This window comes from Balaenoptera borealis (genome assembly GCF_965194805.1).
Source record: "Balaenoptera borealis genome assembly, chromosome: 5".
NCBI classification, from domain to species: Eukaryota; Metazoa; Chordata; class Mammalia; order Artiodactyla; family Balaenopteridae; genus Balaenoptera; species Balaenoptera borealis.
This window is the reverse complement of record NC_138862.1, coordinates 86,256,859-86,401,037: the sequence shown is the minus strand read 5'-3', so window position 1 is coordinate 86,401,037 and position 144,179 is coordinate 86,256,859. Positions and strand designations below refer to the sequence as shown.

Sequence of the window (144,179 nt, the reverse complement as noted above, 5' to 3'; positions counted from 1 at the left end):
AGCTGAGTAGCAGCACAGAGATCAGTATAAGGTAGTAGCCAAATACATGGATTTTGGTCTCAGGCTAGATCCAAATCATGGCCTTGCCCCAGTATCAAGAATTTCTTAAAGTTCTGTTTATTATTATCCCACCCTGGAAAAAGAGGCAAGTATAGTGAGAAGAAAGTAGTTGCGTACTGCTTACCAGCTACTGACTATGTTGGTTCAAGTTCCTACTTTTACTAAACTCAGTCTCAGTCAGCAAAACAGGGCAATCTGGTCATTCAGGAGCGGGTCCCTGCTTCTAATGAGTGAGCCTTGTTGTCAATGATTCCTTACTTCTGATGAAGCAACTTTGTGAGAAAAGGAGCAGTGACAAGCTACCCCAATCTTCTGACAACAGAAGGGGAAAAGTCAAGATCATGTTAGTACTAAAATCTAGTCTCATGGTTTTCTAAATGCAATCTGCATACTCCTGGGGTCTCCAAGACACTTACAGGAAGTCTGCAAGACCAAAAATACTTTAATAATAAAACTAAGATGTTACTAGGAATTCCCTGGTGGTCCAGTGGTTAGGATTCTGGGCTTTCACTACTGGGGGCCCAGGTTCAATCCCTGGTTGGGGAACTAAGATCTCTCAAGCGGTTTGGCCAAATAAATAAATAAATAAATAAAACTAAGATGTTATTTTTCTTCTTCATTAGGTTAATATTTACTAGTGGTGCAAAAGCAATGGTGGGTAAAACCGTTGGTCCCTTTGGAAGAATCAAAGCAATGACACAAAACTACACTGGTAGTTACATCCTTCATCATCATGCACTCGCAATAAAAATAAAATGCCAGGTTCACTTAAGAATGTCCTTTACAGAGAATTCCCTGGTGGTCCAGTGGTTAGGACTCTGCACTTTCACGGCCCAGGTTCAATCCCTGGTCAGGGAACTAAGATCCCACAAGCTAAGTTCCGTGACCAAAAACAAAACAAAACAAAAAATTGTTTGAAACCTGAAAAGAACGTCCTTTATAAATCAATAAAATGATTACTTTGTTAAATCTATACATCTTGTTAATGTTCTGTATAATAAAATGGGAAGTACACATAAAGCCCTTCGGCTGCATTCTGAAATAAGAAGTTGTCTCTAGGAAAAGAAATTCATGCAATTGAGTAACAAATAGAACCAGCTTATGTTTTCATGGAACATCATTTTTACTTGAAAAAAAGACTGGCAGACAAATGATGGATTATCAGATTGGGTATTTGGTACACTTTTCAATTTTTTTAAATTAACAGGTAAGCCTGTCACTTCAAGGAAAACAACAGATGGTATTTTTGCCTCTGATAAAATTTGAGCCTTTGAGAGAAAATTAAAATTTGGAAAACTTGAGTCCACCATGGTGAACTTTACAATTTCTCAACACTTAAAATCTTTTCTAATGAGATTCATGATGGTTTTACCAGAAAATTTTTTTGGTATTGTATAATGAAATGGGTCAACATTCATAAGATCTGAGTAAGTCAGGGAACAAATATTTTCCCAATGACCAATGAATAATGTTACAAAATCATGCATTAGTAAAATATCCATTCCAAGTTTGAGATAGATCTGTAGATTTTAACACAACCAAGTACACAAAGTTAATTTATATGGTTGCAGATTCCACTTTGCTATTAACTTTTAAGAAACTACTACTCATAAGGGTTTGGTATAGTATAAAAGATAAAACAGGGACAGATAGAACAAGTAAATTGTCCAATATCAGAAATAAATTGCTGAAGGCCTGAGATTAGAAACTTGGCTCCTAAATCCATACCTCCCAAGTAAAAGTTTCTAATAATATTATCCTTGTCTTAGTGGTAGTTAGATCCTCAGTGGTAGTTATTAAGATCCTGAAGAAAGACATGGTTCCAACTTGATCCTTAATCAGAACTTAAAAATTTAGAAAGAATTGGCCTACAAAATAATTTCCAACTTTTTAATGCTAAAATATTTTGAGGACTTCTACATTTAGTACTTGTGTTTTGAGCATCCATTGACAAAATGCTATAAGGAATTATATTCAGCCTATAGGCAACGTGCGGTACACATTTTGATTCAAGGAAACCCCTTTCAATGATCTAAATCCCACAAATTGGAACTCAAAGATCTTTATCTAAACCTTTGAAAGAGCTAATAACAGGGGTAGCCCTCAGATAAAGACTACCACAGAAGGCAATAATTTTTCCTGTCAGCTGTGGAGAAATCTGAATTATGTGTGCGTGTACTTTATATTTTCTAACTCCTTGTTTAAAACTTCTTGTAACTTCTTGCTCTATGCATCCATTCTTTTCCTGAGTTCTTGGATCATCTTTACAATCATTACTCTGAACTCTTTCTTGGGTAGATTGCCTATCTCCACGTCACTTAGTTGTTCTTCCGGAGTTTTATCTTGTTCCTTTGTCTGGAATATATTCCTCTGCCATCTCATTTTATCTAAGTTTCTGCTTGTATTTTTATGTATCTGGAAGGTTAGTTATGTTTCTTGACCTTGGAGAAGTGGCCCTCTGTAAGGGATGTCCTATGTGTCCCAACAGTACACCCGCCTCTCGTCACCCAAGGGCCAGGGACCAGCTGGTTCCAGGGTAGGTTCTGACCTGTATTTGCAGACTTGGTTACCCAGGCGACCAGATCATAGTTTTTTTGCTTCTGGTGTCTGCCCCCCTGGTGGGTGAGGTTGGTCTAGAGGCTTATGCAGGCTTCCCGGTGGGAGGCGCCAGTGCCTGCCCGCTGGTGGGTGGGCAGGGCCAAGTCAAGGGGCGTGTCTAGAGGTGGCTGTGGGCTTAGGAAGTCTTTAGACAGCTTGTCTGCTGAGGGTGGTGTTGTGTTCACACCTGTTGGTTGTTTGGCCTGAGGTGTCCCAGCACTGGAGCTTACAGGCTGTTGGGTGGGGCTAGGTCTTGGAGCTAATTATCCAAGCAAGATGTCTGCCTCTAGCAGGAGTTCAGGTAGATGAACACTCCCTGATATTTCCACCACCATCTTTTATGACCCCAGAGAGAGCCACAGCAGCCCCCTGCCTTTTCCGGAGACCCTAGACCCTCTAAGACCAGCAGGCAGGTCTGGCTCAGGCTCCTGTGAAGTCACTACTTTTGCCCTGGATCCTGGTGTGCAGGAAACCTTGTGTGCACCCTCCAAGAGTGGAGTCTCTGTTTCCATCAGTCCTGTGGAGCTCCTGCATTCAAGCCCCACTGGCCTTCAAAGCCAAATGCTCTGGGGGCTCCTCCTCCCGATGCCAGATCCCAAGCTGAGGAGCCTGATGTGGGCTCAGAACTCTCACTCCTGTGGAAGGACCTCTGTGATATAAGTATTTTTGTTTGTGGGTCGCCCAGCCAGCAGGTATGGGATTCGATTATATCGCGAGTGCGCCCCTCCTACCATCTCTTTGGGCTTCTTCTTTATGTCTTTGGACGTAGAATATCTTTTTTGGTAGGTTCCAGTCTTTTTTATGGATGGCTGTTCAGCAGTTAGTTGTGATTTTGGCATTTTCGTGAGAGGAGGTGAGCTGAAGGTCCTCCTACTCTGCCATCTTGTCTCCCATCTGTCTCAAAACTTTGACCAAAAGGCATGACGCATGCACAAAAGATGGGTGCAGGCTATCTTTCTCTGCCATCAGCTCAGGCAAGTATTTCTCCTCGTCCATAGTGCAGCCTTCGGCCCGTCCCCGGGGAGGCACAGGGTTCCCCACGGTCGGGCACAGGCTGCTGGACAGCCCTCTCCCGCCCCTCACTGTGCACCTGCTGCAACCTCGCACCACCCAGCGGTCTAGCTGCTGTCCCTCCTGTATGTGTTTGTAGAAGGAGTCTCTGTTTTCCCAAGAGGAGTCTGTGTGATGCCTCTCCAAAGTTCTAGCTGCTTGGGATTGGTGGGAGAAATGGGACTCAATCTAATCTCCTTTGTGAAGACAGTATTACTCTGGCTTTAACCTGTGTTCCAGATACATCTCATTTCAACTTGAAAGATAAAAACATACTGCATTATTGCATTGCCTAACCAAACCTGAAATCAAAACAGACAGAGGTGCAAAATAAAAATGGCTGTGAGCAAATATGAGTTGTCAGTGTCTGGTCACATCCTGCCCAACATTTAGATTCAGAGAATTTCAGATTCGGCAGAAATCTTACACATCATCTTGCCAATCCTCAGTTTTGAAAGATGAGGAAACTGTGGCCCAGAAAATCTAAGTGTCTTGCTCAAGTTTTTACAGTGACTTAAGGCCAGAGACAGGACTGAAAATCACAGACTTTTTTCTATACCACAACTTAATCATCTAATTGCTTTTTTTCCTTGATTGTCAGTTCCCTATCTCTAAACCTAGACTGAGGGTTTCCTAACCACAACAAAAGGGACACAGCGTGCTAAAGAATTAGTTAAGTAGAATCAAGGAATGCTATTTACTTTAAAAAAAAAAAGATTTGTTAAATGCTAAAAAGTTCATAATAGTCTAATCATTTGTCACAGGTTCTTAGGTTTCAATTACAGGAAAACATTATTGCCAAAGTCCACAAGCGCTATCCTAATTTTTCAGATTACTTCCTTAGAAAGTGTGCTTTTGATCTGTTCTTCCATAGAAGAATAAATGTGCAGACTTCAATGCTTAATAAAGTTGAAAGCTTCTCCCTGGGGTAACTGAAATTCTTATCAAAGGGGCGATAGACCTGGTTGCAGCTGCAACAAAGAAGTGCCATATAAAGCCAAGTGGAAAGCAGTTAAGCATCATTGGTGGTACAGGGCCATTGAACACGGTCATATTAATTGGAATCTATTGCACAGGACATTCCACTACATGCTGGGCAAATGACCCTGAAAGTTTTGAGTTTCTCTGGTGTATAAAAAAAGTTCAGATGTAAAAATAATCATACAGATGGTGGATTCTCTATCCTTGAATGGGCATAGATACCCTGAGATCTAGGTGGCTGAAAATTTTCTTTTTTTAATAATATCCTTTGAGTGAGTCACCATATATGCATCTTCTTTTACAACCATTTGAAAACTTGTCTTCTAATAATTTCACACAGAGCTTTCAGCGTAGCAACATTCAAAAGAGTAAAACCAATGAAACACAGCAACTTTTACATTTTTACTTTTGTGCTTTGAGAAAATTCCAATTAAAAGATACAAGGCAGTTCAAGTTGGAATTTCTTTATTGCTTCCAAAATGAATAACCTCTAATCTAATAGAAAAATTAGAGAGATTTAAAACCAAGGTAGTATGGAACATGTTTCGGGTACACCAGGATGCAACCCTCTGCACTTATGATTTAAATTTTTGTAGCCTTAGATGCTCATATCGTTCCTGATTGCAGGTTGTATGTAAAGAGCAATCACTGTATTTGTCTTTTAGGTAGAAGCCATTCCTGAGCTTTATTACAGGCTCTTTATCTTACCCTTTAAACTAAGTATTAAAAGAAAACACCACAAGATATAATACTATCAATGGGTAATCTTGAAATGTCAGAATTATCATTAAGATATAGCTACCTGATAAGAATAATCCCTTACTCAGCTTCCCAAAGTTTGCCCAATTTTATAAATAAATGGTCTAGAATACAAATCAGTGGAAACATAAGCCCTAGCTAGATGATGACCAGAGGGTGAATGTCCTTTAAAAGTATTGTAATTCAAGCCAACTTTCATTTACTCGAAACTGGAAGCCCCAAATTCTTATGAACATCAATCTTTTTATCAAGCTATATAACACATACTAAAAAGATGCTGAGTTTATAATACATCCAAGTTCTTGTCTCCCCCAGGGATCAACACATAATGTTGACTGGATTTTTGATTAACATATTTATCTAAAGCATAACATTCACGAGAAGTCCAAGCACAGAAATCAACTCATTTGCAAGAATCTTTTCTTAAACTAATTAAAGCAAACAGAATAACTGTGCCTTTTTTATTCCATAACCATAACTAGTATCTTCTTTACATTTACCTTTCTACAAACAGGTAAAATTTCGATGATTTCTACCTTTCACAAGATGATTACTTCAAAATCAGTTGGAGCCCCCAACAAGTGGGCATTATTATTGCCAAGGAGATATTTACAACCAGAGCTCATTAGAGAAGAATACCTATGGAAAACCTACCTCTTTGCCAAGTGTCAAATAGCAATGAATATAGTATTTAGGTAGCAGCAACATGACCTCTTGAGTCACACTCCATTGGATAGAATGGAACTGATAAAAGATAAATGACATATGAAAGAGTATGATACTCTACTCTGGGCCTTGCTTACCCCTGGGTAATGTCTTGCATTGAGTGAGAGCCAGAACAAGATTTAAAGGAGATTACAAGATAGGCATATTAGACTCTGCCAAATTCATTCTCTCCTTATAATGAATAACTCTGGATGTCACTGGTTTCACTAATGATTACAGTAATAATCCAATGTGGCTATCACTGAAAAAAAGATTAGCAGGGGCTTCCCTGGTGGCGCAGTGGTTGGGAGTCTGCCTGCCAATGCGGGGGACGCGGGTTCGAGCCCTGGTCTGGGAGGATCCCACATGCCGCGGAGCAACTAAGCCCGTGAGCCACTACTACTGAGCCTGCGCGTCTGGAGCCTGTGCTCCGCAACAAGAGAGGCCGCGACAGTGAGAGGCCTGCGCACTGCGATGAAGAGTGGCCCCCGCTCGCCGCAACTGGAGAAAGCCCTCGCACAGAAATGAAGACCCAACACAGCCAAAAATAAATAAATAAATAAATAAATTAAAAAAAAAAAAAGGTTAGCAGGACATTAAATGAATCATTTTCCTACCGAGTCATTATATTGTTCATAAAGCTTTCTCTCACAGCCCTCTACTAAAATTGCTGTGGCCATAATATTCTGTGAGAGGTGTGAACAAGCACTATTCTATAAGTGGTCTCAGCATAAAACACAACAGTAGATAGAAATCTGTAATAGGAATAAGCTTTTCCTAGATTATCTACTCTCATAAATGTATATCACCTATTATTACCCCAACACTTTATCTGTATGCATATTGGGTAATCAAAGTAGAGAATTTTCATCCCCAGAGTACAAAGGTTTTCAAACAATCATGTTATTGTTGTATTATTTTTGTTAGTTACTGGTAAACTGTGATAAATTTACCTGCCTAAAAGACCTATCAGAAGCCTTTGAGGAATGTTTGATGGTCCACTTAACTAAAAATCAATCATTGACAATATAACATAGTAGGTTTGGAACCAGACAAATCTAATTTGAATTCAGACTACAATACATATAAATTCCGCAACTTAGATCACATATATAAATTCTCTAATCCTCAGTTTTTTCATTTCTAAAATGAAAATGACAATACTTTCAATACAGAGTTGTTATGAGGACTAAATGTGATAATAAATTAAAAACCCTTAGCACAGTGTCAGACACATAGTAATTACAGGGATAAATGGTAGCTATCAGGGCCACCAACAGACTTTACAGGTCTTTTGAATTAGAAAAAGCCCTGTGGGGACTCAATTTGGAAAGCAGAGCATGAAATGGATTTTAGCCTCCCCTGGCCACCCCAGCCAGGTGCTTCTGTACAGTGTACAAACTGTACAGCTGTACTTAGAGGATTTGGGAGGTACTATCAACTACAGCACATGAAAGTTCTATCATTTAAATAATTCCTTGTGAATAAGTTTTTTCCTCTCTCTAGGAAGCCCCTGCTATTTTGATATGCAATGAAAATCAGAAGATGATGAGAGAGATAATTTCACACACCACTGGTGGAAGTATAAATGGTGTAATATTTCTGGAGGAAAAAATAGTAAGATTCTTAAAGAGGCTTATATCTTTTGGTTTAGTAATTCCATTTTGAGACCTTACTCTAGAAATAATCAAAGATACAGAAAAATATTTGTATAGTGTTATATATAATAGTGAACATTGTAAACTATCTAAACATCTGATTATAGTTTAATGGAACACTCTACATCATGTAAACTGCTTCTCAGAGAAGCTTTGATAATAGAGCAAAACGCTTACTAAAATGTTGAGTGGAAAAAGCAAGATGCAGAATTGCATATTTTTATGATTCCATTAAAAAATATATTGAAAAAATCCTGGGATAAATGACAACAAAATATTCACAGCATTTCTCTCTGAAGAGCAATCACAGGTGATTTTTTTTTTTTTTTTTTTTTTTTGTGCCGTATGGCATGCGGGATCGTAGTTCCCTGACCAGGGATCAAACCCATGCCCCCTGCAGTGGAAGCGGAGTCTTACTACTGGACTGCCAGGGAAGTCCCTTCAAGTAATTCTTGACACATTCTCCTTAGACTGAGCATTTTTATTATTATAAGCAGAAAAGGAGTCATTTTTTTAATTTTTGAAAAATTAAATTGCTTAGAATAGGAGCTACATTAGTTCATTAGCGCTGGTCCATTAATGGGTTAACTAATATAAAGCACAATGAAGGTTTAATGTGGTGGGAAGGAAGATTCCTAAAACTAGAATAGGAATTCCTAGAACTGAGACTATTTTGAGTAGTCTGAATTACAAAGGAGAGGATAGCTGAGGCTTTAACTTGGTTGGGCAAATGGACAGTTAAACAGTGTGAAGGATGTCTGCTTCTGGCCAAGGTGGAGTAACTAGGACCAGATATACCCTCCTGAAATAACTAAAAGCCTGACAAAATATATCAAATGATAGTTTTAAAGACATTGAGCATTAGGCAGGAAAGGATAGTGACCTCTGAGTCAGAAAACAATAAAATGAGTTTTACAATTGTGCAGCTTACTGCCTTGAGAAAGTTTCCAGGCTGTGACACAGGGAGAAATACCCAAGTGGTCCTTCCTGACTTGAAGAATTAAAACTGGGCTTTTGAGGGACCCAAAGAGCTAGAATTCACAAAGTAGAGTCCCAGAGAGGAGAAATCTGCATTGAGAGAGAATTTCAGAGGTCTGCACAGATTCCACCTAGAGTATTTAGCTGAGTACTGATCAGTACATACATTAAGGAAACTACTGGAGACCAGGGAAAAACATTCAAAAGATTAAAGGTGTAATCCTCAGACCTCATACAAGGCTGGAGAGAAAAAACAATTAATAGAAACTGATCTAGAAATGGCACAGATGATAGAATTAGTAGATAAGGACATTAAAATATGTATTACACACATTGTAATGTTCAACGTTCCATATGTTCAACAAATTAGAGGAAAGGTTGAACATGTAGAGATATGAAAGATATTTTTTGAAAGACAACTTGAATTTCTAAAGATGAAAACTACAATATCTGAGATGAAAAATACACTGGATGGAATTAACTAGAGGAATACATTGCAGAAAAAAAAGTTAGTGAATGAAATAATGTGGAACTAGAAACTATCCAAATGAAAAATGCCAAGGGGAAGGGGGGAGACTAAAAAAAGTAGAAGAACATCTATAAGCTGCAGAAGAATTTCAAGCAGCCTAATAAAAGTGTAACTGAGGTCCCCAAAGGAAAGGCTAGATGGGAGGACAGAAAAAAATTAGAAGAAATATGGCTAAAAATTTCCCAAATTTGATAAATACTGTAAACCTATGAATCCAAGATTCTCAGGAAACCACAAGAACAAGACACACGAAGAAAACTAGAGTGAGGCACATCATAAACAAATTGCTTAAAATTATTGGTAAAGAGAAAATCTTAAAAGCAGCCAGAGGAAAAAAGACACATTATGTACCGGGGAACAAAGACTACAGATTTCTCACTGGAAACAATGGAAACTGGAAGACAATAACACTTTTAAAATACTGAAAGGAATAAACTGTTTACCTAGATTTCTATACTCAGCAAAAACATCTGCCAAAAATGAAGGTAAAATAAAAACTATTTCAGATATACAAAAGCTGAAAGAATTCATCACCAGCAAGCAGAACTGCACTATAAAAAATGTGAAATGAAGTCCTTCAATCAAAAGGAAAATGATAACAGATCGAAATCTAGAACTACACAAAGGAACGAAGGACACCAGAAATGGTGACTATGTAGGTAATTATAAAGATATTTTCTCTTATTATTTAAATCTCTTTGAAAGATAATTGACTGTTTAAAGCAAAATAATAATATGTTTTGGGGCTTATAAACTATGCAGAAGTAAAATGTATTACAATCATAGTACAAACACTGGGAGGAAACAAATGGAAGTATATTATTATAAAGTTGTTATACTATATAAGCAGTGATTTAATATCACTTGAAGACAGATTACGATGACTTAAAGATGTATACTGTAAACCTGTAAACTCTAAAGCAAACACTATATAACCATCAAAGAGTTACAGCTAATAAACCAACAAAAGAAATAAAATGGAAATATAACAATGTTCAATTAATCTAAAATAAGGCAGAAAAAAAGTAAACAAAGAACAGTCAGCGCTAATAGAAAACAAATAGCAAGATGACAGATTTAAACACAAACATTTCAATACTCACATTTAATGTAGATGGTTTAAACACTCCAACTAAAAGACAGAGATTGGCAGATTGGATAAAATAACAAGACTCACCAATATTCTAAACCTACTTAAAAAGAATGTTAAATAGGTTCAATATTAAAGAACAGGAAAGATACACCATGTTAACACTAATGAAAATAAAATAAAATATTAATATCAGACAAAGCAAATTTCAGAGCAAAGAATGTTTCCAGGGATAAAGAGGGTCATTTTGTAATGATAAAAGGATCAATTCATCAAGAAGACATAGTAATTCTAAATATTTATGTACCTAGTACCAGAGCTTTAAAATACACGAAGCAAAAATTGATGAACTTCAAGGTGAAAAAACTTATGATTAGAGTCAGAGATTTCAATTTCCCTCTCTCAAAAATTGACACATAGATGAGAAATCAGTAAGGGTATAGAAGAGTTGAACAACACTATTAACCAACTTGACCTGTTTGACATTTATAGATCAAACCACACAACAACAGCAGAATACACATTCTCTTTAATGAATCTGGAACATTAACAAAGCTAGACCATATATCCTGGGTCATAAAACAAAACTTAAAATGTTGAATTAATTAAAATCATTTAAAGTATGTTACCTGAATATTCAGATAATAACTGAAAGATATCTGGAAAACAGTGTAAAATTTGGAAACTAAAAAACACACTTCTAAGTAACTAATGGGTCAAGGAAATCAATAGGGAAACTATAAAGTCTTTGCAACTGACATAATATGAGTACAGTATTGTGAAATTTATGAAATACACCTTAAGCAGTATTTAGAGGGGAATTTATAGCATTAAACACCTACTGTAGAAGAGAGGTTTCAAATAAATGATCTTAGCTTCAATCATTAAGAACTAGGAAAACAAGATCAAATGAAATCCAAAGTAAGCAGAATAAAGGAAATAATAAGACCATAGCAGAAATCAATAAAATAGGAAACAGAAAAGCATTAGAGAACAAGCAATAAAAAAAAGCTGGTTATGTGAGAAAAATCAATAAAATTGACAAACCTATAGTAAGACTGATCAGGAAAAATGAGAAAGACACAAATGAAAGATCAAGAATGAGAGAGGTGAATTAACTTCAGATTCCACTAAAAGAAGATACTAAAAGTATAATAATGAAGTATTATGAACAACTTTATGCCATTAAATTCAAGAATTTAGATGAAATATTAAACTCCTTGAAAGACACAAACTACCAATTTCCTTTGGAAATTCCAACTCTGCTCAGTTAAGCAAAAGCAGGTTAGTATATAATTGAAAGAGAACAGAAGCAAGCATGGAAAATTACAGGGCATTGTTATAATGATAGTTTTTAACACCCAGAAATTTTTAGTTCCTTTATGATAAGTTCTTTAGCAAAAAGGCATCAGTAGAATCTGAGAATATAATTTTAAATGTGTCAAAGATATAATGGAAAGCATTTGTCTTTTTTAAGGCCTAAAAAAAAGGAGTCACTGTTTTGCATACTTTTAATATAAGATCTTATGTAAAAAGTAATGTTAATGCAGTGATTAAGGCAAAATTAATGATTCTTGTATTCACCAGAATTATCTTTTTATGAACTTGGATAAAATATCTATAATATTCATAAATGACATGAATTGAGTATCTATAACATATAAGGTGCTTCCACAAATTAACAAGAAAAATAAATGAGGCTATATAAGAATGATCAAAGGATATTGATACTGTGACAATTCACAAGAAAAAATTACAAACACCCATAAATTTAAAAATATTAGGGAGGGTGGGAGGGAGACGCAAGAGGGAGGAGATATGGAGATATGTGTATATGTATAGCTGATTCACTTTGTTATAAAGCAGAAACTAACACACAATTGTAAAGCAAGTACACTCCAATAAAGATGTTAAAAAATATATTAAAGCATGTTCAACTTTACTAGTTATCAGAAACATGCAAAGTAAATGCAAAGCATGAATGCAAAGCATTTTTCACCCACTAGATTGACAAAAAATAGAAGACCACAAAAATAATCATTGCTGACAATGAAGAAATGGGAAGTTTCATAATTTCTTTTGGGAATATAAATTGCTATAGCTTGAGAAGAGCAGTTTAGCATTATCTATCAAAGTTTAAAATGCACATATGATGAAGAAAGGATGTACCTCAATGATGCAGAAAAAGCATTTGACAAAATCAAACACACTTTCGTGTCAAAAATACTCAACAAACTAGAAACAGAAGGGAACTTCCTCAACCAGATAAAGGACATCTACAAAAACACCTGCAGCTAATATCAACTTGATGGTGAAAGACTGGATGTTTCTTCCTAAGATCAGGAATAAGCAATATATCTGCTCTCACACTTCTATTCAACATTATATGTACTGGAGTTCTAAGCATAGCAATTAGGCAAGAAGAAGGAATAAAATATGTCCAGATTAGAAAGGAAGAGCAAAACTCTCTCTATTTGAAAATGATATACTCTTGTATGTAAAAAATTTTAAGAAATACACCAAAAAACTACAAGAACTAATAAACAAGTTCTGCAAGTTTGCAAGATTCAGGATCAATATACAAAACTCAATTACATGCACCAGCAATGAACGATCCAAAGCAAAATTAATAAAACAATTCCATTTATAGTAGCATCAAAAATAATAAAATACTGGGAATTCCCTGGCAGTCCGGTGGTTAGGACTCTATGCTTCCACTGCAGGGGGGCACAGGTTCAATCCCTGGCTGGGGAAGTAAGATTCCGCATGCCATGGTGCAGCCCAAAAACAAAATTAAAAATTAAAATAATAATAAATATGAATAATAAATTTAACCCCCCAAAAAGTCAAAGATTTGTATGGTGAAAATTGCAAAACATTATTGAAAGAGATTAAAGAGATATAAATAAATGGAGACACATCCCGTGTTCATGGATTAGAAAACTTAATATAATTAAGATGGCACTATTCCCCAAATTGATCTATAGATTCAACACAATCCATATCAAAATACCAACTGGAGTTTTTATAGAAATTGACAAGCTGATCTTAAAATTAATGTGGAAATTCAAGTGACCCAGTATAACCAAAACGATCTTGGAAAAAAAGAACAAAGTTGAAGGACTCACTCTTTCTGATTTTGAAATTTACTACAAAGCTACAGTAATAAAAATAGTGTGGTACTGGAACAAGGATAGACATATAGATTAATGGACTATAACTGAGAGTACAGAAATAAGCCATTATATGTACAGTTAGTTGATTTTTTACTAGGTGGCCAAGATCATTCAATGAATGAAACAATAGTCTATTCTTAGATAAATCACTGTTTTCATACCGATGGACCACTATGATTTTGGGGGTCAGAATCAAGTGCCCACTGTTGAGGTCAGGATTTCAAGGGCCCTGGGACTGACACCTCTGACATAGAGTAGGTGAAGAGCAATTCCCATACAAACACCCCCCAATGCTAGGCAGATACAAATAACAGATGTCAACTATATCAAACACAAATTTTTTTTTCTGACAGTTTGAACTTGAAAGGAAGTAGAGGTCAGTATAGCTAAAGTGGAATGTGGAGATGAGGAACTTTATTAGAACAGAAGTGACAAGTACATTTAAGTGCTTGTGCATAGTAACAAATAGTGAGCATTTAAAGATACAAAAGAAATGGAAGCTAATCAATGAATCTAAAGATTAATTATTCCCAACTCTCCCTTAGAAAGTATATTCAATAAAGAAATTTCTTCCTTAATCCTTGGAAGATGACCCAGGCTCTTCCTTAACTTTCTTTTTTTTTTTTCTCATAGATTGATTCTATATTTTACAGGTATTACAGAGAGATTCTTTATACAAATATTGTGTGTGCCTTTACCACATTTACATACATATGTATATGAACATTTCAAACATATTTTGATCTGGGGAAATTAACTTTCTTCTTCTTGCTAAAGTAATACAACGTTGAATCACCACTTTAAATCACATTGTACAGTCTATAGAGTCATTGGAACCTGAAATTCCAGTACCCAGGATTATATTAATCAGCACTTCAATCTTCATTAATGATAGGATTCTCTCCACTCACCCTTTTACCCAGGAAGGGCAATATTGCAGGCAGGCTGCAGGTGGCCTTGGCAAAAGGGAACGTGGTAGGCTTCTTTTTCTTGTTTGTTCACCTCCTCCCACATTCTCGGCTGCTATTGCTGACCCCTCTAAGTGGGTGTACTAGGGGGAGGGAGAGGAAAGGGAGGCAGAAAATTTCTTCCAGGATTGGTACTATTTTAAGATGTCAAGACTTCCCTGGCGTTACAGTGGTTCTGACTCCCCGCTTTCACTACTGAGGGTGCGGGTTCAATCCCTGGTCAGGGAACTAAGATCCCCGGTCAGAAAAAAAAAAGTCTGCATTCTCTGGTTTGGCAGATATTTAAAGCTGAGTCCTCTCTCTCTCTCTTTTTTTTTTTTAATGTGAGGCTTGCAGGATCTCAGTTCCCCGACCAGGGATCGAACCCAGACCATGGCAGTGACAGCACTGAATCCCAACCACTAGGCCACCAGGGAACTCCCTAGAGCTGAGTTATTCTTCAAGATGGCTTTATGGATCCTTTGGAGACTAACCTGATAGACCCTTCCAACTGCAACGCCCATGACATGGGTCTTTCTGTACTTACAGCTACTGATCCACCCTTAGCTGCTACTAGAAACAACAGCCCATTTATCAGATTCTCTGTTGAAGACCAATCACCTTCCCAGGCAATCTTCTCGGATTAATTTCTTGCTTTGTGAAGTTATAAATTTTCCTTATTGTTTAAGTTAATTGAGTCATAGTTTTAGGTTATCTGCAACCAAAGGCACTTTTACTGATAATAGTGATACATTAACTTTTATTTTTCTCTTCCTGGTATTGTTTATTTTATGGGAAGGGAGTTGCTGATTGTGTGTTTGATTTCTCTTTAGGAAATTTCAGTGGTCCTGTTTTGGAAGCTCGAAACTTATGGCCTTCAAAGCCTCAGAGAATATTGAGAAAACTAATAAATTGATTATGGTTATGAATAAAAATTATAATAACGAATTATTTTTAAAAGTCTTTAGAATCTTATCCCCAAATAAACTAAGGACAGGGTTCCCAGATTTTTCTTCTTAAACCTCCCTAAGTGAGTTTTTTCTGAGATTGACAGATTTTATTTTCACTGTATTTTGAAAATTAGATGCAATGCCCATGTGTTTTAAGCAGTAACTGTAGTATATTTGCCTTAAAAACTGACAAGAAACCAAAAGAACTAGAACAAAGAGCACTAATTTTGTACCCAGCTGCATGCTAAACACACAATGAACCAATTTGAACCCAAATATAACTGCTATTTTCAGATGTTTGTTTAATTTCATAAGTAACACATGAATATATTCTATTACGAAAGATTCAATCTCCAAGTTCCTTTCCTTTTTATAAGTATTTGCATACATACACACATATAACTTTAAATATTTTATATAAATGTAGTCATCATAAATATACTGTTCTGTGGTTTGCATTTTTACTTAATAATTTATTTCAAAAAATTTTCCAAGTCAGTATACAGAGCTCATTTTAACAACAACATAATATTCAATAATGGAGTGCATATAATTTATTTAACCATATCTAGTAACTGATATTTAGGTTCCTTCCAATTTTCAGTTATTACAATGTTGCAATGAACCACAGACATTTCTTTATTCATATTTTTCTGTAGCATTTAAAAAAATTGAGACAATATATACCTGGAACAATAAAATATCCTTTAAATCACTCCCAGATGCTTGCTTAAAGTTCTTGCTTCAACTACATGTAGAGAATTATCTAAAACAGGTTATAATAATATATCATTGGAACAAATAGATTACTGCCTGCATGGACATTACCTAAAATAGTATACCTAAAAAATGTCTCATGTCTCAAAATGGAACTGCAACAGACAAATTCATGAGCTGACTAATCTAATTGGGAATGCAAGCTGACTTTAGGCATGGCCTATTAGACCAAATTTCCTTTTTCTCCTTCTTTCCTTCCCTCCCTTCCTTCTTCTCACACTTGTAGATATCACCAACAATTTATTAAATATGTTGTAATACACCTTTCAAGTCTTGGTACTTCCATTACCCACTGAGGTTCATTTGTGTAATAATTATGACATATGGACAGCTACTAAGAGGTGTTTCTAATGTTCACAATCAGAAGACTAAAAGATCAGCTTTTGAAAAGTGGTCCTCTTTTAAGCAGTTACAGAATTAACACTTGTAAAGCTGTTTGTTTTTCATTATAAGGGAAGACTTGCATTATATTTTTATTGTCTGAAAGAAACCTCGGCCATGCTTTTCATGTTACCATGTAGTCTATAAATAGATTTTCTCATTCAGCAGAAAGGAAGCAGAAATTTGATACGTTTTACATAACGTATCAGATATTCCTGTGGTTCATGGGTCAACAAACTGAACGATGACACCTCACATATTACAGTCTGCATTAGCAGTAATTCTTAGTTTGGAAACCTAAGAAGAATATTGTAACAGAATCAAGGTCCGAAGGCATCAGAGGGTATTTTTAGACTTCTGTGGGGTCATGATCTGCTCTTTTTAGGTGTGGATTTCATGTATTAAAATTCAATAGCTAGTTTTCCCAACTTCATAAAGCCCTTAAGGCAAAATGCATAATGAAAAATTCCTTGGGGTCTTAAACAGTAGCAAAGGATACATTTTCATTTTAATCCCAGTATTGTTTTCAGCAGTTCTTCAACTTGTTTACTGTTGTGTCCTAGGTCTTCCCAGGCAGCAGGTTGTAAAAGGCTTCTGTGATTTGGCAGTACAAGAGCCCATAAAGGAATGAACAAGTTATTCCAATTAGCACAAAGGCCAGGTTAGATATCAGTCTAGTGCAGATGTAGGTAACATTCCTTGTACATGTAAGGAAATTTTGTTAAACAAAACTTCCAGTCAGGTTGGATTAAATTTAACCACACTAGAGAAAGAAGAAGTTCAGAGACTTTGTAAATAGATTTCTTAAAAGGCTATAAATCTGGCTTAAGTCTCTCAGTTAAGCCTTTTTAAAAATCTTAATTATACTCTCTCAGCACTTTTGTGCTAACATCCAGAGCACTCTCTTCGAACTCTGACCAAAGATTGTTTTGAAATGTAATGAGTTAGAATCAAGTTTGCATTTGTATCTGCAAAGTTGATTAGAAAAAAACCAGAAGAGATTTTCATTCTAGTTCTGATTCTATTCTCAATAATCTTAGGTAATTGTCACAAGTATTTCATATCATTTGTGATTTATAAATCATAAATGCTTTCTCAAATTTTGATTGTATGATGACAGTGTTCCAATATTATTCAAATTTTTGAAGTATGAATTTAACATGGTTTTATTAATCACATAGGACAAAAATAAGTGACTACCATTGGCTCTTAATTTTGCAGCATATCCAGTTTATTTGGTTCTTGGTCAGTGGTGGCATGGGATTGGACTGTGAGAAGTGGAAGTTTCATTCATTATTCATTTTCCATGACCAAGGTTTGCCTAATTTCACCACGAACCCTTTGGCCGCTGCCATTTTATAGACAAAAAGTAAAAGGCATAGAGATGTTGAATAACTTTCCCAAGCTCACATAGCATTTTAGTAACAAATCAGAATTAGCTTTCTGGAAATTTCAAGATGTGACTTAACCTACCAAATGATCTTAAAATACCAATGCAGTGACTGAAAATAGGAATGCATTGTAGCTGATGCCATAGAGCAGTAGTGTAGAAGCTTGTTATTTTTATCATTTTTCCTAAGAGGGAAAAAAAAGAACAACGTATATAAACAGAATAAGAAATATAAATAGCCAATTAACGTATAAAAATAGGCACCATTACTAAGAACTAAAAACAAGTAGATATACATAGAAAAAAGTCTGCCAGAGCACACACCACTTAATAGTAGTTACCTTTGGGAATCAGGATTGTGGAAGGAAAGACTTTTATTTTTTAATTTAAACACTTTTGTATTGTTTATATTTGTTACAACCAAAATATATGATAGTCAACAAATATTTGTTGAACTTCTATAGCACTGTATTTGGAATATATCAGTGAACAAAATAAAAATTCCTGTCTCCATGAAGTTTATATTCATCTTCTGTTACACTGTAGTTCAAAAAACAGATGAGGCATCTTTCATTTAAATTTAATTCAAATAACTGCAGCAGGAAAAAATAGAGGGAACTGCTTTCTCAAGCAGCATAAGTTACATTGAGCTGGATTTGTTTGTTTTTAATGACTATGAGAACAAAAGACCCATGTGAAGGTGGAAAAAGGAACAAAACAAAAAAATAAAAACAGACTTTGGAGATAGATAATATTGCAATATGTAAACTATATTTATCTCCAATATCAGCCATGTTTTATGATTTCAAGAAAATATCTAAAGCATGAATCACAAAACTTAAAGTAAAGCAAGAATAGGGGTTAGTGTTTATATTTGTACTAGAACATGGTTTCTGTAGCACATTTGAGAGACTTTTTATTTTTATAACTTGAGTGTCAGATGACAGAAGGAGGAAGAAACCTATGAAGGAAATGAGAGTATAACAAAATACAATCTGAATTGGGGCTTTGAATCTTAGGCCAAACGGTTCAGCTAATGTTGAACAAAGTATTGTAAATATTCCAGAGCAGGGGCATTTACTGCACTGCAACTGAATAAACCAAGTGGCCAAGTGATTGCTTCAAAATCTCCCTTTAATTAAAAATTGATTTCCTTCTTACAAGGGTGACTCATATTTCTGACTTTTTTACTAATGAATACATGTAAATGTTTCAAATGTTTCCAGACATATACATGAACACTACACTATGCATGGTGTGGTTTCAATCAGGTTTAATTTTTAGATGTTTGTAAGTTTATATTTGAAGATTTTCTTTGCTACATGATACATTTTTTCTGAATTTGATTCTGGATGCTGCAACAAAGTTTTCAAAATGCTATGTATACATTGTACTTTTTCAGTCATACTGAAAAGAACACTAGTTTCCAAGTACTCACCCAAAACAATCATAGCTATATTCCTATTGAATACAATAAATTATGCTATAAAGAGCTACTGTACTTATGAAGGTAAATTCTGTATCATATAGTCATTCAACTTACATTCTGTTAATCTTAGATTCTGAAATATATACATGTATATATTATATTCATATATAATATATTACATATACTAGATATCACATATGTTCTTTGTATATTGTATGTATATGCTTTTTCTTCATTTATTTAACTAGTGAATAAGAAACAACCAAAATAACACCAATGGAGAATGATTTCTTAATAATATGCTTAGTATATTTAATATTGTTCTTTTTCAAACATTAATACTTACCAGTTAAGCTTTCCACATTTTTCAAATCACATTTTCCTGGGAATGAGGTGAATTATGTATTATAAAATGAATCAAAATACTCTTGATTCTTTTATACATGATTCTTCTAAAAGTTTCTTGGTGAAGTCAAATAGTCATCCAAGAATTGGTAGACTTTTTAAAAAAAATTCTCTATGATCTTTTATTGTTAAGTTATATTTTTGTTTTTACCTCCTCAAAGCAGAAGCTCTATTTTATGGAATATGCACTAAATTGATATTGAAAATCCTGAACTCATTCCTAAAACTCTGAATTTATGAAACTCAAATTAATTGGACAAGTTGGAATGATTAATTTTGCTGAGGTGTTAGGAATCAGAAAGAGTAGGTGTTGATTCTCTTTCAATACTAAATTAATTCCATGTCAATGAAAAGACACACAAAATAGTTGCCTGTTGTTTAATAGCCTTCAATAAAGGCTAAGGGAAAGGAAAAGAGAAATAAGTAACAATTACTGAAGACCTAAATTTTCCAAGAATTGATACAAATGTTTTTCCTTAATCCTCACAGCAGTATTATGACATAGGAAATGTTATTTAACCATTTAGGGATGAGGGAAAGTAACTTTCTCAATGTCGCACAATTAGTAAGTGGCTGTGTGGTTCAGCCAGGATTGGTGACTTCAGAACTCAGTTCTTAATGACTGTACTCTGCTGCCCATCCGATTGGTCTTAATTTCCTTTTGTCTCCTTGATTACTGTTAATTTCCTATTTTCATGCTTCTTTTACTTTTCCCCCATTTCCCTTCTTTCTTTCCTTTTCCAATACGAATGGAGAAAGGCAAGTAAACAACAAATATTCCTTCATTGCATTGGGAAAAATACATCAAGGATATCCTAGATATTTTGCCTTATTTATTTTCAAATTCCTTACGGTAAGGGAGGAATCCTAAAACAGCAATTCTAAAAGGTTTTATCATTTAGGTACTTGCAGGAAATAGATGGCATACTCAAATTGGATAATTTAAGGAGATTTTTTTCAAAAGAGACTATTTTAGAAGTATCATCAGGATATAGGGAAACTACATGAGATAGTGCAGTAAGAGTTGGGTTCCCTTGCCAGTGCTAGGCCTGCAAGGGGTGGAAGGCTGCGGGGGTGAGGCTGGGTTTGTGGCTTCCTGAACCTAGGGACTCAGAAAGCTCTGTGAAGAGGGCCGTCTGACAGGTACTCTGATCTTCAGTCAACGGATGACAATAGATGCAGGATGGTGGAACTAGTTCCCATAGCTCTCTACCTTCTTACCATCTCCTACTAGGGCTCTCTTGGCAGCCTCCACCCAAAGCTGAAAGGAAAAAAAGCCTGTGATGCAGTCAGTGCAGGTCAGCCTCCTAAGGGGTAGAGCTGGCTGAAGAAGACTGGAGAGAGAGCCTAGAGAGGCAAACAGAAGGCATCCAGCACAAGGTCCAAATTGTGATGAGAAGAAAGAGTGCAGCTACTTGAGCTAAGGGGTATTTCCTTGTTTTCCAAAAGCTTTCGTTTTTGCTAATATCAGAAATAGCTTTCCCTGATTAATCCCATCAGTATTCATGTAATTTCTTTGTACAAATTGCAATGACATTAAATATTTTAATGTGTTCCTGATTAATTTATCATTTCTTTCATGCGTATCATTATTTCTAAGTTTTTGCAGTGTGTATATGTTATGTATGCTACTACTGAATCAGAAATGGGCAGCCTGGGGCTTCTTAGGTCAGATGGCTAGGCCCTGGTACTACAAAACACAATGTTGAGAGTAGCTATGGCCCCCAGACCATACTAGCCTCAGGCAGCCTGTATCACACAAAGCTTAAGAATAAGGGCACTGAAGCCAGACTCCGCTACTGGCTAGCTGTATGAGATTGGGCAAATTATTTCTGCTTGTGTTACCTATTTGTAAACTAGGGAGTAATGATACCATCTATCTCAAAAGGTGGTTCCACGGTTTAGAAGAATGAACATGTGCAAAGTGATTGCAGCAATGTCTGACATATAGTAAGCACTGAATAAATGTTAAGTTTTGTAATCTCAAAAATTAATGTTTTTGTTGTGACACAAATTGGCTGATTACAGGAAGACGGTAAAAGTAAAGATGGTTTAATATAAATCACAATTAAGAAAGCAACTCAGGGACTTCCCTGGTCGTCCAGTGGTTAAGAATCTGCCTTCCAATGCAGGGGACGTGGGTTCAATTCCTGGTCAGGGAGATAAGATCCCACATGCCGCGGAGCAACTAAGCCCATGTGCCGCAACGACTGAGCCCGCGCGACGCAACAAAGAGCCCCTGCATTGCAACAAAAAGATCCCGCGTGCCGCAGCTAAGACCCAACGCACCCAAAAATAAATAAATAAATATTTAAAAAAAGAAAAGAAAAGAAACTCAAAATGACTTTGAGACCACATAAAGAACCATCAGGGCAGAAAATACATCTAAATGACTAATTTGCAGGCAAACAACATAATCCCAGAAACCAACTTTGTAGTGTGGGGTCTCACATCTAATATGCTTAATGTTTAGGTTGACTATTATATTTCCCTCATTGTAAAATATTTTACCAAGTATTTTTGGGTCATTCCAAGTGACCACAAGCTTAGGTCAAGTTGTATTCCCCCTGGCTTCTCTTAGCTGATCCCATGTCTCAAATGTCTTAAATCAGTCACTTTCTCTCTCTCTGTCTCTAGCTCTGCTCTTATTTCATTTAACGCCATTTTATTTTCCCTGTTCCAATGCTTCTTTCACCATTTTTATTCCTACAGTTCTCTAATTAACTTTGCCTAGTTTGCACTTAGGGCCCTGGATTATTCTCTCTAGAAAACTGTAGCTTTATCAACTTTATTCCTGTCAAACAATTTCTGCCTCATACAAAATGATTGCCTTTGTGTAGTCATTTTATATATTATCCATAAATTTTGTGGATCAAAAAACTGAAAGCATAGAAGGCATGTACCATAGATAAATGAAAAATTATTTAGTAGTAATCTAAGAAGGTCAATGTTTTCCAAATTGTAAGCCATGACCTATTATGGGTCATAAACTAAGTTTAAGTTTAGTCAGCAGATTCCAGAATTTTTTAAATTAAACAAAGTACAATGAAATACGTAAAATAAAAAAAATCAGAATGCAACTGTAAAAGTATTCATTGTTTTATGAAGCTTTTGTTTTAGTTATTTATATGTATATATGCTTGGTCACCATGTAAAATGTATTTCTTATTCTGGATCAAGATATAAAAAGTTTGGAAGGCTTCTGATATATCACATTTACTTGTTTGTTGTTTTTAAAATGCTCTTAGTCCTTTTTATAAAGACATTTATACATTTTCAGTTAGATTGTAATTTCTTGAGGGAAGGTACACATTCTTCTTTACCTTTTGTATAACAGCTCCACAATTCAATTGAACCAACAGTATTGAAAGCCTCAAAACATACTATTCACTAAGTATCCAATATATATTGACCATCTTGACATCTATGCAACTAAAGAAAAATGAAGGCAACGATAGCTGAAAATAAGTGTGTAAATGAAATATTCTATTACAATAGGCCTCCAATTTGTCTTGCTATTTGTGAGATCCATTACCATTTGTTAGCACCATTCAATTAAATGAAAGAATTTGCTATATACTATATGCCAGACCAGGCATTTTGCTAGGTGTTTAAATTAGACATGTGATTAATATACAGTGTCTGCTCCCAAAGAGTTCATGATGTACAAAGGATATGTGTTTTGATGAGACAGGATTGAATTATAAGTATTGAGTATTAAGTGTTTTGGTCTCACGACATTCTACTGAAGTGGGCATCATTATTCCCACTTTTAAAGAAGAGGAGACATGTTTAGAGATGTAAGGTTTTACTGGGATTTTAATCTCTCTGAATTCAAAGCTCGTGATCTTTCTTCTATATCTACTATATTAGGCCTAAGATTTTTACGTGGCTTACTTTGCCAAATCCCAGAACGTGGAGAGGCATAGGACTGTAACATTTGCATTTATCAACTAATCAATAATTATCTTTTGAGCACCTACTAGATGTCCATGTTCTAGAAGGAAGATCAACATATACAAATTTAGGACAGAAATTAACCACTGAATTCAAGGAAGCCCATAAGGTTGGACAAAATCGATTGCCAGAGGAATGGAGTTTATGAAAACCACTATGGACGTCAAATAGAACATCAGTTCAAGTTAGGTCTGGTTACAAAAAGCTTTTCGAATAAATCATGGCTCCTATATCATAACACAAAACTGGAATAGCCCCAAGAAACACTGCTTGTATGCCTCACCAGCACCCCCAGCCCTCATTGACTTTATTTTTATTTTTAAAAAATATTTATTTATTTATTTGATTGCACTGGGTCTTTGTTGTGACAGGTGGGTTCCTTAGTTGCGGCATGCATGTGGGATCTATTTCCCGACCAGGGATCGAACCCAGGTCTCCTGCATTGGGAGCGCAGAGTCTTAACCACTGCGCCACAAGGGAAGTCCCCCTCATTGACTTTAAATATGTAAATTTGGGCCAAAATGGCTGAGTACATTAGCATCAAGTAATTATGGTTTACTGCAATAGTTTTCCATAATTTTATAAAACTAACAGTTTCCCCTGTGGCAGGCTTACAGTGAAGTCTAAAATGCAGACAAGATAAAAGTAGAGCTGATTATGGAGAGAAGAGTGGTGACGCAGAGCAACCCCCTTCCCTAGCCAACAGTGTCCAATTGTTGTATGCTTAGAAACAAGTCATATAACAGCTATTCCTTGATTAATTCATTATTTACTGGGCACTGGTCCCAGCCCTCAGGGAGCAAGAGAAAGTTGGATGAAAGTAAACTTAGACAGCCTGAAGGAATTTACAAGGCATATTGTTACATTTCATTTTCTCACAATCATCCTGTGTGGTAGGTTCCAGCAGAGATTTTAGACAACTTGGTCAAGATTGTGTAGCTCCAACCTATTATTTTTAAAATTGATTTACAAGTGGGTTTATAAATATTCTTAAAATAATGTTGAAATCAAAATATTTTGAAATACATGATTCCTTGACAATGCCAAAAATCCCTTGCCTTTTGTCTCAGAATAATAATATATTTGATTAGTGATGGCGAAATGCATCTGTACTTTTTCACTGTCTTATTCAGTATGCTTTGAGATTTCCTGAGTAACTGAACATTTTACATTCTTGGTTTTCTTGATTTTAATTGACATGCAAGGAAAACTTAAACTTTTCATGTCAACTTTTATATGCTTACACATTTTATGAAATAGGCCTAAGCTTCATATACATTGATTCAAGGAATTAGAATCCCAATTATACCTTAACATCCTGAACATGTTTCCTCTTCTTTAAGGTGGAGATAAAGTTGCCCACCTAATGAGCATCTGTTTGTAAACTACTTTATAAAATTACTTGTTAAATGTCAAGCTTATAAAGATTTATGAATGTCTTTAGGTATTATCATTATAATTTCTTATATTCCTACTATAGATGCGTAAGTGTAATTTCTGAAGATCTCAGCTTAAACCTCACTTCCTCCAGGAAATAGTGCATTGCCTCCCCCCATGATTATGTTATGATACTCTACTCTGGGCTCTAACAGAACACTTTCCCCATATGGAACTTGTCTCATTTTATTGTAATTGCTTCTTCAGTCACCTTTCTTGCCTGATAAACTGAAAGCTCTTAGGGAACAAGGACACTATCCATCTTTTGCACAATGATATCACATGTGTGTATACAACATGGCAAAACTCTAGTAAATACTTGTAGAGTGAATAAAAAGTCAAAGTTGGAGCTTTTTCTACATTTCATAAAATTTTATTTTCAGTATTGAAAATTATTACTTTAAAAATAATTTCATTAGTAATGCAATCCCCTAAGGTTCTGGTCACTTTACTCTTCCTCTAACCCATTAATAAATTTTTGAATGGAAAATGCAATAATAATAATATTAATAATAACAAAACAATATCATTAAAATGCCTTCACAGTATATTTGCCTGGAAAACTGATGTCTTTGAATGAGGGATCATCAAGAAGATGAAATTCAGAGTTATCAAACTTGTTGAGTTGCTGTGAATTAATTACATATTATTCTCCAAAATGTCATCTTACCAAGGACATCTTTTTCCCCAAGAAGATAATTCTTAGTAGAGAAGAAAAAAATGTTTCTATTTTCATGCCATGGTAGAAAAAGAATTTGCAAAGCAAGATCAGAAAAAGAAATATAATAAATCTATAAGTGACTTTCAGAAAACAAAATTGTAATAAAATATCAAGACTGGGTGCATTAATAATTTTGTTAAATTCTCAAGCCATTTCCTAAGTGAAGTTATATATTAGTTGGTCTTTCTCATAATAGATGCCGAGCCACTCTTAGCAAATTATGACCTATGAATAAGAGTATTATGGTTACTATCTTCATATTTAAGCTTATACACAATGTGATTAGTAAATTGGAGAATTCGAAAGAAATTGAAGATCCAAGAATTATATCCTTTTTCTTCACTTTTCTCCCACTCTTTACTCCTTGGGGAGGGGATGGGGAATCCACATAATTTTTAAAATTTTACTCAACATATACCCATCAAAAGAATATGAGATTCAAAGAAACTGACCATGTCTTTTCTTGCTCTTTACATACTTAGCACTTAGTAAATGCTTGTCATGTTGTATATATTCCAGAAATGTTTAATTGATAAATGAATGAAAAATTGTTTTTATAAGAATCAGTTATTCTTAATAGTACACTAGAATTTTCAAAAATCCTATCTTAGACTCCATACAAATGTATATTTGGTTACATTGATTATGTTAACCAATATATCTAATAATGCCCGGCAGAGGAAAAAAAAAACCTTATTTATGGATAAAGGCTAGCTTTATTCAGTGGACTGAATCCAATACACCCTCTACATCCCCTGTTCTTTTTTTTTTAATTTATTTATTTTATTTTTGGCTGCTTTGGGTCTTCGTTGCTGTGCATGGGCTTTCTCTAGTTGTGACGAGCAGGGGCCACTCTTCCTTGTGGTGCACGGGCTTCTCATTGCGGTGGCCTCTCCTGTTGCAGAGCATGGGCTCTAGGCACGTGGGCTTCAGTAGCTGTGGCGCATGGGCTCAGTAGTTGTGGCTCACGGGCTCAGTAGTTGTGGCTCGCAGGCTCTAGAGCGCACGCTCAGCAGTTGTGGCACACGGGCCTAGTTGCTCCGCGGCATGTGGGATCTTCCCAGACCAGGGCTCGAACCTGTGTCCCCTGCATTGGCAGATGGATTCTTAACCACTGCGCCACCAGGGAAGCCCCATTCCCTGTTCTTAAGACTTCTTAATAGCAGTGTGTCATTAGTATTACTGCAACTCCTTTTCAAAAATCATTAACTTATTCACAGGGAACACAATGAAAAACTCACAGAAGAAAAAAAAAAAACGAAACAGTTAAACCAGGTTAAAAGATTCATCAAACCTAAGAAAACCAAAAATTTTTCTACCTATCCTCAACTAAAGCAGATGTCTTCTTTCCCGTTTTTGCCCACTGCATCTACCTGATTTAATGTTTATTTAGGAGTATCTTCCTCTTAACATCACCAAGGATAGATTTAAAGCAAAACAATTTTAATCAAATTCACGTGCAGATTATATGGGCTCCAGCCAATTCCTCTTATCATAATCGACCAGAACTGTGGTACTGCCGTGCTTTATAGAATTTTAGAATAATTTTCTCTGATGCACATTTCATATCATTATGAAATAATATGGCCTATTTAAAAATATGTTTTATAAAACCAATTCCTTCTCCTGTCTTATTAACTCTTGAGAGACTGGACAGTAAAATTTTTAAAAGATATGTATTTCCATCTTTTGGGCTTTGAAATTTCCTTCACATTGGAAATTGGAGAAAATATTATTAAATTTCACATGTGTTTGAAAGTAGTTTTACTTATCCAAAATCTTTTTAAAGTAATGCAAATCATGTATATCATCTGCGGTTATCTTTCAAAATGCCTCATTAGAAAAGTTATAGTCAAAATTAGCAAAAGTGATTAAGTTCAAAATACAAGGAATTTTAGAGCAAAACTGAAAAAGCCTATCGTGTTTTAAGTTTGCAAATCATCTTTAAAAATTTTAGATGTATCATACATTCATAAAAGCATGTAAAATCAGTCCAGAGAATAAAAATAACAATAGAATGAATGTTGATAAAGCCATTAGCCTAAAATATAAAACATTGCTAGTATTTTAGAAGCTCTTTTCATGTCCCTCCCAGATTGAAAATCTTTCTTTCACCCATCCCAAGAGGTAACTGCTATCCTGACCTCTGGGCTAAATATTCTCTAACTTTTCTTTATAGTTTGTATCACCCATCCCTGAGCAATTTCACGCTTCTTGTTTAGTTTTGAAAACCTGAGTAACAAGCCTGAACCTAGATATATACAAAAAGGGCTATATTGCCACTGTTACATATACCTTCCAAGGAAAATAGAAACTGAACTGCGTTTGTATGTTATAATCTTGCTTCAGCTTCCCTGAGAGTGTAAATGAGCTCTTTTTTAAGAAGTCAGTGACCAAGGCCATAAGTGAATAGGCAAAACATCTGTCAGGACAGTAATGTAGGTCAACTTGGAAGATACAGACAATGCAAGGCGGACAAACTTACAAAAGATCATTACTTAATAATATCATCAATATAGCCAAAACATAACAGGAATATTTATATGTTTAAATATATATATATGTATATTTCTCTGAACTATATAAAAATATATATACACTATATTGCATCATTGCATACATGCAATGGGAAGTGATTAGGTTCTGAGAATTAAGCCTTTATGAATGGGACTAGTGCCCTTATAACAGAGGCCCCAGAGAGATTCCATGCCCCTCCCACCACGTGAGGCTATAGTGAAAAACAGTTATCTATGAGGAGGTGGGCTCTCACCAGACACCGAATTTACCAGCACCATGATTTTGGACATCCTAGCCTCCAGAACAGTGAGAAATAAATTTCTGTTGCTTATAAGCCACACAGCCTGTGGTATTTTGTTATAGCAGCTCAAATGGACTAAGACAAATATATATTTATTTGTTTTAGAAAATTAGAAAGAGCCTCTGGAATTTAAAAATATGATAGCAAAAATGAAAAACTCGATAGAGAAGTTAGGGAAATCTTCCGGAAAATAGAGCAAAAATATTAAGAAATGAACCCTAGGAGAGAAAAGATTAAAAAATTAGAATATCAGTTTAGGAGATACTGCATCCAAATAGTAGGCATTCTAGAAAGCAAAAGCAGAGAAAAAGGAGAAAGAGAAAGTGTAAATGAAATAATTCAGGAACATGACCTAAAAAGAAAGAAAAAGAAAAGACATGAGGTATCTTGTGTCCAACACACATATATATATAAATACACTCACACCAAGGCACATTATCATGAAATTCCAGAATACTTGAGATAAAAATAAGATATTATAAACTTCCATAAATAAAAGAATGATCATACAAAAAGATAGGGGATTAGGGTTTCTTCAGACTTTTCAGTAGCAACATTGGAAACAAAAAGACACTTGAACAATGCACTTCAAATGTCTGAAGGAATATGATTTCCAATTTAGAATTTCATAACCAGCCAAACTATCATTGGCTATGAAGTAGAATAAAAATACTTTAAGACACAGAAAAATGCAAAAATTTTCTTCCCCACATTCTTTCTGAGGAAGCAACTGAAGTAAACAAGGGCCACTAATACAGAAGAGAGGTGAAATGAATCCCCAGGATGTTGGTGAAGGGAGATCTCAAGATGATATCTGTATATCTGGTGAAGAGTATAACCAGTCCAATTTAGAGAAGGTAAAAACATCTCTGGGAGAGACTTTGGAATTGAATTGTTGATAAGTAGTTAGAACATTAAGTTAAAAAAAAATTTAAACTCTAGGAAAATATAAAGTCGTCCCTGAAAAGTAATCCTCATTCATCTTATGGCTCAGCTCTGAATATATGAATATATATATATATAATTGATATAACCTAAATTTCTATAAGACTAAATTGGAGGAAAACAATAGAAAGTGTACATGTTGTAGGGGAGGCAGCAGAAAGAAGAGACCTAAGGTCTCCTCTTCCATAGCAAGAAGCCAATAGATAATGCCCACATATGATTTAGAAATATAAAAGATAGCAAAATAATAAGCTAAAAAATTAAAAGTGGTTGTCTCTGGGAAAGGGGAAATAATTATAGATGCGAGTGGGGCACAACAGTTTCTAAAATTCCTTGAGAACTAATTGATTCTTTAAATTAAGTATAATTTTGGCAAAAAGAAAAGCTCAAGAGGAGATATATAATTTTTAAAAAGAAAGAGTGTGTATCCTGTGTGCTCTACAGAGAATCCAGGACTGAAAGTCTGAGGTCTGGTAGCACCAGTGGTGACTGAGAGAAGTGGAAGGATGTTTAGGAGGTCAATATACAATATATCGTTCTCAAGTTTAGATTCCTATTTTAACCTCAAGTTATCAAATCATTTTTTTGCTTTTAAGCTGACTTCCTTCACCATCTTCTCTAGGCAACTCTTATCATCTAACTCTTATGCCCATTCCACCTTAATTAGGTTGCTAATGGTATTAAGATGTAATATAGCAGTTAAGGGCATAAACTTTAGAATCAGAAAGACTGACTTTAAATTCTAACTTGATCCTTTATTTGCTATATGGTCTTTGGTGAGTTAGTTAACATCTCTGAGCTCTAGTTTTCTCTTTTGTGAAATGAAGAATAATAATGGCCACCTCTAAGGACTAATGAGAGGATTAAATGAAGCAACATATGTAAAGATGCTGAGTACACTGGCATGTAATGAGTGCTGTTATTATCAATAAACTCTAGAATAGTATTACTGTTAGAATCAATATTTTAATTTAAGTATGAGACAATTATTTGAAATCATTATGGGCATTTTGTGCTTTTTTAAACTACTCATCATGATTCATTGTTGGATCATGGAATCAATTCAATGGATCATTATTAACATTTTAAAAACTATAAAACAGAGTAATAAGGAATAGACCAAGGTACTTTGTACTAAGAAGGATTTATTTAAATGTTTGAGAAATATTGGCCTAAATGTTGATGGGAGGGAAGCATGCTATTTGAAGTTTCGTAGTGTTTCTCTCCTTTTAAGTAAAAGAACAGTTATGGAAAAATAGATTAAAGATGATATAAATAATTGTATGTGTTTCTCAAATTCTTTGCTACAATAATAAATTATAACGAAAGCCTAGGGTCAAGTCCATGTTTACAATAGGTTAACTCCTACTTTTCAGGACTACCAAAGTCCAAAAAGGAACTTTTTGGAGTCCATTGCATCCTAGCTCATCTTTTATACCTAAGAATAAAATTCTGAAGTATTAAAAACAAGTTTAGTTTATAAAAATGTCTTTGACAAAATTTTTATATTTTAAAAGAATCAGGGAATTCCCTAGCGGTCCAGTGGTTAGGACTCCGCGCTTCTACTGCCTGGGACCTGGGTTTGACCCTTGGTCGGGGAACTAAGATCCCACAAGCCCTGCAGTTTGGTTAAAAATTAAAAATTAAAAAAAAAATAAATGAAAGAATCAGATATATTTTTATCACCCAGACCTTGGTTTTTAAATACAATTCCCTAGTAAAAGGAACCAGGTTTCCTTGGAGAAATAGCTGGTTCCACAACCATCTGGGGGAATGGAAAGTATAAGATGAACCTAGAAAAAATTGTGCAAGAAAATACAGATTGCTCAAATATTGATGAGCCACATTAAAAGAACTCCCAAGCCAGTCTGAAGAGGTTCCCATTGGCTAAATCTGGGACAAATTATGAATCAAAAAAAAAATTGGAAAAATATTATTCTTAGGCTGGGTTACAGAAAATATAAAATGAGCGTGAAACATCTTATAGTAATATATTTTGATAAAACTATGTGCTCTCCAGCCTGAGCTTCTGGTCTTACAGAGAGCCACACTTTTGTTTATTCTACCTTTAATGGGTTCCCATTGTCCTTAGTATAAAATTTAAATCCCTTGGTTGTTTGCCAGGGATCTCTAGCCAAGTTCATCTTTTGCCACATCTTCCCTGCACTCTGTGCTCCAGTCGTTCTCCCCTTTAGAAGCCTTCACACAATCTTTTTTTCTCTGGCTAGTATACTGTCCCCTTTACTACTGTCCCCCTTCTACCTAGTTAAATCTGGAATCAACTTTTTCAGGTTTCAGCACAGTGGTGCTCCCTCAGAGAGGTGAATTGACTATAATAGGGTAACCACAATAGAATTGGGCCTGCCATAGAGAGTTCTCTTGCCTTCTGGTCCAATATGCTTTCACAGTTTTCTTTTGTATTAAATTACATTATGAATTTAACTACAAATAAATGCAGGAAAAAAAAGCAACATTCCAATCACCCTAACAAATTAAACGTTTTTTATTTGTTTAAGCTCGTCTTTATTCTTATCTATTTGTGCATGTACGTTTTACATAGTTGTCATAATTGTGCAGATCAACTTTTATATTCTGCTTTAGTTTTTATTCACATATTTTAAGCATTTTCCATGATGTTTCATAGATTAGGTATTTATTTTTATTACTCTTATCTCCTGTATTCATTCATCATTAGAGCCCACAATATTTTGAGTACTAGGCATGCTAATGTGCAGAAGCAGAAGTAAATCATTGCTCTAGGGGAGTTTATGTCTAGTTTACATTAGTCAGACATTTTGCTTTCTATCTTTTATTAATATTATTATTATTAGTCTATATTAATAAGATAATATATTCTCCTGTGCTCTGTGAATTAGGCTAAGTAGCTTCTTTTCCCAAATAGTCCCATTGATAAATTGCACTGACTGTTACTCTAATTTCTCCTCATAAACTTTCCTAGGAAATCTCATCTGCTTTCCTGACCTTAAATGCTAAATATTCACCGGAATCTCCCCAAACTTAATCTCTACTCTATACTTCTACTAAAATCTTCACCGAATGTTTTGAAGACACCTCAAATGCAATTATTTCTCCAACAGAACTCCTTATCTCCCTCCACAAATCTTCCATTATGTTCTAAATTAATGGCATCATTATGTACCCAATCGTCCAAGTAAAAACTTAAATTTATCCTTGAGTCTCTCCTCATTTCTCATCATATATCTAGCTACTAGTTCCCATTTATTCAACATTTTAAACATCTCAATTTTTTCTCTTTTTCTCCACGCTCATCACTTTAGTTCATGTTCTACTTACCTCTCCTCTATGCTTACAATAGACTTTTAAATGGTTCCTGCCTTCTCTATCGTGGTTTTTAAATCTTTCTTCCTCTTTACTGATAAAAATTCCCTTTCTAAAACCCAAATGTGGTCAAGTGATCTCCCTACTTCTAAACTTGCAATGGTTTGTTCATTATCTGACACCATCACCATCATTTGTTGAGTACCTGCTATATCCTAGGCCTTCTTCTAAGTACTTTATATATATTATCTCATTTAATCCTCACATCAGCCTTTTTGGAGTGGCCATTATTTTCATCCCAGTTTTATGAATGAGAAAACCAGGGCACAGAGAATTTAAATAATTTTCCCAAGTTTATAGCTAGTAAGTGGCAAAGCCAGCAGTTTGAATCTGGAGTCATTGCTCTTAATATTACATTACAGCTGCCTTTCAGAAATACAATAATTCCAAACCTCTTAATGTGGCTTACATTATTCTTCCCAGTTGGATCCAAAACCCATCCATCCATTCATTAATATTTATTAAGTACCAAATGTAATTGGATATTAAAAAAAGAAACTTCCTTCAAAGAGCTTATGGGTTGGTGAAAAATAATATGAGAAAAATATTAAAGTGCAAATTTTGCAATTAAGCAGTATAACTTAGTGAAATAGAAATATTCTTAATTCTATGTGAACAGAGTGAAAAGCTTCAACTGGGCTGAATTTTCCTTCTTCATACTTTGGTCATTATTCTTGGTTTTGGGGTTTGGAATGAGTCTTTCCTTGACTATATGACAAACTAAGTTTCTTCAAGATGCCACTAAATTGGACTTCCCTGGTGGTCCAGTGGTTGGGACTCTGTGCTTCCAATGCAGGGGGCACGGGTTCTATCCCTGGTGGGGGAAGTTCCTCATGCTGTGAGGTGTGGCCAAAAAAAAAAAAAAAGATGCCACTAAATTGTCTCTGCCCTATGGGAACATACTGGATTCTCAGCACAGAATTGGCATTCCTCCTTCGTCCATCTTACATGGTACAGAGTAATACTAGATAGTCTGTTGAATTCTCATTGTTTATTTATGGGGCTGTCCCCCACCTCAACCCCAGACTCTAAACAGAGATCAGTCTTATTTTTCTTTGTATTCCTTTTTATTACATCTAGCACTGTGTATATACTATCAATAATTGTTTAAATCATAAAAAAAAAAAATGACAGCAGTCAATACTGTTTACTGCGTGCCTGGTTTTCTTTTAACATGGATAAATGGAATGATGAATGAATGAATAAATGAGAGAAACAGTCTGGAGAGAGGTTGGCTGGTTAAAGCTGTGCTTCACAGATTCTCAGAGTCACCGCTAGGTTCTGCTCTCTTTGCATTGTAGTAGGCAGAATTCCAAGATGGCCTTCATGATTCTTGCTCCCTGGTTATCCATGTTTTTGTGTAGCTTCAACCTGTAACTTGCTGCTAACCAATAGAATATGGCAAAGGTATAGTTCTGCAGATGCAATTAAGGTTTTGAATAAACTGACTTCAAATTAATCGAGATATTATCCTGGGTGGGCCTAACCTGATCAGGTGAGCCCTTTAAAAGAGAGTCTGAGACTATGAGGGTTAATTTTATGTGTCAACTTGGCTAAGCTATGGTGCCCAGTCGTTTAGTCAAACACCAGTCTAGATGTGGCTATGAACGTATTTTAAAGATGTGACTAACGTTTAAATGTTAGTAGATTTTGAGTAAAGCAGATTACTCTCTCAGATGTGTTTTTTCCAACACGAACAATTCTCCAGTTCTCAGTGGACGGTGACAGGGTGTCCTACGAATTTAACTCAGTTCTGACACTGCCTGGAGATAGCATCGGATCCCATAGGCTAAAGGCTCAGTCCCACAAGTCCGCCCTCTCTTCAGATGCCAATCTTGAAGTCCAGGTTTTCACCTGTGCTTCTGACCAACCTATAAATTGGAGAGTCCCACAACCCCCTCCTCAAGTTTGACTAATTCACTAGAGCAGCTCACAGAAACATTTACTTATGTTTCCTAGTTTATTATAAAGGATATTAAAAAGGGTACAGATGAATAGTCACGTGAAGAGGTACAAAGCGTAAGGTCTGGAAAGGTCCCAATTGCAGGAGCTTCTGTCCTTAGGGAACTAGGATGCTTCACACTCCCAGTGATTTCGGACACACGCAACAGTAAGTGGCAGCTTGCAGCAAGCAGCCGTGAGCAGTAGCTGGAAGCAAGATCATAGTTCCCAGTCTGGGAATCCTAACTGCTAGACCACAGAGGTCAGCAGCTAGGGCCTAAACCCCCAGTTCTTGCCTGCCTTGTCGGGAAAGAATTCAGGCGAGGAGGCAGAAGGTAAAGAGAAAAGTAAAAAGTTTATTGGAAAAGCAGAGGGCATGCAGAAAGAGGTACAGGCGAACTCAGAGAGAGAGTCTCGCCTTTGGAAAGTTTCAATCCTTTATAACGGGGCAGTTTTCCAGGTCTTTTGTCTTTCTTCTGGCCAATCATCTTGCTTTGTCCCCCCTGGCTAATTTGTCTCAGGACCCTCCCCTTAGGTGCACACACACCTCTCCGCCAAGATGGATCTCGATGCAAAGGAGTCTGGGGGAATCAAGACTCATGGCCTGGTGTTGTCCCCTGACTTTTGAGCCCCAAGGAGCCTTTCTGTGCATGTGTAGTGTTTCCCTTGCCCCAAGGAGGGGAGAAGCGGAGATCCCTTGATCCTTTACTCAAACAAGGTTTTTCCCCTCTTTGTTCTTGCCATGACTGTTACCTTAAGGCATCCACAATAGATGAAGTTTGGCTATTTACCCTGTCCCTGTCGTAGCTTCCATTTCGCAGAGTAAACAGGAGGCTGATTTTAAATGTCTTAACCTGGAGCCCATCTAACTCCTGTCTCAGGAAATGTAAACAGGAGACTAGTTGTTAAGTGTCTGGCCTGAAGCCCCCTTTTTCCTGCCCTATGAAATGTAAACAGGAGGCCAGGTGTAAATGCCTAACCTGGAGCCCATCTATCTCCTGCCTCACCAGCAGGTGGATGTGTTCACCAACCAGGATAACCATCAAATGTCTTTGTTCAAGAATTTTTAGTTTTAATTTCCAGCCTCCCTGTTCCTCCTTTCTCCTTCCCAGAGGTCAGGGGTGGGGTTGAAAATTCCAACCTTCTGTTCAGATCCCTTGGTCTTTCTGGCAACCAGCCCCAACCTGAGGCTATCTAGGAGCCCCACCCTAAGTCAACTCATTAGCATATACTCTGGTGTCAAGTCTCCTTAATGAGTAACCAAAGACATTCAAACCACTCAGGCTGGAAGTCCTGGCAGTAGTTGATGTGGCAGTCTTGAGTCTGAGGGCAGTCTGGAGACAGAACTCCTTCCTTTTGGGGAAACCTCAGTCTTTTAAGGCCTCAACTGATTGGAGGAGATCCACCCACAGGAGGGAGGGTGTGGTATAATACATATTCTGAAAGGAGAAGTTATGCTGTTTTAAGCCTCTAAATCTGTGGTAATTTGTTTTTTATGAAGCAACAGAAAAATAATACAAATTTTAAATAACTTACCATGCCCAAGTAAGGTTCCGGGTGATTGATATTTTGATTATTGGGGTTTTTTTTTGGAGGGGCATGTCATTTCATTTCAAAAATTACAGTTTTTAAAAAATTATAAAAGGTAATACAGACACTTGAAAAAATATATATATAAGAGAAACCAATTCTCCCCCCTCTCACAAATAAACAGTTCTGCAGCTTATTTCTCTTAATGATATATGTGGAAGAGCTTCCCATCTTTGCACATATAGATGTACTACTTACTTCAAAGGTTCCCAAACATTCTTGGTTCATAGCATTCTCAGTATCTCAGTAGTCACTACACTGCCCAAATAAATACCTAATGATTCTGTTTATTAAGTAGTTAGATCTAAAAACTTAAGAAGCATTTATGTCATAACAATTCAACATATATGTGAAAAATAAATAAGTATAAACTAGTAGAAAGAATACTTTAATCTCATTCTTAAATAATCCAATTTCTTGCTAATGGGATGTGCCTATCCATTGGTCACTACACACCTCTCTTGGAATCACAGAGAACATTACCACCCTCATTTTCTGTTCCATATTGATTTTTGCTTTATTGTTACATTAATTGCTGAAAGTCCATGCTTGCAAAGATGCGAAATCAACAAATGGAATGTAGCATGACTTAATGTTGAAACTAAACTACCTTGAAATAGCAGTGTGCACAATGTCCAATAGGTGTCAAGCATTACTGTGTTTACCTAAAAAATGTAAAATATCTTCAGGCACTCCTGTGAATTCACTGCCATGTCCTGGTGCCTTTTGTTGCTCAATTTGGGAACTCTGGCTCTATCCCATTCCTTTTAATGGGTGCATATTAATCAATTTTATGGATTAAGTTGTTTTAATTACTGCTCTATTAAGGGTTAACTAAGGTTTTGCTGGCTTTTATTTCTTTTCCTCTTTCATTAATTTTTTTCTTAATTGTTTTTGTGAGTTCCTTCCATCTATGAAAACTCCTTTATGAACAATCCTGCAACCTTATTGAGTATATCTGTAGAATAAATTCCTATAAATTGAATTGCTGGCTTAAATGTTATGATTAATTTAAATAGTAATACCATTAAAAATATGTCTCTGAAGAGGATTAACCAATTTACATATTTGTGTATCAACATGGCATTTTCCAATTTTTTTCTAACACTTGTTTCATGAAACTTTTAAACCTTTATCATTCAAAGAGGGAAAAAGTGGTATATAAATGACTTTTTTTTCCCTTGGCCACGCTGCAGGCTTGTGGGATCTTAGTTCCCAAACCAGGGATTGAACCTGGGCCCTCAGCAGTGAAAGCAGAGTCCTAACCACTGGACCACCAGGGAACTCCCAAATGATGTTTCAATATGTATTTCTCTGTTGGGAGTTTTAGTTGTGAGCATTTTTACTATGTTTTTATTTATATTTAGTTTTATGTCAACTGTTCATGTTCTTTGTCCATTTTTCTGTGGGATTATGTTTCCTTATGACTTACAAGAGATCTTGGGAATTCGCTGGCAGTCCAGTGGTTAGGACTCCACGCTTTCACCACCGAGGGCCTGGGTTCAATCCCTGGTGGGGGAACTAAGATCCCGCAAGCGGCGTGGCCAAAAAAGAAAAAAAAAGTCTTTAGTAAAGAACTTAGTCATTTTTACTTCTGGCTAACTTTGACTCTGTTTACAGTAACTTTTTTTTCCTTTGAGAAGTTTTAAGTGTTTATGTACTAAAATTTACAGTCTTTCCCCATTGGCTTCTGGGAATTTTGTAATGGCAGAAACAATTAAACAATAGTTTAAAATTTATCTATATTTACTTGTACTATTTTCATGACTATTTTGCACTTAAATCTTTGTTTCAACTGGAATTTATTTTGATGTAAGTAGTAAAGTAGGGAAATGCATGTGTCAGATTAATTAATGCTAACTGCTATATTAAACAACCCTAAAATCTTTGTGGCATAACATTAATAAAAATTTCTTTCTTGCTCACGCAGAGTCCAAACCAGAAAATGACAGACTTCATCTGGACTTCAAATGGGCAATCCATGCTCTTATCTCTTATTAATTATTCTTCAAGTGGGTATGTAATCTAGTTTTTTTTGCTTTAAGTTCAACTTCACATTAGGTTAGGGTCTAGGGTGGAACGAGGTTCAGTTTCTGAGCAAAATAAAACGAGAATGGTCCCTTCCTTTCTTTCTTTCTTTTTAAAAATATTTATTTGTTTATTTATTTGGTTGTGCCAGGTCTTTGTTGTGGCAGGTGGGTTCCTTAGTTGTGGCTCGCTGGCTCTTTAGTTGTGGCATGGGAACTTTTAGTTGCAGCATGCATGTGGGATCTAGTTCCCTAACCAGGGATTGAACCCGGGCCCCCTGCATTGGGAGCACGGAGTCTTCACCACTGCGCCACCGGAGAAGCCCCCGGTATGGTTTCTTTCTTCCTTCATCCTGGGTTGCCTATCTCATAGGGAGTCTTTACAATATCAAGACAACTAAACTCAACAGTTTGGTTTAATGTAATTTTCTTTTATATTAATTCTTATACTCAAAGTCTGATAATATATTGTGATTTAAAAAATCAAAGATACCTACAGTGCTTCCCTGGTGGCGCAGTGGTTAAGAATCTGCCTGCCAATGCAGGGGACACGGGTTCGAGCCCTGGTCTGGGAAGATTCCACATGCTGCGGAGCGACTAAGCCCGTGAGCCACAACTACGAAGCCTGCGCGTCTGGAGCCTGTGCTCCGCAACGGGAGAGGCCGCCACGGTGAGAGACCCGCGCACCGCGATGAAGAGTGGCCCCCGTTCGCCGCAATTGGAGAAAGCCCTCGCGCAGAAATGAAGACCCAACATAGCCAAAAATAAATATGAATAAATAAATAAATAAGTTTATATAAAAAAAAGAAAACTTAAAAAAAAAAGATACCTATAGAACAAAAGTTGAAATCTTTTAAATTATGACTCCTGAGTCTTTTATCAGCTATTTTTAAAACAGGGCACAATTTGTTTTGGAAACTGTTGGTTAAAATATTAAAAGTTATTTTAGACTTTCTAAATCTCTGTTTCTTGAGGAAGAAAAACTCCTATAGTCTCTATTTAGTCAAGCTAAAATTACTTTCAAGTGAACTACTTCGAGAAGATGTAAAATGATAATAGCATGTTTCCATATCACATTTCATGAAGACAACTCAAACTAAATATAGTGCCACAAAATTGATCAAAATCTTAAGTTCTTAGTGTTCCAGTAGTTGTGTATACAAAGTTTCATTATGTGTGTATTTAATTATATTTTTAAGGAACATTTTCCTATTTAATTTATAATTTTTAAAAATTAGAAATACTTTTCAATGTAGAAAATTTGTAAAACATAGAAAACATGAAGAAAAATAATCATTCATAATGCAACTGCCTGAAGATAACCACTGTTAACATTTTGGTAAACATCTTTGTATTTTATTGCAATATATGTATATATTTTCTGTACAAAATTGATTCCATATACAGTATTTGACAGTCTTCCTTTTATAGTTACATTATAGACATTTACTCATATAAATAATATTCCTCTAAAACTTTAACAGCTGTGGAATATCCATGGTATAGTTTTTAAAAAATGAAAATACTTTTTTTTCCTGAGAATCAAGTGATATGCTCATTCCAAAAAATTCAGACAGTGCAAAAAAATATAAAAATTATAAAATGTATGTCAACCGTAAGTCCACCTTCTAGAAATATACAACTATTAATATGAACTTCCAAGCCATATATATATGTATTGAACCTGTGCCCTCCCGCAGTGGAAGCACAGAGTCCTAACCACTGGACCGCCAGGGAAGTCCTGCACACACATTATTTTAAAGGTGATTATGTTTGCTGTTTTGTGACTTTTCCTTTCTTTAAAAATTTTTAAAATTTTATTTATTTCCCAGTTTTATTGAGATATAATTGACATTCTTTTCCTTTTAATAATGAATGTCTTTTCAAGATGATGAATATAGATCTATAACAAAATTTTAAAATTTGTGTAATATTCCATTACGAATATAACATGGGGGCAGCAAACAGGGTCGGGAGGTAGGGTTTGAAAATGGAAATGTGGGGGACTTAAATCTAGTTCTGCTAACTTAAAACTTATGAGGTCTTAGGTAAATGACTGGTTGTGAGACAGGCTGGGACCTGGGACCCTTTGCTGGGAACTGGGCCCCTTTGCTGCAGTGCTTGCACCTGGACACACTGCTCCTCGAGCAACAAAATACAAAGAAACTCTATGGGACTAAAAATAACTGCATGCATGCACAGTATAGGGCAAATCCTGGACAAAAGATACAGAGACCAAAACGCCAACTAACGCTTTTGAAGAGCTTGGAGCAAAAGCAGGGTACTGAGCATGCCCCCTGCACCACCTAAGGGGTGGGCAAACCACCTAAGGCAGCCTTTTGGCCTGAGCCCTGGACACACCCCTCCCCTCACCCCATATAAAGAACAAGCTTGCCTCCCCCTCCCCTCAGGGAATGAGCAAACAAGGGAACGTGTTGTTTGTTCTCAATCCCCCTTGCTGCAGCACGGGCCCCAATAAAGCCTTGCCTGGGTTTCTTTGCTGGCCTCTTATCAATTTCTGTTGATTAAGGAGGCCAAGAACCCTGGTCGGTAACAGTTGCTGCAAATCTCAATTGCTTAATGGAAATCATAAGTGTTGGACACGTGACGCCCTTAGCAAATGGTGGCTATTACTCATTGATGGGTTAGTGTGTTTGCGTTTTCCTCACAATGATGAACATTTTCAAAAGAATATTCTGTACATAGCAATATGGTGCACTTTTGAAGCCTCCATTTCCTTTCCCAACCTTTGGAGATGTAGAAGTGCTGCTGGAACGTTATGTACATTTTTTTTTTTTTTAACTTTTGGGTTTGTTTGTTTGTTTATTTATTTATATATGTATGTATGTATGTATGTATGTCTGTGTTGGGCCTTCGTTTCTGTGCGAGGGCTTTCTCTAGTTGTGGCAAGTGGGGGCCACTCTTCATCGCGGTGCGCGGGCCTCTCATTATCGCGGCGTCTCTTGTTGCGGAGCACAGGCTCCAGACGCGCAGGCTCAGTAGTTGTGGCTCACGGGCCTAGTTGCTCCGCGGCATGTGGGATCTTCCCAGACCAGGGCTCGAACCCGTGTCCCCTGCATTGGCAGGCAGATTCTCAACCACTGCGCCACCAGGGAAGCCCCGTTATGTACATTTTTAAAGGACCCCCCCCCCCCGCCCCCTTTCCCGATAAAGGCTAGAGCTAGGCCAGTGGGCATTTCCTTGAGGCGGTAGAGTGCCAGCAAAGCATCCTTTTCCAGAGTTTTCCTGTCAAAACGGTAATAAAACACACAGAAAAGAATGCTTCCAGTATTATTTCCAAAGGTCTTGGTTTGGGAAAAACTTTTATTGTTAAAACAAATATTCAAAGTATCTCCATCATAACGCTTATGGTATTGCTGTAGGTTCTGGTAGAAAAGCCAAATTGGTCTGCTTTGATCCTGTTTGTGGAAGTTCGCGTGCACTGCAGCAGGGGAAAACTTGCTCTCCCTCTCTCTCGTTTCCCTGATTACCTTCTAACAATGATATTACCCCCTACATTTTGCTGCGGCTTGTGAACACAGCTAAGTTGAACTGGACGTACTTAGTTTGCCTTTTTAAACAGCTAAAGTGGTAACAGGTGGGGAGAGAGCTGGGCCGAACTGTGTGGAGTCGGGAGGAGGCCACCGATTTTTTTTCAAGACCGAGGCGGGAGAGTTTAGAGCCCATTGTATGTCCATTTATAGGCTCCCTCTTTCCCCCAAAGTTTGTGCCAGTGGGCGTCTGAAGCCCCCAGAGTGGGGGCTTCTCTAGGTGGGGAAGCTACTTCAGGGCTACCAGCACCTCAAGGAAGTTTCAGGGCACGATGCCCGAAACCGGCAGAACGCAGAAGCGTGAGGCAGGCGGCGCCCGTCCGGCCAGTTCAGTCCCCGCCGGCTGGAGGCCCGGACAGGCTGGGGCGGGTAAGCTGCGCGCACCGGGGGGCGGAGACGTAGGGGCGGGTCAACAAGGTCGGGCGATTGTGTCGGGAGGCGAACAGAACGTTGCGGCGGCGGGCGGAGCCGGGGGATAGTGATGTAAGGAGCGGGGGGGATCCCGCTGGGAGAATCAGGACTGCGCGGTGAGACCCCAGGGGTGTGGGGCGGGGGAATCGCAGTCCCCGCCCTGTTTTCCCCGTCCCTCCCTCTGCCTCCTTCACGCCCCTCCCCCTCCTCCTCTCTGGTTGGAAAGTTTCTAGAATCTCTTCCCAGCGGCCTTTGCGGTTCCAACATGGCGGAGCTGACGGTGGAGGTTCGCGGCTCCAACGGGGCTTTCTACAAGGTACCGACCCTTTTGCCGCTTTGTCGGGTCTTCTGGGGGATGGGGCAGGTTTGAGGGAGGGTTGGTGGTCCTGGAGAGTGAGGTTTGGGGTCGAAAAGGGCGGCTAGGCCAAAGCCTGAGGCCGCTAGGTTCATCGCTTCTCCCCCCTCCACCCGCGGTTTAACGGTCTCGGGGGCCCGGGCTCCGTTATGTTTTGAAACAACACGTCGGATATCTTTTCCGTATTCCTATTTATGAATCTTCTTCTTGGATGCTAGTGTGGCCCTTGGCGGGCCGGTGAGGAGAAGCCGAATGGCGGCAGGGAGCTCCCTGGGAGCAGGCCCGAGCTCCGGGAGGTTGGGGGCAGTCGTGAAAGGAGGTGGTGGGATTGTGTGGTCACAGCCGCTCCCCCGCCCCTCGGACTGGGCCGAGCGGGAGCGCCTCGGCCCGCTGCTCCGACCCCTCCCCACCCCCTTGGGGGGGCGCGTCGCGGAATCTTAGGAATTCACCTTTGTACTAGGGTTTCGGGCTAATAAACTTCAGTGTCTGAAGGGTGAGCGGGTGCCGGATTGAGGGTTAGGATCGAAGAGAAAACTAGAAAATCTTGAAATGTGGCGGGTAGAAATATTTTTTGCGGCCTGGGAAATTGGGCGGCGCCTGAGCTCCTCTATTACGGAAGAAAAGGCGAGAGTTCTAGGCTTTAAGATTTAAAATGTGAAATGGATTAAGGAGACACAGGTGGGGAGGTGACTAGTTTCTTTATCGGTTACCCAGTGTTTTGGGAAGGTGTTGACCCGCCCCCCCCCCCCCGAGGTTTTTTGTTTCCATCGGGTGGAAGGAGGTGCATTACTATAGGATCGGGTCTGGAAAACGGAAGAGGAATTCGAGAGTAGAGGAATTTAGTAGGGGCTTCCAGTGTAGGGGTGACATAAATGAAAATGAAATCCTTACAGTTTAGTTTTGCCATTATAACGGTCCTTTCTCCCGATTCTCCCTTTCTCCCAAAGTATGCCACGAGGTTACGAGATCAATACAAAATCTCCCCAGCTGTTGTCTGTCAGTCAATCTCACTAAGCCAGCATCTCAAATGTTTGAGAGTCCTGGCTATTTTTATGAAGGGCCTTCTCCTAATACAGGAGTAGTATTGTGAGTACGCAGAATGTATTCTCACTGGGTTTCGTTTCAGCGTGCCTTTTATCCCGCACAGAATTTTATTTTACTAGGTGGTCGTAATTCCTATTTTTAGCGTTGCTTTTCCTCTCCTAGTTTACTAATTATCTATGTGGAATTGGTTTAGCTATCACGTGGTTATAGCATGGTGGGGAATCACAGTTGGCGTCTGAAGGATCTCTGTAAGTATTTACAAGTTTGAATCTTCTTAGGTGGTTAGCATAAAGTAGAAACAGGGACTGCTTGGTGGAAAGGAGTCCTTTAATGTGTGACTGGTTACATTATCAGTCTATGTTTACAACTAGGTGTCAGACGAAAGACCTGAGTAAAATTTGAGTAGATGCTTAATTAACTTCTGTTCTTTATTTGTTTAAGATGTTTTTTGGTGTGGACCATTTTTTAAAAGTCTTTATTGAATTTGTTACAACTGTTGCTTCTGTTTTATGTTTTGGTTTTTTGGCTGAGAGGCATGTGGGATCTTAGTTCCCCTACCAGGGATCCAGCCCATACTCCCTGCATGGAAGGCGAAGTCTTAACCACTGCACTTCCACGGAAGTCCCCTTCTGTTCTTAAACCTAATGGTTGCCTTCTCTGAACGACTGCAGATACAGTTGTGGCACAGTGCACAAAGAATGGGCTTATACTTTTTCCTGTTAAGGGTAGATAAGGTTCATCATATTTGTATCATTTTTACCATTTGGCTATTCAATTCTTGTGTAATGGAGGTATGCATTTTTTCCTGGCATATCGAAATACAGAAAAGATTATTTTGCCTTAACAAATTATTTTTAGCATGTTGATGGTAGATACAACACCATTTCTTTTTATCCAAGTATATTTTATGTTGTTCACCTGCTATACATATACTTTATTTTTAATTTATAAGGTTGAATAATAAGATCGTCAGTTTGAATGTTTTAGTAAAGATTGTTTACCATCTTACTTTGGTTTCCCAAAGTTTTTTGGTTGTTTTATTTTGCTTTTGTCAGTTCACGAATCAGATGCCCCCATTTTGGAACTCCAAAGTATTTGTTGTTGATACCTATCCATACTATACAAAATCTGCTTGATTCTTAGACTTTCATTCCATTACCCATTTTTGCCTAACAATGTAAAGTTAGGTGGTTTTTTGGCAGAGGTTGGGAAGGACTCTAGTCACGTTGTCTCTACTGAGATAGCACTTGAACGTTTGGAATTTTATGTCCTGCCATAATCCATTTGTACATGCACTTTGTGGAAACTACGGTCTTCGAACTCTGGAAGAGTGAGCATGATGAAGTGGAAGGAGCCCTGCATTTGAAGTTAAACACATAGGAATTCTAGGTCTGTACATACTTCAGCTTACTTAACATTGTCTAGCAATGCACCCTTGACCAAATATCCCTGGGCTATAATCTTTTGTATAAAATGAGGCTTTTGAAGTAGTTCAGTAGTCTGCAGTATTTTTTATCCCATGAAACTGTCCGCTTGGAAAAAAATTGGCTTACCGCAGAAACAGTTTTATTAATTTTAATTACATGAATTTTTTGAGATTAATTTGCATATGGTAAAGTGCATCTTTTTTGACATACAATTATGTGAGCTTTGATAAATGCTAACAGTTGTGTAGCCACTACCACTAGCATGAAGGGATAGAATAGTTCCACCATCCCCTTAATTTCTATCCTGCCCCTTTGCAGTCATCCTCTCTCCACACCCCCAGAACCTGGGGTGGTTTCTGTCCCCATAGTTTTGCCTTTTCCAGAATGTCCTAAACAGAATCATACAGAAAACTGTGTAGAGTTTTCAGTTTGGCTTTTGTTTAGTGTGGAAGTAATTTTATTTTAAGTAATTTTTTTTAATTTAAAAAATAATACATGGTCAGTGAGGGATTTTAGAAACTATCAGAAAAAAACAGAAGTTGCCTTGAGATAACAACAGGTAACATTTTGGTGTAGTTTTTTATTTCAGTGGTGGTTTTCAATGTACAGGTGACTCTGATTTTCCTCCTCATTTTCTCCCCTTTTCTCTGCCCTGCCCTCTCCCAACACACTTGGCTGTAAATGCGAATTGCCATTGAAGAACTTCAAAGTCATGGGATTAGTAGCCAGTATCATCATGCTTGAGGCAGTGCGCTGTAGACATTGATTAAAGATTTTTAGTGGAACTGAAACTTCATTGCACAAAATATTTGGAACCGGTGAAGAAGATTCAACCCCAAAATAGAGTAGTCTCTTTTTTCCCCCCAAATATTTACACAAATGATTGCATACTAAATACTTTGTTCTGCATCCTGCGCTTTTTACTTAACAGTGGATCTGTGGTAGTTACAGACATAAAAACTTGGTATACTCTTGTTTGAAGCCAGATAACTCTATAGGGGTTGGGAAGAATGGGAAATATGGTAATTAAGCACTTGATGGGGGATGTAATTTTATATAAAAATTCGCTTTTGTAGCCTTTTTTATCTGGAGTGCGGCAGCATAGGGTTTATACTACTGGTCATGTAAGATGCCTTTTTTCTTTTTGTTTCCTTTTTAAAGCTTTCAGATGGAATTTACATTTTCTGATAGTGTATTTACAGAGTTGTGTAACCATTACCACAATCTTATTTTAGAACATTTTCGTTAACCCCAAAAAAGCCTTGTGCCCATTTGGGGTCATTAAAATGCTTTTTAACTGATGTATATGATCTTAAGCTTTGTAATAGCATTTTAGCTTGCATAGCCGTGAGCAGAATATAATTTTAAATAGAAGTTGAAAGTAAGTCACTCAGTTTCTGGCTCTTGGAGAGGAAAGTTTCCATGGTGTTCCAAGGAAATGTGTGATCTCTAAGATGGCTGAATGAATTTTCAGGCCTTCTCTGTAGAAGATAGAATTACTTTTAGAGCTCCGTGATTTCTGGTTTTGACTGTGTAATTGATCAACTACAGAACATTTTAAAGTGCTATGATATTTGCAAAATTTCCTTTTTGCTTTAGTTTAATATTTAAATGAAATTTGAGAGTAATAAATCATGCAATAGGTTTATTATTGCTAATGATGATGGTCTGTAGAGTTACAGTAAAGGAGTTGTGTTTTGAAAATGTACTGACTTCAAAGTTAGTGTAGAATATTGTTGATTTCTTTGTGGAGATTAGTAATTGAGGAAAAGATGGTTGCTCTCTTACTGGGGACACTATTAAATTAAGAACATGCAGTTCCAGATATTTTGAAGCTATTGTTGTACATGTTTTAAAATGCAGTTTTTTAAATATGTAGAAGAGCTAGGATTTAACTAAGTGAAAAGGCCACTTAATTTTTAAAAATTAAATTTAAATACTTAAATACTTTTCCTGTGGAGTTTTGTTTTTGTATTACAAGAACAATGTGTAATTAATGAAACATCTGAAAACACAAAAGCAAAGAAAGAAAACTGTAATCTCGGGACTTCCCTGGTGGCGCAGTGGTTAAGAATCCACTTGCCAATGCAGGGGACACGAGTTTGAGCCCTGGTCCGGGAAGATCCCACATGCGTGCCACAACTACTGAGCCTGAGCTCTAGAGCCTGCGAGCCATAACTGCTGAGCCCATGTGCCACAACTGTTGAAGCCCACGCACCTAGAGCCTGTGCTCTGCAACAAGAGAAGCCACTGCAATGAGAAGCTTGCGCGCCGCAACTAGAGAAAGCCCGCGTGCAGCAACGAAGACCCAACACAACCAAAAATAAATAAATAAGTTTATTTAAAAAAACCCCAAAAAACCGTAATCTTACCTATCTAGAGAATTTGTTGTCAAGGCCTTGGCTTTACTTACAGAAAACATACTTTTTTCCATATTTTTCTTTCTATACATGTTTATATTTTTTATATCATCAGATATTTGTGTGTATTCTGTGAGTAAAATAATAGTTTACTATTATTTGTTTATTACTATTATCTGTTATTTACTGTGTATTCTTTGAGGCTTGTACATGTATTTCCTGATTTCTCTCAGGGACTGCATGAGGTATGTGTTTTTATCCTCATTTTACATATTAGGAAACTGCCAATAATGATTAAATAACGTCCCAATTACACTGTAGCTGAAATGAGATTTAACACCAGGGCTTCTCACTTCCAGTTGCCTAGTTCAGCATAGCATGAGAGGTTCGCCAAAGGAAATCTCATGGCAGTAAGCTTGTGTTTTAGCTAGGAAGACAAGGCAGACACTTGACTGGATAATAACAACTCAAGAACTGAATTCTCTACCACAGTGTTAAGGATGTAGCAAACTTGCTTTTTTGTAGTTGAAGAGCAGTATGCATTCTGTGATTGACCCTTAATTCTCATACTAGCTAGTTTGTGAGGGCTTAGGTTTTTCATCCGCAGTATGAGGCACTTGGATTTCTTTTGACAATTTATCAAGTGGTGGAATCTGCTAGATTGTTAGTTCACTAAGGTCCTATCTAGCTCTAACAACAATAACAGCTATTATCTGTTGAGCACTCAGACTATCAGACTGTGTAGGTACTTTACATGAATTTATCTTATTTAGTCCTCTCAGTCAGAGTGAAAGAGATAATGTTACCCCATTTGAGGAAACTGAGGCTAAGCGAATCTATCCGTAAAATTAATAGGCTGATTCAAGATTCATAATGATGTTTTGGACTCCCAGAGGGCCTGATCTCTAACCATTATGTGATTTTTTTTTCCAAGTACGAATATATGGCTTATCAAATTATTAATTATAAATTATTCTGATGAATACAATGGGAGTCAAGAGGACTGAATTGGGAGGATTCCTGGAGAAATGATTTGAGCTTTGCTTCACATTACAGAAATCTGCCCTTTCCACTCGCCATGGAGCTGAAATGTACTAGTCTGAATTGAGATGTGCTTTAATTGTAAAAGTCATACTAGATTTCAAAGACTTAGTATGAAAAAAGGAATGTAAGACTGCAGAGTTTTAAAATTTTGGTTACGTGTTGAAATAATATTTTGGAAATATAGGGTTAAAATTATTAAAATTAACTTCACCTGCTTTTTACTTATTTTAATATACTTAGAAATTTTAAAACTAGATATATGGCTCAAGTTATAATTTGTGCTGGATAGTTGTGATTTATACCATCCTTAATTGTTAGCTTTATAGTGTTCGTTATGTGTAAGGTATTTTGGGAAATGTTTGAAATGCTTTTTTATATATGTATGAAACGTCCTGTTCAAATTTTAAGATGTGACACAGTAGTTATCAGAAGGCTTGAGAAAATTCTTTGGCAGATGTTTAGCTAATAGTAGTAAATTCTGTTGTGATGCTGGTGTAAAATTTTCTAGGACCAAATCTAAATTTTCTAGGACCAAATCTAAATTTTCTAGGACCAAATAAAGAATAGCTTGAGCAAAACAAAATTAAGCAATGCAAAGCATTACTTTTGTTAATCTGTACATGTAATATATATTTACACGTACAACAATCTCTTCAGTTTATTTTTCCTTACATTTAAGAGGCTGATAGCCATGGCAAAATTGAACCAAAGTTAAATCTAAGTTAAATGTTAGTTGTTATAACTTGTCTTCCATACTCTAGCCTCAGCATATTTTGCTTAGCTTTTTTGGGAGCATGAGTAGAGGTCTCCCCAGTAATAACTATGAGATTTATAGTTGTTGGCAAAGCAACATGGCATTTCCCTGTCAGTATTTCTTAAGAATCAGGAATCTCATCTTTTGGGTTCCTATCTCCGTGCCTTTCTTATTCTGGCTAATTAATAATAGTAAAACTTCTTGGGACTTCCTTGGCAGTCCAGTGGTTAAGACTCTGCACTCCCAATTCAGGGGGCAGGGGTTCAGTCCGTGGGCGGGGAACTAAGATCCTGATGCTGCACAGCGTGGCCAAAAAAAAAAAGTAGAACTTTTCTTGTTTCATAGCTTTTTGCTTTAATAGTTTTCCAGGTTATTTTCAAGTCTGAAGTTTTCCAGTGACTTGATATGTGTAGTTAGTTCATTAGTAGACCTTCAGTACATATTTGTTGAATGAACAAATGGATCAGTCATTCTTGGTGTCTGGACACTCTTTTGACTTGTTAATATCTGTATAGATGCATATATACAAAACTAAATTATTTCTGATTTTGATTCAAACTGAACTTAAATTTTTTTTTTTTGAGGGCTTACACATTGATCCTGGTCAAGCTCAGATATGTCCCAGAACTTTATGCATATATAGAATTATAGAGAACTTAAACTCAACTCTTGGCAACAGGAAAGTCATTATAGTTTTGTGTGGCCATTTGAAACCTCTGAGTCTTTCTATTTCAGGAACTGTTGGATATTATAAACTTGTGAAATTAATAAACCAAGAACATTACTAGTATGTAAGCATTAGTAGATATTTATGTATTCTTATGAAATCCTCGCATTTTCATTGTCATTTTTTATTCAGAACAGTTAAATGTTCGGTACTAATGGATGCTAAAGGCTTGCCTTGGGTAACTTTTTTCCTTAAAAGGACTTATTCCATAATGATGCAATAATTTCTGTAATACATAATTAGTAAATTTGTGGATTTTATTTGTAGAACATGTGTCCATTGATTTGAAATAATTTCCAGACATAGATGTAGGTCCTTTAAAAAAAAAAGTGTGTATTGTTTGAAGTTAAGAAAATTTTTGATTGCAGCAGTCTTGAATGTGCTCGTTACGGGAATCAAATAACAACCCAGATCTTTTAGGTGTTGTATGTAAACATCAAACAAACGAGTTTATTACTTAGAATGTGGATTTGAGATCACTAGAGATGGAAAAATTAAAAAGATATGGGGAGTGGTAATGTGTTTATATATGTGCTGTATGGAAGTAGTGCTGATTGATGGAGTATTAAAGATAATCTCAACTCTTTAAAAATATCTATACATGTATATGCAAGTGTATAATTTTATACATGTGTATAAGCATATACATATTTGCTTTATTGTAAATTTTTTTCTTTTTTTTCTTTTTCCCTTGGTTTCCCTTCTCCACGTGATCTCTCATTCACAATCCATTTCGGTAGCCTGTTTGTAGCCAAGTATACATCGTGCCAGATTTTTCTTCATACTCATAGAATGTACATAGATACACATTCAGATACAAGCATAGGTGTTTTTCAATACTGCTCTGTAAAAATAAGATAATCTACATCTTGGCCATTTTTTGTTGGAGTGTAATTTATTTTTTAATGGTTACATATTTCATCATAAGAATTACTGTGAAATCCAGCCATTCCCCAGTTAATAGACACTTTGTTTTCAGTTTTTTGCTGCTCCATGTGTGTTTCCATTGGATAGGTTTCAAAGAGCGAGATAGCTTGGTGGAAGGGAACTTTTACCTGTTAACTCTAATAAATGTTAACAGATTACATTCCGAAAGGCTTAACACTTTGTATTTTCTCAATTGATGAATGTCAGCTTTTTTTTTTTTTACATCCTTGCCAGAAATAGGCATTATAATCTTTGATTTTTGTGAATCTCTTGGATGTAAAGATTGCAACTTTGATTTGCAAATCCCCACATGTGAATTTTAATGTTTGTTGGCCATTTGGATTTGCTTTTCCATAAATCACTTGTTTTTCCCCATTTTCCTTCTGGGATGTCCTTTTTTGCTTTTTGAGATTTCTTAGGACTCATTATATGAATACCCCCTCCCCATCTATAATTTGTTAACTCTGGTATCCCTGGCCATAGAGAAGTTCTGTTTTTTACATACTGAAGTATTTTTTCCCCTGTTAAGGGTTCAGGGTTTCCAGCCTGGTTAAGACAGCCTGTGTCCAGATTATACATACAGTTCCTTAGGTTTTCTTAAAGTGTTTTATTTGTTTATTTCATATTTACTACATCAAGTCTTATTTTGAATATCATAGGCAGTTGTGGTAGCACCATGTATTAAACAATAATTCTCTGTTTTAAAGTTTTTGTTTTTGTTGGCACATGGGGAAATTAGATACTGTTCTCATCAGCCAGATCTTCCTCACTTCTAGGATTGGGATGGGAGGAACTCCACCATCTAGGAGAGCTGGGTCCCATTCAGGGTTGATAGAACCTTCTGAGAATTGCTCCAAAAAGTTTCTAGGGTGCTCTGGGAAGACCATAAAGAGTTCCTGAAGGAGGATATTGTGACTTGCTTTTGGGCAAGTAAAGCCAGTTAAAAGAGTCTTATTTTCCTTACCTTACTGCTCTGGGCCCTCTCTTCTTTTACCTACTACATAGTAAGTAGTGGATCTGAGACCAGTCTTAACAGTAAAACCAGTATATTGTATTGCTCAGTGTTTTTTTCCCCTTCCCTAATAAGGAGTTCTTTCTGTATCTGTTAACTGTATACACAGTCCAGAAACATAAAGTTTGTTTATTAAATTCTTTAAATTACTTGACATAAAAGTTCCAGGAAGATTAACCGTAGTATTTTTAGGGGGAGAAGGAGTAGCTTTAAGTACTCTAGGCACACCTTTGAGTGCCTAGGAATTACCTTAGTTTAAGAAGCTTCAACTCCTTCAGTTCGCAGACTGAGACTCATGTGTAAAATTGCTTAGGTCTGGGAGTCCCTAAGTCAGTTTTCTCAACCTAATAGTTTCTCATCTGAATTATAAAGCAGAGGAACACCGTTTTCTCAATTCTTCCAAGGATTGTGCATGGCTAGTACTATTCTAGATACATGGGAGAGAAGTTCATTACACACAATGAATGACTTGGTGATTGGGCTGTATTCTCGTAGAACTCTGATTAAGAAATAGTTTGCTGTATTCACTTTTCTCTTTTTTTTTAATCCTGTAAAATGGATCATACATGTGTGGAGTGCAAAAGCAGGACAGCAGATGATTCTGACTGTTGACATGTTGATTGATTTTAGGTATAAAAGTAAGCCATGGGTGGAGATGTGTATATAATTGGAAGTTGGGTTTTAGAGTCCGGGGAACAGGTTATTTTTCCATATGTAGATTTGGGGAATCAGTGGAAGAGCCATACAATTTCATTGTATTAAAAATGGCATCAGTTGTAAGAGGCACTAAAAAAGAAGAAATGTTGCCAGTTGATCTATGAGTGGTAGTTTTATCTTTTAAAATTCTTTTCTATATCACCTGAAAGATTATCTTTAAACATTTGCATACATAAGGAAAATAGAAGCAAAATAAATTGGCTAAAACATTTTCAGATTCAGATGATTGTGTTTCTTCTCACAATATCTTCCTCAGTGTCATGGAGAGCATTGATGTTGCAAGCATACTTTAAAAGAGCTCTCTATTATCTCCAGGATTTTCTTACAAGAATTTTCACCCACTCTGCAAGTTTTGATGCTGGTGCTTTCTTGATTTTATCAGAAGGTGTCAACAGAACAACCTTCTGGTAAGAAACCTAAATCCTTCCTAAAATGGTACTTCATTGGTTTGCTGAATGAACTATTGAGGGGTTGCAATCAAGTGCCACAGAAAATTGCAAGCAAACCAAGTTTGAGCATGCTTAACAGTGACGTTTATATCCTGGCAGCCATTCAGCTATTGGCTATTCTAAGATGCCATCAATTGTAGGAAGCATCCTGATTGCAGGAATGCACAATTGTTAGAATTGTTGGGCTGGGAAAGTAGACTGGGACCAGAGAATGAATCACTAAACAAACTGATAATTGATCAAAGAATAACAAGTCATCATCCATTTTGTCAGTTCTTGAAAAACAAAAACCTGAGGTGAATTTTGCATAAATTATGCTATTAACTTTTCTTTTCTCATGGGTTATATTTTTGTAATTACATTTATCCACAGCAGCAAATTTTAACTGTGGAGTTTGGGAAAATGGAGAGTTTACCCAGTCAGAGGAAAGGCCCTACAGGATCTAACAAACTGATTCCAGTGCCTCTTAATGTACTGAGAATTTATTTTAAACAGTTTATTTTTATTTATTTTTTAAAAATTTATTTTATTGAAGTATAGTTGATTTACAATGCGTTTCTGCTGTACAGCAAAGTGATTCGGTTATGCGTATATATATATTTTTCATATTCTTTTCCATTATGGTTTATCACAGGATATTGGATATTGGATATAGTTCCCTGTGCTGTACAGTAGGACCTTGTTGTTTATCCATTCTGTATATAATAGTTTGCATCTGCTAATGTCAAACTCCCAATCCATCCCTCCCCCACCCCACCTCCCCCTTGGCAACCACAAGTCTGTTCTCTATGTCAATCAGTTTATTTTTAGAAATACAGCATTTTATCACAAATTTGCTTCAATAATTGAGCCATCAACTGTAATGTCTTAATACATTGGAAAAGGCAACTAAAATATAGTTATTTGACTGTTGTGCCAAATAAATATAAAATTTTTAAATGTCATACCAGTGATCCTGAGAAAGACTTTAAAGATCTTACATTATATAAGAATACTTGATCAGGTTTGAAGGAGGCAGTAATGTGACTGTGAGAACTTTTTGCTTGCTTAGGAGAATAAATGTGAACTAGAGGTTTGATTCCTGATGATGAATCCTTGCTTTACCACTTCAGATAAGAGTCATTGAAAACATAGCCTCCATTTAGGAAGCTTGTTCTGTGTCTTGCTGGCCTCTTTCGCTCAGTCTATTGGCAATCAGTAAACTCTTCTAACAAGAATTTTGAGGTTTAAGAGTTACAGCTTTAGGGCGTAAGTGTTGGGTTTTTGGGTATGGGCTTCCACTTTAAACCTCATTTTGAGGATTCAGACTGTCTGACTTCTGGTAATAGTTTGCTGAGTATTAAGGTTTTTTTTTTCATATAAATTTATTTATTTTTGGCTGCGTTCGTTCTTCGTTTGCTGCGCATGGGCTTTCTCTAGTTGCGGCGAGCAGGGGCTACTCTTCGTTGAGGTGTGCGGGCTTCTCATTGCGGTGGCTTCTCTTGTTGCGGAGCACAGGCTCTAGGCACGTGGACTTCAGTAGTTGCGGCGTGCAGGCTCAATAGTTGCGGCGCACGGGCTTAGTTGCTCCGCAGCATGTGGGATCTTCCTGGACCAGGGCTCAAACCCGTGTCCCCTGCATTGGCAGGCGGATTCTTAACCACTGCTCCACCAGGGAAGTCCCAGTATAAAATTTTTTAAGTTTCTACTTCTCCCTTTGTAAGATATGTGAATTTAGTGTTGTAATGAATTACAATAATGGGAGGTCATTAGTGGATTTTTGAAAAATCTGAAGTAGCAGGTGAATTTGAAATGATACTTTTCAAAGGAATTTTTTTAGACTAGGATGATAGTTCCTAATGAGTTTAGTGGGAATGTTCTCAAAGGGATTCATGGATCTCTGCAGATTGCTAGGCCATCATCACTTAAGCAAAGCTTCTGATAAATTGATTAGTATATTAAACAAGGTAGCTGCCTTTCCAGTTGTAAATTAGATTTTGATATTTTGTTCTGGGACTTTGCCTTAAATAGGCTTTTTAGGAATGGTGCCTTATTTCTTCATAATAGTGTTGCTGCTAGCGGTAACCTTTTAGAGTTTAAAACTGGGAATTAGCAAAAGCATTTTGTTATTTAATTGATAATGATTTAATTGAAGAGAGTTCAAGACAGAAGATGAGGTTTTATTTATTTAATTTATTTTTTTAAAACCTATGTTTATTTATTTTTTGGCTGTGTTGGGTCTTCGTTGTGGTCCCTGGGCTTCTCTCTAGTTGTGGTGCGTGGGCTCAGTAGTTGCCTGGTGCGGGCTTAGTTGCCCCAAGGCATGTGGGATTTTAGTTCCCAGACCAGGGATTGAACTGTCGTCCCCTGCATTGCATGACCGATTCTTAACCACTGGACTACCAGGAAAATCCCAGAAGATGAGGTTTTAAATTCAGCATTTACAACCTCCTAGGGAGTAAAACTTTGGGGCTATATAGATGTATATAGTTTCAGTTTCTCTTTCTCTAAAATGAGGGATCTGGAAGGTCTGTAAAAGAAATTGTGTTTCTCTTTGGACTGGCTTTCCCACAGCCATCTGTTCTGACTTTTGATTGTATTTATAATCTCATTCTGTCAATTCTTGAAATTCATTCATACTGTGTGTATTATTGCTTATCAATAGGATTTTTTCTCCCTATGACTACCCTCATCGAGTTGAAAAACGTTTTTTTCAGCTGTAGTGTTCTGTAACTTCGAAAATGTGTGTTTAAGTTAGGCAGATATCTGGAATGCACCTTGTTCTTTCCACAGGACATTGAAGCTCCCACCTCAAAATTGCCAAGCACCTTGTCTTTTTTGTCTTGATTATTGTAGCTTTAAAATAATTTTCAGTATTTGGTACAGATAGTGTTTTCTCATTATTCTCTACCCCCATTTAAAAGTTGCCTTACTGAATGCCTTCTTGTTTGTTTTTAAGATAGGCTTTGATGTAATTTTATTAAGGTTAACTCCCTATTCCCTCAACAGAATTACACATTCCTTTGTGTTTTAGTAGGATCCCATTTAGGGGCATGTTGAAAATTTTAAAATATCAAGAGTGCTTTACGTTTCCCTAAATGGTCTATTTCTATTCATTAGTCAAGTTTCACAGATGTCTGCACATAGGTCGTGTACAGTTTTTTGTTGTTGATGGCATTTCTAGGACCTTGCTGTTAGTAGAATATTTTTTGTTTGTTTTATTTTCCAGTGCTTATTTTTAGCTAGAAAAGCTAATTTGGTTAACTTGCCACCTTACTGAATCTTTGAGTTTTCTTTTTAAATTTTTATTTTAGGCTAGATTGGATTTGAAAAAAAAATTCTTCAATTAGTGCTTCCAGGGCTCAGATTCCTGCTATTCCCTCTGTTCCTGCCTTACTCCTAATTTACATATAATTTTTGGCATTCCTGGGTTTTTATTATATGATGCTCTGTTTGTTGTTTTGTCAGGGATAGCATTCTAAGATATTTTGATTACACTTTAAATATTTTAAAGTGCCTTGTTACTTATCGATGATTATTTTAAATTATAGTTAAGAGTTTCAAGTGTAAATATATACCAGGCTTTGTGAATGAACAAATTAAGGGACCATTTTATGATGGCTTGGGCTTCCATGTTTGTATATGTATGGGGAGAAGAAAAAGAAATGTCAGAGTATTCTAAGAAATACAGGTTCTGGGCCAGATGAGTATGAATAGGAAAAGAGACCAAATCCCCAAAGGTTGGACTAACAAGAAAGACAGAAGTTATGGAGACTTAGTCATAATGCCGCCCCCCTCCCTCCCTCCACCCATGCCATGTGCAGGAAAATGTTGCCATTGTTATTTGGTGTCTCCTGACTGTCAAACATTTTGGCAAAGACCTAACCCTGCCATTTTCCATTTCTTGAGTATATAGGGACCTACCATTATTCTGGTGAATTGAAAAATGTTGACTGTGTCCTGTATCAAGTGCATCAATTTTTATAGAGATCTGGCCATTAGAAACCCCTTATCCCTAGAATCTAGGGTTTGGGGATTAGAACATGTTTTCTGTTCACTACAGTCCAAATACACTTTATTTGGGTATCAAGTTTTTAGCTTATTTAATCTGCTGCCTGAAAGATATTAGCAATAAGAGTAGGTTCCAGAGCTGTATTTTTTCTTAAACTGTGTGAACAGTGTGTGCACCCAGACAAAGCTGATGCTGATGTTTGTGGTGGATGTAAAGTGGGGGTGGGGAGCAGTATAAGCACTGATTTTTAGATAGAAAAAAACCTTTTTATTATAATGAGGAGTAGAATTTCCCAGTGATTTGGAGCTCTAATTTGCACTTATCCGCTGTATAAATTATACAGAAATGATAAAGATTAATGAAACGTTTCAAACTGAAAATTGTTTGTGAAGGACTAGAAAATGTCAGTGAAAGTATAAATATGACTAATCTCTGATGGAAAGATGTTTTACTCTAATATTCATGAATTTGGTAATTCTCAGTTTATGAAAATAGTCCTTAAAAATGGCAAGGGTATAACAGAGATGGATTTGCTGGGAACGTAGCTATGAAAGTGCTGACCAAAATGATTGCTTGAAAGTAGATGTATGGATGAACTAGTAGAAATAGAGAAACTGGCCAGGAAGTCATTGTTGTAGCGTGATCAGATAATCACAGCTTGAACTAGATGGCAGCTCTTAGTTTTTAGTTTTGGGAGGACAAAGAAGAACAAAAAATGTCTTCAGAATTGCAAGGCAAGAGCTACTATAGCACTCTTTTTAATTTTCTGGCAGCCACTATATTTCTTTTATAAGTTTATTTATTTTCGGCTGCATTGGGTCTTCGTTGCTGCACGCGGGCTTTCTCTGGTTGCAGCAGGCGGGGGCTGCTCTTCCTTGTGGTGCACGGGCTTCTCATTGCAGTGGCTTCTCTTGTTGTGGAGCACAGACTCTAGGCACACGGGCTCAGTAGTTGTGGTGCACAGGCTTAGCTGCTCTGTCATGTGGGATCTTGCCAGACCAGGGATCGAACCCACGTCCCCTGCATTGGCAGGTGGATTCTTAACCGCTGCGCCACCAGGGAAGCTCCAACTATAGCACTCTTGAAAGGAAAGTATCTTGAGTTTTAGACCTCACATGAAGGTATATGCATTGAAATTTCCCATAACACACAATTAAGTCGATCACAGGCATTTCTAGCTGGAGAGAGATCAAGGCCAAATTACAGAATCATAAAATTCAGTAGCAAACGTGGGAGGAGGGTGCTGAGAGACTAGATACATGACTTATATACATTCTGTGATGGGTGATCCTACATTATTAAAGAAAATAAAATGTTTTTATTTTCAGCCTCATCGGTTATCTTCTCTTCTGTAAGACTTTCTGTATTGAGTTCCAAAGATTTTCTGGGGTGGTAGTGCTGATCTGTTTGCTTTTTGGTTTTTCCACCGTCAGTTTCTTAGTCTTTGGTTTGCTAATTTGCTTAAAATAATATCTGACACATAGTGTTTAAATATTTTGGGAGGTAGATGAGGTAAACAGATGTATTCGTTTTTGCCATGTTTTAACCAAGTACTGCACGTGTGTGTATTTAATTAGTTTATAGTGTACATTATGGAGTGTAGTATGATAAAGACGTTTCTGAAAAGTTTTTGCTGAGCACCAAGTGGTTCAGAGTGTGTAAGCATTTGGCTAAGGTTGAGAACGTTGCTTTTCTGATTGACAGTAGTACAGTGTCATTTAATGTTATTTGTAATCATGAAAGAGAGGTTAAGTAACTGCCAAGGTCAAACAGCTCATGAATGATGGAGATGGAAATCAAACCCAGATTAGCCTATTCCAAGCTCTGGGTTATTATCAGTACTCCATGTTGTTTTTGTAGCTCTAATATAGTGGTTTAGAGTTAATTTAACATTTAATTGAATATTTATTTCCTTTTAATTTCTTTATAGGGATTTATCAAAGATGTTCATGAAGACTCCCTCACAGTTGTTTTTGAGAACAAGTAAGTTATTTTTTTATTGATAGAGATCCTAATTTTGAAGATTGGTAGTGCCAAACTGTTTGCTTTTGGCTGTTTCTATTGCCAGTGGAAAATGAGTGCTTTTGGGTGGGGGTCATTGGTTTGATTATCTTTTTGAGTTCAAATAATTTTAGTTTTTGTTGACTTCACCTGATTTTCTGCACACAATTCACTTGGCACTTTTTCCATGACCCCTTTCTTTGTCAAATCACATGTGGATGTGAATCAGTAAGTAGTTTTTGCAAAAATAGACAGCACGAATGGGATTATAATATGCTTGCTTCTTAAAAACGCAGAATTTTGAAATCATGTTGTAGATAAGTATTAGGCTGTCTTTAATTGCTTGATTATTCATAAGGAATAATAAAAAGTTGTATAGATATTGTAAAGGTTAGGTAAGTTGTGCTAAAAACGTTAAAGACGGTGTTCTGGGCTTGGTTAGGAAGGGTTATAAAGGAACACTGTATAATTGAAGGTCAGAAAAGAAAGTGGTCAACTTTCACTTTTAAGCTGCTTCTGTAACTGCCTGAATAGATATCGGCCCAACAGCTGTTTCTTGTAGAAACAAGTGTTGAGATGATTTCTGTCTTTGAGCAGCTGCCATTTAGACAGTAAAGATGAAAGAAAGCACTCAAATGTCTTTTACTTGTCTCTTTTTTTGCCCAGCGTTGGCACAGGGGAGCCATAGGAGCATTTTACGTGCTGGTGTACCTCCCAGGCATGTGGATGACCTATTAGAACTTAAAGTAGGAAAGCATTTTAGCTTTATCAACTTAGTTATAAAATACAGCCCACAAAAAATTAAGCAACAGCTCAAGTAGTAGTTTTAATACATTCGTATTTGCTACAAAGATTAAAAGTAAGTTTTTTCTAGGTTTTAATTACAATGTATGTGTTCATTGTAGAAAAGAAATTCTATCTGTGTAAGAAAATTTTTCATAATTTAGCTATTCAGAATAATTGAGTAGTTTTCTATATTTCTGTGAACATGTACACTAAGAAATTATGCAGCTTATATTTTATAATCTCTAAAATTGTGTTCCTTAATAAGTCATTTAGTGGTAAAAGTGTTTGTAATAAGTTGATCCCACTATAGCAGTTTGTTACTCTGAACTTACCCTATTTCATTTGCAGAATAATGTATGTACTGTTACCTTAGGATGAGTAATTTGGAAGCAATATATAATTGTCAATGATGTTAACTATTTATAAACTTCATCAAGAGCCATGCAAAGTCTGTTCTACCTCAACAGACTACTTGGAAAAAGATTTAATACAGAGGTTGTTTTTCTTTGGGGAACGCTAAATGATTGATTTGAAAAGTATACAGCACTAAGCATAGACTACGTAGCTTCTGTATTAGGGGCTATTAGAATAATATATTTTAAAGTTGTTAATTCCTTTTCTAATCCTTCAGTTGGCAACCGGAACGCCAGGTTCCATTTAATGAAGTTAGATTACCACCACCACCTGATATAAAAAAAGAAATTAGTGAAGGAGATGAAGTAGAGGTATGTATTTATAAGTTTATTTTCTTGTGTTTATTTTTTTGTTTTAAATAAATATTCTTGTTGGAAAATCTGTTTAGCTGATAGAGAATAAATCTAATTCCTTTTCTCCATTCTTTCTATTGGTAATGGCTGTGTAATGTAGCAGTGCTTGAGTTTTGGAGCCAGAACTGGGATTAATGTCTCAATGCTACCATTTTTAGGTTTGTAGCCTTGGTCAAGTTTTTTTGTTTTTAATGACTAAAGTGAAAATAATTTGAGAATTAACGATGATAGTGCATTTGAGTTGTTTTGCACAGAATCTGGCGGAGAGAACGTTGGTCATTATTTCCTTTTTTTTTTGCCATTTTGTCTTGTGCTTTTTCCTCAGTATCTTTGTACAGTATTAGTAGCTGTCCTTTATTGTAGTGATCATTAATATAGTTCCTATGTAACAATATGAAATATAATTAGCATACTGCCTTTTTGAATGTTCTAGAAATATTCAGAAAAATTTACAAGGAAGAAAACAAAATCACTGCCCAGAGATAAAAACCACATTTCATGGTTTGCATATTCCCAGGCTCTTCCTTTTTTCTCTTTTAAAAAATAAAAATTGTGCTGCTTCTTTGTATCTTGTTTTTTTTCACACTTAGTAGATCTTGAATGTCACTTAGTAGATCTTGAATGTCTGTCTTTATATTTATTTTTGATTAACATGCCTGCTGTTATGTAAAAAGAAACTTGGAAATAATTGTCAAATAGAAGCATAATGAGTTTGTTGGAGATAGAAAATTTGATTTTCGATTTTTAAGAAATTGATACCTCCAAGGAGCTCAAATATGCTAAATGTATTTCTCACAAGGAGTTGCCTTGATAGTGTTGAAAGATTTTCAAATCTCATTTGTACCTAATTTATGTAGGCTGGGGTAGGAGAACTGGGAACACGGGTCGATCTTTAATGATGAAACAGCTATCTAAATAAATGTTTTTATAAACACTTAACAGTACGTACTTCATGCCATACACTGTTCTGAGTGCTTTGCAGATGAACTCAGTTACTTGCCACTTTTATTCTTCATAATTTTTTTAATGGTAAATTTTCTTTTGAGTTAATTGTAGATGTTAGGCTAGAAAGTCAAATTGTAGGGCTTTAACCCCTAACAGCTTGAACTCACATTCTAAAATTCTGCCTAGATTTTAATTCTTGCTCTAGGTAATTAGAGCAAGCATCCTTCTGCTTTTGCTAAATCAAAGCATGTTATAACTTAATTGTGTCAGGATGCCACATGTGTGGCAGTCATTTCTGTGAGTAGTGCTTTTCATATTTTAAAAATTGTTAAAAAAAAAAAATTGTTGTTCAGACAGTTATTGTTAATGTAAAGGCTCAGTTTAAAGGAAAAACTTGGTGGAGTGCTGAGGGTGTTGTTACAGTGTGCTTTCCTCAGTCTCAATCTGGGAAGATCCTGTCCAGTTCCTGGACCATCTTTATGGCTTGCCTCCCCAGTTGTATACAAAACTTTATTGAATGATTTGGAAATTGATGATTACAGAGTGTTTTATTTCACTTTCTGTTTTATGGTTCAGTCTTGGTGAAATTTGTTCCTTAAAATTAATGAGAATCATGGTCTGGAATTAAGATATTACTGTTACTTTGTAAATTTTTTGTGCTTTTGAAATTTTTGAAAATTCATATAGGGAAGAAGTTTAAAATTAATCTTGCCACCTGTGGATTTATTGTTCTTTTTTGTTTTGTTTTTTTGCCAGCGTTAGAAATTTATTCTTATGACATAGAATGAATGCTTAGGAATTATGGTTGTTAGTACTTTATATTTTGTGTCAAATAACTTTATGTAAGCTCCCCCCCCTAAATTCAAAGTAACAAAACTTAATATAAAAAGTGAAATGATACAGAGTTACATAAAGTAAAAAGTGAACCTTTCCTCTTAGTGTAGGTATGTAGGTGTGCTTATCTGCCCACCCCAGCTTAAATCTTACTTAAGAGATGTCTCTTTAGATTTTTTTTCTTTGAATTTATAAAGAATATGTGTGCTATTTTAAGTTACAAAAATTGGGAATACATTCTATTTGTGATTTTTATAGTCAGTTAATTAAGATTCTGTAGACATTTTCAAGTCTGCACATACAGATTTAACCTCATTTTTTCTCACCACCCCATGATATTCCTTAGTATAGGTGTATCATAATTAGAAGTCGTTGAAATTATTGACAGTTGTTTTTTGCTTTTATCCCCTCCAATAAAAAGCAAGAGTTAATGTCCTTATGTAAATCATTTTCTGTTAGTATAAATCTTGGTGGTTCAATTGCTGAATCAAAGGCATGTATATTGAAAATTTTGATAATACCAAACTATACCATTTTGTCCTCCAAAAATGCTTTTTGAATGACCACTTCATAATTTTGCTAATACATTAAGGTGTTTGTTTCCTCATAGATGGACTGGCTGGATTATTATTAATCTCATCTGTAAGTTTTCATAAACGTGATAGAAGGAAGCTTTTGTCTTTATCTTCTGAACCTTGATTACTAGTGATATGGAGTGTCTTTTAAATTAGTTTATTGGCTGTTAGCCCCTTGTTCTGTTTATTATCTATTTTATTTTTTGCCCATGTAGTTTTCGATGTTGGAAATGTGTACATTTTATGGGTAAGTTTCTGTTATATATTGTGTTTTCTCCCAGGCATTCTTTAAAAAGCTGTACTTTAGTGCTTTTGCCATTAAGAGTTTATATTTTTACTTATTCAGATCTGCCAATTTTCCCAGATTCAGATCTATCAGTTTTCCCAGTGTGACCTCCAAGATAACCCATTTTAGTACTTCTACAGAGATGCACCCCCCCCGTTTTTTTTTTTAAAGAGTATTTAGGTTTTTAATATAACTTGATTCTTTTTAGGGTAATTTATTGCATAGTATATTGATTTTTTTTTTTTTAATTAAGTCATTGGCTACTGTTTTCTTTGTGCTGCTAGTCGTAAATACTATAATAGCAGTGATAACAGCTGACACTAACCCATATAATATATATATAACTAACTGGCTTTTTAAACACATTCTATCAGTTTGACATAATAGTCTCTTGAGGGCCTCTTCTAAACTCTATGAATACTTTAATTAGCCTTTCCAAGGTTCATGTAGCCTGAAGGTTAGAAAGTTGAATAACCAGTGTAAGTTTTTGTCCTGAATGTTAATTCTTTCTAATATGTCATGCTGTATTACAGGGTGTTGTCAATTTTGTGCCACATTCCCAACTCTTGTTCTTTTGCAGCTCTAGGAACCCTTCCTCTTTGAAGAATGGAAAGGTGACTATGATTTGGCCATTAGTAATTGATTTAGAACAGAAATGATCCAGAAGGGAGCTTTTCATTAAGCTGTCCAGGCATTTATCTAAAGTTCAGCCATACAACAGAAGACCTAAATAGACATTTTTCCAGAAGACATACAGATTGCCAACATACAGATGTTCAACATGGCTAATTATTAGAGAAATGCAAATCAAGACTACAGTGAGATATCACCTCACACCAGTCAGAATGGCCATCATCAAAAAGTCTACAAATAATAAATGCTAGAGAGGATGTGGAGAAAAGGAACCCTCCTACACTATTGGTGGGAATGTAAATTGGTGCAGCCACTATGGAAAACAGTATAGAGACTCCTTTAAAAACTAAAAGTAGAATTACCATATGATCCAACAATCCCACTCCTGGGCATATATCTGGAGAAAACTGATTTGAAAAGATATAGGTACCCCAGTGTTCACAGCAGCACTATTTACAATAGCCAAGACGTGGAAGCAACCTAAATGTCCATTGGCAGATGAGTGGATAAAGAAGATATGGTGTGTATACACACACACACACACACACGCACGCACGCACGCACGCACGCACGTACGTATATATACACACACAATGGGATACTGCTCAGCCATAAAAAAGAATGAAAGAATGCTATTTGCAGCAACATGGATGGAGCTAGAGATTATCATACTGAGTGAAGTAAGCCAAAGACAAATACTTTATGATGACTTATTTTTTTTAAATTTTAATTTTTTAAATATTTTGGCTGTGCCACGCAGCATGTGGGATCTTAGTTCCCCGACCAGGTATTGAACCCATGCCCTCTGAATTGGAAGTGCGGAGTCTTAACCACTGGACTGCCAGGAAGTCCCCGTATGATCTCACTTATATGTGGAATCTAACATATGACATAAGTGAACTTATTTACTAAACAGACTCACAGACATACAAAGCAAAGTTGGGTTACCAAAGGGGAAGGGGTGGGGGATAAATTAGGAATTTGGGATTAACAGATACACACTACTGTATATAAAATAAACAACAAAGACTTACTGTATAGCACAGAGAACTATAGTCAATGTTTTGTAATAGCCTATAATGGAAAAGAATCTGAAAAAGAATATATATACACGTATATATATATATACATAGATATACACATATATATATACAAAACTGAATCACTTTGCTGTACACCTGAAACTAACCCAATATTGTAAATCAACTATGCTTCTATTAAAAAATAATAATTAAAAAATTCAACCATATGAACTTTCCATTCTTGTAGGTCAGGTATGGTTAAATATTGGCGATTTCACATGGCTTACTCTAAAATTTTATTACTTTACAAACATGTTTGGCTACTTCAGGCTTGCCCTTTCCAGCCAATTTATGAGACTTAGATGAAATTATAAAACATAAATTAGTGTCTGGTAGTGGCCTCAAGAGGACACTATATGGCTTATAATAGAAAGTTGGTTTTGAAAAGTCTAAGATTCAAAGGTTTATTTTTAAACCTAATTGGTGGCTTTGTGTTTGATATCTTAAAAAGTGGCATATATTTTTAAATCTTTAAAGTATTTAATATAATTAATTTTTTTTGACAAGTGTCTGCTTAGTAGTTGATTTTGTTAACAAAAGATTGCTAAGAAAATTGGTAATTTCCTGGTGGTCCAGTGGTTAAGACTCTGCTTTCACTGCTGAGAGCCTGGGTTCGATCTCTGGTCAGGGAAATAAGATCCCACAAGCCGCGTGGCATGGCCAAAAAAAAAGATTGCTAAGAAAATAATGCTCAGCTTGTAAAGTTGGAGATGATGGGAAAATGAAGAGTTCTTTAGATTCTCTTAAGCTGGATATATAGTATAATGTTCTGGGATATTGGAAGGGCAGGAGAAAGAGTTTTTCCCCAGTGATTTCACATGTGAGGGGCCTTATTTTTTATTATAAGATGCCTACCTTATTCAGCAAGTTAATAACGCACACAAACGTGTTACATAGGAAACCTGACATCTCAAGCTAATAGATAATTTTATAAGACTTCTTAAGTTTTTCCTCTTGGGTTTAACATATTTGATATATAAAAACTTTTTTTTTGAATTGTGAAGTTTTCTGGTTGAAATACAGATTGGCAAGTTTTTGTTCTTGTGATGTATGCCTTTTCTTCCATCTTTTATGGCAGATAGTCAGACATTATGGTTCTGCATCTTTATAATTTAGTTATAATCCTGGGATAGGTCCCTTGAGAGAAATTTGATAAAGGGATTAAGAATAATTTGATGTAGAACACTCCCTTACCTTACAATTTTTTTTTTTTTTTTTTAAATTTGGCCATGCCGCATGGCATGCGGGATCTTAGTTCCCTGACCAGGGATCAAACTCGAGCCCCCCTGCAGTGGAAGTGCAGGGTCTTAAACCACTGGACTGCCAGGGAAGCCCTCTTACCTTACAATTTTTTTAATTTAGTATTTTACTTATATGACAAATACAATATACATGTATAATTTACATCTTACCTTTTAAAATGTTTCAGTTTGATTCTTGCAACCAGTCTGAAAATTCTAGCTGTCTGTAGTTAGTCAGTCTTTCTCATAATATGAAGTTAGCATTGTTAGTCTTAGTGCTTGGGAATGCTCATACATTAAAGAATAGGTGAACATATTCTTTATTACTTGTATCTTTTTCTTTTGGGCATTGGCCAGTTTCCAAGACTTATGAAACCCATTTGTTAAAGTATCAGCCACAGATACTAATGAGATAATACTGTTGTGTAAGTAGATAAATCACATTAGTGTTTTCTAGATGTTAAGCTTGCTTTCCTAATGTACATTTTCTATTTCTTCATAGATTGTAATGAGATGAAATAGATATGAATAGTACTCAATAAACGTCTTTCATGTAGTTGTAAGACAGGTTATTATGATTAAGCATTCAGTTTAATGCTTAACATTATTTAGAATTAGGTAAAAACTGGTAGAAATTGTCTGCTGGTGTTCACATTATTTCTATTTGGTTATAACTTTGAAAGGCATCGTTGAACATTATTAACTTGAATGAAAAGCTGATAACATTAGGATCCAGACTGGAATTCCATTTAAGTCATAATTTGGTTGTGTGCTAGAATTTGGAGGCCAGTAAGGTTTGACTTGGGTTCATTTGGTAGAAAGAATACTGAAATAGGCTTTTGGAATTTGATTCTTCCATGAAACTGTAGCCTTCTTCAATCTGGGTACTGTTGTGTTTTTAGGTCTCTCATGGGCACTCCTTAGTCTTTTTTTAAGCTCTTTCTTGGATTTGAAGAAACTTAGAATGTTAGAGAAATGAGGGCCATTGCCTTAGAGTGTGAATTGCTTTCTTGGAATAGTTTGGGGATTTAAGTGAATTGAAATCTGAAGGGAATTTCTGTGAGGTGCTTTTTACTCCAATGACGTAGTCATAAATAAATTCAGTAATCTACATCTCGGACATAGTACGCTAGGGCGTGGTTTTAACACTGGGTTATTAAAATGACTTTTTATTGTGTTGAGTACACTGTTCATTTTGTAAAGGATGTTATTTGACCCACAACACAAAAGTGGAGGCAAATTCATAGCATTTTGATTTGAGCCAGGAACTTAGATTAATTTGGCTTTATGAGAGAGGCTTTGTCTTTCAGGGATCCGTTATTAATGAAGTTTACAGAGATGGATGTAAGTATAAAATGGAATCCAGCATTTTAGTGTTCAATGAGAACTAAAGCTGCAAGACAGTCCACAATGTTTTATTCTTTTTTGTAGGTAAACTTACATAGAAAACCAGATTCCTAGACGATTATTCTTTGGTGAAATAGAACAGGTAGTTTATTTTAAGACCCATTTTTCAGCATTCAAGCTTGAGGCACCCATCCACTGTAGATCAACAAGAGATATACCAGTCTGTTTAGCTGAACTGCCTTTCTAAGATAGTGCTTGGAAAGGGCACTTTCCTTGTTCTCAGGATTTTCTTTTTGGTTTTTAATTCTCAGTATACTAGGGAAAATAGTCAACATTTACCATTTGAGTCTAATGGGCCATTTTTATTGTTTTTTATATTTTTAAGTCATTTTACATATAAATTTACAGAAGTAAGAATAAAAGGATGGTGAAGATAAACATTATTAGATATTTTAATAAGCATTTAAACAAAGAAATCCAAGTTTTTATTTCATGTTTTCCTGGTTTTTGACAATACATATACCTAAAATGAGCAAAGTTTTCTGAATATTAACCTATTGCTCATCAGCTATCATGCATAAGTCCAGAACATAGCCATCTTGTAAATACTGATATCAGATTTAAAGTCCATCTCTGATAAGCTCTAGTTTATCATTTCTTCTCTTTCATCTTACACACTTGAATTATCAGAATGCAGTGGTTTAAGAATACACTTGACCCTTGACCAACATGGGTTTGAACTGCATGGGTCCATGTATACTCGGATGCCCCCCCATGCGGCTTGTGGAAGTCTTAGTTCGCTGACCAGAGATTGAACCTGGGCCCTCGGCAGTGACAGTGTAGAGTCTTGATCACTGGACCGCCAGGGAATTCCCACTCAGATTATTTTCGATAGAAAATACTACAGTACTGCATGATCAGTGGTTGGTTGAGTTCACAGATGTGGAACTGCATATACAGAAGGCCGTCTGTGTAACACTCAGCTTTCAACTGCATGGAGGGTTGACTCCCCTAATCCCTTTGTTGTTCAAGGGTCGATTGTATTTTGGAACTTTTGACGGCTTCTAATTTTATCGAATAGAATATTACCATCTTTGCCCTATAATTACATCACTCATATTTAACCAATTGGATTGACTAATGTGCATTTCTTCGTCGTCTGTTTCTTTCTAGTCAAGAAGATGGCAGAGTATTTTAGGATGTAGGAAAAATAAGGTTCCTGGATTCTGTCTTAGATTTATGTAAGGGTTCATTGGATGCTTAATAACAGTTGCAAGACAATGAGTTTTATTCTACTCTAAAAGTAAGAATTTCTTATTTTTTGGAAGATCTGTAAGAAAGGATAGAGTCAAGAAATAGTTAGATTTACTCATATAAGAAATGCAGAAGCTAAAATTGAGTTCACTGGAGCTTCATTGGTATATAGGCTTTTTTTTCCCTCATAGCTTTTCTCTAATCATGGTGTGCAGTAAAGTTGATCATGAAGTTTTGGCTTATTTATTTTTAGTTCCAGTAGTCCACCACTTCGAAGATTACTCTCATCATCATCTTGATAGAAGCTTCAGGCTTTCCAAAACTGTTTGCCTATCAGTAGTTGTTTGCATTATTTCACAAATGGCTGTTAACATGTATTGATTGGTAGATTTCTCTGCCCACCTGTGTAGGGGCAACCTTAGTTTAATCAAGATTTTTGTGAGTGTTTCTTAGTCATCTCTTCCCAGCCTCCCCCCCCTTCTCATGTATTGAAAATATATCAAACAAACTGCTGTGTCATAAGAAATAAGTCTAATTCTCAATGGAAACTTTTCTAATGTATTATATTTTAAAATACCTGATAATTATAGAATACATAAGATACAGGGTTTTTTTTGCATAGGAGGTTTTGTAAGGTATGTACTCTGCTAGATGTACTAAATGTGTGTATAATTTTTTTTGTTCAAAGACTTTTAGTACATTTAAGTTCCTCAGCAAGGGATTTAAATGTCATACCTTGAAGGAATTTTAAAATAGGAAGAAATTTTAAAAACTTTCTAAAAACAGTTCTTAATTTCAACATTTTATAAATACTGATAACAGATTTAAAATACATCTTATTAAGGTTCTAGCTTATCCTTACTTCTGATACTTGAATCATCAGAATGCCATGCTCGAAGATGAACAGTGTTGACAGAAACTGAAAGACCTATGTTTTACACTATGTAAAACTGTCTTGTAAGAAGCATTTCTTTAAAATAATACTTATTGGGACTTCCCTGGTGGCACAGTGGTTAAGAATCTGCCTGCCAATGCAGGGGACACGAGTTCGAGCCCTGGTCCAGGAAGATCCCGCATGCTACGGAGCAACTAAGCCCGTGTGCCACAACTACTGAGCCTGCGCTCTAGAGCCCGCGAGTCACAACTACCAAGCCTGCGCGCCTAGAGCCATGCTCCGCAGCAAGAGAAGCCACTGCAGTGAGAAGCCTGCGTACCGCAATGAAGAGTAGCTCCTGCTCGCCACAACTGCAGAAAGCCTGTGCGGCAACGAAGACCCAATGCAGCCAAAAAAATAAAAATGAAAATAAATAAATAAATCTCTTTAAAAAAAAAAATATTTATGTTTAGTAAACCCTCTTGAATTTGGAATTCGATTTCCAAGGAGCCAAATTGCCCAAAGAGGGTTCAGTTTTATTTTTCAGTAGTAAAATTTAAGCGTATATAACTTTTATTAAATCATGTTTAGTACACCAATTTCATTTTGTTCACAATATTTTTTTTTAATTTATTTTTGGCTGTGTTGGGTCTTTGTTGCTGTGCACGGGCTTTCTCTAGTTGCGGTGAGCAGGGGCTGTTCTTTGTATTACTCTTAACAATAAAATTTTTGATTCTTGAATTTAATGGAAGTTTGCGCTTATAATAAGTCATTGTCTATAGTGTTGAAATCTTTTTGGATGAAGGAATAAGGGCATTTTTTTTCTTGCCAGGTGTATTCAAGAGCAAATGATCAAGAACCATGTGGATGGTGGTTGGCTAAAGTTCGAATGATGAAAGGAGAAGTAAGTGATGTTGAAACTTGCTTTGTGACTGATTTCCAAGGAAACACCTCCACTCTTGGTTCTGTAAATGTTACTCCAACTCTTAGTTGTTAAAAGCCTACTTCAGAAATAGTTAATCATGCCTTTCAAAAAGTCATGAGACCAGTAACTTATATTTGTGTTCTGGATTTGCAAACACCAAAACTGCTCTCCAGAGGTACAAATAACGCAGGCATGTGAGGACCACCATAGTTCATGCTTGTAAGAATGTATAATCTGGTTTAGGCAAATCAGATTGATGTAACTAAGCTGTGCTTAGTATTTGTGCCACAAGGGGGAGGGTCTACTGGTTAAACTGAGCAAGGTAATTAGAACTTCATTTAAAGCTCATTATTTTTGTTCAGATGGGATTTTTAAAATATTTTGATGTCTTTTAGTTTTATGTCATTGAATATGCTGCTTGTGATGCCACTTACAATGAAATAGTCACATTTGAACGACTTCGGCCTGTCAATCAAAATAAAACTGTCAAAAAAAATACCTTCTTTAAATGCACAGTGGATGTTCCTGAGGATTTGAGAGAGGCGTGAGTAATTTTGTTTACTGTTGAATTGATTTGTGAATCAAGAGGATTTTTCAGTGCTACAAAAAACTTTTTTCCCCAGACGCCCAGTCAAAAACTTTGATAGAAAATCTTTTTAACAAACAAAAGTTTTAATGGGTGGTGTCAAAATGAAATACTGAGTTTTCATTATAATTGCCCTCTAAATTTAACCTATTATTTAGGTCTTACTCATGAATTACTTTCTCCCTAGGTGTGCTAATGAAAATGCACATAAAGATTTTAAGAAAGCAGTAGGAGCATGCAGAATTTTTTACCATCCAGAAACCACACAGCTAATGATACTGGTAAGGTAACTCCATATTTTAAGGTAGATAATGAATATTGTACAGATTTTATAATTAAATATTTCAAAAGATAAAAGCTAACTTGTTTTATAGTGACTTTATTAAAATACAGTGTGGGAGAAATTTTTTTGCAGTTATAAAATTAATTTGTAAATTTCTCCTGGAGTAAGGAGGAAAAATCAATATAATATTCTTTACATCATAAAATCCTTAATGTATGGGATCCTGGATTCTACCCGCGCCCCCCAATCATAATTTGAAGAGTAGATCTAAGTAATATGGAAATTAAGAAAGCAAAGTAAGATTAACTTGTGGCGGGGGGTGGTGCATGTTAGGTGAGGAGAGAAGTATAGTAGATGAAAATCAAGGAAGGCCTTATGTGGAAGGTTGTGTTTGTATTACCTTGAAAAAGGATTTAAGTTTTTGAGTGATTAACTTGTGTGTTTATAGTCTGCCAGTGAAGCAACTGTGAAGAGAGTAAATATTTTGAGTGACATGCATTTGCGAAGTATTCGTACGAAGTTGATGCTTATGTCCAGAAATGAAGAGGCCACTAAGCATTTAGAAGTAAGTGGGTTTACTTGTAAAAGGTTTTTTGCGTGTTCCATTTAGTTTCATGAGTATGTTGTTCAAGTTCCACGGCTGAAACTACTTGACTGTTAGGTAAGGCAACTTGGGACCTGTTTTATGGCTAATAACTGGAGTCATTGTGTCCTTAGAAGAATTACTTTTTTCTATTACTTTTATCAAACATAGCCTTTTGCCAGCTAAATGCCTGTTATTTGTTAGGACTTGGATGACAGGTGCCAAAGAGCTTAAAAACTCACTAGGGATTTCCAGTAGAACTTTATTGCTGGTTTTTACTGTCCTGTATCAGTCACAATGCACTTCCTTAGTAACTGGTTCACTGTAACGACTCCTGGGTAAGAAGAGAGGATACATGGCTTGTAGTTTTAAAAAAGAGCCTATCATTGCTTCTCTCCATCCTAAGGTATTCCTGTTTTCTCCTCTTCTTCGCTGCCACACTATTAGGAGATGTGTTCCCCCCACCCCCTCCCACACGCACTTGTGCACACACACACTGTCTTAGAGAAATTAGGGTACATTTATCTTTAGGATAAGTACACTAATGCCCTTATTAATTTAAAAGTTCCAAACAAGGGATATGTGAATGAGTTTTGAAACATGAATCATCTGAATTGGAGAGCTTCCTGTATCAGTAATTCTGGAAAATTGTTTTAGAATTACTGTTTTCTGTGACCATGATTAGATAGACAGGTCAACCTTTTTTCCCCTTCCATTATATGACCCCAAATGAATTTCCTTTATTCCTTTTTTTCTTAGTTCTTTTTCTTTTTTAAAAAAAATTATAGTGAAATAAACATAAGATTTACCATCCTAACCATTTTTAAGTGTGCAGTTGATAGTGTTGAGAAGTGTATTCACATTTGATCAACCTTCAGAACCTTTTCATCTTGCAAAAGTGAAACTCTGTGTCCATTAAACAACTTCACATTTCCCCTTCCTCCCAGCCCCAGGTCACCACCATTCTACTTTGTTTCTATAAATTTGAGTACTCTAGATACCTTTCGTAAGTGGAATCATGTAGTATTTGTCTTTTTGTGAGTGGCTTATTTCACTAAGCGTAATGTCCTCAATGTTTGTCCATGTCATAGCATGTATCAGAATTTCCTTTTTAAGGCTGAATAATTCTGGTGGTACTCACATATCACATTTTGTTTTTCCATTCAGTGGACATGTGGGTTGCTTTCTCCTCTTGACTGTTGTGAATAATACTATGAACATAGGCGTACAAAAATTTTTTTTGATCTTTTATAATAAATTCTAATTTGCCTCTTTTACTAGTGCACAAAACAACTTGCAGCAGCTTTTCATGAGGAATTTGTTGTGAGAGAAGATTTGATGGGCCTGGCAATAGGAACACATGGTAGTAACATACAGCAAGCTAGAAAGGTTCCTGGAGTTACAGCTATTGAGCTAGATGAAGATACTGGAACATTTAGAATCTACGGCGAGGTAAGCTGTTTGTCCCCCACCTTGGGTAACTTTCCTATAACATGTTAACCATTGTCTGGAATTTCAGTTTCCAAAGGATGTAACGCTTTAAAGTAATCAGCCTGGCAATCGTTACATGTATATAGGGGGATTAAAGGTTGTGTTTAATGTGTACTCTTCTCAAAAGTTCCTTAATCAACTGCTTCTCAATTTTACTCTGTTTTATGTGCATTATAGATAATTTATTTAAATATTTTTTGAGTGCTTACTGTCGGGCACTGGCAGTTATAAATAGCATATAATAGAATAGCTTTTTTTTTTTAAATGAGGATTATTCTTTTTTTTTTGTAAATTTACTTATTTATTTATTTATTTTATTTTTGGCTGTGTTGGGTCTTCGTTTCTGTGCGAGGGCTTTCTCTAGTTGCGGCAAGCGGGGGCCACTCTTCATCGCGGTGCGCGGGCCTCTCACTACCGCGGCCTCTCTTGTTGCGGAGCACAGGCTCCAGACGTGCAGGCTCAGTAGTTGTGGCTCACGGGCCCAGCTGCTCTGCGGCATGTGGGATCCTCCCAGACCAGGGCTCGAACCCGTGTCCCCTGCATTGGCAGGCAGATTCTCAACCACTGCGCCACCAGGGAAGCCCTAGAATAGCTTTTGTAGAACTTGAATTTGAATAATATTTTGTCACTGGTTAATTGTGACATCTGTGTGGACAGGAAAATAATCTGAAAAATAAATCAGACTTTTCTTCATTGAGACCATCCTTCACATTAGAGTAAATGAGTTTTTTGGGGGTGATAATTTCAAGTCTTGACTTTTCATTTGAGTCATATAGTAAATCTTATTAGAGGCCTGATTTTTACTTCCGAAACCGTTAGAAGTGGGCCATATAACAAAGTAATTAAGATGAAAGGCTTTGGAGCCATACTGCCTGAATTGGAATTCTGTATCTACCACTTTGAGAGGGCTTGGAGAAAGTTACTCAGCTTCCCTGCATAATCTTCCGAATTGTAAAATGAGAATAATAATAGTGCTTACCTTACAGTTTATGAGGATTAAATACGGTTTTAAAATTTTTGCTGTGTATAATACAGTGAGCACACAATATACTTGACCTATGGTTATTAGAGGACAAACATTAGAAGTGGAAGTTAACTGTTACTAGAACTATAAATTCCTTTTGGAGAAGACACCCCCCCCCCATCTTCTAGTCTTTTAAAATCATAACCATTAGCGATTAGGAATTTTAATGATGTTATCAGTAGGTAATTTTTTTTAAATGCATCTGCAGAAACAGCCTTTTAAATCATTTCTTATGTTGAGAATGAAAAAACAATGCAGATAGTACAGACAACATGAACAATTTTTTTTTTTAACACTCACCTGGAGAATTCAGCATAGGAGTGTGGGCCAGATGTATTTAGGATTGGGTTAAAATTTGGCTAATGTAAGTAAGTTAAACTCTCTTGTTAATTTTCTCAGGAGCTTAAAAGGGACCTTAGAGATGTCTAACATTTTGGTTGTAAAAGACTCTTTCCTAGCTGTTTAATGATTACTGTGACTTTTTTTGGAAAAGTACTTCATGCATTACTTGACTTGAAATGTCACTCTGGTGGTCTGAGCAGAATCTTGTACTAGAGCATAATAATTCAGTTTTTCTTATTTTATTTTTTTTGTAGATTGTGGGTTTCTTCAAGGTTGAATTTCATGTTTGTTTCCCCTTTCTCCCAACCAGAGTGCTGATGCTGTAAAAAAGGCTAGAGGTTTTTTGGAATTTGTGGAGGATTTTATTCAGGTTCCTAGGAATCTTGTTGGTAAGTACTTCTACTAAATGTTAAATAAGTTAAATGTTATTGAATTACATACAGTGACTTAATTGAAAATTAGCATTTTCTGATATCTTAAAGTTATGTAGAGTATTTTTTTTATAACAGTTTGTCATAGTTTTTCTTAAGCCTTTTCATCCTTTGGCCTCTTTCTTAATATTTTCATTTGCTTGATGTCTTTATCATTCATATATCCATCAAAATTGTCATAGTACTTTTTGAGAAGGTATTTGTGGTAATTTTTTTTTGTTTAATGTAGAAGAAAAAGTAAGAGTGGACTAACAATAGGGTAATAAACTTCTACACAGTAGGCCTCAAGTAAGTAATAGTTGTTGCAAAGGCATAGACTAAAGTTTAAGAAGTCATAGGCAGGAGAGAAGGATGGTGATGATGATATGAGGGGAGGTTTCACTATTAAGTTTTTGACACTCAGTGAAAACTGCTGCGCCCATGGGTTATAAGTTAAGTGACAATTTTTGAATTTGAAGGTGCAGTTAAATCAGCATTATAGTTTGGGATTAGTTGTTTAACAGCTTTGTTATTAATATCCTCTACATCTGTGCTGTCTGTCCTTTAAAATGCTGTTTGAGACATATGGGAGAAGCTTTGGTCACATGTTAAATACTTAGTGATTATCCTAAAAGTTCGGCATAAATAAAGCATCAACATGATGTAGCAAAATTTACTAGGGGAATGGTTTTTTATGATTTTTTTTTGTCATCTATTGAATCTCATTAGTTTTTTGACCTTAATGAAATAGTTAGAGCCCCTTGGGCTCCATTTATATATAGTTACGCCTATAGGAAGATTCTATACATGTTTTACTTGTCAAATTCTGTAAAACATTAGTAGATGAAAATTTAAAAAAAAAAAACACTTCCACTATTAAAAAAGATGTTTGTTTTGGCCAGTAACAAGTAGTGCACTTGGGATAATAGTGTACAACACAAGAATTTGGACAGTTTCATGGTGTTCAACTGTATAAAAATCTTTTCACTTCTGCCCAAACGTTTGGATGGGTATGATATACTACCCGTTAAGTAAGCTCCACTTAATCTGTTCTTAGAAACCACTGTTCACTGTACACTGAATTGCTGGAGATTATGAGTTGAGAGGTTAAAATTAAATGTAAGTCTCAGGAATTGTACATAATTTTAATAAATGTTAAGATACAAAAAGTTACCAAATGTTTATTGTTGCCTAATGAAATTGCCTTTGACAAGAAAGCTGCTTTTGAAAATGATCCCCTTTGTTGTTTATATAATACTCTATTATTGACAGCTATCAGTACTAACATTTTGGTTGCTGCTTTTACAGAACATAATTTAACTTAAGATTTCTTCACTTGTAAAAATGATTGGAGGTGAGTGTGTCCAAGGGAGTCAGGGTTCTTTCCAGCCCAACAATTCTATAGAAGATAGCCTTGGTCTTGTAGAATTCGTGGTAGTGTTAATTTTAAGTAAAAATTCCTGATATTTCAGAAATAAGGAAATTGGATGTATTTGTAGCTCTCAGATTTTTCTCTTTATTCGTTTATCTGTGCAGTGATGTGAGTACCTGTCATGTCTCTTTTTTTCCTCCACCCTGGCTTGGTTGGCTTTGGTGATTTGGGTTATTTGTTTACTGTTTAGAAAATAAATATTAGCAACTATTATGCATTGGTGAAATACTCAGAAGTAAAGACTTCAGTTGGTTGGTGTGTATAATAGTAGTACTACATCTTCCTCCAAAATGTTTTCTGGGTGAAGCAGTGTTTTGAAAAATAGTACATTCTTAGTCCAAGTGAAAGAAAAAAAAGAGGACTGAGACGTAAATGGGAATGAGGACTACTTGGTAGGTAAGTTTCAGAGAGGATTCCCACACATGTTCAGGTTCCAAGGGTTCTAGACTTGTTGACCATTCCCATCCTTCCCAAATCAAAAGTATTACATGAACATTGATTTGAAAATTAATTGAAACTTTTCACCTCTTGGAAGCCTTCCTTAATCACTTCTCTACTCTGTCCCTTCAGCATTTATGCTCAGTGCTCATTATGCTACAGGTCTGCTTCAGTTTGTCAATATGCTTTGGAATTTAAACTGTGGAAATGATCAGTTAAAATACTGACGGTCTCTGGTGGGACTAAATAAAACTTGCAGGTAGGTCCTTGCCACAGACCCCAGAAGGGTGATGGATATTCACTCAGCACTGGTATAGTTCACAAGAAGGAAGGGGTAAAGATTTGGGGGAGGGGGTATGATATATCAATCTGTTTTTTCGAAAAGATATTTGCTTATTTTTAGCAGGGTCAAGGATGGAGTTGCTGCTTGAGCTTCACTGTGTTAACATGAAGGTTGCTTTTATATGCTGCTGCTAGGGCTGCTCAGAGAAGACATACATCATGTGACTTCCCTGTCCTACTCCTTTGTTTTTTCTTTTTACCTGTTCAATTGCTGCTGCTTTTAAACTTAGGGGTATTGGGCAAGGAGGTTTGAAAATCCTATAATAGTGTCTGCTGTATTGACCAGCTTATTGTTGCCATTGTTTCCTTATTTATCTCCTTCCCCCCTTATTTATTCTTTATTGGGAACTGTTCTCTCAAGCATGCAATAGGAGAAACTTATATTTTAACCTCTTACAACCAAAATTAATTTATTGTGGAAATAGATTGCTGATATAGTATGAAATTTTAATTAATTGAGGATTTGGACTTAACAAATAAGATGTTGCTGTTAACTTAGGATACATCTATTCCATCTACTGATAGTTACTTGAACATTTACTTCTGTTACCAGGTAACACTACCCAGTATTGCTTTGTTACTTTATGGGTGTATGTTAGCTTTATAACAAGTGAGTTCCTAAGGGGAAGAGCATCTTCGTGTCCTCCTTTTAGTTTCTCCTCTAATTATTGGATACTCAATAACTGCTATGTGACAGACTTACAAGTTAAGTGTGGAGAAGGTAAATAATTTGAATTTTATGTCATTTTACAGTATTTCATATCTAGGAAGACAGCAGACTATATACATGTTGTATGTAGTTGTACAGTTCTGCAGTACTTTAAAAACTTACAGGTGTAAAATGTAATACTTGTTAAATGTCAACATTTTATTTTGGTGAAGAGAATATTCATTTTAAAAGAATCTTGAAGTCACAGGTGTCTTTTGAACAAATAGGAACTTGAAAATAAAAGCCAGATTGATGACTTTGTTAGTTGTTTGAATAATAATATATGTAATATGTCATAAATGTAAACAAATTGATGTGTTTAATGCCAAAATAAAAGTTTTCTTTTTGCCTTCATTTATATATCTAAGTTTTTGAAATAAATGGGTTGGACTTGATATTTTAAAAATAGAAAAATGATATAGAACATATTAAAAAAATATTTAGACATTGAAAATGGCTTACATGTGAGTGGCAGTGTCAATCTCAGTTAATAGTAGTTGCCTTAGGCGTACCGAAGAGAAGGAGGTTTCATACCAAGGATAAAGTTCCTCAGTGGTCTTTAGGGTGAGTTAATTGAGAGTAAGAAGATGAAGTTTTGCTTGGTTTTTATAATTTGATAGTAAGTCAGATTATTTGGGCTGGTGTTGAAATGATAAGCAGTGTTGGTTTTTAACTTACCATTATATATGTTTTCTCTTATTAAAGGAAAAGTAATTGGGAAGAATGGCAAAGTTATTCAAGAAATAGTAGACAAATCTGGTGTGGTTCGGGTGAGAATTGAAGGAGACAATGAAAATAAACTACCTAGAGAAGATGTAAGTATTTAAAACATAATTTGCCTGTGTTGTGTGTCTCCCTCCCCCCCGCCCCCCATTCGTTTTCTGGTTGACTTACAGTACTATTTTTTATATTTTGAAAATTGTTTTAGGAAAGTTATATCCGGTGAACTGCTTATGCTTTGCAGCAGATTTTTCTTTTTTAAAAAGTTCTGTTCCTTATAATGTTGCTTAACACACTTAGAAAACAAGTCATCTTTCAGTTGTTGGCCTTGGGCTCTTGGTTGGTTTCTCAGTACGTCAGTAAAAAAGCCAATTTTTGGAAAAAAAAAAAAAAAAAAGACTGATAATCCTAACAGTTCTTTTTTTTGTACTTAGAGTGTAAAGAATTTGATATTCTAAACAAAACAGTCAGCTGTGAAGGAATTCTTGATAAGTAACACTTCTTGACCTTTTTTTTTTAGAATTTGTAAGCCCTAACCATTTTTTAATTGAAATCTTTAAGCTTTATGTTGCTAGTAATTCTGATGCCAACTTTCTGAAATTTCTTTTTCAGTCTTTTTCTTACATGTTGATGTCTTGTCCACAGTGCTGTTTTTTTCCTTCTCATCCACCACTGTAAGCATCTCTCATCTTTGTGGCTCCAGTGGTCAACTCTGTATAAGTTGCATGTCTGAACATAAGGCAAGGATTTTCCCCCAAATTATCTCCCAGAAAGCAGTACATTCACAGCTTCCTCAGTTTTGCATGATAGCTAACTAGAGAGTTTGTTTGCCTATCAGACAGAGTAAGTTTTTTTCAAAAAAAAAAAAAAAGAGAGAGACAGAGAAAATTGTAGACTTTGGCTCATAAATAGCCTCACAGCTGGTATTCGATGTTGTAAAGATGCCTATGAAAGATACCATTTCCTTTATTCCTTTTAATTAGTTAGAATGTGGAGGTAAATACACACTTAAAAACAAATGAGAGAAAAGAAATGATTTACTATTATACAAATGAGTACTTGTGGATTGATTTCATCCTACACTACTTCAAAAACTACTGTGAACCTCAAGTAATTTTAACTTATTCTTAAGCAAGCACCATGCCCCAAATGGGGGGGGGGGAATCCCATTTTTTCTTGAATTTAAGATGAGGATTAAAATCGAGGGTGTCACACTGTTAATAATTGGCACTGTCCCCATTTATACTTAATATATAAAATAATGGTGATCCATTTGGCATACAACCACTGCCTAAAATTGATCTGAAGATCAAGGTGTTTACTGGGCAAGGTCATTAATGACTCAATTATAAATTTCTTAGCTTGATATTAATATCTAAGTCTTCCCTTAGCTTGACTTATTCCCAGTTGCTTTCCAGTATTTACCATCTTGTTGCAAGCTAATTCTTCTAGGCCCTCCTTCATAAATTAAGAAGTTATTGTACTTTCCTTTGTTTGTAGTTTTGGTCATTGTTACCTCCATTTCTGTGCCAGAGTTAAGAAATTTAAATGCTAAAAGATACCAAGCACATTATGTAAATTACGAAGCAAGTTGGGATGTACAAGATAGGAAAGGGAGGAAAGAAATGTGCTTCTCACGTTTAATCTGGTTGCTGTGTAGGAATGCATGTATTATGTGTTGCTGTTTCTTCCCATATTTTAAAGAAAAGCTGGAAACCTAAACAGTACACAAAATTTTTCAATTTTCAAAACATTGCATGTGGAAACAAATCTGAAGGTTGATATTGGCTTATTTGGGGCCACCATTTCACAATTTAAGCTGTCTAGGGGCATTCCCTGGCGGTCCAGTGTTTAGGACTCTGCACCTTCACTGCTGTGGGCCTGGGTTCAATCCCTGGTTGGGGAACTAAGATCTCGCAAGCTGTGTGTCATGGCCAAAAAGAAAGGAAAAAAAAGCTGTCTAAATCCCCTGGAGACTCAGTTTATAACTTGTTTACTCTGAAGTCTTTGGTGACTCATCTCTAGCCCGATACGACCTTTCCACCTGTATACCGTAGCTTTTATTGTCTATATAATTGTGTATTTAATGATTTTCTTTAAGTCTTAAATTTTGTTTTCTGGTTTATCTTATGTCTCCAAACCAGGTTACGGAGCTCCTTGAAGTCAAGAAATCAAATTCTCATATTCTCCCTTCTTCCCTAGCATAATGAACTGTATAGAGTAGGCACCTGGTAAATATTTGAAGTCAGTTAATTAAGGTTTTTTAAGATTAGATTTGAGTTTTTACTTGTAAAAGAAACACGGTTTATGTAAAGGTTAGAATAGCACAGAAAGGTATGGTGTAAAAAATAAATTATATTTATGTCCTGTCCATGTCTTTCTCTTCCATCATGTCTCATAGATTTTAGACTTGTCAGGTTGCCTTTTTGTGTCTTCTGCTCTTAAAAATAATGTTGCAACAAAGATCCCTTGTGACTGAATGGTAAATTCCTGGAAGTGCATTTGTTAGATCAAAGGGTATATGGCATTTAAATTTTTAGCTCTTGTTAGTTTTCCCACACATTCCTCCACCAGTATAGAAAATGTCTGTTTTCCACATATTTGCCAAGACTGAGTTTTATCACAGTTTAATTAGTGCCATTCCAGAAGATGTACATGTTATCTTTCCATTTGCTTGAAAGACATTTTCTATAAACAGATTGTCCTTTGCATATTTTTTGTCATTTTTTATTACTGAAGTGTGTAAGCTTTTACATTTTGAGTAAGTTAGTCTTTTTATGTATGTGGCAAATATTTTTGCCTTCTGACTTCTGCAATTTTGTGTCATGTTTGGCAGGTCATAGATTGTTCAGAAGTGCATTTCTAGTTTTTTCCCTCCAGTTTTTTTTTGGTTTTTTTTTGGGTGTAATGTTATCAGGAGCAGGATCAGCTTTATTTTCTTCTGAGTGCTAGTTTGTCTCAATGTCACCTATTAACTGTAAATAATCAGTTTAAAAAATATTTTTAAATCTAGAAATTTCACTGAAATAACTTAGATGTAAACTCATATATTCAGTAATAATCATTTACTCTTTACTCCAGTTTTTTTTTTTTTTAATGGTTTATAATACCTATTAAAATAGTCTGTAAAATACGTGCAGTTAAGGATGCCTTTTTACTGCTCCTTTTCTTTGGAGGTAACTATTGGTTACTATCTCCAGTTGGGGGTCAAGGCATTCTGTTTCTCTTAATCCTTGCAGATTAGCTGTTTGGAAAGACTTTACCTTTTTTATCTACTTTGTAAAAGTCTTATTTATTTTTAATATTGACTTTAAATGACAATAATATTCTTACGAATTCCCCTAAATTTCCACATCTGGGATGGCATAATTCACATTCTACCTAATATTCCTGTGCTTTTTAAATTCATGTCACTAATGCTGTACAATGAGATTATTATCGGAAGGTTTATTATCTTTTCTGAGATTATGATTACCTTTAGAACAGGGACTTTATCCTATTCCTTAGCATAGATTCTGGCAGTTAACAAGTGGATGTTATTTGGAATTAAGTAACTGGATATGAAATTGGCTGGTGAGCAAATTGTTTTCTCAGCTGTAGAATTGGGATATTTCTTAAAGTGAATTTTTAATGAACATTAAATGATGAACGTAAATAATATAGTCCCAGAAATACAGTATGTGATTAAAACTTTTTAGATCTCTTTTCTTCCTCTCCCCTGTATTTTATTCACTTTGTATCCTCTGTTTTCTGCATGTGAATTTTTGAGGACACTGTCAAGACTTTCTCACTTCCTAATAAGCTTAAGTTAGAGTCCCTTGTTTCATGCTTTCCTAGTTGTAATTACTTCCTTATAGTCACTATAGCTTTAAGCTCCATGATAGCTGTGCTCTGTACTGTAGCCTTAGCAACTGTCCTGGTGCATTTCTTCTTTTTGATCTCCCATACTAAAATTCAATTAAATTTTTAAAAAATTATTTTGAAAATAAGTCACATAGTAGTTTCTTACGTAGAATAAAAAGTTAAGCCACACTTAATTCCATATTTAGAATCCAAAGTTAAGCCAGTTTGTTTAGATAACTGTTAGGAACTATTCTGTAAAATCAAGAAAATGAGGAAAGACACTGTGATTGGGTGAGTTTACTTAGGATCTGTTCATTGCCCTTAGCCAGTAGGAAGCTGTAAGTTTACTTCTTTAAAGGAAAAAAAAATCATCATCATATTCTCCTCCTCCTCACTTTTTTAAACCTTCCTCTTTTGAAATTCAGCTAAGTAAACCAGATCTGGGTTAATCCTTTCATTTGCTTTAATAACTGGTGACTACTTGCCCATATCAGTAATTTCTTTACATTGCGTGAATATTGAGAGTCTGTAGATGGTAATTCTATTAATGGTCACGAAGTACTCCTTCCATTACACACATGTTGAAAGTTTTGCTATCTGAGCACATATTATAGGGATAACCTGGCTAATGGGTTTTATTATGTTTTTAAGGAAAGCACTACTGAAGTGATATATCTAGTCTGAAAATTCATGCCAGTTTGATGGAAAATTTCTTTAAAAGTTGGTTTATATACTTAAAAGATTAGATTGAATTAGAAATTAGAAAACATAAATATTAAATACTGAGGATGTTGTGTTTTCTTACAGGGGATGGTTCCATTTGTATTTGTTGGCACTAAAGAAAGCATTGGAAATGTGCAAGTTCTTTTAGAGTATCATATTGCTTATCTAAAGGTTTGTATAGTGTTCATATCATGTTGCTCTACACATTAAACTTTAATTTTATATTTGTAGTAAATTTTAAGTCTTTAAATATTTTTGTTAATTCAGCTTCATATTTGCCCTTTCTTTCTGCGTGAGAATATTAAAAGTTTTTTGCTGTAGTAAAATGATTGGCCTCATGTACATTTTTTCTCTTTCCCTCTGTACTTTTACATTTCTTTCCATACTGTTTAAGACATGGTCACTCTTGTGTTTGATGCAGATAGGACACAGAACCAGGAATGAAGGTGGGCTTTCTTGGTAACTGATATTCTCTGAATCACATGTACTACCGCCATAGATATCAGTTGATAATTCTTAACCATTGTTTTTAATATAGTCTGTCTGGGTTGATGAATAAAGGGAAAAGGTTTTAGAAAAGAAATTCCCTATAAGTTGGATTGTCATTTTCTACTCTTCTTATTCCTGCTGTTTTTTTCTTGTTTATAGTATCTCAACTGCTCTGTCTCTAGTTATGTTTTCCTTTTAGTCACTCATATCATTGGCTGCTGTGTTAATATTTTGAAAGCACCCCTGATAATGTCATTCTTTTTTTTAAAACTCATCTTTCCAATACTCTACTGCCTTTTAGCCAACAGCTTTCTCTAGACACCTTACCTTCACATCCTGTAATGGCCTCATTCTCTGAATGACCAAGTCTGCCAGTTCATCTAGGTCAGAACTCGTGTCATTATTTTGATAGGAAAGTAGGTTATTAATAGTACCTGTCATAAATGGTACCTTACCTCATTTAGCAGAGTTTTTACTCCTTGAAGGCTAGATCTGGTAATTTTGTGTAATTATTAGCTGTTTAAATAGGTTATTTCAGCACTTGTCTGTTGAACATCCCCTAGGTTATTCTAATGCTTGTGTGTAAACATTCCCTTGAAGGAGAAGAGTCATTGTCTTTTTATTTTGAATACCTGTAGCACTTAGCATGGTTGGCACATGATGCTAAGGCATTTAGTAAATGCTTGGTGAATTGAATTAGCAAATGACCTTGTAAATTGTGTTCATTAGGAATACAGTTATACTTTGCTGAATAACTGCCCAAGATCACAGCTTTTTTCATTCATAGGACCGGAGTATAGCTCAAGCTTTGGGCTTTAAGAAGACAAAAAAATACATGTAAGATTTATCCTTTTTTGTTTTGGTTATAGGAAGTAGAACAGCTAAGAATGGAACGCCTGCAGATTGATGAACAGCTACGACAGATTGGTATGGGTTTCAGACCTTCTTCCACCAGAGGGCCTGAAAAAGAGAAAGGATATGCCACTGATGAAAGTACCGTCTCTTCTGTACAAGGTTCTAGGTCTTATAGTGGAAGAGGCAGAGGTCGTCGGGGCCCTAATTACACCTCCGGTTATGGTAAAAAAAAAAATTTTTTTTTTTTTTTTGGTAGTAGTTTCGGTGCTCCAATACATTTTGCTTATTATTGTTTTTGGGTTTTTTTAGGATTTATTTTTTATTAAATTAATTAATTAATTAATTAATGGCTGCGTTGGGTCTTCATTGCTGTGCTTGGGCTTTTTTCTAGTTGCAGCGAGCGGGGGCTGCTCTTTGTTGTGGTGCGCGGGCTTCTCGTTGCGGTGGCTTTTCTTGTTGCGGAGCATGGGCTCTAGGCGTGTGGGCTTCAGTAGTTGTGGCACATGGGCTCATTACTTGTGGCTCGTGGGCCCTAGAGCGCAGGCTCAGTAGTTTTGGTGCGCGGGGTTAGATGCTCCGCGGCATGTGGGATCTTCCCGGACCAGGGCTTGTACCCGTGTCCCTGCATTGGCAGGCGGATTCTTAACCACTGTGCCACCAGGGAAGTCCTGCTAATTATTGTTTAGTTCATCACTTTATCTTGGCTTTGAGGGCAGGAGATAGTTCTGAGGTACATGTTTTAATAGTGACAGCATGCTTTATATTAATGACAGTAAAAGGTTTGTAGTGTTCAAGTAAAAGGTTTGTGTGTAATGAAATGAAACATGTTTTTGTTAAGTTTATAGCTCATGATCATGTTTGTTCTAAATATTTAGAATAAATATATATGCAACTTGTTTTCTCCGGTATTTTCCTTGTACAATTGTATACATTTTCCAATAAAAACCTAGTGATGGTGGTGATACTACTAGGATTTATCTTTTGCCTACCCTCTAGGAAAAGTAAAAATGAAAAAATACACTAATCACTGTGCCACGATTACATATAGCAAATCTGTACTGGTTTTTAAAATATACTATATTGGTTCATTTGGCAGTTTTGAATATTAATATCTCACATCTGGAATTATTTTGTGAAATACAGCATTTCAATAATATGAGGGCTTTAAAAGTTAGAACCTAGTTAACATTTTATAAATGAACATTTTTCTAAAATGTGTTTCACTGAGAGGATGGGGCTTAACCTATGTAGGAAGGGACCAGTGGATGGTGATTGTCAACAATTCTCTAATCCTGAATTTCTCAGTTTGTCTTCAGCTTTGGAGTTGTTCCATTTTTCTGCATTTGGACTTGGATCTTAGCAGTGACCTGATTTTTTTCTTCCCTTCTATCTTTCCTTCTCTCTTCTCTTCTCTCTTCTCTACTCCCCTATGCTTATCCTAACTGCTTTGGGAAAAAATTTCATAAGCCTTTTCCAGAGTAGAAGGCATTTAGGGAAAACAAATACATGAAAGCTTTTACAGTGTGCAGATTCCACTTCCACATTTCATGTTTGACCAAAGGATCATCTAATGATGCCAGAGTTATATTAGATTTGTACTGTCTTTCATTTGTTGTAGAGTTGGATGGTCAAGTTTTCCTTCCCTTTTTTCATTACTTTAAAGTTAACCCTGTATTGAAGCCTGAAAAGAAAAATTCCAGTTACTGTGTTCAGTATGTGAAGGACTGAGAATTGAGAACTATTACAATCCTGAAAGCACATTTAATACAAAAGACAATCAGTAGTTAAATAGAAATGAAGTACATACTGAATGATTTTAGAGGTACAGATTACTAGTACAAATAATCAGATTTGGTTTTTTGGTTGACGAATTCATTGAACAATTTTATAAGCCTCTGGGAAGTCCACTTATTAACGAGAGGTCACTCTTCAGCAAAATGCTTTTGTTGACAGTAGAAATAAATTTAAATGAGAATGGTAGAGGAATATCATTTGGATTGAAGAAAGCTATGCAAATTGTTCAGTAGATGGCACTCTTACCTCTGAATCTTTGCAAACTAGTAACATTGTGTTTCTTGAAATAGCTGTTGAACTTAAAGTGGGCTCCAGAGAAATAAAAATTATTTGAATTTGGTTGTAGATGTTCTTGTCCGCTTAATAGCAGGTTTCTTAGGTGGTGAATATATATATATATAAGCTGTATAAGAATTTAACGTCTCTGAAGTTATATACATCCATTGTAATGGATGATGTCTTACAACTTTAATTGGCAGCATTTTCTTTAAATGGCACACAAAATATGACCTAATGTTGGATTTGATAAAATGTGGGGCTTTAGCTGTTAATATTAAGTTCAGCATACGTGTTCATTTAAAAGGATGTGAACCATCTTCATAAGGTGATTTTAGAAGTTTTAGGGGAAAATCTGAGTTAAAATTCTGTTAAAAACAGGTCTTTTTATTTGTTGGAGCCATTACAAATTGAATCGGTTTCATGGATCATTTATAAAGCCTTCCCCCACCCTGACTTTTTGGATTCATGAACTTATATTTTACAATATTGAGATTGGAATGATTGCAATGATTTTAACAGAGTATTTGTTTTCTGTTGATTATGCAACAAATCATAATTTCAGAGGCTTGTACAATACTATTATCTTACAGTTCTGTAGGTCAGAAATCTGACATGAGTGTCACTGGGCTAAAATCTAAGTGTTGGCATGTCTGTATTTCCTTTTGGAGGCTATAGGGAAAAATTTGTTCCTTTGACACTTCCAGCTTCTAGAGACAATCTCTGTTCCTTGGCTTATTGCCCGCTTCCTCCGTCTTATAAAGCCAGTAATTACAGAGAGTCCTTATGCTGCCATCTCTGGTTCTCTGTAGTTGAGAATGGTTCTCTACTTTTTAAAGATCCATGTGATTAATTTGGCCTTACCTGGATAATCTAGGATAATCCTCCCACCTCAATATCCTTAACCTTAATTACATCTGCAGAGTTTCTTATGCCATCTCAGAGATGTTTAATATGAAGGAAGTGGAACACTAGCCAGTTCATTAGCTTTTTTTGTTCTTGACCTTAATAGCTGTCTTTATCTACTGAAATCTATCTATGATTTAGACACCCTCTTTGAGTATCTTATCTTGAGTATTAGATTTAGGTTAAACTTAAGAAAATTGTTTTGCTTATGATACTGAGTTAAATACTACACTGTATTTCTAAAGATAATTCGAAAGGAACTTCTGTTAAAAAATGAGATACTCATCTAACTTCAAATCTTGGTAATGTTTTCAGGCAGGGTATATAGCTTTGTAAATAAATCCCAAAGTTCTGATACATTCCAAGGTTTTTTTTGATTGTTTTGTTTTGTTTTTTAGCTACTCATGAAATGGTAAACTACCCTTATTCCACCAGACCATGACATCAGTTAACAAAGTTCTTTTTTGTCATTTGGAAAAATAAGTGTTTTGATTCATTCTCTACTATGAGACTCATTTCTTAACAAAGATTCGAATGTCAGTACTAGAAGCTTGCTATATTTTTCTTAAAATGTATGTCTGATTTACCCATTCTTATATAATGACTAGCTACATCTATATTTAATGGCATATGGAGAAAAAAAGATGGATAGGTGACTTATTTTTAAAGGAGAAAGGAAGTTGGTAAGCTTGTTTTTAAACTTTACGTTTTAATCCCTGTACTTTAGTACTTAGCATTTTGTGCATCTGAAGAGCTCTTGTGTTTTGTTTTTATCATTAAATGACTATGGAGTTAATATAGTGTATTTTTAGTTTATCTTTCTTATTTGGGAGTTCAGCATAAGAACTTCAAAATCATGCAGCAAATTCACATCTCGAGAGAAAATTGATATGCATGTTGCTAGGCTTCTGGGGGCATTTAGAGGCGTAAGACAGAGCTCTCCCCTTTATTATATTGTAGACCAAGTGGGAAGTATATCCACATTGGAGAAAATAGAAAACAATACATGACAATACTTCATGATAGATACACATTAATTTTAAGGAAATAAGGGGAGAGGTCTGTTTTTAGTTTTTAGTTAAATTGGTTGGAAGCTACTTGAACTGGGCTCTTAAGGAGATAGATTTGCATGTATAGGTTTCCCACACTATCAGAAAGTAGAGTTTTCCTGTGAAACCTTTTGTAAGCTGAAAGGGCATAAAGTGAAGAAGCAATTACCTTAGGACACATCTTGCTAATAGATGCACAAAATAACGTGAGATAAAGCACAGATGCTCACTGACACAGTTCAAAACTATGTTGGCTTGATGCTGAGTTTAGTTCCTGAGGAAGGAGCTGGGGGGTGCTGCTGTCACTGTTTGGGGTGCTTGCTGCCTCTGTAACGGCTTGCTGCAAAGCAAATGCTGAAGGCTATTTTCTCTTCGTGCCTTTTTTTTCCCTAAAGCAGAAATCCTCTTTGATTTCTTTTGGCTAGCGAAAACAGGTATTTGTGTAGGTCTTTTGTAAAAGCAAAATGATGTAAAATGGGCTTCCCTGGTGGCGCAGTGGTTAAGAATCCGCCTGCCAATGCAGGGGACATGGGTTTGAGCCCTGGCCCGGAGAGATCCCACGTGCCGTGGAGCAATGAAGCTCGCGTGCCACAACTACTGAAGCCCGCGTGCCTAGAGCCTGTGCTCCGCAACAAGAGAAGCCACTGTAATGAGAAGTCCGCGCACTACAATGAAGAGTAGTCCCCGCTCGCTGCAACCAGAGAAAGCCCGCGCACAGCAACAAAGACCTAATGCAGCCAGGAAAAAAAAAAAAAGGGTGTAAAATGAACTTTAGAAAAGCATAGGATACCTCTGTGCTAAGAGGAAAGGATGAAAAAATGCCATCCCAGAACTAGCAAAGAATAGAAGTGGGAATGAGTATGATAGTGATTGGGTCATATAAATCTGACACATTAATTGTGTTATAATAATAATGATACTGTAGGCTTTCATAGAATCTTTGCAGTGTTTGCATTTTTAAAAGGTCACTATTGAATTTGGTCATTGGGATGTTAGAAAAAGTCTGTAAACTTTTAAAGTCATGCTGAAGTTTTTGTCTCACTGATAATGGCTTCAACTCCATTGATTGTCAGGTTGAAGCTGTCTTTTCTCAGAGTAACCTAAAATTTGTTCAGTGATTTCAAACGCTGTATTCTTCTAACTTAAGACATTATTGTGTGAAAAACATAATTTTATGTAGAGCTACTAAAAATACACTCCCAGTTCATGAGACCATCAATTATAAGAAATATTCTTATTTCAGAGATGTTAAATGTGAAAAAAAGGTGCCACCTAGAATCAGTGAAATAATGGTAGAATACAGTATGCAGTTAAAATACTCATTCTTCTAAATATGATTAAATTTGCTTTTAAATATTGGATAGTGGTTATTTCTTATTATATTGGGTTGGCCAAACAGTTCGCTTGGTGAGTGAATACATTGTGCAATAAAATTCTTGGTGAAAATGAAAAATGTCTTTTATTTTTACTTAAAACCAAATGAACTGTTTGGCCAACCCAATACTAACAATTTGTTAAAAACCTAAAAATGGGCAAAATTTAAAAAATATTTCCCTATATTAAGTGCATTTTCATATTGTATATGTGTAATGTTTTGTATGTTTTCTGCAAAATTCTATTGGCTATGTTTCTGCGCATCCAAACAGTTCAATTTTTAATCTATCTGACTAGGTAAATACTTTATTACTGGTATACAATATTAACATTTAATTATTTCTTAATAAATTTCAAATTCATTAACATTTTTATTTCTCTTTCTTTGGAGCAGCCAATCAGTAGGGTTATTTAAACGATGATAAGCAGGAAATGTTGAAAAATTTCACTTTTTTCTTTAATAGAAATATAGTTGGCTTACGTTTTCTTCTTTCCTAAGGTACAAACTCTGAGCTGTCTAACCCATCTGAAACTGAATCTGAGCGTAAAGACGAGCTGAGTGATTGGTCATTGGCGGGAGAAGATGACCGAGAGAGCCGGCATCAGCGTGACAGCAGGAGACGCCCAGGAGGAAGAGGCAGAAGTGTTTCAGGGGGTCGAGGTCGTGGTGGACCACGTGGTGGCAAATCTTCCATCAGTTCTGGTAGTCTTTTATATACTATGTCAGAATCCTTTCTTGGTAACAGTATAATTTCATATACGTTAATTCATTTACCAGAGCCACTCATTTTTGGAAGTTTCTCTTTTAACTGTCTGAGGAAAATAGTAGAATATATATATATATATACACACATACACATAGCAACATAAGGAAAAGCACTATAGAGTGTTTCTCAGTGAAAGTTTAGCTAGAATATTCAGAATGTTCTTGCTTAGTATAATGGGCTGGGGGGAGAATTGAGAATTGTCAGGGATCCATGGACTAGATTACATCAGGGATACAACCATAACATATTATTGTATGGCAACTTTTAATAAAACCACTCTTAATAAATTTTAAAAAAAGGCTGGATCAAATCATACTTTTTACGGGACTTTAAAGTACTCTCTAGTTCTAGTGATATTCTTCAAGTCCTAAGTTCAGTTTACAGACTTCCAGGGAAATAGTTTTTTATATTTTAGTACATTGTTCACTATTACCAAGGTTTGTAAAATTATAGTATGCTGAATTACAAAGTAAATGTACTTTACCTAGTGTTTATGATTAATGGATAAACTTAGTGTCTTTTGCAAAGATGCTAGCTTGCTAGCTGTTACCAAAGGAAACTTAGAAAGGAAAAATCGTGATTAGGTGAATTTCTTCTATAATTTGATTGGTGGAAGCAATAAATGCACATAGGTAAGATGGGTATTTTTTTTTTCTTATAAATTATATCTTAAAACCTTTCCTTTCCCACCCTCACCCCACCTTACTCCACCTTCCCTCTTTCTTTCTGGAGATGGGAGTACTAGTCAACATTCATTTCCACATTTTCCTATAACCAGTTAGAATTTCAAATTTTTTAGTATGCTTTTTTGTGTAGACTTGTTTTGCTTGCTTCAGTTCATAGTAAGAGAGTTCTATTATGTCATGGAGTGCAGGTGTTGAGTATTATTTGGAAATAGTTCATTAACATTGGCACAAAGAAGCAGCAACCACGTTGAACTCAGTTATGGAGACAAAAGGCTGTTTCGTGGAATTGATTCATATTAGCTGAATATTTGTTTTCATTTTTATTTCTCTAGCCTCTGGGCAGGATTAGCTAGGAATGTGAATGTAAAAAGTAGCATGTAATAATATACTAGTTCCTAATATGTTTTCAAAACAAGTCAAAGAGAAATGGTAGAAAGCCAAGTTGTCTGCCCATCTTCTGTTTTAATTTTTCATTGCCATTTAAAGGTTTTTATATTTGTTGTTTTTCAGGTAAAATAGTGATACAGAAAACATTTTATCTGAAGACAGAGAGGGTATATTTTTATCGGGGGAAAATTGAAGTTTCTTATCATTAATTGATATAGTTCAATATAGGTCAGAATATTCCTAATAACTGCAGCTCTCTTAAACAAATATTTCTTGCCTCTGACATGCATATAGTGCTCAAAGATCCAGACAGCAATCCATACAGCTTACTTGATAATACAGAATCAGATCAGACTGCAGACACTGATGCCAGCGAATCTCATCACAGTACTAACCGTCGTAGGCGGTCTCGTAGACGAAGGACTGATGAAGATGCTGTTCTGATGGATGGGATGACTGAATCTGATACAGCTTCAGTTAATGAAAATGGGCTAGGTATGTAAGCACTTAGGGAAAAGATATATATTATTGTATAATATTGTTAATGTATGAAGCTTTTTAAAAAAAAAAAAATCCCAAACATATGCAATTCACAAATTGAATTTTTCCTAGTGTTTACTTCAGACGAGGTAGATGGCTTTGTGTCTGTCTTAAATGTCTAGTTCTCAGAGTTGTATAGCCAAATAATTTGAAACTGGGAGGGTTTATTAAAGTACCCTTTGATACCATTAAAACAATACAAATATTCAAACTGCAAGGCACTTAATACTCTTACTGTTCTAAACCAAACTTGGGCTTTCAGTTTGCCTCTTTAAATGTTATTATAAATGACACTAATGAAGGTGTGTATACTGAGTAGGCATTGATTTCCAGAGGGCTAAAATGTCATTAACTTTGGTAAAAAAAGGAAAACTTTATTCCTGAATGATGATAATTTAAATTAAGTCTTAGAGTTTAATCAAGAGTTAAAACCCTCTTAATTTCTGGATGATAATTCCATTTTTTATGTAGTAGGAATGTTTCAAACTACAAAAGTATTTTTCCTGTGAGTAATGTGTATTGTTTTATCTTTCCTGTTTAATTAAAAGGTTCTTTCCCCTTCTTTAAATCTTTGAAGGAAAGAAGTTTTTTGTTTTTTTATTTTTTTTGCTTTGTTTTTTGCTTTGTTTTTGTCAGAATAGTTCATGGTGAACTTTGCAATTACAGATGATAGTGAAAAAAAACCCCAGCGACGCAATCGTAGCCGCAGGCGTCGTTTCAGGGGTCAGGCAGAAGATAGACAGCCAGGTAACTTGCGTGGACCTGTTGACAACACCAGGTTACAAGCATGAAAAAAAAATGTCATGTGTCTGCTTTCTAAATATATTATACTTACATGTACACCTGTGCATATACATTCAAGATGTGCATTGCATAAATTGTTTACTCAACTAATACGACTACTACTCTTAAGAAAATGCATTCTTCCTTCACACCGTAAATGTGTAGTAAACCCGTCTAATTGAACTAATGTTGTGTCTCAATTTTTTTACATGGAAATACTGTTGAGAAGACCGCTATTTTGTCCACTTGGCAGATTCTGCATTCTTGAGTTGGGGCCTGCCATCCCAGGAACTATGTTGTAGATTGTGATTGAGGTTGATTGGCAAAACTGGGCAGCTTTTGCATGGTGCCTGCTTACTATATCTGGGTTCAGCACCTCATTTTTGTGGGGTTTCTCATACCCACAGTTTAAAAAAAAAGTATAAATGAAAAAAATACTTGAAAGTGTCTTTTTCCTAGTAAGAGGAATGCATGTTATGTTTTTGTTTATTGTAGTGTGATGCCTTTTCCCTTACACCTACTAACTATTCAAATTAATAGTACTTACTTAGTTTTAGAATGTTAATTTAAGTAGATATAATTTTTAGTAACTTCAAAGAAACTTGTTTGCTGTGTCTATACTATCTTGAACATAATTCCATTTCCTTTGTACGGAGAATCACATGTATATTTACAATGAAGAAACTGTGTGCACCAGAAATAAACCCCTTTTAAACTAATCAATTTTGCATTCTTTCCAAAGCAAATTCTTGTGTTTTCCCCAAATAAAGAATGTAAATTCCAGTATCTTTATTTAGAATTTTAAGTTTAGTGGTTGTAGAGACATTTGGGAAAACTGGTTAAGGGTATTATTTCCATTCTTGGGAAAAAGAAAGTTCATGTTCTAAAGATAGTTGTAAATTTAAAAGGAATTAAATATTGTCAAAATAGAAGGTTCCAGGAAATGTTAGTTTTCTCTTCTTTTCTCTCTCTTTAGTGTTAGAAATATCTTTTAGGTGAAGAGATTGTATTTATTTTGTTTTTTGAAGCTGGCATAGCAGTGCATACCGTTTTTGGCTGTACTTTATAAATAAGGAAATTTAAGCTATTAGTAGTATGGGCTTGAGATAGAATAAATTACAACATAATTTATTAACTAGGTGGATGGTGGTTCATTACTAAGTCAAAGGACATAAAGGGAATAACGTAAAAGCCTTTGATAAAGAAGAGGAAGCGATTTCTTCATGGTATTAATCGAAACTTGAGTAATTTAGAGTTTTAAATAATTTCGCAATGATTTGTGTTCTTTACTGCATTTATTCCTGTTTTACTCTGTTCTTTGGAAGTACTGATTTCCTCTTTAGAACTCATTGCCTTTCTCAGCGTGCCCTCTGCCCCCCAAACCAACACACACACACACACCCCCACCCCCACAAGATAGGATAGGTGGAAAAAGCACATCATTTTCTCCTTTGCCCCTGGAAGGAGTTCTACGAAGGCAGCTTCTATCCAAAGTTAATGTCAACATTCTCTGAAATAAACAATTATTTAATTTGTTCTTATTTGCTCAGAATTTCTTGTTGCCCTTGGTATAAATTAAGCAGTGAGTATTCTTTACTAAGAAAAGTATGACAGTATACTGGTGTCCAGTGGATTAACTTTGGAGCCCTTAAATTCTAGAGTCCAAATTATGCTGCACAAATTGCCTTAATTTTTTTCTAGATATTGTAAGTACTTATTAATCTGTTTTGAACTTTTAAGTGTCTTGTATTATAAAGATTGGCTATAAACAGGTTTTTCTTTGAATTAACTGAGGTTATTTTTAGTTTTACCTCCCTTTGGTAGGGGAGGGGCACTGATAAATTTTTACCTTTCCAGCTAAGTGCCTATTAATTAATTGATAAACTGTATCAAAGTATACTATTCTCTGTACATAGTGGATGAAGAGTTCTAAGAATTGTCACGTGTTCAAATTTAGTAGTATGTGTGTCTATGCATCAGGGTTTCCAAGTAGCTGAGTTCTTCCAGGTGTCACTGAGGGCTCGACCATGGAAACAGAATGAATTCATTAAGGTGCTCTCCAAACTAGAATACTTCCTAGGATGCTTTTGCTTCTGTGTATGTAGATATAATGATGAAGTGGATTTGATAGTATCCCTCTCCCCAATTTTGGAAACTATTATTAAATGTATTTATAAATTCATTTACAGTGAATTTAAATGACCATTTATAAAGCTCCAAAATGAGCACACTGAGTTTCTTATAATTTGGAGGAAAAGAGACAGTTTTAGACATGAAACATCTTTATTTAGCGGTGTTTCTAAAGATGTGTATTCTGAATTAAGTTGTTTCCTTGAGATTTAAAAAAATTCATTTTAACAGTTCTAGAAAGTTCTTGGATCTTATAAAGAAAGGTGTCAGCATGTTAATTCATGATTAAGAAAAATGAATTGTAAATACAGTCCAGCTTTTTATTATATTAAAATGATTTATTTTCATATAATTTGAACCTGATGGACTAGTTCTTCCCGTACATAGTGACTTTAAATTTTAAATTTACCCGAGTTTTAATTCTTTTCGTAATTTACTTGCTCCCATAATTTAAAGTACACCGTATTCCACATAATCAGGGATTTTTCTTCACCAGTTTCTGAGGGAAAGTAAATGCTTTGAAAGGAAGAGGCTGATTATTTTGATATTTCTTCAAATCAGTGAATTCTAAGTTGTAAGACCTTGAAGAGAAAGTTCTGCAGTATAAAGTGAGGCCAGTCCAGTGTACTAGCAGACCAGAGGTAGTTTGTTGCAATTGGGTTGGCAGTAGGGTGTTAGTTTGGGTTAGTCTTTTCCCCTTTGGGTTAGTCTTTTCCCCGTATCCCTACTGCCATTGCAAACACAAATACCTTTTCAGTCAGTCCCTTGAAAGATTGGCAAGATGGGGAAAGGGAGTGGTTACTGAATTAATGGTGGACCTTTTCCCACCATGATCAATGGCCACATTTTTAGGTTGGTGTTCTGTCATCTTTAGTTTGCTTGCAGTTTTTTTAGATTACTCAGAATGGTTTCTAGGGTGAAACGTGAAAAAGGAACCATAAAATACACTTGGATATCTTACTGTGCTTTAAAAAAAAAATGTTAAAAAAAAAACAAAACCAGAACAACTAATTTCTGAGTAAATCTTTTACATCTTTGATGAAAATTTCAAATTGAAGCATGCTACACCACGATTTGACCCAGTTTGCCCCATTTTTTCCCCCCACTGATAAGTGCAAACACTGTCTGGGCTTAGAATGCTGCATTCCCTATTCTTGGTTGTGGATTTCTATGTCAGACTTACCCCACAACTGTAGACTAACCAGAAGCAAATGGCTGGACTCTTGTTGAAGAGGACTTTAATCTAGGCTTCCTCGCTCTCCAGCTTGAAATCTTCTGTAGTCAGCACTAAACCACAGGCACATTTTTCAGGGTTAGTTTTTGGTTGGAGGTGGTACCCAGCTTAAGAAAATTTTGAAATTGGGTAACCCACCATTAATTTATTTTAAAAGTAAAATTACTCTTTATCCATAAATAAACTTTAGAAGTACTTTTTCAACACCTGTAATTTTTTTCTCATCTTCAACAGTCACAGTTGCAGATTATATTTCTAGAGCTGAGTCTCAGAGCAGACAAAGAAACCTCCCAAGGGAAACTTTGGCTAAAAACAAGAAAGAAATGGTAAGGAGAATTTAACCTGTAGGTTTTGGTGTTTTTATTTTTGTTTTTGGTATGGTTTAGTTTTATTTTCACTTCTTAACTTACTTGTATGATCACTTGTTTCCCCAGTTAGACCAGTAATATTTTAGTTAAATACTACTCTTGATTTTGTTTTTGGCCCCAGGTAACTGAAAATATGCATGCTTGAGCCTGAGATACTTTTCATTTAGAACTCTAAATAGCATTTGTAAAATTCAGTCTGCCCAAAGGTACTGGGCATAGAGACTGTTGCCTTAATTTGGGGAGCAATAGGCTGAATATACCTCTTCTCAGTGGTGGATAAAGACCTTTAAGTTTCAATTCTTTTAAATATTTTATGGGATTTGATATGTAAATGTGAGTTCCAAAGAAAAGGTGAGTAAGTAGGTGGTTATTTGCATTACTTAGGGTATTAATGTTTATATCTTTTATATGGTGAGCTTTCCAGTGGTTAAAATGAAATTAGGTGCAAGTTTTCAGTAAACAGGTACAGATACTTCCTGTGGTTTATGCACCGCTAGATACTAGAGATAAAGAGTTGAAAAGCCCAGAGAGGTGGAGTACATTGGTATTTGTTTTGAATTTTAAGAATGTTTTAATTCTTTGATCCATTGTGGTATGTGAAACTAAAATTATTTATTAGCTAATTAATGTTTATGTAGCTATTTTCCTCCTCAGCTATAGATTTCATTTATAAAGAAGTTGAAAAAGTTGTCTCCCTTTGGCAGGCAAAAGATGTGATTGAAGAGCATGGTCCTTCAGAAAAGGCAATAAATGGCCCAACTAGTGCTTCTGGCGATGAAATTTCTAAGCTACAGCGTACTCCAGGAGAAGAAAAGATTAATACCTTAAAAGAAGAAAATACTCAAGAAGCAGCAGTCCTGAATGGTGTTTCATAAACTGAAGAAGTTCCTAGTTTACAGTTCTTTTACATTACATTTTACAATAGTGCTTGTACAAGCTTGCCAAAGATAGAACATGGATCGCCAGTCTTTACATCGCACTTTCAGTTCCTCCATTTGGAATTCAGAAAGGGGAGGGATCCTGAAGAAATCATATGTTAAACATACTTTGACACCTACTGTGTTATAAAATATATCATCAGATGTGCCTTGAGAATAGTATATGTAACATTAAAAAAAGTTGCTGGCTATAGGAAATGTTATTTTGTTTTCAAAATATGGCAGAGATGGGGGGAGGTGGGTGGGGGGTGGGATCCCTAAGGGAATATTCTTTATGAAAGCATTAGCTGCTTTTGTTACATTTTTAATAATATGCAACCACTTCTTCACCTGAGGAAAACTAGAGTGAAATGCAGTCTACGATATTTTGCACTGAATTGTAATTTCTTCATTAGTTTAGTCTGGAAACTGGTCTGTTTTAATGTGTTTTTAAAATGCTGTATGTAGAGGAAAATCTGCAGGCCACTGGAATACATTTGTTAAATTCTCATCTGCAGGGATACTGGGTGATATTGGCAGTGACTGTTCTACATTGAGGCTTTGTTTGGTTTATTTATTAAAGTGTACAGTATTTAAAAAATCAAACATAGCTTTAGTTAAAACACTAAGGTGAATTAGTCATGTCCATTCAGACATAACCTGAACTACTGAAAAGATCAATTTCCAGAAGGTTTATTCTGTATAAACTACATGTTAGTCTTCAGTAGAGTATCTTTTCCTTTTCTTTTTTCCCCCTTTTTTCTTTCTTTTTTTCCCTTTTTTTTTTTTTTTTTTTTGGATTTTGGTTGTTTGATGTGCAATATGTTTTTGTATGCAGGTAGTAAATAAACTTTGATCTTCCATTTGCTGATTTTTAACTTTCTACTTTTTATACCAACTGTTGAAAAGTAGTTGGACCTACTTAAAGGCCTAGACTAGTATTCTGATTGCTTTTTAAGATGCATTTATACTTGCTCATAAGTAGTAGTAAAATATTAGCTGGTCAATTTATCATTTTGTAATGAATCCTCTGAAATCTTAGTACTTAAAAAAATTTAGTGTGTTAGAATAGAATGGTTTAGGGTATTGATCAGAGATTTGATATTAGGAAAGTCTTTGTAACAAAATTCTAATCATAGGCAACTTTTGGAAGGCATTGGGGTAAAATCCAGAATTTTACTTTTGCCTTTGATTCTTTATTAAAGTTATTTTTTTAAAGAAGTACAATGAGCAGTTTTTAAATAAGGAATGTCACTAATTTGATTTTTGGTTCTCAAGGAAATAATTTTAAAGGTTCTCATACTAATGAATGGATTTTTTGTAAATATTTTAGCCAGATGTCTTAATTTTAGGAAGATACAAACTTACACGAAGTGTGTTGCAAGGTGATATCAAGTAATTGTGGGTTTATGGGAGTTGCTCTACAATATTATATAAAAACTACTGAGCAAGAAGAAAGACAGCTCTTTCACTTGGCATCTGAAAAGTATTTTTTATGTGCATAATTTGTGTTAATTTGTTATGTGCATAAAAAAGCTAAGTGATTTTAATTTATGGCTGAAGGACAATTCAGGTTATAGTTAAAAATATTTGCCAGGTCAGTGTATATAAAACCCTAGTCCTGAAATTTATTACTGTTGAGGTTAAAGATGTGGTATTACATGCTTTTTCCTAAAACCCTGATAACTGAAAATTTTAAGGTGTAGTGTGAATAGTGCAGTCCTTGAACATTGAATAATAATATCAAGTAATTTCATATCCTAATAAAATTACCCACAAATGTCTTTTTTTTAATCCACCAAAGTCAGAAACACGTAAAATTGTTGGCCTTTTTATTCTTCTCTTCAATAGTAGAGTTACAAATTAACTATAAGGTATGAGAAGAATTTTCATTAATCCCCAAATCAGTAAATATGGCATAAAGAAAATATGATTTTTCATGTTCTTCCAGGTAGAATATTCACTAAAATCCTCCTGTAAAGACTGTTTCAATGGGAACGGAAGAAACACAAAATCATCTTAAGTGGGTTTAGCCCAGTGAGTTTTTTTAGAATAACCAGATTCTAAGAAATAAGTATTAAGATTTCATTATTTACAAATGACTAATCCCAATGTCCTTTAAAAATATGTACTGCAGAATCATGATAGGCCTTTTATCTATTTTTTTTTTTTTTAATAGCACATGCTCAGATTCAGAAGTGAAAAGCCCACTCCCCAAAGGTAAATATTTTTGATAGAGGTAGCCTTCCAAACTTAGTTTGAGAGGGGAGCATCTTTTTTGGCTACTAGTTACATGGAATGTTGCTATGGGAAAGCTTGCCAGTACCCCAGACCCGCCCCCCCCAAAAGGTTTTGTGCAGCTTAAATATTGTTTCAGCATACATATATGAAATCGTGTATATCTGAACTAAATCATGAATTAAGAGCTGAGATTACATGGGGGTAAAAATGGTCTTTTCCTGAAGCCTTGGCAAGCCTAGGATTCTTGGGTTTGGCATCACTCTTTTAAGCCTTCCACGGGCCTAAAACTTCCGCAAAATGGTATGGGTTTCTGTTGACAGGTCAGTCACCACTGTTAAAATTATAATAGGGATACATAAAAGTCTTAATTTTAAGTAACTCTATTTTAATGTGGAGGTAACAGCATATCAAACCAGTGAGTTCATGAAAACTGAGACGTTGCTTAGGACAAGGCTGAGGGAGGTAGTAGCTTAAGTAAATATTCTTTAAAAAGCAAGTCCAGGTATATACAGACAAGCAAAATAACCAAAGAACAGGAAAACACTAAGCTGGTGTTTTACTATTTGTTCTGAATCTCCATTCATGTCAGCCGTTCTTTTGTGGCTGGGATCCATCACCTTTGGAAGTATTTTTGTAGCTACTGTTTGCTATGAGTCGTGTTTAACCTCAGAAGGGTCTCTGCAGAGTTGGTATGTTAGCTGAATATTGCTGGTAGATTGGGAAATAGTACCTACCATTTGTGTCCTCTGCAAACAGATTGACTTTTTTCAGATTGAAACCAACTAGTTAATATTCTCATAGGCTGTGCCTACAGTGAGCTTGTGCCGTAAGCAGATGATTGGCAGTTATTGGAAATGAATAAAGGAAAATTACTTTCATACTTAGATTTTCTAAGGCTTCAAGGAACTTGGGTTTGAACTGGATCTGTGGGTTTAGCAAAATTCCAAAAGGCAACAAGTAGGGTGTTCATTGTAAAGTCTCAGTCTCCCTATCTTTGCTATATACAATTTGGATCCCCTGTACCCTTTATAAGGATATCTGATATAGTGAATTTGCTGATTGCTTATTTTAAAATTTTAGTTTTTTACTAGGATGCTTGAATGGATAATATTCACTTATAACCCATGATTAACCTATGACAGCATTTGGGTTTTATTTCAGGGAACTGTTGCAATAAAGCAATAATTGCAATCTGCTATAGTAAAACTTTTGGCAAGTGGTGGTAATTTGAAACTGCACTCAACTGCTGGTTGAAAACGTCAGTTATGTTGAACCATAGGAAATTGTTGGGAGCTGACCAGTTTTGACCCACAGAAGAGACAATTTCTTATGGTTCAACCTAATAATACATTTTAAGGTATAATCATTTACTCCAGAAATCCAAGCAAGGGTCTAATCATCCAGAAAACCCCTAATTATTGGATGAGGGAGGTGCATACTCTATAAGGAAAATATTAATTTTGTTTTTTAAAATGGTTTATCAGTGGGTCACTTTACATTCAGATTCATCTATCTTCTATATTACTATTTCAGGGTACTGAAGCACAGAAGGGAGTTACTATCTTTGTTGTACAAACTTTTTCTATATTCCGTTTCATCTAACCAGAGAGGCCTAGATTAGGTGATCCCATAAAGGCCTTTCAATATAATATAACTTGAGTGTAATCATACGTTAGACACTGTGTGATACTTAACCATAGTCTTATGTACTTTCAAGGAGTATGCTGAATTAAAATGGTGTGTGTTTTCTATTTATATCTGTCCCAGACATTTCCAGCTATATTGTATGCAATCTAAAGATAAAAAAAGGGCAGAATTATTTTTCACTAACATTCTCAATTTCAAAGCCCCACTATTAAGTATACTAGTTAGCAGTTTCTCAAATTAGGGTGAAACCACAGGGATATTTTCTGAATGTTTCGTACCCTTTTTACTTGATGGATTGTCAAATGTAGCTACTCATTTTCTAGGTTAGAGACTGTTTTCATTACAGAAATTTTCCCATAGTTTTTCTAGATGAACTAATCTGTGCTTAATTGTTCCCTGGAGCTCATACCTCAACCTCTTTGAACTTCATTTTTCACCTTGCTGTTTTCAGGTTGTGAAGGAAAATGTCACGTAAATACTTCACTTGAAATTCCATTAACTGAAACAGCACTAAGGTCACAGCAAGTGTTAACTTGTTCCAGATTATACCCTAACACTGGACTACAACCTTGTCATTGGGTCAGGAATAATAGGTTAACACTGGATAGAAGCTCTTTCTATATCCCATTGCTAAAGCAACAGTTGGCTCTAAGCAGATACACAACACTGAACGACAGTGCCAGCAACAAAAAGCAGAGCTTAAGTCATTTAAGTTTCCTGGTACTCAAGGTTACTCTCAGTCCAGGGTTCTTTAACCAAAAACCTATTCTAGCATTCTAAGTAAGTGCTTTTTACTTTACCTCAGATTTATAGATTTCTTTCTACCATATTCTGTCCTTTTAAGTTTTGGAGCCAGTTTCTAAATTTTCATTGTAATTAACATGTTTGGGAGATCATTTATGCTGAACAAAATATGACCCCATCACACACTTCTGAAATGCAAAACAACTTTTATAGGTTGTTAACAACAAAGATGCCTTATAAATTCTCACTGAAACAGTAGAACTCAGTATTTTAGCCTGAAGTGTTTAAACTTAAGCTCGGTTAACTCTTAAATGAAGCATTCTGCCTGGGTTAATTTAAATTACTTCTGATACAAGGTTTTCTTTAAGGTAGAACATAAATTTTCAGTGTGCCGAATACTACATAGCTTTTTAGTGTGGCATGGTCCAACATGTTTAGGTTTTTACCCTGTGTTAAGATACTAGTCATCCAGTTTCTTCCACTTCTCATTTTACATCTAGCTGCCTTTTACCCTTCTTGCTTCTGTTTGTTGTGATTTAGAGCACAGGAAATTAAGGATAGCAGAGAAAACTATATAACCAAGCTTCTAGAATCAGAAAATGGGCTTGTGTTCCATCTATTTTCATACATGTTCTCAATTATTTCTTGAATGGTTTGGGTCTGTATGACTTGTTAAATGCTTCTATAGATATTCCCATCATTTGTAAAACAGCTGAAGGCAAGAGAATTTGCTTAAAAATAAGGGTGGGAAAAGATTCAACTTCAGGACCACCCATTACAGCCTACTTTCATCACCAGCAAAGCAGGTTTATAAAGTTTATTAAGTAGCATAGGACTCATCTATTGTCAACCTAGAGGCCCAGTGAAGGCAAAAGGGAAGAGGCTAAGTAAGGAAACTAAAGCTCTGGTATGCCAGTTCTAAACATTAAGGCTGTGAATAGGCATGTATTAAGGACTAATACATAGAGAACCAAATTATAAATGAACCTAGTAAATTGGAGAAGATATTCAGGGCTTATAGTTTCAGTAGCTGTGCAACTTCAGAAAGCATTTGCTCTAGTTTTTCAATTTCCTATCCATAAAATGTGGAGAAATCTTCACAATTTAAGTTGGCTGTTATTTTTTTCCCCCCCCTCTTAACAGATGAGGAAGTAGAGCCCTAAGTGCATAGATACCTTGCTCAAAGTTGCCTGGCTATTATAGCAGAAGTTTCACTTGAAACCTGTACCTCCTATTCCCTAGTCCTATATTCAACCATTATCTTCCTCCCTTTTAAAGAAGTCTATATCTGAAAGGACCAGTGGATAAAAAGGGCCCAAGGTAGAAGTGTAATGACAAGTACCAGACACACATCTCAGTACCATCAAGGAAAACATCCCTGGGTTATCAGATTTGTGAAAGGTACCACAGTGTAGAGGTTAACAGCGTAGAACTTTGGGTTTGAGAAAGATCAGTTTTCTCAGCCAGCATGTTGCTTTGGGCAAGTATCTTGACCTCACTGAACTTCAATTTCATTACTTGTAAAATGTAATAGTAACTACTACTGGGTAAGGGGGAAATGCTTAGCACAACGCTAGCACATTGTAAATAGTCAATAAATGTTAATAATACACAAGCATTTTGTAAGAAAATACCATTAAAAGATGAAGGCTCTCTTATAGATCATCATACTTGCATCAATGACCGTGATCTATAGCCCTCATAAAAAAGATGACTTTTTTACCCAAGAAAAATGGTAGGTTTGCCTAACAGCTTTCAATGAAATATGGATTCTTCTACTTGAAAAAGGTAAGCCTAGAGAAAATAAAACATTACTATGAAAGAAAAATGTGGTCTGCTGTGCTCCTTAGTATTATTTTAAAGTGGTTTCCATTGTCTCAATACTTATCTTAGAAACACGTATGCTGTTTTTTGCATTAACATGAAGTTTTCCTTTTTAAAGTTAATGCTTGAATGCCTTTGGGCATATTTTCTATTTGAAAAATTTGCTTTTTAGTTGATAATATCTCTTCTCCTTAATTAAAGCTCTTGTTCATAAACATTTTTTTTGACTAGTCCAAAGGACTGAAATAAAAGGCTAGTATGCCAGAATACAGTTGATCCTCATTATTAGCGGATTCCTTATTTTCAAGTTCGTACCTCCAAAGTCAACAATCACGGTGATTTCCTGGTCGGTTGTGGACATGCAAAGTGTGAAAATGAGTCACCCGGTACCTACAAAGTAATGCTCTGCCTTGTTTCAGTTTTCCTACTGTAAATAAGCATCCTTTTCGTGGTCCATTTAATGCCAAGTTTTTTGCATTTTTGTCCTTTTTATTGGTGATTTCACTGTTTAAGATGGCCCCCAAGCATAGTGAAGTGCTGCTGCCTAGGGTTCCTAAATGCAAGAAGGCTGTGATGGATTGGCATGAGTTACAATGTTATTGGCTGTGAATTTAATGTTAATGAATCAACATATATTAAATAAGATGTCTTTAAACAGAAACACTTGTAAACAAGGTTATATATTCACTGGTTGACAAAAGTGTTGTGACCAGAGGCTCACAGGAAACCCCTAGGAACCGTGGTTCAGGATTCACTAATTTAGTATTCTCAGTGACTTTATAGAACACAACTACTTTGAACAACAAGAATCAACTGTACCTTCATACCCCCTTGCCCCTGGAAACAGCCAAGTGCTTCGTCATACTCTAAATATGACAAATGAACTTGATCAGATTTTGAATGAGGAAATGGGATGGAAAATAAAAGCAGATAAACCTCCATTTTGACATGTCCCTAAACACATTCCAGTGCTAAATATGACCACCTCCATTATTTTGACCTTGAAAATCTTTGTGTTCCCCATTAATAAGAACTTTAGGATGATTTAAGAAAGTTTAGATTGTAGGTAGTAGTACTTATCATCTTAGAACTGAAAATTAAGTATTCTGGCTGACCACAAAATAGCTATTTTAACCTCAGGTGTTTTAGGTAGGTCCTCTGGTTATGATCCTTACATATTTTTTGTTAGACCAATAGCCCTTTATCCTGAAATGTCATTTAAATATATCAGTGTATGAATTCTCGAGTCCTTAGTTATATTTTGATAACGGAGAGCTTTTCAGTTTCACTAATTGTGTTTTAACAAATGTGAAACTTGATTATGTAAAAAAATAACCAATTAAAGTAGTTTATAAATGGTCAGTCTCTTTTAAGGGGTTAGCTAAATAAAATGTACATACTTTCTCGATTAAAAACAAGACTTGTATTCTCAAATCTTTATCATACTGTTACAGATTTTAATGTATGAAATCTGAAACAATTCAGATTTATCACTGACAAAGTGATAAATACATACCTAGATCAATTTCTTAGGTTAAGTTGTGGCTAAATTCACTTTTAAGTTCAAGGTTCTAAGTGGTTGGGGGAGTCCTCTGTACCTTGAACAGCCGCCTGTCTTAATGATATGAGCCCCTACTATAACAACCTGTGCTAATTCCATCATATTTATTACACTGTATTTTAATTATTTTCACATTGTATTTTAATTATCAGTTTATCAGTCTCCCATCAGACTGGGGATTCCTTCAGGGAGAGACTATCTTGTTCACCTTGTCTTGAAATAGGTACCAAATTATTTGACAAATGAGTAATGAACACTTCAAATGGCATGCATTTATCCATAATTATTGAGTATTAACCTACAAATATTCTATAATCCGATTTGAAATCCTCAAATTTATACCAAGGCTTTCATTTAGCTTATGCTAATTTTTAAAATGTGTAGCTTTGAGGCATTTTATTATAAAAAGCTGGTACTCATATACATAAATGAGTAAGAACTTAAAATTCATCATACATTTACTTCATTTTTTAGCTTGACCTTCTAGTAAATCTTTAGCTTCATTGATTTTGGCTGCTATATAAGGAGATCCTCCTACAGGAAGAAAAAAAAGGAATAGTTATAATATGGACTCTCCAATTTCTGCTTCATGAAAAGCTATTCTCTTGCTTCAAGAATTCCTATGCTTATCTAAGAGGTGAAATGAGCAGAAATGAAATTTTGACTTTTTTAAATAACTGTGGGACTGGAACTGGATGACCAAAAACATGGTTAATATATTTGACCAATGGGAGGGAGATTTCCACAAAAAATGGCACCTTTTGAAAAAGCTTAAATTGATAGAAATAAGATTAAAAAAAATTCTCATACTTATGTGACTTTGAAATAGTGTAAGTTAACTTTTCATGATGATCACAAGTCATAAACACCGATTTATTGTACTGTGTTATTTTAAAACCATGAAATTTTCAGAGGTGCTGAGCTTAGTTGGGAAGACCCCACTTTGCTTTATATCCTTTTCCTGTTATCAACAGTCCCTTCACGATGTCACCTACATCTACTTTCCTACTAAACTGCAGCAGTGATTTGAGTGATTCTCAAAAAAGTGTGGGCCTCAGACCAGCAAGCACCAGCAATCAGTAAAAAGCTTAGTTAGGATGCAAATTTATGGGCTCCACCCTAGACCTACACAATCAAGAGCCTTCCAGTTAGTATAAGCTAAGTTTTGTAAAAGGTTATGCAGTCAGATACCAACCAATTACAACCCTGTTTAAGCTCAAAACCCTCTTTCTTAATGAGAGGCTTCTCCTGTAAAGTAAAAGGACTTAAACACTGGAACATGGATTTTGTGGTCTACATTTTGGTATTCCATTTGATCTTTCAACACAGCCTAGGCTGCTTAGAAGTGTATCAGAAACTAATAAGTACATCCTATAGGTTTCTAAGTAGGTAACCACTAGTTAAAAGGTCTAAATGGATAGGAAAAAAATTAAAAGTTTTATTAGTTTCATTAACTGAAATTCAACATTTTCCTTAGGTAAGAATGTAGACACCCCCCAACCCGAACAGTAGTAGTAGCAGTATTTGAGACTCACTATTGTAAGTCACATCACAACTGCAGATCTCAAAACACGGTTAATGCTTATCAATACTTCCAAATTATAGTAGTTACTAGATCTGCTGATTAGTCTATAAATTTTTCACTCAGAACTTACTCTTTTAAGATACCTAAACAACAAATGGATCCAGCCTGGGAGACATTGCTCACAAACAGATCTAGGCATTTCCCTTATAATAGCCAAGAATTAGATACAAAATTATCCTATTAATAACAATTAGTTACTCCAACAAAATGTGTTAACAATAGTTTAATGATACTTACCCTTGTCTGGGTGATTTAAAAGCATAATTCGTCGATGAGCATCTCTTATTTTTCCCTTATTGGCAGTAGGGCTAATTTAAAAAGGAAAAGGTATTGTATACTTCAGAGTAGTTCTGAGTCACATTAAAAAACTATATAAAGGTCAATTAAAAATTGTGAAAATGAAAAAAAATTGTGAAACGAGTAAGTCAACACAACAGTATGAAAAGCTATTTGGGAACCTCTTCTCTAACACACTAGGAAGATTAATATTCTGAATCACAAAACTAAACAGAGCTCCTTAGAAAAATAAGGCATTCTTAAAAATTTAGTTGAACTTTGAACTATTCATTACAACAATCCTTTTATTGAAAAGTATGTTTAAATATGTTTAAGTATTTGGAAATGAAGGCAGAATTTCATCACAAAAAAATTTGTTACCCCGTTACAGAGAACAATATTGAGCACTGTGATTATCTGTTGAAAAATCTACCTTCAATGAGTTAAAAAGTACTCATGCGTCATTAGACCTTCTCATTGGACTTTTGTAGGGAATCTTTAGATCTTAAAAATGTAATAGATGGAACTTCCCTGGCAGTCCAGTGGTTAAAACTCCATGCTTCTACTGCAGGGGGTGTGGATTAGATCCCTGGTCAGGGACCTAAGATCCCGCATGCCGCACAGTGTAGCCAAAAAAAATAATAAAAATTAAATAAAAATGTACATAATAGAATAACTCTCTCCTAATAAAAGAGAGAAGGTCTTTCTTACACTTGCTTATAGCTCTAAATTTGGAAGAAAAATATTAAAAATGTGAGGAATTATTTTACCTTACACCTAGTATTAATGCTGCTTCCCGTTTTGTCATTTTGGGTTCAAACCCACCTCTGTAATAGCCACCACTGAAGGCCTGAAAGCGGAAATACATTTGTAAGAAAAGATTATCAAAATAAACTGAAAGCTGCTAAAAAATGTCTATAAATGTTCACAGAACCAGCAGAAAAACTAAGACACTTCAGAAAACTAAGTGCAGTTCCTATGGTATTTTAACTTTATAAATAGCAACAAATATTTTAATGATCATTAAACATCCATATTTTCCCCCCCCGGACAATCTAAACTGTCTTGAAGATACAAGACAAAATAACAGTGCCTCAAAGCCAGTTCTTCTGGGAGTGAAGGGAAGATTATTCCAAGCTAGCCATGTTCTAGATAAAAATTTGATCTCAGAATATGACTACATGTTTTAGAACAAGTGCTTTAGAGGATTCAGAGATCTTTTGAGACAAGTGGTTCAAGGACATTTTGAGGTTCAAGGCAACTACTAAAACAAGACTTTAAGATATATATTGAGAAAATCAGGCTATTAGATCCACTGACCTTGGTATATCAGAAATTATATTGGTAAAACCTACCATTACCCTACTCTGTCACATTCAATCATAACAATAAAAAGCAATACTCTACAGGCTGTCAAAATCATATTCATTCTGAATTTAGACCACAGAAGGTATGATCATCACATTCAGTCATACTCTAGAGCCCAATTAACTGAAGTGTTACCCAAGTAATCTCTGTTAGGGAGTGCCAGAGCCACACAGTAAAAATGGATCACTTCAGACCCCTAGATCCCTCTGTGTTTGTGATTCAGAGCAGATGATGCTGAAGGTAATGGTGTATGAGCAATAAAGTGATATTAACTTTCATGATACTAAAACTCTTAACACCTCTTCCCCAAATCTGTCACATGTAACATTTGATTCTTTAGGGTAGCACCATTACAGAGCTCAGAACTTCTAAATCTTCTTTGTGGGAAGCAAGAGAAGGGGTCCAAAGCAATCACTTAGAACTTCATGGATGTCTGGCTCTAGGCTTCATACACAGACAGCAAAGAATTGGCCAAACATGTTGAATAAGAAGCCTTACAGATTTTGGTAGACTTTGAAAAACTTGTTTTACTTGAGGCTCCATATTCTTCATGGCTTGCAAAGCGTAACGGCCTAAAAACAAAAGCAATAAAATAATTAAAAAGTCCGCAACCTCCTCTACTTCAGTTCCACCCCCAAACCATAAACAAACCTGCAAATCCTGCAGCAGCAATGGTGAGTCCAACTGCTACCACTGTACTGGCCTGGTAAAGGGAAGCAGAGTAAATATTCATTTCTCTCATTCTCACCCTTCCCTATCATGCCCATTCTCCCATTCCAACTTATTACAAGTTTTATTTCAACGGGAGAAATAACTTTTAGGATGAAAATATTCTGCCCAATGATCCTGCAAATTTTATATCCAATGCATTGAAAAGGTATGGGATTTTTCACTCAGGAAAAAAAAAAGGCAAGTCGATTTGCTTATTTACTTATACAACAGTGAAAAGGATAATTCCCCTCCCCTTGAAAACTTCTCTTTCACCTCCGGGCAAGTGAAGTCACATTAAAATTCAGTCAAGAGCAACGGAAATAAAGTTTCTGCCAGAGAAGGGAGAACTGTTTACAGAGGTTTCCTGTAAATTCTGATTCACCGTTAAACGTAGGCTTAACTAAGAGACTAGTTTCTCATAGCACCTTCGGCCAAATACGTTCAGGAATCGAGAAGAGGTGTGTCAGCAAGAGAAAAGGGGAAAGACAGAGCAATGTAGAGAAAGGACTGCGAGGATGTGTTAGGGGAACAGCAGGTATAATCAAATGCGTTTCCACTAACCTCCGAGCCCCACGGACGGCAGGCACAAAGGCCCGAGAGGGGTGAGGCAACAGCTCTGTGTCCTAGAGGGTGACTCTCCGGGGCGCTACACCCCCAGCTCTGAGTCGCATTAGGGAGACATCTGCGGCTCCTCTCCTCCCAGACCTTAAGCAGAGGTTAAGGCCTCGGCCTGAGATCGCCCAAGAGGCCGGAAGGCGGAACTCACCATGGTTCCCGCTCGGCTCCTCTGCTTCCACCGGGAGCGCGGTTCATCCCACCCCACCAACTCTACGCCTCTACCACAAAGCGACGCGGCCACCACCAGCACGTACAAACCGCCCAGACACGGGCGCCCTAGGAAATACGGCAGGGGCGGCCGTAAACTAGGCCGGAAAACTGTCGTAAAAGGGGACAGCGGACGGGAAGGAAATGGTCGCTCAAGCCGTGGGCAGGTGGAGAACACGACTTCGGATTGGTTGGTGGGTGGGCGGATCACCTCCTTACTGGGCTCAAAGGTGGGGCTTCTCTTTGTTTTGTCCTTTGCGCCTGGGCCTAGAGTATTTAGAAATTCTTTCGGGGAAGGGTATTGGTATAGAAGGGCGTGAGCGTAGCTACGGTGTAGCTGCACTCTGAACTTTTTTTTTTTTTGCCTGCATATTAGCATCTCCATTTGGCATTTATTTTGTTTATAACTGCCAAGAGTAATGAATATTCTTAAACATGCCGTAACAAGTCCACCATGAAGGCAAATAAGTATATAGCGGCACAGTATAGCAAAAAGATGTTCCAGAAAATCAAAGGAGCAAACCACATTGTTTCGGGGGTTCTGTAGCATTCATTTATTTAGAATAATTTGTTTAAATATGTGACTTGACAGGAACTTGTGTGAATGTTTGGGGTTTGGTTTTGTGGAATGGAATTACTACTTCAAGGACAGTTAATATTCTGATCATGGGATCTCAAAATCACCACAACTGAAAAATGCTATTTAAAATTTCTCCCCTTCTCAAAGTAAAAAGTGGGGTTTGGGTTTGCCCTTACAGAGTATGTTTCATATATACCTACATAAAAGGAGAAGAGAAAAATAATGGAGACAGTAATGGAAAATTTACAATGTGATGTTTGGATGATCAAAATAAATTTGGAGTTAATTCGCACTTCGAACTTACAAAGTATTAGGAGTCTGTTTACATTGCAATGAAATTCTGCTTTGATGAGGTCATTGGTTATTAGACAAATATGTGAATTTGTTGGCTTTCTTTTCCTCATCTATAAAAAGATTCTGCATTTGGATCTCCAAGATAGCCATGAGATTTTTGTAATGAAATTTATTGTCAGCAAACGATCCAACACTAAGACCCTAGTGTTAAGTGTGCATCTTCCTCTTTTGCCCCCTTTTATCTAGTTTTTAACCCAACAACTACAAAAGAAATAAGTGGGACATAAGACCTTGGGACCAAAATGGCCAGAAAAAACTAGACTGCTATGTTCAAAATTTCCTGTTATGTATAGTTTTGATATATACAAACTATGATATGCAGCTTGCTTGAGGAACACAAACCTAGCCTCAGGAAACCAGTGGTGGACAACACAGGGAGACATTTGAAGTGGAGATGGCTCTGTTTTGGGAAGCAAATCAAACTAGATGCACAACCTGTCTCTGTCACTTACTAGTTGTGTGAATTTGGACAAACTTGTCCAAAAGGAATAACTATTCCTGACTCTGAGTTTCCTCATTTGTAAAACAAGGGTAATGATGGCTACCTTGCTAAATTTTTGTAAGGATAGAGATGTACATTGTGTGTTCTATACATAAGTATCACTCAGTGTAGCTGTTATTATTATGAGGGAAGTCAGAGTGCAAATTGGTGTGCAAAGGCCTTCCCAATTCTCATGACACTTCACTCATGGTTGCCAGCCTGGTAATCCCTTCCCTACCCACTAAGGGCATGGAAAGAACCCTTAAAAGCAATTTTAAAAAATATCTATTGACTGGGACTTCCCTGGCGGCACAGTGGATAAGAATCCACCTGCCAATGCAGGGGACACGGGTTTGATCCCCGGTCCGGGAAGATCCGACATGCTGCAGAGCAACTAAGCCTGTGCGTCACAACTACTGAAGCCCGCACACCTAGAGCCTGTGCTCCACAACAAGAGAAGCCACTGCAAGAAGAAGCCCGTGCACTGCAACGAAGAGTAGCCCCCGCTCGCCACAACTAGAAAAAGCCTGCGTGCAGCAACAAAGACCCAATGCAGCCAAAAATAAGTAAAAAATTAAAATCTTTAAAAAAAATGTCTACTGGCTGATGAATGGATAAGTAATCACTCCTTGTTTCTTCTAGCTTATGGTGTCTGCTAGCATACCTTGACTTGTGACAGCATAACTTCAATCTTCAAGGAGGGCCAGTGTCTTGAAATCCCTTTCTACTCTGTTTTCGCGTTGCCTTTCTCCTCTGTGTGTAGAATCTCCACTGCCTCCCTCTTAAAGGATGCATATAATTCCATTTAGACCCCTATAATCCAGGATAATATCCCCATTTCAAGATCCTTAACTTAATCATAGCTGCAAAGACTTTGTCATATAAGGTAATATTCATGGGTTCCAGGTTTTAGGACTTGGTATCTTTGGGGGCTATTATTTCATCTACCATAGAGAATAAGAGAAGACAGAAGAGGGGACTAGCAGGGACAAGAGAATGAGAAAAGACTCAAGCACATATGCTCAATTTCTTCTTCCACATTTGTCAACCAGGCAAATCACTTAGGGAGAAATAAGTGAGAGATGAGAGGGAGTAGCTAGAAGTACTCTTGAATTATGGCTTTGAAACACTTTCTGACCATAATTCTTAGTAAGAAATACTGGGTTGGCCAAAAGGTTCGTTTGTTTTTTTTCTGTAAGATGGCTCTAGTAGTGCTTAGTTGTCTTTCTTTTTTTTAAAAAAAATTATTTATTTATTTATTTTTGGCTGCATTGGGTCTTCGTTGTTGCGCTTGGGCTTTCTCTAGTTGTGGCGAGTGGGGGCTACCCCTCGTTGCGGTGTGTGGGCTTCTCCTTGCGGTGGCTTCTTTTGTTGTGGAGCACAGGCTCTAGGCACATGGGCTCAGTAGTTGTGGCACGCAGGCTCAGCAGTTGTGGCTCGTGGGCTCTAGAGCACAGGCTCAGTAGTTGTAGCGCACAGGCTTAGTTGCTCCGTGGCACGTGGGATCTTCCTGCACCAGGGCTCAAACCCGTGTGCCCTGCTTTGGCAGACGGATTCTTAACCACTGCTCCACTGAGGAGGCCCTGCTTAGTTGTCTTTAGCTTCATTTGAAACAATTTTTTTAGACTGTATTGTGACAGCTGTCATATCAGCATGCATTGTAAACAAAAAACTTATCAAAATTGGTGAATTTTTGTGTAGCCATTTTAATATTGAAGATGGAAAAAAAAAGCAACATTTTTGGCATATTATGCTTTATTATTTCAAGAAAGGTAAAAACACAACTGAAACACAAAAAAGGATTTGTGTAGTGTATGGAGAAGGTGCTGTGACTGATCGAACGTGTCAAAAGTGGTTTGCGACGTTTTGTGCAGGAGATTTCTCGCTGGACGATGCTCCATGTTTGGGTAGACCAGTTGAAGTTGATAGCGATCAAATCGAAACATTAATTGAGAGTAATGAATGTTATACCATGGGGGAGATAGCCAACATACTCAAAATATCCAAATCAAGCGTTGAAAATCATTTACACCAGCTTGGTTATGTTAATTGCTTTGATGTTTGGGTTCCACATAAGTTAAACCGGGGGCGGGGGAGGGGGACCTTCTTGACTGTATTTCCGCATGTGATTCTCTACTTAAATGTAACGAAAATGTTCCGTTTTTAAAACAAATTGTGACGGGCGATGAAAAGTGGATACTGTACAATAACATGGAACAGAAGAGATTGTGGGCAAGCGAAATGAACCACCACCAACCACACCAAAGGCCAGTCTTCAACCAAAGAAGGTGATGTTGTGTATATGGTGGGATTGGAAGGGAGTCCTCTATTATGAGCTCCTTCCGGAAAACCAAATGATTAATTCCAACAAGTACTGCTCCAATTAGACCAACGGAAAGCAACACTCGATGAAAAGCGTCCAGAATTAGTCAACAGAAAACGCATAATCTTCCATCAGGATAACTCAAAACCGCATGTTTCTTTGATGACTAGGCAAAAACTGTTACAGCTTGGCTGGGAAGTTCTTATTCATCCACCGTATTCACCAGACATTGCAGCTTCGGATTTCCGTTTATTTCGGTCTTTACAAAATTCTCCTAATGGAAAAAATTTCAATTCCCTGGAAGACTGTAAAAGGCACCTGGAACAGTCCTTTGCTCAAAAAGATAAAAAGTTTTGGGAAGATGAAATTATGAAGTTGCCTGAAAAATGGCAGAAGGTAGTAGAACAAAAGGGTGAATACGTAGTTCAATAAAGTTCTTGTTGAAAATGAAAAATGTGTCTTTTATTTTTACTTAAAAACGGAAGGAACTTTTTGGCCAACCCAATATATTTTACCTTCTAACCCTAGGAAACAAATACACAGTTGAATGCGTGTGCGCACATACACACACACACACACACACATGCATTGAATTTAATGTGAATTTAAAGGAAATTAATGTTTTTGAGACAATACTTGTACTTGCTTCATGAGATGCGTGCTGGTCTTTTCTATTTCTTAAAAAAAATGCCAGGAAACCCATTAAGTTCACAGCCCACTAATTGGTCGTGATCTGAAGTTTGGAAAACATCACTCCATAAAAATCCACCTTTGGAAATATGATGCCAGGCATATAAAAGTTGTTTTTTTTCCCCTAAAAACTATGTGCCAGGCATTGTGCTAAATGCTTTATGTTGATTATTTCACTTCACTCCATGACAGTAATATTTATTTCTGTTTTGCAGATGAGGATATTTTGCCAAATACATTTGTTTTCCCCTCCAGATCCCTTCTCTACTGTTTTCCATTCTGCTCTGTGTCCCAGAGGAGCACAGGAGGCTAGGAGGCTGAACTTAATGGACTGCATCAATGGGCTCCCTTGTCTTCTGGCTTGGGTTTCAGTTATGTCTGTGATCAGAAGATCGGAAGGCAGGAGGACAGTGAGTTCATGGTCTTCATTTCTCCATTTTCCTCTCTGATGGTTGCCAAAGGCTGGCTGAGTTTTTCCACTGCAGAATGCAGTTCCTGTTGTGTGTCTTCAGGTAATTACTCTCACTCCTTTTCTTTTTCATGTATGTCTAAGGATAGTAATGACTCCATTGGCGTCCAAAGCCATGCTAGACACTGGGCACTTGACCATCATTTGCTAATTTCCCTTAATCCTGTCCATACCTTCATAAAGGGTCCTTAATTAAAATTTCTTCAGTTACTCTATTGGGGGATGCCATCTGTTTCCAACGTGGATGGTGACTGTTATAAGAGGCTACTGCAATCAAGTAGGAGATGATGGTAGCGGTGGAAGTGGAAAGAAGTGGCTGGACTCTTGCTTATATTTTGAAGGAAGAGCTGATAGAATTTGTTGATGGATGAGATATAGTATGTGTGAGAGAGAGAAAGTATTCAAGAGTGACTCCCAAGCAGTAGGCTTGATTAGCTGGAAGGCTGGAGTTGCCACTTAATGGGACTGGAGAGACTTCAGGAAGAGCAAGCTGGCGGTGGGAGCTTTTGTTGTGTTAAGTTTGAAATAGCAACTAGATATCTAAGGAGTTTCAAATAGGCATTTGGATATTCAAGTCTGGTGTCAGGAGAGAGGTCTGAGAGTCATCAGCCCATAGATAGTCTTCTAAGGCCATGGAACAGATGAAATCATCCATTGTATGAGTGGAGAGAGAAGAAGAGGAATAAGGGCTGTGTTTTTGTATTGTTCATATTTGGAATTTGGGGAAATGATGAAAAGCCAGGAAATTAGACTGAAAATGTGTGACCAGAAACTAGGTGAATGTGGTGTCCTAGAAGCCAAATGAAGAAAGTATTCAGTGGAGGAATTGTATAAAATACTGCTAATAGTCAAAATAAAAGAACAACTGAGAATTGGCTACTAGAGATCTTTGGTGATATTTATGAGAAAAGTTTCTGCAACACAATGGGGACAAAAGTCTGACTGGAGTGGATTCAAGAGAGGATGGGAAGAGAAAGAGTGGAGATATGGATTATAAGACATCTCTTTCAAGGAATTTTGCTGAAAAGGGAATTAGAGAAATAAATTAGAGAAATCAGACAGAGAAGCAGTATAAAGAGAGGTTTTTTGCTTTTGTTTTTTTTTTTTAAGATAGAAGAAATAAAAGCATGTTTATCTGCTACAGGAATGAACTTACAGAGGGAAAAATTAGACAAAATTCATTGAATTATATAATTTAAGAATGAGAAGGAAATGTAGAGACCCTTTCCACCTCAACAGCTTTGTTTTGTAAGTGAGGAAACTGAGCCTCAAAATGGTTGGCTGACTTTTCTAAAGCCCTGACAGAGTCCAGTAATTGCTCACCCTTATTGTCCACTTTCCAGATGTATATAATGTTTGGGTCATGAGAGGGTCATAGAACTGCCTTTCTCTATATTTCCTTACCACCCTTAAGGAATTTGCTCACATCTGGGTCAATGGAGTCTAAGTTCCTGACTAGCAGCCATTTAGCCCATAGAATCTCTTGTAGGCAGCTGCTCACAATGCTATATGTAAAACTAAATGTCACTCAGTACATATTTAGTTCCCTTCCCTTCTCCTTCATTCCACCCCTTTTAATCTTCTTCTTTTCCTCCTTACCTTCAGTGATCCTACCATGACCTGACAATCTACCAATGGGAATTCATCCTATTGTTCCCTGTTTGGAAGTGAATATTCTTAGTAAATTATCATACTGAGCTATGATCAACAGACTCCTTCAAGAAGTGTTTTAAGAGATCCTTTCGCTATTATAGCTTGTAAAAGGAATGCTCTAATTCTGGTGCAGAATGGAAGGAAGAAAGGAGATATTTAGAGCAAGTGGGATGGAGGACAGGCCTGGGTAGGAATGTGAGGGCCTAGGGCAGTGGAGAAGCGGAGGGGATGTTGGAAAGTCAGAAGGGAAGGCTGAGGTTCAGCCACCCTTTCCTCCTGTCGGCCTTATCTGCATCCAAGTCAGGCGATCCCACCCTGCCTTGTGGCTATTGTAAAATAATTTATAACCATTTCTCCTGTGATTTTCTTTCCTTTTTCTTCAACTTGTTTTATTTTTTCCTTGCTGCGTCTGTTTTAGTCTGACTTCCTACTTTCCTTTCTAATTACAAGAACTGTTGTCCTTATCAAAGTCCAGAGCATGTGAGTGGAGGGCCAGTCAGAGAATTGCAATGTGTCTGACCAGAGTGACAGCACCCAGAAGGCATGTATTTCTGGATAAAGGCTCTGCTATCTTCTCAGCCTGTGAGGGAGGAAAACTGAGGCGTTCAGGATTTCAGCGGAAAGTTGGAAATTGGGGTGGACTAGATGTGTTTTTTCCCAAATGGAGATTTCCCAACCAACCCGCCATTTCATTCCGCATTGCATGTCTTTTTCCATTGCCTTTCTCAGTCTTTTCCCCCCTTCCCTAGCCCGAGTTCCACTTGTATGCAGCAGCTTTATGCATTGAATAAATCAATCCTTCCCTGCTGAGCTGTCAGCAAATGGAACTGACCAACAGAACAGTCTGTGTAAGTGTGTCTTGTGGCTGGGCTAGACAGACAAGTGCAATTATTTGATTGCTGGAGATTGCCACTAAATGAGGGTGAAATAGTGGGTCTGAGACTTGTTGGTGAATATTATTAATAATATAGTGTCATGCATTAATAACATAGTGTCATGTGAAACAAAGCTACACTAGAGAGTCTGTCTGAAATCCCATTTTCAGTCACATTTTCAGGGAGCTAGCTGGTGGAGGAGATGGGAAATAATAAAGCAAGGTGTCTTTAAGCAGCTGGTTGGGAGTTTCAGTCTGACCTAGGCTGAAGTTAAGAGAATATGCATTGCTGTCATGAGTGTTTTGGTGGCTGGAGTGAAGCATGGGATTCATCTCTGGCTAATTGTCATAAAATTACATTACTATAGTCCTTCGCTATGAAAAATCATCTTCATTCTCATCATTAGAATCCTTGAAGAGAGGCCATTGCAAAAACTGCATGAAATTCTTTCTGGCAACTGTGATGTCCTCAGTTACTGCATAGTCCATTTCCTTAGCCCACCTACCACAGACAACCCTTTCAGACTCCTCCACTTCTCCCTTCATAAAACTCCTAGTCATGCCAAATGGGATTTGTCACCATTATTCTCAGATGTGTCCTGAAGTCCACTGCCCCTGGGCTTGAGTAAAAGTAATTCCCTTCATTCCAAGTGCCCTTCCCCAACCCCAGCTCCGTCCATCAGTTGAAGGCCTAGATCAAATTTGCCTTCTATGAAGTCTTCTTTGTTCATTTGTCTGGAACAGGTGTCCACAAACTTTTTATGTAAAGTAACAGTAAAATTTTAGGCTTTGCCACATGCAGCCTCTATATTCTTCTTTGTTTTCTCAAAATGTAAAGACTATCCTTAGCTCATGGTCCATTCAAAAACAGGCCACAGTGAATTTGGCTCATGGACCATAGTTAGCCAATCCATGGTCTAAGGTGATCTCTTCTTTCTCTGAAGTCCTATACAATTTTGTTTGTGTTATACGTGCCGCTTATCACATCTAGCCTTGTATATAAATTATTGGTATACAAGTATTTTCTCTATTGGACTGAAGATCTTTGAGAGTAGAAATTAAATCTTGTATACTTTATTTAACCCCTACAACATCTATTATGGTATCTGAACACAGAAGGTGCTCAAAGGATATTTTTAAATGAATGCATAAATTACTTATAATATCTTCCAGCAAGAACATAATTTATTTCCCAACTCTTCCAAGCCCTTAATTTTCTGATAGGTAGGTCTTCCACCTCTATCCTGATCCTGGACCCCTTAATAAGGCTATGAGCACCATAAATGGAACTGGTAATTAGACACAGAATATTGTTTTCATTTATTAAATGTTGTATTCATTCAACACTTATTACATGCAAATCTCTGAGAAAACATCAATGGATAGACAGAAACTTCAGCTGCTGTGGTGCTTTACAGTCTAGGCTGAGAAGCATGAGCTTAATATTAGCTCTCCTCCTGATATGTCTCAATTTCACTTTCCTAGTTTTTCATGTCATTTACATAATAATAATACATTTTGCCAGTTGGTTTGCCAGGGTGCAGGAAATAATAAAACTATAATAGTAGAAGCTGACATCTATTGCACACCTTAGATAGTTATAGATATTCTTTTTTTGTTTTGTTTTCTTTTTTTAAAAAAATTAATTAATTTATTTATTTTTGGCTGTGTTGGGTCTTCGTTTCTGTGCGAGGGCTTTCTCTAGTTGTGGCGAGCGGGGGCCACTCTTCATCGCGGTGCGCGGGCCTCTCACTGTCGCGGCCTCTCGTTGCGGAGCACAGGCTCCAGACGCGCAGGCTCAGTAGTTGGCTCACGGGCCTAGTTGCTCCGCGGCATGTGGGATCTTCCCAGACCAGGGCTCGAACCCGTGTTCCCTGCATTAGCAGGCAGACTCTCAACCACTGCGCCACCAGGGAAGCCCGATATTCTTTTTAATATATACCACCACTTAAGGAATTTAATGAAGCAATTCATTGCATTTATTTACTTTGTTGTCAATCTGGATAAACTGGTGATCACAGCTGTCACTTAACCAGATAACAGGAGATAAATCAATCAACTGGAGGCTATATCTTGATCACAAGCTAAATTAAGCAACATCATTTAGAATAGGCATATTGTGCTTAATAATTGGTGGAGGTTTAAAAAAATAACGGACTTAGTAAATGAAGGTGTGGAGATTTGATTTAAGGTCTGTTTGAATCCTAAGCCTCATCTTTACAATGTAATCAAAATATTGTTGGATCACATTGAGTTTCATTCTGAGCACAGATTTGCACTGAAATGAATGACAGTGAAGCAAAAAATAAAAATAAGAAAGATAAACAACTACACATACAATTAGCTGAAAGAAATTAAGATATTTTATGGCAGTCTCTAAAGAAAATATCAAAAAAGGAGTAAGTTCTTAGCAGTCAGAAGAATTTCCTTAAAGTCCTCCTTTCTGTCTGCCTCATGTAAAGTCCATTGCCAGACAAAACTCTTAACTCTCCCGATTCTCCCCCAAGGCTGTTTGCCCAGCTCTTTCTCCTCTTGCCACCACTCCTCAATCAATCTGATTCTCTTCTCCAGTTACTCTCTGCCCATCCAAGGTTTTCCCATTCTTTTATATTCTTTCCCTTTCTGCAGTGCACACTGTGGTAGGTCAGAAGCTAAGATAGCTGCCAGGATTCCCAGCCACTGGTGTACACCCCCTGTATGATCCTGTACCCTTGGGTGTGGGCTGGACCTGTGAATATGGTGGGAACATGGCCCCCTTGATTGATTACATCAAAGTGGCAAAGGTGATGTGATAGTTCACTTCTGTAATTTCACTTTATGTGAGACCATTGTAGCAGACTGGAGTGAGATTCTCCTGCTTGCTTTGAGGAAGTAAGCTATCATGTTTTAAAAGGTCTTATGGGCAGGACCTGAAGGTGGCCTCTAGGAGCTGAGATCAACCTCTACGAGCTGTTAGCAGTAACAGCTATGACTGCAAGAACTGAATTCTGCCAACAATTTCAGTGAGCTTGGAAGACACCTCCAACCCTCAGATGAAATGGCAGCCCTAGCTGGCGCCTTGATTTCAGCCTCGTAAGACCCTGAGCAGAGAATTTAGATACAATGTGCCTAGACTTCTGACCTAGTGAGATAATAAATGTTATTGTAAGCCAATACATTTGTGGTAATTTATTATACAACAATAGAAAATGAATACATGTACATTAATTTGGTTTGTGTGATAAAGTCCAAAAATATCAGGGGAAAGGGAAAGGAGTGTATTTATGTTTCATACATTTCTATTTTTATGTTTGTTACATCATTATTCCAGTGGTTCTACTCTGTTTTCCCCACTATAATACACAAACAATACACCTGAAGAATGTGATACCTTTCCATCACAATAGTGGCTCCCTATACCTGTAAATCTCCAAGGGTGGAGCTAAGGCTTGTGTAGTTTGTCAAAGTCCCCTGGTGGCTGGGATATGCTTTGGGTTGAAAACTATTGCACTATAATATTTTAGGGACTGCTAAAACTGGGTCTGCTACCCATCTCTGGACTAGATCATACATTGACTTTATTTGATTTCAGTGAGCTGGCAATTTTAAGTTATCAAAGTCAGAGACCAGTGAGAAAATTTTCACATGCCCCATCTTCATGATAAAACAAAGTGCTAGACATTACCTAGATATAATCTGCCTTTTTCCTGCTCCCTACCTCAAGAAGGTATTCTTCAATCATCAAATCAGTTCTGGGCTTCCAGGAAAGTTGTTATGGCTCTCTTGGTAATTATAGGTAGCTGGTAGGGGGGATACCTGCAAGCATCCACAGACCCAATGGTCTCCTATTTGAGAGAGGTGCTGGTGGAAGTGGTGAAGGCATTATGGCTCCTTTCATTCAGTTTGTTCATTGTAGATTAAAGTGACATATAACAACTCCTTTTTCTGGTTGAGGATGTAAAGAGCTGTGTTTCTCCCTATTTTTTCTCCCTTTTTTTTGGTCAGTGTTCATGCGGAGAATTAAATTGATTTCTTAAAGTTAAGACAGTTTTGCATTCCTCAGCTGGATCATGGTATATTTATTCTTTTTATGTATTGCTGGATTGGGTTTGCTAATATTTTATTTAAGGTTTGCACATACGTTTACTCAAGATATTGGCCTGTAATTTGCCTTTCTTGTAATGTCATTTCAGGTATTGATGTCAAAGTTCAGCTGGCCTCATAAAATGAATTGGGATGGGTGGTAGGCTAGAAAAATGACCCCCCAAATGACATTCATGACCTAATCCCTGGAATCTATTAATACCTTATTTGGAAAAAGAGTCTTTCCAGATATGATAAAGTTAAGGATCTTGTGAAGAGATTATCCCCACAAGAGAGAGGCAGAGGGAGATTACACACCGAGGAGGAGAAGGCAGTGTAAGATGGAGACAGAGATTGGACAAGCCAAGGAATATCAACAGCCTCCAGAAGCTGGAATAGCCAAAGAAGGAATTCTCTCCTAGAAGCTCCAGAGGGAGTGTGACCCTGCTGACACCTTGATCCAGTGAAACTGATGTTAAAATTCTGGCCTCCAGAACTGTGAGAGAATAAATTTCTGTTGTTTCAGGCCAGTTTGTGGTAATCTGTTACAGCAGCCATAGGAAACTAATATATGCAGGGTTCTTTATTTATTATATTTTAAAATTCTCTAGAAGAATGTGAAAAATTGATATAATTTCTTCCTAAAATGTTTGGTAGAAGTCACCAGTAAATACTTCTGAATTGAGGTTTTCTTTTTGGGAAGGTTTTAATTATAGATTTAATTCCTTTTATAGTTATAGAAATGTTGACATTTTCTGTTTCTCCTTGGTAAGTTATGTATTTTTTAGGAATTTTCCCCTTTAATCTAAATTTCCAAATTTTATGGCATAAAGTTATTTAAAATATTCTCTTACAGTATCTGAATTATCCATAATGATGTCTTCTTGGGATAGCTATGCCGTCTTTCTTATTTCTTGATCAGTCTTGTTAGACATTTATCAATTTAAATAGTTTTGTAGAGAACCCAAATTTGGCTTTATCTTCACTATTATATTTTTGGTTTTGATTTTATTAATTTCTGCTCATATTTTTGGTATTTCCTTTCTTTTATTTGAGTTTATTTTGCTCTTCATATTCTAACTTCTTGTGATGTTTGCTTAAATTATTACTTTTCAGCCTTTCCTCTTTTCTAATGCATGCATTTAAGACTATAAATTCCCCTCTAAACAGTGCTTTAGCTATATCCCACAAATTTTGATATGTAGTATTTTTATTATCATTCAATTCCAAATCTTCCTAATTTCTATTGAGATTTTGTCTTCTTTGATCCATTGGTTGTATAGAAGTGGATTTATTCATTTTCAAATTTATGGGTTCTTTAAGTTACTTTAAAATTTTACTTCTTGCTTAATTGCAGTGGGTCAGAAAATATTCTATATTGTTGATTTGTTTGAAATTTCCTGAGACTTTCCTGCTTTATGGACCAGGATATGGTCACTTTTAATAAATATTTCATGTGTATTTGAAAGAGATATATATTCTGCCATTGTTCAATATATATCATTAATTTGTTTGCTAATAATGTTCAAATCTTCTATATCTTATTTATTATTTGTCTGTTTGTTCTAGCACATTCTGAAAGAGGTAGATTAAAATATTCTACTGTAGTTAGGGATTTTTCCATTTCAGCTTTTAGTTTTTTTGATTTTTGCTTTATGTGTTTGGAGGCTATGTTAGCATGCATAGAAATTCAGAATTATTATATCTTCCTGTTGGATTGACCTTTTATCCTTATGAAATATATTTTTTATCTCCAGTAATATTTCTTGCTTTAAAGTTTTATTTTCTAATTTTAGTGTGGCTATACCAATTTTCTTTTGGTTACCCTTTGCATGCTGTATCTTTTCATATAATTTCACTTGCAACCCTATTTTTTCTTTCTTCCAGTTTTATTGAGATATAATTGACATACAGCACTGTATAAGTTTAAGGTATACAGTGTAATGATTTGATTTATGTACATCATGAAATGATTACCACAATAAGTTTAGTGAGCATCCATCATCTCATATAGATAAAAAATAAAAGAAAGGCAAAATTTTTTTTTTTCATTGTGATGAGAACTCTTAGGATTTACTCTCTTAACAGCTTTCATATATAACGTACAGCAGTGTTCATTATATTTATCATGTTGTATAACATATCCCTAGTACTTATTTATCTTATAACTGGAAGTTTGTACCTTTTGACTGCCTTCATCCAATTCCCCATCTCCCCAGCTCCACCTCAGGAATCTCAAATCTGATCTCTTTTTCTATGAATTTGTTTGTTTGTTTGTTTTTGAAGTATAATTGATATGCAACACTATGTTAGTTCCTGGTGCACAACATAGTGATTTGATATGTCTGTACATTACAAAATGATCACCACAATAGGTCTACTTACCATGTCACCATACAAAGATATTACATTATTATTGACTAAATTCCCCACACTGTACATTTCATACTCGTAACTCGTTAACTGGAAGTTTATACCTCTTAATCTCCCTCGCCTATTTCTGTCATCCCTATTTCTTTAATGTAGTCTTGTAAGCAGCATATAATTGAAGATTTAAAAAATTCCAATCTGATAATTTTAGTCTTTTAATTTGTCTATTTAGCCTATTTATATTTAATATAATTAATGGTATATCATTTGTTTTCTACTTGACCCTCCTATTCTATATTATCATCCTCTTTTCTTGTCTTCTTTTATATTAGTCAGTGTTTTGTTTTTAAAATTCCATTTCTGCTCCTCCATTACTTGTTGGTTACACACTCTTTTACAATTCTTCTAGTGTCAACTCTGATAGTGCAGCATGAACCTTTGACTTATTAAAATCTAATATAAATTAATACTTTTGCTATTTCCTAAAAGACTTTTCCCTTTTCTGCCTTTTGTGTTTTTGTTGTTATGCATTTCAATTATACATGCATTTTAAATACCAGAAACTTTATTTTTATTTTATGCAGTCAATATTCATTGAGATTTACTCAGATATTTACCTTTCTATTGCTATTTATTCTTCTTTTTCCTTTTCTTCATTTCCATGCCTCTGTCTGTGATCATATTCCCTCCACCTGAAGAAATACTTTTAGTATTTCCTTAATTGTGAGTCTGTTAGTGACCTGCAGTTTTTGTTTGCTTGGAAATATCTTTATTTTATTTTGTTTTTTAAAGGATATATTCACTATATATACAATTGTAGATTAATAGCTAATTTCTTTCACCACATTAGATAGATCATTTCATTGTCTCTGGCTCCCACTGTATTCTGGTGAGAAGTAAGATCTCAGTCTAATTTTTCACCTTTATCATTTTTCTTTGGGTGCTTTTAAGTTTTTTTATCTTTATCTTTATTTTTCAGTAATTTTAATATAAGGTACCTACATGTGGATTTTTAAAAATTTACACTTCTTGGGGACTGTTTTTCTTCATAAACCTATGGATTTTTTTCATTTTGACAAATTCTCAGTATTATTTTTACCCCATTTTCTCTTTTCTCTCTTTCTGAAACCTCTATTAGATGCATGTGAAAAATTCTTACTGTATCTGCTTTATTTTACTCTGTGAATTAGTTGACTGTGACTGAGTAACAAATTACCCCAAAATTTATGGCATAAAACAAACATTAGTTATCTCACAGTTTCTCTAGATCAGGAATTAAGGAGCAACCATCATTCTGCCTTAAGCTCTCTCATGAGGTTGCAGTCGAGATGTTGGCCAGAGCTGTAGTCATCTAAAGGTTTGAAGGGGCCGAAGTGAACTCTTTCAAGACGGTTCACTCACATGGCTGTTGAAAGGAGGCCTTATTTCCTCAGCACATGGATTGCTCAAAAAGGCTGCTTGAGTGTCTCATGACATGACATCTGGCTTTCCCAAGATTAAGTGAAATGAGAGAGAATGCAAGGAAGAGACTGCATTGCCTTCTGTGACCTAGTCTTGTTAGTCATACACTGTTACTTCTGCCATATTCTGTTTGCTCGAAGTGAGTTAGTAAGTCCAGCTCATGCAACGGGAGAGTAATTAGGTTCTACCTTTTGAGAAGACAAATGTTAGATAATTTTTGGATATATTTTAAAACAACCACATTTTGAATTCTGTTTTGTCCATCCTTTTCTATTTTTGTACTTTATTCTTAAAATATTTTTTTCTTCCTTTCATTTTACAGATTGTCTTTTTAAGCTGAGTTTAATGTTATTAAACACATTGAGTTCTTAATTTTGGCTCTTATCTTTTTCAATTCTAGAATTTCTGTTTGGCTCTTTATAAATTTTCCAGTCACTGTATATAGTTTCTAGCTGATGAAAATTTCAATCTTTTCAATGAAAAAAAGAAGCATAGCTATTTTAAGTGCATATCTGATCAATTTAATATCTGGAGCTTTTATGGCTCTGTTTCTCCTGTTGTTTATACTTATTCTGCTTTATATTGTCTTGCCTTCTCTTATGTCTTCTAGTTGATCTTCTGTGGATACTTTATTTGAAAAACTATTTGTAGAAATTATTTGGGAACTTGCAAGACATTACCTTCTTCCAGAGTGGATTTTTTTCTCTTCCTTCAAGTGCCTGCAAGCACTAACCTTTGGCATCACATTAATCCAACTTAGAGACTGATATTTTCTGGACTGTTCAGATGACTTGAAGCTGAGATTTCATTCTGGATCTCCCAACTCATAAGGTACAGCCCTTTGGGAGTGCCAATGCAAAGATGGAGGACTAACTAGAGCCCTTATCATTAGGAGGTCTGGACTCAATTTTGTTATTTTTGCTACATAAGCCTGTCAAAAAAGTGTTCTTTAGTATCTCAGTCACTTCACCCAAAATTGACAAATGCCATTAGGGCAGAAGAGGCCAATGTTCAGCTAACCTTTCTGGATTTCTGACTTCTCCAGTATCTTAGACAAGTTATTCTTTAAACTTGTTAGCTCTCCAACCCATTCAGGTCAATGTTTTATATATGTTATCCATCCTTTGTTGGTAGGATGATCTGAATTACTTAATCAATGATGACTGAAATCCAAAGTCTCTCTCTTCTTTATAGCAATAAAAAAAAAACTAGCAAGATCTAAGAAAAAAAAAACAAAGCTGGAGGTATAACACTTCCTGATTTCAAAGAATTCTGCAGAGCCATAGTAATAAAAACAACATGGTATTGGCAGAAAAACAGATACATGGATCAATGAAATGGAATTGAGAGCCCAGAAATTAACCCACCCATATATGGACAGTTAATAAACAACAGAGGAGTAAAGAACATACAGTGGAGAAAGGATAGTCTCTTCAATAAATGATATTGGGAAAACTGGAGAGCCACAAGCAAAAAAAGAAAAAAAGAAAAGAAAAGAAATGGATCACCACTATATGATACCAAACCCAAAAATCAACTGAAATGGATTAAAGACATGCATGTAAGACCTGAAACCATAAGACTCCTAGAAGAAAACATAGGCAACATGCTCTTTGATATTGTTCTTAGCAATATTTTATAGATATGTCTCCTCAGGCAAGGGAAACAAAAGCAAAGATAAACAAATGGGACTACATCAAATTAAAAAGCTTCTGCACAGTAAAGGAAACCATCGAAACAATACGAAAAGACAACCTACCAAATGGAAGAAGAAATTTGCAAATAATACATCTGATAAGGGGTTAATATCCAAAATATATAAAGAACTCATACAACTCAACCCAAGAAACCAAACAATGCGATTTAAAAATGAGCAGAGGAGCTGAATAGACATTCTTCCAAAGAAGACATATGGATGGCCAGTAAGCACATGAAAAGATGTTCAACATCACTTATCATTATGGAAATGAAAATCAAAACTACAATGAGGTACCACCTCACACCTGTCAATGATATTATCTAAAGGACAAGAAATAACAAGTGTTGGTGAGGATGTGGAGAAAAGGGAATTAAAACTTCCATTTTTTTTAAAATTAATTAATTAATTTATTATATTTTTGGCTGTGTTGGGTCTCCGTCTCTGTGCGAGGGCTTTCTCTAGTTGCAGCAAACGGGGGCCACTCTTCATCGCGGTGCACGGGCCTCTCACTATCACGGCCCTTCATTGAGGAGCACAGGCTCCAGACGCGCAGGCTCAGTAATTGTGGCCCACGGGCCCAGTTGCTCCGCGGCATGTGGGATCTTCCCAGACCAGGGCTCGAACCCGTGTCCCCTGCACTGGCAGGCAGACCCCCAGCCACTGTGCCACCAGGGAAGCCCCAAAACTTCCATTTTAATTTTCACTAACTTCTAATTGAAATTTATCATTTCCTTCAATTATGAATGTAGGCAACAAAACATCATGATATTAGTAGTACCTGTAACTTTGTCATCAATAGAAATCAGATATTTTTATAGCACATTCAATTTATAATAAATCTTAAGATATCATTTATATTTACTGTACTTCAAATTAGAGTATTTTGAAATAACTCTTCTTATTTAATGTGTTAATAAAGAAGCATCCTAGGTTCATCTTCTTTTTTCTAAGAGCTTCTATTGTCAGCTCTGCCAGAAGAACACATCTATGAGTAGGTGGTTTAATGAGAACTGTGCCCCCTCCTATCTACCTACCATGAGTTTTGAACTTCATATTCTCATTTGAACACATGGTACTTTTACCTCATCCCTATTTTGACTTTATGGTGTTAATTTTTTGATAACTAGTCTCTCTGGTCTAAACAGAGTCTCAATGCTACTCAGCTCCTGGTCTTCTCTGTCTTGTTATCTTTGCCCTCAGTTCTCACATTGAATTGGTCGCTACATTTTGCTAACTGTAGGTTTGAATTCTCTTCCCTTTTCTTCTTCTTTGCTGGTACTGCCTTAGTTTAGACTCTCATCAACTCTTGGGTGGATTATTAGGGTAGCTTCCTAATTGGTCAGTTAGGCCAATCTGTGTGTTTGTGTGTATTGTGTTTGAAAAAAAATCACAATTCTCTGGGCTAGTGTTTGAATGATACACATTCAACACAGCAGTGGAAAGAGTATTGGGATGGAAGTAGGAGACCTGGGCACTAGCTAAAAAAGTACGTGACCTATGGAAATGATATGGTGGAGTAAATGGGATTTTCCTGAAGGAAATAGACTTTTTCCACTTGAAGGGGAGAAAGGACAATTTTTTTCCTATTTTCCTTTTCTCCTTTTATTAGGAGTAAAGGGGTATTAAACACAAAGTCAGAGGTACAGGGTTACATGGAGATTCCACTGATGTGAGTTGAATGGCTTTTGCTTCACAAGCTGTTCTTGCAGGAGCCAAGCATGGATTCAAAGTCAGATGGTACCTTAAGACCTCTAAGAGCTATTCTAGTATAAGCCACATTCTGTGTTGAACTTCCTATCTTCAGGTCTTCCATAAAGTCTTTTAAAAGTGTTACTCTACTGTGGAATTTAGGGGAAGCATCTTTTCCTCTCCAAGGTTAGGGCGGGGACATCAACAGGCTTTCTAGTGAAATTATCCTCAGCAGAGCAGCAGTCTCCAAAGGAGCAGTCCTGGAAGAGGCCGTGTACTATAGTGATGAGATGAGAGGGCATAGCAGAAGATACAGAGGAAAGTATTCGGGAGCATGCTTGTGGCAACTCACTAGGGAACTCCCAGAAATTATTCGGGGGGTGACAGGACGAAGAGAAACACTTTTAACTTCCAGGTAGTAGGCCAGTGGGGATCATATCATAATAACTTGAGTAATAACAAAGTCATTTCTGATGGTATGCACAGGCTGGTGACTTACGGGTTCTTCTTTAGTGAATAATTTGGAATTACTCTGGATCTCTTAAAAATGGTTGTAGATTCACTATGGCTCATAATCAGATGTGCAAACTGTCCAAGCCTAAGATGTAGAAGAAATACAGTTCTATATTGCTCAGAAGGCTCTGAGAGTTTCACCATTGTACACCATTGTATTTCCTTTAACTGGTTGATCATCAGCACCTGGGGAGAAAACATACAGGTTCCTGGGCCCCACCTCACACTTCCTGAATCAGCAGACTGTTTTGACTTAGAAGAAATACTCCTTTAGGGAGTTCTTCAAGTTGAAATGAAAGGACACTAATTAGTAACATGAAAATATATTAAAGTATAAAACACATTGGTAAAGGTAAGTGTACTGTCAAATTCACAATACTTTAATATTATATTGATGGTGTGTAAGTCACTTAACTCTAGTACAAATATCAAAAAATGAAAAATGTAGCTAAAATAATTTTTTAATGGATACATAATTTAAAAAAGTGTAAAATGTGATATCAAAATCATAAAGGGGGGGAGTAAAAGGGTAGAGTTTTTGTATGTGACTAAAGTTAAGTTGTTATCAGCTTAAAATAGGCTGTTATAAGTTTTTTTTTTGTAAGCCTCATGGTAACCACAAAGCAAAAGCATATAGTAGATACGCAAAACATAAAGAGAGAGGAATCAAAGACTGTCAATATGGAAAATCATCAAATCACAGAAGAAGACAGCAAAAGAGGAAGACAGGAACAAAGGAACTACAAAACAGCCAGAAAACAATTTAAAAAATGCTAATAGTAAGTCCATACCTATTAATAATTACTTTAAGTGTACATGGGTTAAATTCTCCATTGAAAAGACAGAGTAGCTGAATGGACAAAAATCAAGGTGTGTATATATGCTGCCTGCAAGAGCCTCACTTCAGCTTTAAAGACATATACATAGGTTGAAAGTGAAGGGATGGAAAAAGATAGTCCATGAAAATGGAACCCAAAATAGACCAAGGGTAGCTATGTGCATAACAGACAAAATAGACATTTAGTAAAAATCTGTAACAAGAGACAAAAAGGTCATTATATAATGATAAAAGAGTCAATTAATCAAGAGGATAAAACAATTGTAAATATATATACACCCAACATCAGAGCACCTAAATATATTAAGCAAATATTACCAGATCTGAAGGCAGAAATAGGTAACAATGCAATAATACTAAGGGACTTCAGTAACCCACTTTCAACAATGGATAGATCATCCAGATAGAAAATCAATAGGGGAAGATAGGACTTGAACTATACTTTAGACCCAATAGACATAATAGACATATACAGAACATCCATCCAACAGTAGAAAAATGTGAGAATATACATTTTTCTCAAATGCACACATAACATTCTCCAGGATTGGTATATTTTTGGTCACAAGTCTAAAGAAATTTAAGAAGATTGAAATCATATCAAGTATCATTCCAAACCATGAGGATATGCAACTAGAAATCAATAACAGGAGGAAAGCTGAAAAATTCACAAATATGTGAAAATTAAACAACACCCTCCTGAACAATTAATGAGTCAAAGAAGAAATCAAAAAGGAAATTTTAAAGTATCTTGAGCGGGACTTCCCTGGTGGCGCAGTGGTTAAGAATCCTCCTGCCAATGCAGGGGACATGGGTTCAAGCCCTGGTCTGGGAAGATCCCACATGCTGCGGAGCAACTAAGCCCGTGCGCCACAACTACTGAAGCCTGCGCCTAGAGCCCGGGCTCCGCAACAAGAGAAGCCACCACAATGAGAAGCCCGCGCACTGAAATGAAAAGTAGCCCCACTCGCCGCAACTAGAGAAAGCCCGCGTGCAGCAATGAAGACCCAACACAGCCATAAAAAAAAAAAATCTTGAGACAAATGAAAATGAAATATACCAAAACTTATGGGATACAGCAAAAGCAGTTCTAAGAGGGAAATTCTTGGTAATAAACACTTACATTAGGAAAAATGAAAGATCTCAAGTAAAAAAATCTTGCTTTACACCTCAAGGAACTAGAAAAAGAAGAACAAACAAGCCCAAAGTTAGTAGAAGGAAGGAAATAATAAAGATCAGAGCAGAGAGAAATGAAATAGAGACTAGAAAAACAATAGAAAAATCAATAAAATTTAGAACTATTATTTGAAAAACTAAACAAAATTGACAAAACTTTAACTAGGCTATGAAAAAAGAGAGAAGACAAATAAAATCAGAAATGAAAGATGAGATATTACAACTGATAGCATGGAAATTCAAAAGATCATAGGAGATTACTATAAACAATTATATGCCAACAAATTGGATAACCTAGAAAAAATGGATAATTCCTAGAAACATACAGTGTACCAAGACTGAATCATGAAGAAATAAAATATCTGAATAGATGTATAATTAGGAAGGAGATTGAATCAGTAATCACAAATCTCCCAGCAAAGAAATGCCCAGGACCAGATGGCTTCACTAATGAATTCTTCTGAACATTTAAAGAAGAATTAATGCCAATTCTTCTGAAACTCTTATAGAAAATTGAAGAGGTGGGAACACTCCCAAACTCATGATGAGGTTAACATACCAAAGCCAGACTAGGACACTTTAAGAAAAGAAAATTTAACCAAAGAGGTGAAAGATCTGTACACTGAAAACTGTAAGATATTGATAAAAGAAATTGAAGAAGACACAAATAAATGAAAAGATACCTTGTGTTCATGGATGAGAAGAATTAATATTGTTAAAATGTCCATATTATCCAAAGCAATCTACCAATTCAGCACAATCTTTATCAAAATTCCAATGTTATTTTTCACAGAAACAGAAAAAACAATCCTAAAATTCATATGGAACCACAAAAGACCCCAGATAGCTAAGGCAATCTTGAGGAAGAAGAACAAGCTGATTTCAAGCTGTATTACAAGGCTATAGTAATCAAAACAGTATGGCACTGACATTAAAAACAGGCACATGTATCACTGGAAGAAAATAGAGAGCCCAGAAATAAAGCTGCATATATACTGCCAACTAATCTTTGACAAAGGTGCCAAGAACACACATTGAGGGGAGTCTCTTCAATAAATGGTGTTGGGAAAATTGGAATGAAATTGGACCCCTATCTTACACCACTTACAAAATTAACTTGAAATGGATTAAAAGCTTCAATATAAGACCTGAGACCATAAAAAGCTTCTGCACAGCAAAGGAAACAGTCAAGAAATGAAAAGGCAACCTGTGGGAGAAGATATTTTTAATCTGTATATCTGATAAGGGATTAATACCTGAAATATATAAAGAACTCATACAACTCAGTAGCAAAAACAAAAACAAGGAACAAATAATCCTGTTTAAAGTGTGCAAAGGGGGACTTCCCTGGTGGTCCGGTGGTTAAGACTCTGAGCTTCCAATGCAGGGGGTGCAGGTTTGATCCCTAGTCAGGGAACTGATATCCCACATGTCATGCAGTGTGACCAAAAAAATTAATTAATTAAATAAAACTTTTTAAAAAAGTGCAAAGGATCTGAAAAGACATTTTTCCAGAGAAGACATACAGATGTCTAACAGGTATATGAAAAAGTGCTTAACATCACTAATCATCAGGGAAATGAAAATTAAAATCACAATGAGATATCACTTCACACCTGTTAGGTTGTCTATTATTAAAAAGAAAAGAGATAACAAATGTTGGTGAGAATGTGGAGAAAAGGGAACCCCTGTACCATGTTGGTGGGAATGTAAATTGGAATAAGCATTATGAAAAACAGTTTGAAAGTTCCTCAAAAAATTAAAAATTGAACTATCATGTGATCCAGTAATTCCACTTCTGGGTATACATCCAAAGGAAATGAAATCAAGATCTTGAATAGGTATCTGAATGCCCATGTTTATTATAGCATTATTTACAATAGCCAAGAGATTTTCCATATACCCTGTGTCCCCACACATGCATAGCCTCCCCTATTATTAACATCCCCAACCAGAGTGGTACATTTTTTACAATTGCTGAACCTACAAATGACACATCATAATCACCCAAAGTCCATAATTTATATAATGGCTCACTCTTGGTGTTATACATTGTATGGGTTTGGTCAAATGTTTAGTGATATGTGTCCATCATTATGGTATCATACAGAGTATTTTTTACTGCTCTAAAAAATTCTCTGCGCTCCATGTATTAATCCCATTCTGCCAACCCCACCGACCTCTGGCAACCACTGCCCTTTTTACTGTCTCCATAGTTTTCCTTCTCCAGAATGTCAAATATTGGAATGGCACAGTGTGTAGCCTTTTCATATTGAATTCTTTCACTTAGTAATATGCATTTAAGGTTCCTCAATGTCTTTTCATGTCTTGATAGTCCGTTTCTTTTAAGGACTGAATAATATTCCATTGTTTGGATGTTTACTAATCCATTCACTCACTGAAGGACATCTTGGTTGCTTCCAAGTTTTGGCAGCTATAAAAAAGTTGCTATGAACATCTGTGTGCAGGTTTTTGTGTGGACAGAAGTTTTTTATTAATCTGGGTAAATACCAAGAAGCATGCTTGTTGGATCATTTGATAAGAGTATGTTTAGTTCTGTAAGAAACTGCCAAACTGGCTTCCAAATTGTCTTCCAAAGTGTCTCTTACATTTCCATCAGCAATTAGTGAGTTCCTGTTGCTCCACATCCTAGCCAGTATTTGGTCTTGTCAGTATTCTGGATTTTGGCCATTCTAATAGGTGTGTAGTGGTATCTCATTGTTGTTTTAATTTGCATTTCCCTGATGACTTATTATGTAAACCATCTTTTCATATGCTTAGTTGACATCTGTATATCTTCTTTGGTAAAGTGTTCAGATAGTTTGCCCATTTTTAATGAGATGTTTGTTTTCTTATTGTTGAGTTTTAAGAGTTCTTTGTATACATTGGATAAAAGTCTTAGATATGTGTTTTGCTAATATTTTCTCTGAGTCTGGGGCTTGTCTTTTCACTCTCTTAACAGTGTCTTTCACAGAGCAGAAGTTTTAAACTTTAATGACATCATTTTTTTCTTTCATGAATTGTCCTTTTGGTTTCATATCTAAAAACTCAGTCAAACCCATGGTCACCTAAACTTTACCTATAATATATTCTCCTATATTGTATTTTATATATAGCTTTGTGTTTTACATTTTTGTCTATGATCCATTTTGAATTAATTTTTTGAAAGGTGTAAGATCTGTGTCTAATTTTTTATTTGCATATGGATGTATAATTATTCTAACACCATTTTTTGAAAAGACTATCCTTTCTCCATTTAATGGCCTTTGCTCCTTTGTTAAAGATCAATTGACTGTATAAGGGTGGATCTATTAATGGGCTCTTTAATCTGTTTCTTTAATCTACTTGTCTATTCTCTCACCAATACAATGCAGTCTTAATTACTGTAACTTCATAGTAAGTCTTGAAGTCAGGTAGTGTCAGTTCTCTGACTTTGCTTTTCTATTTCAGTATTGTGTAAGGGTATTATTGGTCTTTTGTGTTTCCATGTGAACTTTCAAATCAGTTTGTCAATATCCACAAAATAATTTTCTGGTAGTTTGATTGTGATAGCATTGGAGTTATAGATCAAATTTGGAAGAGTTAACACCTTATCCATATTGAATTTTCCTATTTGTGAACATGTAATATCTATCCAGATATTTTAGTTTTCAGCTCAATGTTTTCCATTTGTTTCTTTTGTGTAGGTTTTATTTCTGTACTGTGATATATATTTGCATTTATTACAAACATATTTTCCTTTATATCCTTAAGTATAGTTTTATAACTCCTTTAAAATCATTGTCAACTAATTCCAACATCTGGGTCATCCTGAGGTCACACTTCATTTACTGTCTTTTCTCTTGAGAAAACAGATTTCTCTTTCTTCATATGTTAACTAACTTTGGATTATATCCTGGACATTGTGAAAAATATGTTGTCAAGACTCTGGATTCCATTATGTTTTAAAAATATTTTTTACCTTTTGACTCCTTTACTCATTTCTCTCACCCCCAAACTCCCACCTCTGGTAACCACCAATCTGTTCTCGGTATCTATGAGCTTGAATTAATTAATTAATTTATGGATTCCATGTATAAGAGGGATCATACAGTATTTGCCTTTCTCTGTCTATTTCATTTAGCATGATGCACTTGAGCTCCATCCATGTTGTCACAAATTGCAAGATTTCATTCTTTTTTTTGCTTGTTTTCTAATAACAGCTTTATTGAGATATAATTCACATACCATAAATTTCACAATTTTAAAGTCCACAATTCAGTGATTTTTAGTATATTCAGAGTTATACACCCATTACCACTAATTCTAGAATATTTCTATCACCCCAAAATGAAATCTTGTACTCATTAGCAGTCCCTTCCATTTCCTCCAGCCCCTGTATACCACTCTTTCTATCTCTATGATTTAGCCCATTCTAGACATTTTATATAAATGGAATCATATGAGGAAGCCATTCTTTAGTAGAAGTGACTAAAGCTGACACATAGAAAAGAAAGAGAGAGACAGGGACAAAGGGAGGGAGAGAGCAAAAGATTAACTCATTTAACTTATTTTGTCCATAAGTAATTCACATATCTTCCCTAGACTCTCACCCACTAATCAAGAGGAAAAAACTGTTCAATATATTTTAAAGATTAGTCCAATACAATAATATAAACCATCAGTGCAGCTAAAACTCAGATTCTTTTGAAGAAATAGGCAAATCCTTGGTAATATGAATCCTCCCTTGGTTCAGTGGACAGAGAATGTGCTTTGGAATCAGACTACTAGATTTAAATTCATGTTCTATCATTTACCAACTACATCACATTGGGCTACTCATTTCCTACCTCGGAGTCTCAACTTCTTTTTCTGATAAGTCAGGATAATAATTCACAGAGCTTTTGGAAAGATTAAGTGAGATAACGTATGAGAAGAAAATAATACAGTTCCTGGAATGGATGATAAGTTCCATTCTTCCTTGGGAGTTTAGGCATAAGTGGGGAATGAAGGAATGGCAGAGTCTACCAGAAAGGAGTATTTTCCCTTCTATAATGTGGAGTTGTTGTTGGGAGGCAGTTGTTCCACCAGGGACTATATATATATATTTTTTTAAATTTAATTTAATTTATTTATTTTTGGCTGCATTGGGTCTTCGTTGCTGTGCACAGGCTTTCTCTAGTTGTGGTGAGCGGGGGCTACTCTTCCTTGCGGTGCACGGGCTTCTCATTGCGGTGGCTTCTCTTGTTGCAAAGCACAGGCTCTAGGAGCACGGGCTTCAGTAGATGTGGCACGTGGGCTCACTAGTTGTGGCTTGCGGGCTCTATAGTGCAGGCTCAGTAGTTGTGGCAAACGGGCTTAGTTGCTCCGTGGCATGTGGGATCTTCCTGGACCAGGGCTTGAACCCATGTCCCCTGCATTGACAGGTGGATTCTTAACCACCACATCACCAGGGAAGCCTGGGACTATATTTTTTGACTTCACTTGTGTAAACTGGCTGTGAGTTACATCTCTCTAGTGGTATGTGGGTGTAAGGAACGTGTGTTGCTCTGGACCAGGGTTTTATTTTATTAAAAAAAATTTTTTTATTGAAGTATAGTTGATTTATAATGTTGTGTTAGTTTCTGGTGTACAGCAAAGTGATTCATTTATATATATATATATATAAATATATATATATATATATATATACACACACATTCTTTTTCATAGTCTTTTCCATTATGGTTTATCACAAGATACTGGATATAGTTCCCTGTGCTATACAGTAGGACCTTGTTGTTTATCAATCCTGTATATAATAGTTTGCATCTGCTAATCCCAAACTCCCAATCCTTCCCTCCCCCACCCCCTCCCCCTTGGCAACCACAGTCTGTTCTCTATATCTGCGAGTCTGTTTCTGTTTCATAGATATGTTCATTTGTGTCATATTTTAGATTCCACATATAAGTGATATCATGTGGTATTTGTCTTTCTCTTTCTGACTTACTTCGCTTAGTATGGTAATCTCTAGGTCCATCCATGTTGCTGCAGGTGGCATTATTTCATTCCTTTTTATGGCTGAGTAATATTTCATTGTTTGTGTATGTATGTGTATGTGTATATATATATATATATATATATATACACACACATACACACACACACATCACATCTTCTTCATCCATTCATCTGTCGATGGACATTTATGTTGTTTCTATGTCTTGGCTATTGTAAATAGTGCTGCTATGAACATAGGGGTGCATGTGTCTTTTCAAATTATAGTTTTATCTGGATATATGCCCATGAGTGGGACTGCTGGATCATACGGCAACTCTATTTTTAGTTTTTTGAGGAACCTTCATACTGTTTTCCATTGTGGCTGTACCAATTTACATTCCCAACAACAGTGTAAGAGGGTTCCCTTTTCTCCATACCCTCTCCAACATTTATTATTTGTAGACTTCTTTTTATTTTGCCACACTGCACGGCTTGTGGGATATTAGTTCCCCAACCAGAGATTGAACCTGGGCCCCGGCAGTGAAAACACTGAGTCCAGACCACTGGACCTCCAGGGAATTCCCTATTTGTAGACTTTTTGATGATGACCATTCTGACTGGTGTGAGGTGATACCTCATTGTAGTTTTGATTTGCATTTCTCTAATAATTAGCGATGGTGAGACTCTTTTCATGAGCCTGTTGGCTATCTGTATGTCTTCTTTGGCAAAATAATCAGAAATTATTAAATAATTAAAAAATGTGAAGAAGTACCCATTTTAAAATCAGATTATTATTATTTTCTATTGAGTTATATGAGTTCTTTGTATATTTTGGATATTAAACCCTTATTGGATATACCGTTTGCAGATATAATATCTTCTTCCATTTGGTAGGTTGTTTTTTCATTTTGTTGATGGTTTCCTTTACTGTGCAGAAGCTTTTTAGTGTTATGTGGTCCCACTTGTTTATTTTTGTTTTTGTTCCCTTTACTTTCGGTGTCAGATTAAAAAAATCATTGCCAAGAACTGTGTAAAGGAGTTTACTGCCTATGTTTTCTTCTAGGGATTTTTATGGTTTCAGGTCTTAAGTTCAAATTCTTAATACATTTCAAATTAGTTTTTGTGTATGGTGTAAGATAGTGCTACAATTTCATTCTTTTGCAAGTGGTTGTCCAGGTTTCCTAACACCACTTATTGAATAGACTGTTCTTGCCTCATTGTATATTCTTGGCTCCTTTGTTGTAAATTAATTGACCATACATGTGTGGGTTTATTTCTGGGCTCTCTATTCTGTTCCATTGATCTATGTCTGTTTTTATGCCAATAGTATACTGTTTTAATTATTATAGCTTTGTAATATAGCTTGAAATCATATCAGTGAATGTGATGCTTCCAACTTTGTTCTTCTCAAGATTGCTTTGGGCCATTCATGATCTTTTGTGATTTCATACAAATTTTAAGATTGTTTGTTCTATTTCTGTTAAAAATGCCATTGGAATTTTGATAGGCGTTGTATTGAATCTGTGGGTTGCTTTGAGTAGTGTGGAAATTTTAACAATATTAATTCTTCTGATCCATGAACATGGGATATTTTAAGTTTTATTTGTGTCTTCCTCAGTTTCTTTCCTTAATGTCTACTAGTTTTCAGTGTATAGATCTTTCAGTTCCTTGGTTAAATTTATTTCTAGATATTTATTCTTCTTGATGCAATTGTAAGTGGGATTTTTGAAAAGTTCTCTTTCTGATAGTTTATTAGTGTATAGAAACACAACAGATTTTTGTGTATTGATTTTATATCCTGCAACATTACTTAATTCATTTATTAGTTCTAATAAACAAATTGTGGTAAAATTCATAAAACATAAAATTCACCATTTTAACCATTTTAAAGTATACAATTCATTGGCATTTAGTACATTCACAATACTGTGTAATTATCACCACTATTTTTTTTTTTTTTGGCCCCACTGCGTGGCATGCAGGATCCTAGTTCCCCTGACCAGGGATCGAACCCGCACCCCCTGCAGTGGAAGCAGGGAGTCTCAACCACTGGACCGCCAGGGAAGCCCCTATCACCACTATCTTGTTCCAGAACATTTTCACTGCCCCAAAAGAAAACCAGCACTAGTTGATCACTCACTTCCCATTCCTCCCTGCCTTCATCCCCTGGAAATCACTAATCTGCCTTTTTTCTCCATTGATGTTTTATATAAATATATGAATAGTACAATATGTGGCCTTTTGTGTCTGCCTTCTTTCACTTAGCATTATGTTTTTAAGGTTAATCCATGTTGTAGCATGTATGAGTACTTCATTGCTTTTTGTGTCTGAATAATATTCCACTATATTGATATGCCACATTTTGTTTATCCCTTCATTAGTTGGTGGATGTTTGGATTGTTTCTACCTTTGGGTACTATGAATAGTGGTGCTAGAGACATTCATATATAAGTATTTGTTTGAATAACTGTTTTCAGTTTTGGGGGGATATATACCTAGGAGTACAATTGTTTTGTTACATGTTAATTCTTTATTTAATTTTTGAAGCAACTCCTAAACTGTTTTCCAAAGGAGATGCACAGTTTTATATTCCCACCACTCTTTAGCACTGAGAAAGCTCCAAAATGTACAGGGGTAGAGAGGGAGTAGATAAACCCCTGAGCTGATCTCTCCAGGAGCCACCGGATAGGTCAAAACACACAACCACAATCCTTTGAGAACAATGTCCATATTGTTCCCTCTGGCACTGTCAAGAGTCTGCACCACCATCTTCATGGTTGCCACCTGAGCTAGCAGGTGGGAGATTTTAGGTTAAAAATGCCACAACCCTTTCTTAACAGAATTCAGTAGTTTCTTTCCTCATAAGTGTTCTCTTGGATGTTGCAAGGTTTTGATTAGATTCCAGAGTTTTGAAAAAGTTGATTCTGACATTTTTTTAAGCTTAATCATTGCTTTAATGGTGGGGTGGCGTTTTGGAGTTCTCTACTCTGCCATTTTTGGTAATATCACTCCTGTTATTTATTTTTTGAATATATTTATGTCTTTTGTTTTATCAGTTTGGCTCAGCTCAGACTGAAAATTTAGTCTTTTCTGTAGAGAGCAATAGCTAAAATTTAAGTTCAGTTCTTTTAGCCTTATCTAGACTGATTGGAATTTGTCCTGTGCAAACATTGTTCAAGAGTTGGCCAGAGATTTGGGCAGAGTTTATACACAGAATTTTGGACACTCATTTCTGGTTCTCTTCTTTCTGGGATGTCCTTCTTTCTAGATGTTGTGGTTAACCTGGAGCCTTTACTTAACACGTCAAGCCAGTAAGACTGTGTGCTTCTATCTAGTTTTTAATGTCCCAAATGTCATGTACTTGGGCCTCAGTTCTTTGCTTTCTAAAAAAATTTAAGAGGAGTACTTAAAGAGAGGTTTCAGGCATCAACTAGTTGATATTGAGTATTTGGCATCTATATAAATCTTCTAGATCTGCCATAACAAAATACCACAGAATGGGTGGCTTAAACAACAGAAATTTATTTCTCACAGTTCTGAAGTCTGGAAGTCCAAGAGCAGGATGTTGGCGTATTTGACTTCTCCTGAGGCCTCGCTCCTTGGATTGCAAATGGACACCTACTTGCTGTATCCTCACATGGCCTTTTCTCTGTTCGTGCATAGCAGACCCCTGGTGTTTCTTCCTCTTCTTATAAGGACACCAGTCATATTGGATTAGGACCCCACCCTTATGACCTCATTTATCCTTACTTACCTCTTTAAAGGCCCTGTCTCCAAATGCAGTCAATTTGGGGGTTAGGACTATAACATATGAATTTGGGGGGACACAATTCAGCCCAGAACAGCATCTTTTTAGTCTCATGACATAACTGAGATCTAGGAGAGCTGTGCTTATTCCTCCTAGGCAGGGATGTAAAGTTTAAAAATAAAAAAGAAAGAAAAATTCAAAATCAGCTTCCCAAAGAAAATACCTGAATTATGAGTGTCAAGGCCATCCGTAGCTGTCTGAGTGACAGTTGTATACCAGAGCTCCCCTTGGTTTTGCTTTTCTGTTAGTGAAAACAAAATTTGTCATATGGAAGCAATCAGCTGAATATTTCCAACTAATTGTTAGTTCCCTTTAAAGGCAAAGAAGTGATAACAAAAGTAAAAGTTTATAGATATATTTTCTCTCTCCCTAAATATAGGTGCTGTTAGCAATGAGAAATCCAGAATGCCAGAGTTATTTTACAGGGAGAAATGAAATTGTTCTATAAATATCATAATTTCATTTTAGATGGTGTTGCTGGATGCACATAGTGCCTCAGTTAGAGAATGTTCTTTGAACACAAATATTGCAGACATTGGTAGCAGATACATATAGTTATGGTAAAGCTAGCTAAGTGCAATGTCTTCAGAATGGGAGTGTACTCATGACTCACCAGTTGCTGGTTGCTAAATTAGTAGTAACATGCTACCTCACTGCCCATTGGTCCTCTTTCTATGAAACTGGCTTCTACATGATGTTAACCAGGAACTCATCTTTAATGCCAAATTCTAGGCCTGCTTCAAATATTTGGGAGCCCCCTAAGGTGGCCTTGTTGGTTCACTTTTGTGCCATGTCGTAGAGATCATGTTTCCCTAGCCAAAATATTGGGACTCATGATTCTGATAATGAGATAGAAAAACTGAGATTGAGACCATTCCAGCACATCTACGGTATACGATATAGTGTACGGTACCTATAAAGACAGGCCTAAGATGCTTGGCAAAGAAAGCCATTGTATCGTCTACTGGCTGAACTGTTTCTGGAGAGGAACTCCTATGGGAATGGGTTGACATGGGTATTCTGTAAGTCTTCAGAGTAACTTCAGCAAGAAACCAGAAGATTCTGGTTCAATTGGGACCTTAATTAAATTGGATTGATTAGAATATCCATGGGAAGCCCACAGCTTCCAGTGTACTTTTTGAAACCCATGACCAGTATGAACTTTGTTTTTCAACCTGTTTGCTAAAACATTTTAAGCAAACTAAATGAATCTTTCTTTTGACTGTGTTTCTAACTGAATTACCATCTGCTATTTGGAAATCATAATTAGTTTTGAAATTTACATTTAAATATAAATTGTGCACTATCACACTGATTGGTCTAAGATAAGGAGAAGAGAACTATTCTTATAGTTTGGTCTTATTATTCACTCCAATGCTTCATCTATTACATGGAATCCCAAATGTATCTTAAAAACCCTGATTGGTATATAGAGGCTTCAGCTGCTTATTATTCTTTCCTCAGCTCCTCATTTTTGCAGCATCTCTCATTCATTTAGAACACGGTTTTAATTTCCATGGCCACCGTGGCTTTTCTGTGTTCTCTTAAAGGAAAACTGCCAAGGTTGATAGGTTCAAATTTGACTTTTCTTCCTAAGTGCATTTATGCATTGCCAAGACCTTCCTGCTTCCTTACATGCTTTTGATTTTAATCGTTGATGCATTGCCAGTTGACTCAAGGACCAAGCAATTACAATAATGTCAGCCCTCAAATCTGATTGTGTAAATCCAGAACAGTACGCTGCTTTTCTTTGTAGTTAAAGAATGTAACAAGAACAGTGCCCAGGAATCAATTTAAGAACAATAGGCTGTTGAGTTAAAGTATCATTATCATTAAGAGGTATTTTTACAATGCTTGGCATTTTTCAGTGGATGCAATGATTAGATCTATGTTCTCAGCCCACTCCTACCATGGCTTATTAGGTGACCTTGGGCAAGTCA

General features: G+C 36.1%; 2 protein-coding genes across 14 annotated transcripts; one reads left to right on the top strand and one right to left on the bottom strand.

Annotated features, from left to right (window-relative positions):
* Nucleotides 1–42,670: 42,670 nt before the first annotated feature.
* Nucleotides 42,671–99,322, top strand: FXR1 (FMR1 autosomal homolog 1). Of its 11 annotated transcripts, none has more exons than XM_082394017.1 (18): nucleotides 42,675–42,937; nucleotides 59,359–59,411; nucleotides 60,847–60,940; nucleotides 70,886–70,957; nucleotides 71,374–71,522; nucleotides 71,752–71,845; nucleotides 72,296–72,412; nucleotides 73,712–73,882; nucleotides 75,598–75,676; nucleotides 79,324–79,433; nucleotides 83,989–84,075; nucleotides 85,263–85,320; nucleotides 85,408–85,470; nucleotides 91,147–91,350; nucleotides 92,782–92,982; nucleotides 93,694–93,774; nucleotides 97,409–97,500; nucleotides 98,247–99,322. In XM_082394017.1, the coding sequence occupies exons 1-18, from the start codon at nucleotides 42,887–42,889 to the stop codon at nucleotides 98,415–98,417; spliced, it is 1,947 nt and encodes a 648-aa protein (XP_082250143.1). In that variant the 5' UTR covers nucleotides 42,675–42,886; the 3' UTR covers nucleotides 98,418–99,322. The 11 variants fall into 11 exon arrangements, with proteins under 11 accessions (XP_082250145.1, XP_082250144.1, XP_082250148.1 ...); XM_082394015.1 differs by having other exon boundaries at nucleotides 42,676–42,693; nucleotides 42,848–42,937; nucleotides 85,263–85,470; XM_082394019.1 differs by having other exon boundaries at nucleotides 42,671–42,937; nucleotides 85,263–85,470; nucleotides 98,197–98,380.
* A 7,027-nt stretch (nucleotides 99,323–106,349) lies between these two features.
* Nucleotides 106,350–114,006, bottom strand: DNAJC19 (DnaJ heat shock protein family (Hsp40) member C19). Of its 3 annotated transcripts, none has more exons than XM_082394217.1 (6): nucleotides 111,183–111,641; nucleotides 110,357–110,408; nucleotides 110,204–110,277; nucleotides 109,108–109,187; nucleotides 108,299–108,369; nucleotides 106,350–107,010 (listed from the first exon to the last, which is right to left on the bottom strand). In XM_082394217.1, exons 1-6 carry the CDS (start codon nucleotides 111,624–111,626, stop codon nucleotides 106,940–106,942), a joined length of 792 nt encoding a protein of 263 aa, XP_082250343.1. In that variant the 5' UTR covers nucleotides 111,627–111,641; the 3' UTR covers nucleotides 106,350–106,939. The 3 variants fall into 3 exon arrangements, with proteins under 3 accessions (XP_082250343.1, XP_082250345.1, XP_082250344.1); XM_082394219.1 differs by having other exon boundaries at nucleotides 110,978–111,295; XM_082394218.1 differs by having other exon boundaries at nucleotides 106,842–107,010; nucleotides 109,163–109,187; nucleotides 111,183–114,006.
* Between the last annotated feature and the right edge of the window lie 30,173 nt (nucleotides 114,007–144,179).

What these genes read in the sequence shown, in the direction of transcription:
- DNAJC19 (XM_082394217.1), bottom strand. Translation starts at nt 111,626, where the DNA reads ATGGAGATGCTAATATGCAGGCAAAAAAAAAAAAAGTTCAGAGTGCAG. An exon ending in GGAGCCGAGCGGGAACCATG is followed by an intron (nt 110,409 to 111,182) that starts GTGAGTTCCGCC and finishes TCCCTTTACCAG; the next exon opens with GCCAGTACAGTGGTAGCAGT. An exon ending in TTCAAAGTCTACCAAAATCT is followed by an intron (nt 109,188 to 110,203) that starts GTAAGGCTTCTT and finishes TTCCGCTTTCAG; the next exon opens with GCCTTCAGTGGTGGCTATTA.
- FXR1 (XM_082394012.1), top strand. Translation starts at nt 42,887, where the DNA reads ATGGCGGAGCTGACGGTGGAGGTTCGCGGCTCCAACGGGGCTTTCTAC. An exon ending in CCTGAGGATTTGAGAGAGGC is followed by an intron (nt 71,523 to 71,751) that starts GTGAGTAATTTT and finishes CTTTCTCCCTAG; the next exon opens with GTGTGCTAATGAAAATGCAC. An exon ending in GGTTCCTAGGAATCTTGTTG is followed by an intron (nt 75,677 to 79,323) that starts GTAAGTACTTCT and finishes CTCTTATTAAAG; the next exon opens with GAAAAGTAATTGGGAAGAAT.